General features: G+C 35.8%; 1 long non-coding RNA gene and 1 pseudogene across 1 annotated transcript; both read right to left on the bottom strand.

Annotated features, from left to right (window-relative positions):
- Positions 1 to 23,172: 23,172 nt before the first annotated feature.
- LOC113927836 lies at positions 23,173 to 69,850 on the bottom strand (annotated as a pseudogene).
- A 14,428-nt stretch (positions 69,851 to 84,278) lies between these two features.
- On the bottom strand, positions 84,279 to 135,739 carry LOC113926448. Its single transcript, XR_003521312.1, has 3 exons — positions 135,629 to 135,739; positions 110,091 to 110,152; positions 84,279 to 84,332 (listed from the first exon to the last, which is right to left on the bottom strand). It is a non-coding gene; the product is annotated as an uncharacterized LOC113926448 (long non-coding RNA).
- Between the last annotated feature and the right edge of the window lie 8,440 nt (positions 135,740 to 144,179).

Genomic DNA, 144,179 nt, shown 5'->3' with positions numbered 1-144,179 from the left:
GAGAAAAAAATTGCTGCAAAAGATACAGCTCTATCTGAAGCTTATTCAATAATGAAAATTTTTGAAAATATATGAGAGAGAGGTGGGGAATGGGCATTTAGAGACATTTTTTAAAAAGGACGAGAGAGAGAAAGAATATAATGGCTTCTGAAGTTCTGAAGGAAAAGTAGAGATATAATTATATAAGACAAAAAACATAATTAAATTAAAGTTATATCACAAAAGGTTAACAGAATTGTAAGGTCAGGGTGCCTTGGTTGCTCAGTCATTAAGCATCTGCCTTCGGATCAGATCATGATCACAGGGTCCTGGGATCGAGCCCTGCATCAGGCTCCCTGCTCCTCAGGAGGCCTGCTTCTCCCTCTCCCACTCCCCCTGCTTGTGTTCCTTCTCTTGCTATCTCTTCCTGTCAAATAAACAAATAAAATCTTAAAAAAAAAAGAATTGTAAGGTCTCTGAAAAGAAAGAAGGAAGGAAAGAAAGAAGAAAGAAAAGAAGGGAAAAAAAAGAAAGAGGAAAGAAAGAAAGAAAGAAAGAAAGAAAGAAAGAAAGAAAGAAAGAAAGAAAGAAAGAAAGAAAGAAAAAGAAAGAAAGAAGAAAGAAAGAAAGAAAGAAAGAAGAAAGAAAGAAAGAAAGAAAGAAAGAAAGAAAGAAAGAAAGAAAGAAAGAAAGAAAGAAAGAAAGAAAGAGAAAGAAAGAGAACCAAATCACTGGAGAAATTTTGGAAATGTAAAATTTTGTTAAGTGTTAAGGAGTGATCATTGTTTCTGAAGGAATTGGGGAAAAGAAGCAGAATTTTTTTTTCTGAAACATGTATAAATGAAGTTTAAAAATGAATTTTTAAAAGATATGATGCCTCTTTCACTTTTGTTTAAAGGTTAGTCATGTATTGTTGGATCCTATTAGTTAGGATTTTGTTGAGAATTTTGGAATCCATATTCATCAGGGATATCAGTCTGAAATTCTCCTTTTTGTTGGGTCTTTGCCTGGTTTGGGGATTAAAGTAATGCTGGCCTCATAGAATGAGTCTGGGAGCTTTCCTTCTGTTCCTATTTTTTGAAAAAGCTTCAGGAGAATAGGTATTATTTCTTCTTTGAATGTTTGGTAGAATCCCCCAGGGAATCCATCAGGCCCTGGACTCTTGTTTTTTTCAGAGGTTTTGGATCACTGCTTCAATCTCGTTACTGGTTATTGGCCTATTCAGGTTGTCAATTTCTTCCTTTTTCAGTCTTGGGAGTTTATAGGTTTCTAGGAAGACATCCATTTCAACCTGGTTGCTCAATTTATTGGCATATAATTGTTGGTAATAATTTCTAATAGTTATTTCTATTTCTTTGGTGTTAGTCGTGATCTCTCCACTTTCATTCATAATTTTATTAATTTGGGTCTTTTCTCTTTTCTTTTGGATAAGTCTGGCCAGTGGTTTATCGATCTTGTTAATTCTTTCAAAGAACCAGCTTTTAGTTTCGTTGATCAGATCTACTGGGTTTCTGGTTTCTAATTCATTGATCTCTGCTCCAATCTTAATTATTTCTCTTCTAATGCATGGCTTAGGCATTGTTTGTTGATTTTTCTCTAGTTCTTTAAAGTGTAAAATTAGTTGGTGAATTCGGGATTTTTCTATTTTTTTGAGTGAAGCTTGGATGGCTATGTATTTCCCCCTTAGGACCGACTTTGCAGTATCCCATAGGTTTTGGACCAATGTGTTTTCGTTCTCATTGGTTTCCATGAATGTTTTAAGTTCTTTGATATCCTGGTTGACCCAAATATTCTTGAGCAGAGTGATCAGTTGCTTTCTTATACACTAACAATGCAACTGTAGAAAGAGAAATTAGAGAAATGATTCCATTTACAATAACACCAAAAACCACAAGATACCTCAGAATAAACCTAACCAAAGAGGTAAAAGATCTATACTTTAGGAACTACAGAACACTCATGAAAGAAATTGAAGAAGATACAAAAAGATGAAAACACATTCCATGCTCATGGATCAGAAGAATAAACATTGTTAAAATGTCTGTGCTACCTAGAGCAATCTATACCTTCAAAGCCATCCTGATCAAAATTCCAATGAAATTTTTCAAAGTGCTGGAACAAACAATCCTAAAATTTGTATGGAAGCAGAAAAGACCCCAAATCACCACGAAAATGTTGAAAAAGAAAAACAAAGCTGGGGGCATCACGTTGCCTGATTTCAAGCTATATTACAAAGCAGTGATTACCAAGACAGCATGATACTGGCACAAAAACAGACATATAGACCAGTGGTACAGAATAGAGAGCCCAGATATGGACCCTCTACTCTATGGTCAAATAATCTTCGACAAAGCAAGAAAAAATATGCAATGGAAAAAAGACAGTCTCTTCAATAAATGGTGCTGGGAAAATTGGACAGCTACATGCAGAAGAATGAAACTCGACCATTCTCTAATACCATACACAAAGATAAACTCAAAATGGATGAAAGACCTCAATATGAGACAGGAATCCATCAAAATCCTAGAGGAGAACATAGGCAGTAACTTCTTTGACATTGGCCACAGCACAGGCTTTCAAGATACATCTCCAAAAGCTAGTGAAACAAAAGCAAAAATGAACTTTTGGGGGCTTCATCAAGATAAAAACTGCTGCACAGCAAAGGAAACAGTTTTGTCAACAAACCAAAGAGGCAACCCACAGAATGGGAGAAGATATTTGCAAATGACACTACAGGTAAAGGGCTGGTATCCAACATCTATAAAGAACTTCTCAAACTCAACACCCAAAAAACAAATAATCAAGTCAAAAAATGGGCGGAAGACATGAACAGACACTTCTCCAAAGAAGACATACAAATGACTAACAGACACATGAAAAAATGTTCGTCATCATTAGCCATCAGGGAAATTCAAATCAAAATCACATTGAGATACCACCTTATACCAGTTAGAATGGCAAAAATTGACAAGGCAAGAAACAGCAAATGTTGGAGAGGTTGTGGAGAAAGGGGAACCCTCTTACACTGTTGGTGGGAATGCAAGTTGATACAGCCACTTTGGAAAACAGTGTGGAGGTGCCTCAAAAAGTTAAAAATAGAGCTACCCTATGACCCAGCAATTGCACTACTGAGTATTTACCCCAAAGATACAGATGTAGTGAAAAGAAGGGCCACATGCACCCCAATGTTCATAGCAGCAATGTCCACAATAGCCAAACTGTGGAAAGAGCCGAGATGCCCTTCAACAGATGAATGGATAAAGAAAATGTGGTCCATATATACAATGGAATATTACTCAGCCATCGGAAAGGATGAATACCCAACTTTTGCATCGACATGGATGGGACCGGAGGAGATTATGCTAAGTGAAATAAGTCAAGCAGAGAAAGTCAATTATCATATAGTTTCACTTATTTGTGGAACATAATGAATAGCACGGAGGACATTTGGAGAAGGAAGGGAAAAATCAAGGGGGGGAAATCAGAGGGAGAGATGAACCATGAGCGACTCTGGACTCTGAGAAACAAACGGGGTTTTAGAGGGGGCCTGGGGTGGGGCGATGGGATAGCCTCGAACTAAAGGGGAAAACTAGGATCGTTTTTGCACTAGGAGAAAACATTTCCTGCCCCTTGCTGGGTCCTGGAATTGTGAATCCCAGGGATGGGTTAGCCTGGTGGTGGGTATGAAGGAGGGCATGTACTGCATGGAGCACTGGGTGTTATACGAAAACAATGAATCGTGGGTCACTACATCAAAAACTAGTGATGTACTGTATGGTGACTAACATAACATAATAAAATAAAGTTAAAAAAGTTTATGTTAATAAAAACTGTCAAAAAAAATGAAAGGATAATATTAAGGTGAGTTCAACCATATCTTGAAAGAAATATGCCTACACTGAACCTGTCCTTTAAATCTGACCAACTTGTTGAAACTTAATCATATTTTTTCCATCATAGGATCAAATTATACACTGAACTTCTATTCAGTTATTTTCACTTAACATTGTTTTGTTTATTCTCTCCCATGTCATAAAATAGTCTTCAAAATAACACTTTAGTAATGTATATTTGATTTCATATGTGGATTATGATTTATTGAACCTTTCCCAATTGTTGGGCCTTTGTGCTGTCTCTTATCTTTGGTATTATAAAAAAAAAAAAAACAAAAAAAACAGCTGATGAGCATCCAAATACAACAATCTAAAGCAGCTTTCTTAGAGGAATTTTCTTGAAGTGGAATTACAGAATCAAGAGATTAAATATATTTAAGTCTCTGGAAATATGATGACCAATAGTGCTCCAAAAATACATAACAGCTACAAGCCCATTAGCAGTGTGTGAGAAGGACCATATCATCACATGCATGTCGATGCTCAATATTGACATTTAAAAAAATATTTACTAATTTGGGATTTACTAATTTGGGAGGTGAAAGTGGATATTTCATTGATTTGCTTGCTGGCAATACTGGTCATTTTTTGGTATGCTTGTTTATCATTTACATTGATTTTTGTGCATTTTACCTAATTTTCTATGAAAATTTCATTTCTAAAAATTGTTTCTAATGTGAGCACCAGAGACATCCACACATCATTTTGTGTACATCAGTAGCACAATGTTTTTGAAATACATTGAGAAGGGTTCCGTGGGGAAAAGAGTACATTTGTATTTAAAACATTGCATTTTTGAAAGAATTACTTAATTTGAATAACAAATGAAAAAATTAGAAATAACAACTCGAAAGATTTGTAATACAAACATCGTTTAATACTGAACTGTATATATATGGCATATCAATTATGTGATATATAAATACTGAATAATTATTATGGGTATATTTTTTGATATAGACTATCAGTGTTCTTATAAGATGGATTTGAAATACAAAACACAAGTGAGCAAAATTAAAAATTTAAAAGTACAACTTACTGGGAGGAGTTAGGATGGCAGAGTGGTAGGGGACCCTGGGCTTGCCTTGTCCCTCGAACACAGGTAGATCAACATCAAATCATTTTGAACAACAAGGAAATCGATTTGAGGATTAAGAAAACAATCTGCACAATTGGAGGGAGAGAACATGGTGGATGCAAGATTCAGAGACGTGAATTGAGGGAGAGAAAAGCCACGGTGTGGTGGAGGGGAGGGAACCTTTTTGTGGAGAGAAGTCAGGGAGAGAGGGAGAGAGCAGGAGACAGCAGTGGGTGGGGCTTGTGCAAGGTGCTGTGGTGTGGGAATCCCCTGGGTCCCACTAGAAGAAAACGTTCCCTGTCCTGGAGTACATTTGGAAGAGGGTGTATTGCCTCTCCAAGGACAAAAGACCCACCAGGTGCCAGTGAGCAGCTGTTCAACAGCAGGGGACAGAGGCAGGTGCAGGGGGCAGATACCTGATCACAGCTTTTAACTGTGCTTCACCATAGACTCAGGGCACCTGCACAGGTGTGCAACTGCTTTTATGGACAGAATGATGCCAGATGCAGTGTTGTGAGGCTCTCCTCCAGGGGAGGGGGACCAGTCTGCCCCTTGCTGGGTCTAAGATTTGGAACTGTGAATCCCAGCCTCTGGCCAGAGATAAAATACAGGACGACTGTGGCGCCAGGTGTGCCAACAGCCGGGGCACAGAAAGGTTAAGGACAGGGAACTGGCAAAAGCCTGGGACACAGGAGAGGAGATTGTTCACTGTTCTGTGATGGCCTTCTGAGCACTGTGGCCATGAGTCCCCCTCGTCAGGGACAAGGGGGCAGGGTGATGCCATCATCCACACACCCCGCCCACCAGCACAGAGAGAAACACAGCACCCCCAATGGAGGCTAGAGTCACTTACACCAAACTCCACAACCCTGAGCCCAGCAGGGGCATCTTTACTAGGGCAGGTCTGACTGTGAACCAATGCAGCAGGCTTTTCCTTCAGACCAACACAGGGCCTCTGTGTGTACCAAGTGCACTAATCATAGAGTGCTCCAAAGTGTCAGCTTCAGCTATGAAACTTGAAGGCAACCATAAGAAAGAATTTGGAAAGACAACAAATACATGGATGTTAACAAACATCCTACTAAAGAATGAATGGGTTAACTAGGAAATTAAAGAAGAAATAAAAAAAAAACACATGGAAGCAAATGAAAATGAAAACACGACAGTCTAAAACCTTTAGGACACAGCAAAAGCAATCCTAAGAGGGAAATATATGGCAATACAGGCCTTCCTCAAGAAGAAAAGTCTCAAATACACAGGTTAACCTTACACCTAAAGGAGCTGGAAAAAGAATAGCAAATAAAGACTAAAACCAGCAGCAGAAGAGAAATAATTAAGATTGGAGCAGAGATAAATGATAGAAATTAAAAAAAAACCCAGAACAGATCAATGAAACTAGGAACTGGTTCTTTGAAGGAATTAACAAAATTGATAAACCCCTAGCCAGACTTATCAAAAAGAAAAGAGAAAGTACCCAAATAGATAAAATCACAAATGAAAGAGGAGAGATCACAATCAACACTGCAGAAATACAAATGATTATAAGAGACTATTATGAGCAGTTATAAGCCAATAAATTGCACAATCTGGAAGAAATGCATGAACTCCTAGAAACATAAACTATCAAGACTGAAAAAGGAAGAAATAGAAAATTTGAACAGACCCATAATCAGCAAAGAAATTGAATTCTACCAAATATTTAAAGAAGAATTAAACCTATTCTTCTATTCTTCTGCTGTTCCAAAATATAGAAGTGGAAGGAAAACTTCCAAACTCATTCTATGAGACTGCCATTACCTTGATTCCAAAGCAAGACAAAGACCCCACTAAAAAGGAGAATTACAGACTAATATCCCTGGTGAACATGGATGAATTTTTACAAGATACTAGCTAATTGAATCAAAGAGTACAGTTAGGTCTTTCATCCATTTTGAGTTTATTTTTGTGTGTGGTGTAAGAAAATGGTCCAGTTTCATTCTTCTGCATGTGGCTGTCCAATTTTCCCAGCACCATTTGTTGAAGAGACTGTCTTTTTCCCATTGGATTTTCTTTCCTGTTTTGTTGATTAGTTGACCATAGACTTGTGGGTCCATTTTTGGGTTCTCTATTCTGTTCTGATCTATGTGTTTGTTTTTGTGCCAGTACCATACTGTCTTGATGACTACAGCTTTGTACACAGCGTGAAGTCTGGGATTGTGATGCGTCCAACTTTGGTTTTCTCTTTTCAACAATCCCTATTAAAATACCAACAGCATTTTTCACAGAGCCAGAACGAACAATCCTAAAATTTGTATGGAACCAGAAAAAACCCTGAATAGCCAGAGTAATGTTGAAAACTGGTATAGAGATTCTTCAAAAAGTTAAAAATAGAACTACCCGACTACCTAGCATTGCACTACTAGGTATTTATCCAAAGGATACAAAAATACTGATTCAAAGGGGAACATGCACCCCAGTGTTTATAGAAGCACTATAAACAATAGCCAAATTATGGAAAGAGCCCAATTGTCCATCTACTGTGGTATTTATATACTATGGAATATTACTCAGCCATCAAAAAGACTGAAATCTTGCCATTTGCAATGACTTGGATGGAACAAGAACGCATTATGCTAAGCAAAATGTCAGTCGGAGAAAGACAAATACCGCATGATTTCACTCATGTAGAATTAAGAAACAAAACAGATGAACATAGTGGAAGGGAAAGAAAAATAAAATAAGATAAAAACAGAAGGAGGAAAACCATTAAAGATTCTTAACTATAGGGAACGAACTGAAGAGAGGTGGGTGGGGGGTGGGCTAAATGGGAGATGGGTATTAAGGAGGGCATGTGTTTTGATGAGCACTGAGTATTATGTGTAAGTGATCAATCACTAAATTCTATTCCTGAAACCAATACTACACTATATGTTAACTAACTTGAATTTAAATAAAATCTTATAAAAACAAAAATAAAAATAAAACTTACTTCAATACTCTGTTTTTAAATTCCCAAGTTGTATTAGGAAAAAAAAAATGAAGTGAGAGAAATAAGGTAAATGCATCATAAATTCCTTTTCTAATGTAGGTGGAATCAACAAATATAATTCCATTCTTAACATTGATAACTAAAGACAGTATAAACATTTAGAAAAACTTGAATGTTGATATTAATAGAAGTACTCCAAGACTGTCTTCCAAAAATGCATATAAAACAAACTTAAAAATATTTATATAGCAAATCACATAAGTCGAATGTACAACATAGATTCTTAAACACAAATAACAAGAAACAAGTTAGAAAAATGTGAGTTAAAATAAATATGCATGCTATAACTCCCCGATTACTAGAGCCAATGCTCATAAATTCAACTTAATATTAAATATTATGCTTCCTTAAGGTATAAAGTTGTTGAGTCACTGTGTTCAATCATTAGTACACCTGAAACTAAGGTAACATTGTGTGTCAACTACACTTCAATTAAAAAAAAATTGTTATGCTTCTCAAACACGTTACGTGCATTTCCAGAAAACACTAATCATAGTAGAGCTTATGGGGAAAATAGGGTTGGGACTAGACCTCTGAGACGTTTATATGCAACTTTTTAACCTCTAAAAAACAATAACAATCCTAAACAATATCCTAGAACAGATTAAATGACATTTTAAGATCACATAAAGTAAAATATATAGTGATTTTTGTTCTAATTTGCCATAGTAAATGTAGAAGTGTATCATTAAAAAAAAAAAGAAGAGAAACAACCGGACATTGTGCACCTTCTAGTGAAGTGATGCTATTTAAGTATATTCAACTCTAGATCTATTTAGTAGTTTATAGGAAATACAGGAGACCAAAATCATGTTAACTTCCTGAAGATGCAATCAGTGAAGTCCAGAATTTGGGAACTAGTATAGAACAAGGGATCTGATTTCTTCAACAAAAAATTCACAAGAACAAAAGAAAAAAGAATGGAAGACATGAGATATCAACCAAATAAACTGTATAAAACTTGTACTTCAGGTTTCAAGATGACTTGGTATAGAGGGAAATTGTTGAAGATACAGATAAAACAAAATTGGCCATACTTTGATAACTCTTGAAGCTTGGTGATGAATGTATGGTGTGTCATTAAACTATACTATGCACTTTTGTATGTGTTTGAAATTTGCCATTAAGAAACACAAGACAGAGGATCATAGGGGAAGACGGAAAAATGAAACAAGATGAAACCAGAGAGGGAGACAAACAATAAGAGACTCGATCTCAAAAAAAAAAAAAAAAAAAAAGAGAGAGAGAGACTCTTAATCTCAGGAAACAAACTGAGGGCTGCTGGAGTGGTGGGGGGTGGGAGGGATGGGGTGGCTGGGTGACGGACATTGGGGAGGGTATGTGCTATGGTGAGCGCTGTGAATTGTGTAAGACTGATGAATCACAGACCTGTACCACTGAAACAAATAATACATTATATGTTAATAAAAAAATAAATGTTTATTGGTCAAAAAAGTAAAGAAAGACAAAAGCAAAAGAAGGAAGAATAATGGAAATGGTATGAATGAGAGTATAAGCTATGGAGTTGTGGAGACAAGGGAAACTTTCCCAACTATGGAAGGAATAGCACAAATGAATTTAGTTTCCAAACAGAGCAAATGTATAAACTGAGCCAAGAGAAGGAAACTGGGGTAAATAGACATTATGTACAGCATTCGTATGCAGGTTGCTGCATTTAGCTGTGTTGAAATACTTTGCATTCAGCCGCTGTTACTTGGTTGCCTAGACTCGCTCATTATGAATGAAGTAATTCATGGTGCAGAAACATACACTTTAGAAGGACAGACTGCATGTAAGTAGAAAGCAGGGATGATGACAATTAAATCAGCATATAGTTAAAATGAATTAAATTAGGCAAAGAAGATCATCCATTTTACCTTGACAAAATATATAGCCCTAATTAAGCATAAAAATCATGAACACTTATACACATCTTGTCTCTTATCACACTAATATGTAAGTCTAATTATTTTTCAACCAGTTTGTATTTATTATTCAGATGCATTCCTATGTGTTTTGATATTAATATTCCTTCCCGTAGTTTTTTTTAATCAAACATTTCAATTTTTGAGTGATAATTTTATTTCAATGATCTGTAGGTTGTCTTTATTTTTCTCATGTAAAGCTCATATATGATATAATGCTTGAGACTTTCTATGTAACAAAATTCTTTTTGTTATTTTTATACACCAATTATAATTTGAAATGTGTCTAAATCCCTGGACAATTACACTTCTCTCTCAAAGTTTTACAATATTCCCTTTCTGTCTTCTGTAACTTAATGTTCAAAAACTTCAGTTTTTGTATCTGTGAAGGTATTTCTCCCAATATTTTTAGAATTCAAAAAGTTCAGCAGGACATACTGTACATGTTGCTTTTATTCACATTACCCTATTACAAGAAGAGACATTTTTGATCTCTCAATTTTGTGATTATTAATTTTAACCAATTTCCTTTTCTAGGAATAGTTATTAGTTGGAAGTTGAATTTTCATGATTAGTAATAAATATGTTCCTTTCCTTTTGGGATTATCTCAATTTTGTCCTTTACAATATTTATCCAAATTTTCTAATCTTAAATTTTTTTGAAAGGTCAAATGTGTTATATATTTTCTGCAAGAAACATCTACAAATATTTGGATGCTAGTTTTATCATTTAGTTTCAATTCATAAAACAGATTTGATTAAAATAGCATGGCATTCAGCCCACAGCAGCCTTCCCCAGCATGGTCCTGGGATTTTTTTTTTTCTTAAGATGTTTTATTTATTTATTTGACAGAGAGAGTGAGAGAGCACAGTAGAGGGAGAGGGAGAAGCAGGCTCCCCGCCAAGCAGGGAGCCCGATGTGGAGCTCGAATCCCAGGACCCTGGGATCATGACCTGAGCCGAAGTCAGACGCTTAACCATCTGAGCCGCCCAGGCGCCCCCGGTCCTGGGATGTTTTCAGTGAAGTCTGAACGCTCTCTGTGTAGAGCAAGGGCTTGGAAACAAATGCTGTCCTGGGGGTGCAGACCACAGAGAGAGGAGGTCTGGTACCTGCGGGGAATTCTGAGCAAAAGAAATAGTAAACTAAATGCACAAAGTAGGGTGCCTGGGTGGCTCAGTCGTTAAGCGACTGCCTTCTGCTCAGGTCATGATCCCAGGGTCCTGGGATCGAGTCCCACATCGGGCTCCCTGCTTGGCGGGAAGCCTGCTTCTCCCTCTCCCACAGCTCCTGCTTGTGTTCCTGCTCTCGCTCGCTCTCTCTCTCTCTCTGTCAAATAAATAAATAAATAAAATCTTTAAAAAAAATAAAAAATGCACAAAGTATCAAGTGTAGCCATTCTAGACGCCACGTTGTATCTGAATAATTTTTGGGCCAATAAATGACATCAGAATTGAAAAAAAAATAGCATGGCATTAACACAAAGATAGCATAAATGCAAACAGTATGAAACAAGTTATATTTTATATGCATCCCGCAATAGAAAGTATAACTTATATGGTTTATAATAACGGGTCACAACGCTAATAGTGGAAATGCTTCTTTGATTGTTATATTGAGCACAGATATACAAAGCTGTGGAGTAATTGAATTTCTGCACCAGTATAGTATTGAATTATTTCACGTAAATATAGTTTAAAATCATTTTATCCATGAGTCTGTACAGTAGGTTTAGCTAGTGTGAATTTATTAATTAAATATTTATTAATACAAATTTCTTGATACCTCTAGTAACTCCTTTCTCAATCACTAAATTTTGACTGGGCACCTTAATCCCCAGGATCCTTCTATCTATTATCATTGTTAGTGATTTCCCATGGATAGAAATAATTACAAGATTTCCTTTCTGTTGAAGAGAATATCCAAATGAGTTTATTTTTAACAAAGCATACTTTTAAAAATATAAGCTTTGTACTAAAATGAATTAATCATGGTTCAATGGGAATTTACATTCTCTTTCTCCCAGAACTTCATACTCTATCCTGTCTGTAATACCACTATGAGTTTTTATGTTTTTGAATTGATAGTTCACTTGCAGAAAATTCTTAGGATCCGTTCTTATCTGCACTGGGAACTGAAAGGCAGTGTGGGTCTTTTGAAATTGATGCCAAAAAGGGGTAACCATGTCCGCAGTTCTACCACAGACTTGGATACTAGAGAATTTTTGTGTGTTGTGCTGTCTGTGCCTACATCCAGGTAGATCCTGAATTTAAATTTGGCTCCAGCAATATTGACTATGATTTAAGAGACACTAATGAAGTTCTGAATCTACATTTCTTCTTTTTAAAAATGTTCATAGTCGGGGCTCCTGCATGGCTCAGATGGTTAAGCATCTGCCTTCACCTCAGGTCATGGTCTCCAGGTGCTGGGATCGAGATCTGCATTGAAATCCACTTTGAGCCCTGCATCAGGCTCCCTGCTCAGTGGGGCGTCTACTTCTCCCTCTCCCTGCCCCTCTCCCCCATGCTTGTTCTCTTTCTCAAATGAATAAATAAAATCTTTAAAAAAATGTTCATAGTCATCATATATTACAATGCATAATGGAAACCGACTAGCAAATAAGCTTTTAATGGACACGTATTTGTTATTTCTGTGGTCATGATTATTTATCAGTAAGTTTATTCCTAATATATTGACTTTTAAACCTGCTTAACTCTTTACATTCCCTACTCCCAACTAATCCATGGTATTATAACTTGAGAACCTTAACTATTTCACTGCCCTACCTTAAAACATTTCTCCCTTTTTGCATTCCATCCCATTTTTTTTTCTTTAAATCACTTGTTACTATCTATAAATCTGGGCAGAAAGAACCCCCTTGACATCTGTTTCTAATATGTTTTTCACATTGCTTTTGCTCAATATGCTTGATAAGCTGGTGATAAATAATTTTAAATGATGCTGGAGCACCTATACACTAAATGTCAACAGAGGTAAAATGCAGCAATTGTTAATTAAGGGCAGATTGATTTCAAGCTCTTTCATCACTGGATGTGGAGATGTAAGAACATTACTATAAAATAGTATTTATCACAATTATATTTAACAAGGACAATAGACAAAGTCATAGCAGCATATCCTGTTCCAAACTTTTTAGCATTTAAATCAGGAAAAATCATTTCTTGATCAGGCAACACTACCTAATTGGAAAGTATCCTAATGGGCCTTTGCCTGGATATTTGATACAAAAACGAATTCCAAAGACTGAGAATTAAACAGGGGAATGCAACACGGTAATTTATTTGATTCATGATTCTTTCCTTATTGTTATAGAGCAAATTATTCCTACATTAAGCACTTCATGAAGCTAAGGGATGTGGTACATTGCTTGAAAAGGCCAATCTCCCCCAAGCGGGCAAATGGGTATTTGCTGAGCCAAGAGGGTAACCTGAATTTTCTCACTGCTTTTCCAGCAAAAGGGAGGGGCTTCACTCTGCTGCACCTAGAAATTCAGACACACCTCCTAGTATGTGCCTAGCACACTCTGTGGATGTAGTCTCAAACTTGCTTAGAAAGCTTAAAAGGGCATTTGTAACATCCAGAGAGTTATGCTTTATGATGTAATCAATAGATTTACCATGAGTCACTTGATAAGAAGTGTAGCAGAACTATCAAGAAAACAGGTTTGGGGCTCAGATGACTATGGTTCAGTGTTGGGGCCCATCCCTTACTAGTCGTTTGACCTTGGGCAAAATGCTCAACCTTCCTCAAGCTCTCTTTTTCCTTACTTTTAGGGGCATTGACTCCTACCTCATTCATTGATGGGGAAAGTCGAGTGAAATAATATGAATAAAACTCTCATAGTTCTTGGCACAGTACGAGTGCCTCCAAATGACAGGCTGTATTTTTTTCTAGATGTTTTAAATATATATTTTTTAAAGATTTTATTTTATTTGAGGGAGAGAGAGAGAGAGACAGAAACAGAGAGAAAGTATGAACGGGGGTGGGGAGGGGCAGAGGGAGAAGGAGAAACAGAGCAGAGCAGGGAGCCCTGATCAGGGAGCCCGAGGCAGGGCTCCATCCCAGGACTCTTGAGATCATGACCTGAGCTGAAGGCAGAGGCTTAAGCAAGCCACCCAGGCACACCTAGATGTTTTAAATATTTAAACAACAAACAACGCAATGTATTTATTGTCCTTACAAAACAAATAGTTTCATGGGTTTTCACTTACTTGCAGGAGTTGAGAACTCCTTCACCTCCAAATCACATTACAAACAATGGAAATAAGAAATGTGTATTAGTGCTAACAATGTTTAGTATTTCTTGATTTTTTTAAAAATATAAAATGTCTTGCTCAAGACATGACATGACTCTAATTAAGACTCAGTCTTTTAGGCGTTTATTTTTGTTCTTATTCTAGAACAGGAGTAATAAAGACAGGCAAAATAATATTCCCAATTAAGTTAATTATGCTTAGTCAGTTAATCATAAGGTGCATAAATTTATCTCCGCACTGCATGAACCTAGAAGCTACTTACTGGAAATTACACATTTCTCATTTGAAATTAAGAAAATTGGGGGCGAAATACATTTGAGGTTTGCCTAGACACATTTTGCTCTGATTTGATTTTAACAGAAGACGTCTGGCAAGAATAAGGCCATGGTACTCTGTTCATGCAATAATTTCTAACAGTCAGTAGGACCATTTTGATATATTTCATTATCCTTATAAATTGAAAGGAGATGTTTGGGCCTGCACGGAAATGCTGATGGCAGTGAGCTCCACACATCTGCGTTGACCCGTTGAACTTCATTCACAGTTCAGACTGTAGGGACTACCCTCTAGTGGCGGTCTTGCCATCTTCATTTCCTTTTAAATTGGCACATTTCATTCTAGAGAGACATAGCATGCTTGCTCTGAAACTTGATATTCATCCTGTTTGTATTCGAACACTTTTCCATAGTGTAGGTGGGAGTACCATTGGTGTTACAGAATAGTGTACAATCTTAGAGATAAATGTTTGCAGTGGTTTTTCAAGGGAGAAGAAAACAAAGTGAAATTATATAAATAAAAATCTCATAGTGGTTGACACAGAGGAAGTCCCCCCAAATGACAGTTACTATTACTTGAAGCTATTTTGATTCTTTAAATGGCAAACAATACAACATATATGTTATTCTTGCCAAACAAGTAATCTAATATTTCATTGCCAGTCATGAAGAATTCAAATATAATCAATTTCAAAGATGCAGGAAAGTGGAACATTACAGGGGATTAAACTGACCATTGCCTTTTTCTTAGGTCTATTTGATGAAGAAGTATGGGCCTTTGGGTTTTGCTTTGCTCCTTTTCTTTGTTTCATTGGCTATAACCATATTAAGGGATTCCATTTTTGGAGCCACTGCCTCACTGAAGTGTAGCCCTCCACAAGATGAGACCAATTCAGAAAGGAAAAGCTTATGAACAGATGCAACATTTCCTGACTGAATTTAAAAACCATTTTTTTCTATATCAAAAGTTTTGTTAATAAACCACTGTTTATTGAGTGCCTACAGCATGTTTATCTGCACCTTTGACAATGTATTTAATTCGAATTCGACTATATGCTGTTGGGGTATACATTATGCAAAAGGAAATATTACTTTGGTTTAGGAGACACATTTTGGTCTTTTCCAAAGTTCTTTAGATTCTTCCAGTGTGAACTGGACAGGACATATTTTCTTTTTTTTTTTTTTAAAGATTTTATTTATTTATTTGACAGAGAGAGACACAGCAAGAGAGGGAACACAAGCAAGGGGAGTGGGAGAGGGAGAAGCAGGCTTCCTGTCGAGCAGGGAGCCCGAGATGCGGGGCTCGATCCCAGGACCCTGTGATCATGACCTGAGCCGAAGGCAGACGCTTAATGACTGAGCCACCCAGGTGCCCCAGGACATATTTTCTATAAGACAAATGTATTAGCTCATTAGTGGCCCAAGGTTGATGTATCATTAATTTCCTTCTAGCTACTATGTTGGTCTTTTCCAAAAGGAATAATTTATTACAAATGGGATTCATTCATTCCTAATTAAGGACATTAAATTACTAATATTTTAAACAGAAGTTAATAGATGCTTGAACTGGCATTTTAAAAAGTTCACTATTAGTTGATTTTAAGTTAATGAACTTTGTTAAAGAAGTATATTGTTGCCAATTCAATTTAAATCTTTATTAGGGATTAATACTCAGAGGGACTTGCCTAAGTCCTCAGTCATGTGACCTGGAGCATGTTGTTTAACCTTATGAACCTCATATTCCTCGTAAGCAAATTGGTAAAAATAATACTTTTCCTGAAATGGCAATTTTGAGTATTAAACCAAGTCAAATAATGTAAAATGCTTTGCACAGCCAAAATATATACTCAATCTATAATTTGATGATGGTTAAAAGTATCTGTATTTTGGTTCTTTAAAAAAATTTTCAGGTAATTCTCTTAAGATAAATCTTACAATGTTGTAAAAATAAGAAAGAGAAGCAAAGAAACAAATAAATATTATAGAAGCACAGGGTGGGGGGAGAGTTCTCTTCAAGTGGTTCCATGCTCTTGATTACTGCCTAGAATAAGGGGTAAGAGCAGAGGAGGTGGAAATAGAGCTCTATCTTGAGCTTCATTATGTTTGAAGTGAGTTCCCACTGCACATTCTTTACACACTGAAAACAAAAGCTACCCAACAATGATAAAAATAGATCACAATCCAGATTCTAGTTATTATCATAAAAAAATATTGATATCACTGGCTCAGACATGAAAGCTTCCATTGGTGAATCATCCTACTTTTTGCTTTAGTACGGATTAATCTTGCAATTTTAACACATTATTGCCCCTTTTTTCCCTCCAATACTTCTTAGTACAATTAAACTTTCAAGTTCCAGTGAAGGTGGCTGCAATTTCATTATTTTTATGTCTCATCAAATTATTTACCTTGCCAGGCATTTACCACCTGCTTTTCTTCTGGAATTTCAATTCAAGTTTGTTTTAAAGAACAAATGTGTTGCCCTCACTGCTGAGGAAAGAAGGTTAGCAGGGGAACAGAAGAGAAAAACATGAAAAACTCATTAGAAGAAGAGCATTTGTTTTTGTAATGCCATTTAGGATGTGATAGATTTGATGGGAAAGCACTGATGAAATACACAGGCATGTAAATCCAATTTTAGAAGGAGTAATGGCCATTTCCCCAAGGATTCTGAACTCTCATCTGCTGAATTATGGTACCACATTTGTCTTGCTTCTGCCAGGAAATTCACTTGCAAATGTTTGAAAATACATTGGTTTCAAGGTAGTTGCCTTTATTTGAGGAAAAGGAATGTCTTCTACTTTATTACATTTATATTTGGTCTCTCACTCTGAAGTGGATTGAGGATGGTCTCCCTGGATGTGATGCACAGGCATAAATTAAGCATTAAGTCCAAGTTCTCACGTTTCTTATTCCACTTTCGTTCCTCCCTCTGCCCCCCATTTCTGACTACCACCACCGCCTGCCCAAAGGACACCTCAGGAGACAGTTTAAAATGACTAATCTAGGTGTTGTTATGGTAGAGGTATTTGGAAGGTATTAAAATAGTGTGACTTCACATACTACTTTAATGTTTTATAAATTTAATATTTATATTGCATAATTCTTGTAATAATTTACATTATTATTTATGCTAAATGGAATGGAGCAAACTTGTACAAAACTTCCAGTGATTATATTTTCATGCAAATTCACTAAACTATAACATATCCAGACAACTTCTCCTAACCAAGAGTACTTTGAGGTTGTCAAGGAAGATGCATGGTGTAATGCCAAGAAGAGGATCTCTGGATTCAAGGAGACCTGAGACAAATGTGCATTTCTTCATTTAGCAGCCCTGTTAAACAATCCTATGTTCAGCTGGCAACTCTATAAAATGTTGATAATGATATTATCACATAGGATTAAATAAGACAGGTATAGAAATCATTTTTCCTTGGGGAAAATGACAAAATCCACAGGATCACCTTCCTGGGTTTTCTGTGGTTTCTAGAGCAGCAACAACTAAATCATTGTTGGTGATGTGACCATATGAGCATTAACTCCAGGCCACACTTGCTCCAATGTAAGCCCTATCGAGGTTCTTCACATTATAATCCAGGTTCTAGTTATCACTGGCAAAAGGGATCCAAGTAACAGTAGGACTTAAATACATGTGCAGATCTTTGCCTTTTCAAATATCCCACTAAAGTAATAACACAGGAAAAAAGAAAAAAAAAAAAAAGGAATGAACCAGAAGTCTAGGGGCACAGGACAAGGGACTCTAGCAAATGAGAAACATCAGTGAACATTCAGAGGTTGGAAAACAGATGTCTTAGCAAGAGGCTTTGCAGAGCTAAGAAAGCTGAAATCCAGGGCCAGCAGAAATAAGATAACTGCAGGGTAGAGCCCTTACAGGCTAGGGAGTTAGGTGCTCTAGCAACCTCAGGGTGTAGCAAAGAGTAAGGAAAAACTGGGACATTTGTTTTGTGCATCTCCTTGAGAAATCCAAAGTTTTTCTTCACCTGTGCTTATAGACAACTACCCTCTCTCCCATGATAGCAGCACATGTATTCCCTGCATAATTAGAACTAGAAAGAATAAGGACACAGTGAAGTGGGGACTAACATATCTTATTAGAAACAAAAATTAGATTGAAGCTTATATACTTTAGATCACTTTCATTGTTTTACTTCCTAAGGAGATTGAAATATTCTCCTATGGGATAACTGAATATATCTACAGAGATGACTTTTTGGCAGAAGTGCAGTGAAACTTCTAGGTCCTTGCTCACTCTCCTTTGGTTAAGCCTATCAACTGACAAGGTCTTTCTCCAGTACAGAAATTATAACTGACTTTTTAGTGCCAGAAGAAAAGAGAAAAGAACTCTAAGGAAACAGACACAATTAATGGAAAGGAAAGCATTAAAGCATCAAATATCCTCTGGGAGAAAAAAATGGGAAAGCTTGCATCCATAAAACAACTACTAGGTGCTCTTTTTTGGTTGTTATTGTTTTTTGAAAAGAGAAAAATAGTTCTTAAATATCACACCAATTATGCATGCAAAAGTGGAAACAAATAAAGGTAAGAATATCTTTCAGAAAGAAAAAGTAGAATAGGCAAAAAAAATGCAGAAGAAAAAAAAAAAAACAATAGAAAATTAAAGAATCATCCCAGGAGGGCCCAACATCCAAATAATAGGAATTTTAGAAAGCAAAAACAAGAGAAGTTTTCTGGAAAGGATGTGTCTCATCTAGACCTCCTATATCCATCATCATTGCTGAGTGGACTCCTACCCATGCAGAGTAACAAATGATTTCCTGAGAAGCTTTAACTCCATTTTCAGGCTTCATGGCAGCAAAGGTGCATTGGTGTTTTGGGTTACCTCTCTCTTAACAGGTGTCAAAAGTGAACCCCAACATAAGGAAGGGAGCTTCTGATTCCATCAACTTGGGTCAACAGAGTTTCATACAGTGCAATAAAACCCAGCTTCTATAGAACTCCCTGCCACCACCACCATGTTGTTGACCACCAGGTCAACAAGAGCCCCAGAACCTAGTTTTTCCTTTCTCCCCAAATCCAGGACCACCTTGCTATGATCTGCTTTTAACCCATAAGGATTTATAAATATTATTACCTATAAATGTAAATATGATCACCTCTATGTCATCCCTGAGCTCTTACACCAATCCCAGTAAAGTTCTGCTATCCTCTGTTCTGCTCCTTTCCCCCATCACTTCATAAATTCTGAAACCTTTTCCACTTTGCCCTCTGACTATCATGGTCCATCATTGGCAAAAACTCATGTATACCCTTCCTTAAATACAGTATGCTAAATGCTCTCCCTGTATGCTTCTGTCAGCTTCTTGTTATAACAGAAATCTACATCTCCTTTGATGATCTTGTGTTCCTTGTGGGCCTCTCGAGTGGTGACTTTGTATTCTGCCTGTTGGCATATGTTGAAGAAATATTCTTACTCCTCATGGTTTCTTTCAAACCATTCTTCTTCCCTCCTACCTAAAATTCTCTATCTTTGAATATCATCTCATTAGATTGTATCAATAAGATGGTTAGTGTCATCCAAAAGGCCCTTGTCTTATTCTTCTTTATTTCTATTTTTGTTCACTGTCATTCTCACATTACTCCTGATGTTCTTCCTATTGATTTAAAGATACATCAAGATAACACTTCCAACAGCTTTGCCTCTTACTTTCTATGACTTCTCTCCTTCAAAAATCTTGCCCTCTTTCCTACTCTAAATCTAGTGGTTGAATCCTAAAACACCATTGCCAATAACTTCAATCCCTTCATAATTACATACACCTCTTGCACACTTCCATCACCTATTATTTCATCGGATTTCATCCAGTGCTCCAAAAATGCTTCAACCCAACTAGGATTTCCAATTCATTGATACTCCCTAATTTTCATTTCTTGACATTCTGTCTCTCTTCTTTATTCACCTTAAATTCCATGTTCCATCATTATAATCATTCCTATATTTCCCTTGTTCCCAGTCTCCTCCTTGAATCTTTCTTGATAAATCTCATCCACTACTGTATCAAACTTTCTTCCTACATTTTGCCTGGACCCATGAATTAGCTGAAGATAAATTCACTTTATTGTTCTCTTTTTCATTAGAACCTAAGAGGGGTGCCTGGGTGGCTCAATCGGTTAGGCCTTGGACTCTTGGTTTCCACTTGGGTCATGATCGCAGGGTTGTGGGATGGAGCCCAGCTTCTGGCTCCCCACTCAGCAGGAGTCTGCTTCAGATTCTCTCCCTCTCTCTCTGCCCCTCCCCCACTCATGCATACTCTTTCTCTAAAAAAAATTAATAAAATCTTTAAAAAATTCAGAACCAAAGATTCAGATTATTCTTAAAACTGGTCAGTAATCATACCATGTTACTCCAGTATGGTTCATTCATTCTCACACTCTCCTAGAAAACATTTCACAACTTCCCTGCCTTCTGAACTTCTAACACCTCCACTCTCATCTTCATTTTCAGGTGATCACTTTGCTGCCTACTTTCCTTAGATAATTGAAGTAATCAATAGAGAAGTTCTATATATTACTATCTCTACATCCTTCCACATCTTGTATTCACTGATCCTATATTTTGTTTCTAATCCATTCAACAGATCTATTAAGTACCTCCTAGCAAGCGAGGGCATAGAGATAAGGCATGGTTCTTGCCTTCAGAGAGTTCACAGCCTCATTGGTGGAGCCAGCAGTCTTCCTGAGAAGGTGGATCATCATTCTATCAGAGAACAGATAACTTCATTACCTCTGTCTCTGTTATTTACTCAAGGTTTAGAACTAGCAAACTCCCTTTTCAGCTTTTATCCATCTGATGACAAAAAGAATTAAGTGGAGCAAAATTATTCAAATTAGAAAGTATCAAAATCATCTTACAATCATAAAGAAAAAAAGCGTGGCACTGTTAATTATTGCAAATGATTGAGATTGCTGATTGAGAGATGAGTGCCTGCATTTAAGGGCTGGCAGTCCCATGATGATGGCATAGTGCCATCTGCTGGATGCCAATTCTGGCTCATGATGTGATCTAACCAAGAAAACTTCAAGAGTTGTATAATTGTATTAAGAGTTCTGCTTCCTAAATAATTTCTGATTTCAAAACTATTCAAAGATTTAATCTTGTACAAATGAGTAGAGATTCAATATGATAGAAGACATCCAGTGTCTCAAAATGAATAATTCTGAGAGCTGGAAAGGACTATGGGGACCATCTGGGCCAAACTATTTTGGCCATCTTACAGATGACAAAACTGAGGTCCAGATACCTTATATGACTTTTAAAGGTAATATCATGAGGGTTGGATGGAGCTGGATCTAGGAATCTTTACCAGTTATCTTTCTTCTACATCTGTATTTCATTCCTTATTTTCCAGTTAGCTGGCTGATTATATACTAGGCATTATTATTACATAGTATTATATTATATAAATTACATTTATATTATATAACTTTTTATGGATGAAGATGAGAGGTGTTCTAATCCAATTTCCTTTTTCGTTTTACTAGCGATAATTAGCTAAGAACACACTGACATTCCCTGACTCTGAGTCCAGTCCTCTTCTTTTACTTAAATGTTGTTTTAAAAGATTATCTCAAATGTAAAAATGGCTGGTTAATAAGGAAACTAAACAAACAAAAACTATGAGTTGATAATTAAATTGCTACTTTGAATTTCTGACAGCTTATAACAGCATTACTTTTAGTTTTTAAATAACAAATTATTATATTTCTGAAGAGCTGTGTTTTCTAACAAAAGCTAGAATAAGTTTAGTTTTCCATTAATTCCTAGAAAAATTGCTTGTTGTTGCCAAATTCCTTATACTAACATTAAAAAACAAACAGATGCTTCTGTATTTTTGTTGTTTAAGGACCAAGTTAATGATATGGGTATCCTTGGAAATTTGGAAATATGCAATCAGATACCTACCCCTCTTCCTAGATCTTAATTGTAAATAGCCTGATGGAAATACATCTCTTCCTAGATCTTAATTGTAAATTAACTTATGTAAATACATTCAGATGTTATTTGAAATTATGTATCTTATGAGTCAATAAACATTATGAAAGGAAAATAAAAGGAATAATAACCCATATATCTTAAAGTAATATGTTTATACTAGTCAATAACTTGTAAAACATATATTCTTATTATTTTATACCATACTAATTTCAAATCAGTAATATAAATTTATTTATTCCACAATTGTTTTTGAATTCCTATCACATACTGGGCACCTGCTGATGATTCTAGGTGCTGCCATTACGTAAATAAAAGTGCGCAAGAAACTCTCGGGAAAGGGATATAGCAGTATGCTGACCATAGGAAATCTTCTGATATTTTGGGATTTTGGAAAACTTCCTCCTAATCCAGTGTAAGAATATTTTCCTGGGTTTTCTTCTACGTATTTCTGCTTTATTGAATGATATTCTTCTTGAAATGGGCCAGCTTTAGGCCTCTAGAGCATGTCTGAGGTACAAAAGGAATATAAGGGAAGTTTCCATTCCTCACATTTTTTTTTTCTCCTCAAACATTTGCTTATCTCCAGCTACTGTTTATTTTACCATATTAGTGACTTATAAAGGTTGTTTTCTCTAGTTAAAGCTGGATATAGTAATCATACTAATAGCTTTTCTTCTAAAATATGGCTCTTTTTGTTGTTGTCCAAGGTTTATTGAAGATATTACAGCACAGCAGAAAGATTCAAACGGCTCCATGTAGTGTTTTGAAATTCACCCCAACTGTGGGCTGAATGACCTGCAGGTTGGACAAACTGCCAAAGTCCAAGACCTTCAATATCTTCTTAGTGTCACGATCTACTTCAAAGATCTGATCCAGAACTGAGACCTCAGGAACACAATTGTCTCTCCCTTCTCTCTCCTTCTCCTGCAGTTTGATGGGGGTCCCTCTCAACCGGGCCTCTGTGAATTTGCTTGGTCAGATGTGTCACACAGCCTGCTACTTCATTGTGGAGCTTTTTGTTGGGAATAATGGCAATCCCCGTGCACTCGTCCTTGGGGGTATGGAAATCGCTGTCCCGGTGTGTGTAGTATTTCTCAGTGATGACTTGTGCCACCCTCTTCATGGTTTTGGCGCTAACACAGTGCACATTGGCGGGTCCCTGGTAAAAGAGCAATATGGCTCTTTTTTAATCTCCTCTCCAGAGTCAGTGTGCTGCAGTATGTTACTCATTTTATTCATTAACTAGAGGCTCCATGAATACTTTCTTGAGCCAATTCTGCAAAGCTATCCAAGACCAGATGCGTCCTTAACCGATCTTTTGGTTAAAGTCTCCATTAAAATTTAAATGGTTCTTTAAAGTTAGTCCTTGTGATGTCACCTGTTAACTACTCCTTTGGGCACATAGCGATGATGAAGTAAAAGCTGGTTAAAAAGGGGAGGTGGAATCAAAATCAAAGGGTAAGGTAAACAATCAAACTTAAATACACACAAGACCACTTTTTAAATTTTTTTATTATTTATTTACTTTTTTAAGATTTGATTTATTTATTTGACAGAGAGAGAGACAGCGAGAGAAGGAACACAAGCCGGGGGAGTGGGAGAGGGAGAAGCAGGCTTCCCGCTGAGCAGGGAGGCCAAGGCAGACGCTTAACAAACTGAGCCACCCAGGTGTCCTTGTGATCACTTTTTTTTTAACCACGATATATTGAAATAGTAATTTCCTAGGTAGACTTCTAGGCTTTGTTTTTATTGCTAAGTCAATTTAAAATTCTAATAGAATGCCTCTTGACTGGTAAGAGAGATTAATATGCAAACCTAATACTTAACTCCCCAGTGATAAGAAGATGATTGGAAGTAATGGTGGCTGTAAAAATCAGAGTCAGTTAATGTCACTAAAGAGAATAATCAAAAGTTTTGTGAAATTTTGTTTTTGTAAAGCAGACTGCTTAAAATGTCCTCTTGACAGTATTTATAATATTGAACTGATCAACTAAAAAATAATTCTTTAGATTAAATACAGAGAATTCTTTACTATAAGTGGCAGAGGAGGATAGTAGCTAAAGGCACAGATTTTTGAGCAAAATTCCAAGATTTTGGGTCTGAGCTTTTACAATTTCTGACTGTGTGACTTGAATTGTTCTGTACCACAGTTTCTCCATTAATAAAATCCGGAGTAATAATGTGTACTTCATGGAGTTCTTGTGAAGACTAAGAGCTGATTTATAGGAATCACTTACACCAATGCTCAGCAACTAGTAATCACCGTAGGTCAACAAGTTAAGCTATTAATATAAATTAGATGAATCAAAATACCCAATAGACTTATTTAATTTTATTCATCCTCAAATTTTTGCAGCAATATGGACTTTAGCAGCAGTAAATGTTCCTATAATTAAGATGATTTTAACAACATACACAAAAAACAAAAGCATGAAAGTAAGTCTTAATTATCTTAAAAATCAAAAAGCTTGGAATTTTATTCTTGCCAGTGTATGGCTTTCAGTTAGTAAAATGTACCAAAAAATGCTGATCCTTGTAAAAGGCATGTTATTTAAATGATAAATAAAAATTGTTGGAAAGTGATTTAATTATTATAAAAAATGCAAACATTATTATTAAGACTATACAAGTATTGTCTTAGTAGAAATTTATAGAAATTCCTCACTCAGATAATAAGAAACACTCCATTTAAGAGATTACTTCCAAGGCTATTTAAAAATCATGTCTTCAAGTTGAAGATAGTGAATTGAATCTACCCTTACTTTATTCCCCAATAAATTGAAATGACAATGAAATATTTATAAAGAAATGGATTCATAGCAATCTGAGAATGAGACAAAGGTCATTAACACCTAGATATTTTGAAAAATTTCTGAAAGATAGAAGATTTGATCATAATGACAGTCTAAAGCTGAGACAGCAACATGGAACAAACACAGAGAATGGCTAAATCACTTGAAAGGTCTTTTCACTCAGCTCAGCTATGGAGAGACTCCAAACTCTGGATAAGAAGGTACTCAGGGTTGGAGGGGGAAAGGGTTATATATTAATGATAATTAATCAAAGGGTTAACAACACAAATACTGCCAGTCTCTACCCTCCCTACCTCAAGCATGCAGCCGAGTCATTTTTGCCCACATTAACCTGGACAGAATAATCACAGAAGCAAGTTTCTCAAATTATAACCTGTTAACCCCTCGTATCAGAGTTCTTGAAAATTCAGTATCAGACTTGCTAAAAATTCAGATAACTTATTCCATTCCAGATCTAGTCAATTGAATTTCTGGGGCAGGATATTAGAATATGTATTTTGAGCAAGTTTCTCAAGCGATTTTTCTGCTTCCCACTATATTTTGAGAATCATCACACTAAAGAAAATGAACCACTTGACTTGTGGTGACAAGATATCCTTTAAAATATGTTGGACTATAGTCATTTTCTTATTCTGATGGAGATGGAGCCAAAGGAGGCAGAGTTACCCTCCTATTTGAAAAAAAAAATCCCCAAATATTTGACAAGTTTTTCAGAAAATGGGCATCACGCAGCATAGGATCACTGAGAGAGGAAACGCAGAGGAGGCAAACCCTGTGATTGTCTGTTTACTGCCTACAGAGCAGGAAGGCAAACCAAGGTGGAGCCCAGTGAGAGAGCGAGAATCTCTAGATCTGTCCAGGGTTTTCCTCAGTTCTTTGCTGAGTATGGATTAGCATGTGTGCATGAGGAAATTACCTGAGACCAGAGAAGGAAACACCTAAAAGGCGCAAAAGGGTCAATTCTTGGTCTCATGGAGGGCCAGAACGAGTTTGTTTTCCTACCTGATAGGGAAAACATACTCTGTGGGTTTCTGAGTGGAAGGTTCTTTTTTTTTTTTTTAAAGATTTTATTTATTTATTTGAGAGAGAGAGGATGAGAGATAGAGAGCACAAGAGGGAAGAGGGTTAGAGGGAGAAGCAGACTCCCTGCTGAGCAGGGAGCCCGATGCGGGACTCGATCCCGGGACTCCAGGATCATGACCTGAGCCGAAGGCAGTCGCTTAACCAACTGAGCCACCCAGGCACCCCCTGAGTGGAAGGTTCTTGCCTCAGTGGGAAATATTAGCCCCAGGCTAAAGGCTTCTCTGGTCCCATCTAACAATGTTATAAATAAGACTTGAAGGATCAAATTTCAAGTCACTTGACTGAATTTTAGAACAAAGCTAAAAAATATTTATAGTCATATAAAAATGTCTATCACTCAGGAGTTAAAATTCAATGTATGGCGCCCATGCATGCAAAGACACAGGAAAGATCCCAGGACAATTCGATGGAGGGAAAGGAAATTTTTTTCAGCAAATGATGCTGAAACAATTTTTTATTTTATTTTATTATGTTATGTTAATCACCACACATTACATCATTAGTTTTTGATGTAGTGTTCCATGATTATTGTTTGAGTATAACACCCAATGCGCCATTCAATACGTGCCCTCTTTAATACCCATCACCAGGCTAAACCATCCCCCCCCAGCCCCCTCCCTTCTAGAACCCATTTTATAGCCATGTGTTAAAATGTTAACCTCAACCCATACTTCAAGGTTTCTATAAAAATTAACCCAAAATGGATTGCTGTCCTAAAAATAATGGCTAAAAACTATAAAACTTATAGACAAAACCAGAAGGATATAGGGATTTGGGTTTGGCAAAGATTTCTTAAACATGATGCAAATTATTTTAAAAGGTAATATATTGGACTTCATCAAAATTAAATACTTTTATTTACTAATATTTACTAAATATTAGAAAGAGTGTGAGAGCTTGCACAAGCAGACTGGGGAGGGGGAGCGGGGAGGGAGAGAGAGAGAATCTTAAGCAGGCTCCATGCTCAGTGCAGAGCCCAACGTGGGGCTCAATCTCACAACCCAGAGACCATGACCTGAGGCAGAATCAAGAGTCAGACGCTTAACGGACTGAGCCGCCCAAGCACCCCAATATATGATTCTGTTTATATAAAATTATAGAAACTAATCCATGGTATCAGAAATTCTATCAATGACTGCCTGGCCCAGGGTAGGGGCAGGAGATGCAATTGCAAAGGGGCATGTGAAACTATTGAGGTTGATTGATAATCTTAATTATCTTGATTGTTGTGGTCATTTCCATGAGCTAGTCATATGTCGAAACTCATCAAATTTTCGCTTGCGTATATGTAGTTTTGTATTTCCCCCTAGGTTCCCTCCTGAGGGCCAAGGTACCTTTCCCTGAGCAACTAAGGAATATTGGTTGCTGAAAGGTCACTGCTGTATTTTTCTTAGGCAACTGCTCTCAGGAGCAGAGAAATGCACCACCCAAAGTTTTAACCCCTGGGAGAAGATGGCAGAAGGATAATAACTGGTTGATACAGAAGTAGAATGTCTCAGTCATCTTGCTTTAACTAGAATCAACTAAAGACTCATTTACAACCACACTGAGGGTCGGCTCTTTTATGGATCCAATCCTTCCTTCTCACTTTTTATAGTCTCTCTCTTGACACCACTCCCCAATACTCCATGCAACTCCATACCTCAGGATCTATCACCATGGAGCCCAAGCGAGTATATTTGGCCTCAGGATTGGTGTAGGAAATAGATATTAAATAAAATTTTAGCACTAAGGCTTTTATCAGCTGTCTGGCAATTATTGGTGGAAAATAGATTATGGGTAGCTCTAGCTTGTTGTCAAAATATTCACCAGTGGTAAAATGGGATGTGTATTTGGTGGAAACAAATCACCACCTGCTGCTCAGTATCTCTGGTGCTTGAGAAGTATGATGGAAAGGGTTAATTATAAGGACTATGAATTGGGAGGCAGTTGCTGAGTACATTTGATTCATGGATTTATTGAACAATGATGATTCACTGCTTAGCCAAGGCAAAATATAAAAGCCATAGTCTTTTTGCTGTACATAGGAAAAACCTCCTGCACCAGGAGTGTGTGTGTGCCTCAATTTGGGACAACTCTGAAGGGCCATCCTAGCTCAATAGCTCCTGGTAGGATGGGCTGAAGTCTCATCTTCCACTGCATTGTCAAGTCAGCTCCTGTACCTGCTCAGTGTGGCCATGCTCACTTTCTTCCAGCTGTATCTACAAAGAGCATTCTCCAGTGAGCTATCTGCGTGTGACTTCCTGTACTCTTTTTCCAAGAAGCCCAATTCAAGGCCTGCCCTTGTGCTTTATAGTTAAGCTGTCCCTTTTGCATGTACACAAAGTTCACCTTCTGTGTCCTTCAGTGCAGCCTTCCAATTCAGGAAGGTGGGCTACTGAAGAAAGAGGAAACAGGCTTATATAATGAAGCAAAACTGTCCCAAGTCACCTCTATATAGCAACCAGGGGCTCCATTCATAAACATGATTGATACGCAAAGACCTCTAGACTTTTGAAGGGGAACAACAGCACAAAAAGAAAGACCAAGATGAATCAACAGGATAATTATTCCTTGAGGAAAGGGAGCTAATTGGGCAAGAGAAGAGGAGGCTAAACATTCTAATTGGTATTCTTGATCTAACAGTGATCTGTGTTTTAATCAGTCTTTCCTTGAATACCTCTGAGATTGAGCAACTTCTAATATTCTTAAAGTCCATTTGTGCATTTTCTTCTGTGACTCCCTTGACTCCCTTGTATATATTGTTTGGCAACGTGCTGGCTGCACTACACATATCTAATTACTGCAGAGAAAGAAGATTTTGCTTGTTTTTATTGTTCTTTTTTTTTCTTATTTACGTTTAGAGCTCACTTGATTTCTTTCTTTTTCTGCTTTGTCTTGAACCAATGTTCTTTCTCTAAGGACAATGTTCTTTTTCTAAGGATGTGGTCTTTATGTTATCATAATACAGGAGTAATTTTTGATGAGAAGTTTTGAAGGGAGGAGAGCTTTTTTTATTGGAGTCTCAACTAAAAGCATATTCCCATTGGGCAGAAACAATAATTCAACCTCTCTATGTAATTCTATTAAATGTCTTCCCTTGGCTGTTCTATCTGAGGTCCTTTGTACATAACCAAATCATAATTAATATCAATGCATATGCTACATATGCCATAAAATGTTCTTCACTAGATACATCTGAGTCCATCAGTGGTTTTTAAAAAAGAGAGAAGGAGGGAGAAACAGAAACAGAGGCAGAGTGTGTACAGGGTGTAGGCATAAGATTGTCAGGCAATTTAGAAGTAGTCATTTAGGTACAAAGAATGTGCAAAATAATGATGAGTATTAAATATGTCGGATCCAGTCCCAAACTAAGTATTAAGAGAAAAATTCAGTATCTCTAGAAAGGATGGATGGTCCTCTACAATTCACTTAATCTTTAATCTTCATTGAATATCATTGAGGAGTCCATTCATGCAACGAGATGGTTAAGGGATCAGTCTTTGTGGCACCTTGGCATGTATTTGAATCCCACCTGTGTTTTTTGTTTGTTTGTTTTAGGCAGATCACTTAACTTCTCAGAACCTCAGCTTCTTTGCCTCGGAAAGGGGGATAGCAGTAATACCTGCTTTCTGGGGTAGCTGTTTGGATTAAATTTGTGAGAACAATGCCTAGAACACAGTAACATTCTCTGAGGGTAAGACATTGTTATTATTTTTAAGATCGCTACTAGGTAAATATACTAATGTTCAGATATCAGTTTTTAAAGCCATTTAGAATGTTTAATTTTGGTGTAAATTAAAGGGGGCATTAAAATTAATAACTTAAGTTTCATAGGAATCTTGTTTGGTTTTATTTATTCTGTGGCTTACACGAATTAATGTAAGTCTAACACACCTGCTGAAAATTAGCTTTAAATCTTTAAACTTGTAAATTGCATCATCCCAATTATTTTATATAGATAAGCACATTTAAGTAATATGTTTTCTAATAAGATTTGCTCATGTAGACATTATCTTAAACTGGTGAAGGGATTAATCATCCAGAGTTTTCTATAGAATAGCACAACAGAGAATACTGTGGTCTATGTTTAACAGTTCTTTATTTAAGCAAATTCTAAATATGACTCAAAGCTTCTGTTAGGTTAGATTTAAAACCAGGTCTAGAATTTAAGACCTATTTTTAAAGATTTTACCTAGTGAATTTTATTTGTCCAAATTGTTTATTTTACTTGTTAGAATTGTTTGAAGTGCTACTTTGAATATGCTATATGTTATATATTATATATTTATTGTATTTGGTTTGTAAATCTCCTATGGTGTCATATATAAAAGAATGTAGTTGAAACAAATGATTTTTCTTTTAATTTCATATGGAAATATCTATTTTTGGGGACAGGTCTTTGATTTGGGGGTTCACATCCTTTTTGCAGCATGTAACGTCAATTGAAGCTCTGATTTCCTTTTGTTTGCGGTTTGTAGGAAATTTTTGCTTAGGGTTTCTGGTCTTCTTATACAGTGTTGGTTTCTTTGTTGCTTTTCAGCTTCCTAAAATACGGTTTCTGTTTTTTTATTTCACTTTATTTTCTTTAGTAACTCGTATAATTTCAGCACACTATAAAATGACTACTTGGGACACCCATCTCCACACCCTTTTTATGAGGTTTAGTTGAAGCAAAATTCAGGGGTGGTAAACCAACTGTTCCAGACAGTTGCATTTGCAAAAAGATTGAAAATAATTAGAGAGAGAAAAAAAACAGCCTTTGGAATAAATCTGCCCTTATTCTTCTCTTGTTTCTATCTTCTCTCTACTCTTCAAGAAGTCCTTCCCATCTGGAGTTACCCTTGGAAACAAAACTTCCTGAACTTTTACTCACTGAGTTATTTCCCATATACCCCTTGGCCACACTTTCTTTCCACACTCATTATTCTTTCTTGAATCTTAGATCCAACTCATCATTAGCTGGTTATTAAAGGAGAGAAAATATGTTTGTTGACCATCAGTGGAAGGAAGAGGCAAGGGATGAAAGAAATCTCTGAACACAAGCCATGAACTTCTTGGTTATAGGTATTTACACTGGGGAGAAAGTTTTGAGAAAAAAGGTGATATTATTAATACAGGCTTAATTACATTGATAAAGCCTTGGATAACAGTATAAACTGAGAAATCTTTGCTCTGACAACAGAATGAGCCTAAGGGCTAATAGAATGGAAGAAGTGTTGCAAAAGAGGACAAATTGTTTTTCTGGACAATTTTATATTATGCAATTTTTCTGTGAGGGTATAGTACCTCTATTTGCCATTAGTTCCACCTACTTCATCATTTTTCCTCCTGTCCTCTCACTCACAAGAAATTCTAGTCTTTGACACAGAATGTCACAATATTGCCCACGTGACATATTCTAGTGTTTAGTGCATTGAGAGGTCAGTGCAAAAGGATCAGTATAGTTCTTTATCATATCTAGTTAGCATGTCAGCTAAGGTGGCCTGGCTTTTTGGTAGTTTGGCCAATGAATCCTTTCTCTTTCGTCTTCCTGTGACTTTTTTTTATTATGTGTGGCCAATCAGAGGCTGCTAATAATGTTTCAAGAATTATATGTGGGTTTTAGTGAGAAGCAAAAACCCCACATAAGCACAAATTGCACAAGGTTCAAAGTGCACACCAAAACTGTAATTCCAGACATTATCGAGCTAATTACATATTTGTGATTTCTATTTAAGTTACTTGAATATAAATCTCTCAGGAATCCTATTAGGATGATTGTTAATAAGCAAGCCCCAAATTGGAAGTTGCTATGTTTATGACTTTCTTAAGCAATACTAAAAAAAAAATCAATTTTTTACTTCTAAGACTTTATGCAAGTTGTTAAATATGAAAGCATTCCTTTTAATTGTGTAAAAAGCTTTGGTTTGTATAAGCCAAATATTGTTGTTTTTTTCTTTTAAGCTTCCATAATGTTTAAATATATTCTTGGTTGGAGATTGTGTTATTCTTTGAGTCCAGAAATGTTCATTAGCATCTTTGCAGGGAGTAAAAGTAACTCTGCCATATGCATGTATTTGGTTTCAAGTGGAGAGGGAAAGAACATTTTCAGTAGATTAAATTTATTCTCTATGTCTCAGAAAATCTATGGGAGTAATTATGAGAAGATAGCATAATTATGCAAACCACTAAATGGATTTTCAAAATAGCAGGACACTTATCATTTATTTATTTTAAATATTATGACTCATTAATAAAATGAAAATACACAGAAGGAATGTTTATTAACAATAGCAAGGCAGTAGGGTACAGAGGCAAAAAGTAGTGGTCAAAAATGCAAGTGATGTTTTGGTTCTCAGTCTGCTCAGTCTTATTTTAATTTTTTCTGGACTCTCGGATGTAAAGTATGACATTTATTGGTCCTTCCTAACATTGTTCCCAAATGGTTCTTTCAAGAACTTTCACTGTGAAAGGAAGAAAAGGGGAAAATAGAGTGATAGTGACCTAGTAAAGGAAGTGTTGATTGTTGGCTTAAGGCTAAGTATCTAAAATTAGCCCATTAGAAATTCAGAAAGAGAGTTGTCTAGGGATAGGAAAAAGGTTAATTGGGTTATATTAAGGCCCAAATGAGATTGGGCACTATATATTTTCTAAAAGATTATAAAATACTCTACCTTCCTTTTGTTGGGGAAAAACATTTTTCTTTACCCTTCAAGATTCTTTTGGCTGGTCTAATAATTAAATTGACATGAAAGAGATTAACAAGAGGAAATCAAATTTGATTATGTACAAATGGAGGTTCCATAAGATTCTGAGGCCCCCAGGCCATCAGGCAGTTGAGGTTCATATGCTATCCAGAGCTAAAGAGAAGGGGTCAAGGGTTTGGGACTTCAGAGTGGAGGAAGACAATTCACAGGAAAATGAAAAAGAGTAAATGTTTGGTAAACAAAGTTTGCAGGGCCCCTCAGAAACAATGCAACATAGAAATTTTAACAAACAGCCTTTGCTAGGTTCCTCCCTGTTTACCACACCTAATTCATATTATAATAGTAGTTATCTATATGCTAGTTCTCTTCCCGGAGCAGGTTCTCTATATAAATTCTTTCAGGTAGCTTGGAGCAAGGTCAAGGGTTCTTCCTGAGCCTTCTGTTTTTAAAAAATAATTGGCCTAAAATACTCCAATGCCAAAGAGATATTTTGGAGTGGCAAATTTTGCTCCCCTATACCTTCATTTTATACACTGGAATAATTGAGATAATCTGGGCTATTAAAGAATAATAATATCATCTCATCATCATTATTTAATCATCATGGTTTACTTTATTGTTGACTATATACCATTTATAGCTCTTTGCACTTTGCAAATATTAAAAATTTAATCCTTACAAATAAGCCTATGAGATAGTTGTGACACAGCTCAATATTATTATTAATTTCTTTTTTGTATAATTTATTTTTAATTAATTTTTATATAAGTCCTCCACAATGTATAATAATATATGAATTGAGCTTTATAATTTTTTAAAAATATACCTAGTAGACTTTAGATCACTTTTACTGATTTCAGTTTTTAAGAATTTCACATTTTCATTGTTTTTTTATTATTTTTTAAGATTTGTATTTATTTATTTGGCAGAGAAAGAGCACAAGCAGGGAGAGCAGCAGGCAGAGAGGGAGGGAGAAGCAGACTCTCCGCTGAGCAAGGAGCCCAATGTGGGGCTCAATCCCAGGACCCTGGGATCATGACCTGAGCGGAAGGCAGACGCTTAACAGACTGAGCCACCCAGATGCTCCACATTTTCATTGTTTAGATCATGATTTTTATTAATTTCTGTTTTCTGTGAGATATTTAATTGACAGGTTTTTATTTATGAGAAAATATGGGAAATTTCTGCATTATTGGTTATGTCTAAGAATGTCCTTGCACATGAATAGTAGCTCAATTTAAAATTTAATTTTTATAATAAATATTGCCCACTTGAAATGTGTTCTAGCATTTGTTACAGTGGATGAGTCATCAGATAACCAATCCAGTTTTTAATTTTTCTTTGTCTATGAATTATTTGTTACTACCTGCATGGTTGTAAACATTTTTCTTAATTCCATAAATTTAGAAACAAAATAAACAGATGTTGACATGCATATCTTGTCATTAGTGTTGATTGGGGCTCAGTGAGTTCCTCTACCTTGAAGTTGCAAGCATTTTTTCAGGCTTTAATGTTGATATATTCCTCTACATTATGAAGCCCTGCGTAAAAATTAATGTTTTATTCTTTTATTGTTCTATTTTTAATTCCTAGCAGAGTACCTGACATATTTGTTAAAATCATTCAATTCTTGAATGAATTGTTCTAGCAGCTTGAGAGAATAATATTTAGAGGTTTCAAATGGTAATGTAGGGTCTAAAGAACCATCAAGAGACTGAATAAAAAATATATTTTAGAAGTTTATCTCTCCTGCTAAAGGTTAGAGTTATTTTTGTCAGAAATGGTTGTCAATACATTATAATATTATCAATAGTCAAAACTTCAACAAATAGCAATCAACAGATTTTAACATCATCAGGAAGCCCTTGCAGCACTCATTTAGATGCTGCCAGGATTCTGAAAATCATCTTTCTATTTCAAGTATTCTGGACATCTTGGTTAGAACCTCATTTGGACAAATGGTGTTAAGTCTGCAAAAGTCTAAGCTAGCTTCTTTACCCACACCCATAAGTTTTCATAAATCACAGAGATGCTGGAAAGAGATTATTATTTTGCTGGACTCTGACCAGCAAAGGCAAGAGGTTAGTAGTTTCACAAAGAGAAATTGTAATGCTATCAGATGATAAAATTGACAACTGTGTGCTTTGAGTTGCTGTGGCTCATCTGTCTATTTGAGAGTGATGCTCTACCTAGTTATCTTCTGCTGTTGCTGTTGTTATAATTTACCCAACATTAAGTAAATATATATCTTTTGCTTGTGACTGTTGACATTTTCTATTTTGTTAAACAATCATCTTTGCTCTTGTGCCATCTGCCCAGATTGGAGGAGGAAAGTGAATGGTGGACATAAGTGGGAAAGAAAGGGAGAGAGAAAAATAATGTAAAATGAAAACCATTGGTGGGGTTTTGAGGGGTGGGGGCACGAAAAGTTGAGAACATAAATGAATGAATAAATAGCCAAAGAGAAGATAAAGGTGTTTGTTTTGTATGGTAGACACCTAAGAGCAGATACACTTTGAACAAAGAAAAATCTTCAGCAATTACTAAATAAAATTGGTCCAATAAAACACTGCTCTTATTGTCAAAATAAAAACCATTCCTGCTGACCCACGTACAACATTTTGGGTCTAAGAAATATGTCCTCAGATGAAAGAACTATTAATTTATCTTACTTTCCCCATGACACTCATTATATGGGGGAAGTAATCACACAGTGGATCTGTTCTGGGAGGCTCAGTCAATCATCAGGTGTTTTCTAACCTCTGCCTTACAAGTAAAATGATGGCATTGCAAGAAAAGCAACACATGCCAGAGATGTGGCATGCAGGGATTGAGTCTGGTAACATTGCTTAGTTTCATTTCCTTTTAAACAAGTCTATTTTATGTATGAATGCAGTGTGAAATTACTCTCATGGTTGACATGAGGAAGGGAGGTATTCACACTCAGAACAATATTGCCGTTTTTAAAATTTGAATAAAAGAGAATTACAAAAATCAACTCATCTTCTATAATCAGAGGATTTACAAACTTTTTTTAAAAGATTTTAAAATCTTTAAAGATTTTAAAGCAATTTCCTCTGAGAGAAAACCAGACACACAGAGAGAGAGAGTGCGTGCACAAACAGGCAGAGTGGCAGGCAGAACTTCCAGCTGAGCAGAGAGCCTGACATGGGGCTCAATCCCAGGACCCTGGAATCGACCTGAGCCCAAGGCAGTGCTTAACTGACTGAGCCACCCAGGCACCCCAACAGCCTTTTAAAAATAGTATTTAATCTGGTCTTGAATAATCTTAAAATAATCACATATTTACATGTGTTAGGTCATTGATAAGGGATACTACTTTTATCAAAAATGGGGGAAAATGAAATGCACTTTGATTTTTAGGAAATAGCACATGAGAGTATCGTGGCAATATGTGCTACAAGATAGACCTGGAAACCACTGTTCAATTCTCTGGTCCTATGGTTTGACTTTTTCAGATTCCACATATAAACTTTGCTATAAGGGATAGCAAAGGAGTGACCACAAAAAGGGGATTTGAGGTAAAGGGAGAGATTTCCTTCAGTGACAGAGTTAACATACTGTGTTAGTGAAATCATGGGAATTCTACAGTAAACACGGAAAATTGGTGATGTGGGGATATGGGATAGAACTACAGGAGTAATAACCTTGAGTAGGTGATAGAGGACAAGGAGCTACTGTGCAGCAGAAGACCTGGCTTTATAAAGGAGCATAGACATTTCACTCATTGCAGTAATAGGGAAGACCAATGAAGTGGGCACAATCCTCAGTCCTTACCAGAAATCCTTCTATATCTTATTTACCAAGTTGAACATGTTAAGTCAACTTCTTTTTTTAAATGATCCATCCACCTGTCCTCCATACTACATTTGACACAGTACATAAATCCATTCTTTATTAAAAAATAAAAACTAGAATCCATCAAATGTGAACGCTCCTTAACTTTTAATCTCTGACCAAACTTAGCTGCAATAACACTAATCCTTCTGTCCTGCTAAGAGAGTCTCCAGTGAAAGTTGTTTTCCTCCTGAGATCTGTTTCTGCCTATACTATGGATTCTACCCCTTTTCATCAGCACACACCTTGCTCCATCTATGATTCCACGTCTTACTTGTATCTTTATCTTCCCATCTTTTCTAACGTTAAGTGCTATCTCTACCCTTCATCTTTCTCGGCCGGCCAGGTGCAGTAGGGGAGAATGTCTTCAGAGCTAAAAGCAGACATTCTGATTTTCACCCTTTGTTTCGCCTGCTGTTTACACTCAGTCATTAGTTACATTTTTCCTCAAAATCGTCATTTGCACTTATCAATAAGTATCCAACTCCATTGCTTTATAGTCACAATTTACCCATCGTTGTCATTGGCCAGATATGTTGTAGTTGTTAATGTGGTTTCTTGAACTGGAATATTATCCAAGTTCCCTACCTATGAAGGTTTCAACACCTGCATTGCTACTGGATGACAAGGGATCCAAGCCTAAGTTCTATATTTACCATCTACTTTTTCAGGTCACTATCTTTTTTTTTTAGAGCGAGAGACAGTGAGAGAGACCCCCTTTGTCTCCAACTTAAGCTGGAACTGTCCTTCAGAATTGAGTCAAGGGGCCAGGCCTTTATATCAATGTCAGTCAGTCACTGGATGCAAGATATTCTGGGAGGAGGGGCATGTCCTTGGACTAGACAGCTTTCTTCAGCTGAGGCTATTCCCAAAGCAGTGTGAGAGCAGAGAGTTGTCTATCTTTGGCTCTCCCAGAATTTGGATCAACATGTCTTTCCAAAATATTCCAAAAGGAGGATCTAAATGGCACATTGCAATGTCCAGCACACAAAACTTTCAGCTTTTTCTGTTCTGCTAAGTCAATATACCCCTTTTCCGTACCACTTCTTTACTCTGAGTTTCTAAAATTTTGTCTATTCTCTCCTCTACTTTTTTTTTGTGTGTTTATTCCTTAAAACGTACCACTTAAATGTCATTTCATAAGGGTGTCAGTAGTAAACAGAAGTAACCATATGTATTTAATATATTCTAAAAACCCCAAACCTGAAGTAACATTCTGAGTAGGGCAGCGTGAAAGACACTGTTCCTATTTCTAACACATGTTGTCTCAGCTTTTATTTCTTTGTTTCCGATCTGGTGCTTATATAGAGGACTTTCTAGGATATATCATTGCCTTGGGCACATAAACAGGATAGGAACTGCACTGGGCAGAATCCAAGTATTTATTACATTTTCTAGTTTCTAAGGTTGTCAAAGGAAATTGTTATAGTGACAGAGAAAAGTATGTTCCTCTGAAACACAGGGGATGAGGTGGACCATGACACAATATCCTGGAAAACCCTTCCACCTTAACCATGTGGCCCGCCTGTCATTAGCACACGTGCACATACACAAACACACACACACACACACACACACGCACACACTCTCAATCTCTCTCTCTTTAGGTAGAGGAATGGATTTGAAGCAACAGATGCAGAGAAACACTGTTCTGCTATTTAACTGTACTCTATAGGTATAGGTATGGTCTTTTGTGCTCTGTACCTTCATTTCAGGTGAGAGAGCTCTTAGGCAGTTCCCAATTCAGTTGTATTTGCTTCTCTATATGCTGCTAACAAGCTGGGTAGAGATGGTTTTTCCCCAGGATTCTTTTCCAGTCAAGGTACCATCTAGAAGTGAACGAAAACTCTGTTAACTCCACATAGTTGGAGTTGATTGCAGATTGAAACTACTTGATTTCCTCCCTGGAGGGAAAGAACAAATAATGATGAAACTGTCACTCAAAAATAAAATGTTAAAATATTTCAATTTCCTTTATTCTGCAAGAGATAATTAACTTTAGTCATAAATTGGTTGTTTCACTGGTAAGGATTTTCAAGTGGGTAAACCGAAACCAATGGAGGTTAAATTGTATGCCTCAAGTCACACAATTATTCAGTGACAGAGTGGGAGAAGAGCCCCAGTAGAAGTGGTGTCTTTCTAACAATAATTAAGTGATTACTGTCTGATTATTTGCTCGTTATGTTAGATTGAATGGTCACATTCTAGTTACTCCAACTTTTTCTTACTAATTTTTTCTTGTCTATTACACTGACTTGGCCATTCTAAGTGTCTACAAGTGTTGAAATGAGGAAATTTGTTCTCTCTGTCGCTACTATGACAGCCTATCTAGTCTATCATGATCTTTGAGGACTTCTATGAACAGTTTTTTGCTCACTAGCTCCTGTTCTTTACTTGAATGCCATCTGTCAGTAATGAAACACGACTCCTTTATTTCAACACATTATCCCGCCAGTTCAGGTCCTTCTATTGCATGAGCTCATGTCTCTGTATGTTGTATATGTCTTTTAGAAACATTTATTTTATTCAACAGCATTTATCTCAAATAATAATTATGTTTTGTATTGATTATTTATTATTTGATTAATTGATATTATCTTATTGATATTTTTCTTCATGTCTTCTTTCTTCATAAACCTCCATGAAGGCAGGTTTAGATTTGTTTTTAAAACAGGTATTAGGGGGCGCCTGGTTGGCTCAGTCGATTAAGTGTCTGGCTTCAGCTCAGGTCATGATCTCAGGGTCCTGGGATCCAGCCCCTCATTGGGCTCCCTGCTCAGAGGAGAGTCTGCTTCTCCCTCTCCCTCTGCCTCTGCCCCCACTTGTGCTCCCTCTCTTTCTTTCAAAAAAGTAAAATTCTAAAAAAAATAAAAAATAAAACAATGAAACAGGTATTAGAAGGACCACGATGGCAACATAAGAAGCTCCTGAAGCCCCCCATAAATGCACCGGATATACAGCTACTCATGGAGCAATTTTCTCTAAGAGAAAACCAGACACTAGTTGAGTAACTCCTATGCATCAGGCGAATGAGAAAAAAAAAAAAAACAATTTGAAAAGAGTAGGAAAGACTGAGACAGTCTCACCATAAACCCCATCCCCAGCACAGCGCCACACAAACAGGCGAGAACCCCCAACTCCCAGCTTCTCTCTGAGGAGCAAAGGATTTGGACCTCCTACCTTGTGCCCCAACTTCTAAGGCTCCCACCCAAGGGACTCCCAAAATACCTAGCTCTGAAAGCCAACAGGGCTTGTGTCCATGTGGCCCACAGGACCATAGCAAACAAAGAAGTAGTTTTTAAATGAGGACAGTACACCCCCATTGCTATGCACTTGGGCTCAGCACAGATGGAACAAGCAAAAACATCTATTTCCCAGTTTCTCCCTGGAAGGGCCCTAACCTCATACTTTCTCAGCTGCAGCCTAAGGGTCCAGGTTCTAATTCACTTGCATGAAGGTGTTGACTGCAATCCTCCCCTTTGGGACACTGATGGATCTTGGCATACCCTCAGCTACCGGGAGTCACTAAGATTAAGGATGGTGGCTTGGACAATCCATAAAGTTCGAGAGGCAAGCGGGAGCTTGGGCTGGGCTGATTGACAAGGTTCATCTCTTGCATGAAACCACTCTGTCAAAACCATAATGAGATATCATTTCACATGGGTTAGGATGCTTAGTATCAAAAAACAAAAGATAAATTCTGACGAGTGTGTGGAGGCAAAGGAACACTTGTACACAATTGGGGGGAACGTAGCTGGTATAACCCCTGTGGAAAACGGTATGAAAATTCCTTAAGAAATTAAAAATAGAACTACAAATGATCCAGCAATCTCACTTCTGGGCAGATACCCAAAACAAAAGAAGTCACTATCTTAAAGAGATACCTGCACTCCCACACTCATTGCAGCAATATTCACAATATACAATATTTAATATTCACAATAGCCATGATATGGAAACATCTATGTGTCCATTGACTAATAATGCATGGATAATGAAAATGTGAAATAGAGAGAGGCTGGTTGAAGCATAAGTAGGTCTGAGGATCTAATGTATAACACAGTGACTACATTTGACAGTACTGCATGGTATCATTGAATGCTAAGATGGTAAAAATTAAGTGTTCTCACTAAAAAGAAAAAACATAAATATGTGAGGGGGTGGATGTGTTACTTAAATCAATGGCAGGAATCCTTTCACTATATATACATATATCAAACCGTCACATTGCATAATTTAAATGTATTACAACTTCATTAGTCAATGACACCTCAGTAAAGCTGAAAAAATATAGGTTAAAAAAAGTGGAAAAAGTCTGCATTGCCGGTGCTTAGCACGGTCCATGGTACACAGAAGGTGCTCAATAAACTTTTGTTATGTAAACAAATGATCCAGTTGTCTTTGTTTTTTTCGTACGTGTTATGTTAACGCCACTTATATTTTTAGAATTCAGCCCCAAGATCTTTATATTCCTCATTCTTTAGTCTTCTTCTTCATTCTTTATTATTTATGACTGTAATTCCTGCTTTTTAAAAAACATTATGTCTAACATTCTGTTTCCCCCGTTTCCCCCAATTCTTTGAGAATATTTTTCAACGATCAGGAGAGGATGCACTCTGAGAAACACAATATGGATTAAATTAATGTCACAGCAATGTTTTGCTAACAGCTCAGATTCTGTGCTCTTGGGTTGGAATAGGGAGGAAGGAAGGAACAAAGTGTGTATGGTTGTGGAGCTCTCATCTCCTTATACCGGCATCAAAACAATCACAATCATTATCACAACAGTATTTTAGTATGCCTTCTGTGCCAGGAATTGTATTATTAGCATATCTTATTTAATATAAGTTAACAATAATCATTGAATTTGATATTTTTTACCCACTTTTTACAAATGACATGATTTACCCAAGTCCATGCCACTAAGAACAATATAGGTACTCAGATCCTGGTCTGTGTTGTACCAAAGTCTCAGTGATTCAGTATTTCACTACCCATTTTGAAACAACTTCTTAAAGTAATAATATTTAAGCAAAAATTATAAAAATACATGAGATAATCAGTAAATTCAGTAATAGAAGTAATCAGAAGTACTCATATTCTGCAGTATATATAAACCAAATATTTTCCTTCTCTATGTTTTATTTTCCCTCATTCATATTTCTTTCAACTTTCTGAAGACTGTTGAATATATGGCTCAATATAGAAAAATGAGGGTTAGTATATGAGTTTACTTGCAAATGTCTTCATGTCTTGCCTTTATAAACCACTCTCTCTAAAAGCTTTTTCTCAAGGGAGACTGAGGATTTATAGACTTACTTTTCACCATCTCTACTGAAAATGTCTTCTACAAGACTAAATAAGAGAGTGAAATTTTACTTTGGGAATGACTTTATTGCCACTCAAAAAAAAAATACTTTTTGATAGAAAACTGCATTTGTATGGATCACAGTTACTTAATGTCTTTGACTAGAGTTTAAGAGTCTGTTCAGTAAAGGGATGAAAAATAAAATGAACAAGAGAAATAAAATTATGAGATTATGTTCTTCCTTTGAAATTTTGGACTCTGTATTATATGTAATTGACATTACTCGGTCCTTCTTTTGGTCATTCATCCAACAAGTATTTGTTGTTCACTCTGTGGTAGACACTGTCCAAGATGATGGGTATGTGATGGCACAGAAGACAGAAACACAGTCCGTGCCCTCAAGAAGCTTCTGTTCAATGATGAGACTTAAACAATAAAAACATGTATATATAAACACATATGCTGTGATTATAACCATTCAAAAAATAAAGTGCTTGGTGACAAAGAATTATGACAAAGAAGGACCGCTTGATTTAGAGTCGAAAGGGAATGAAGTTTCAGTGAAGGTGATATTTAAACTGGAGATTAGGAATTAGAAAGCAGTAAGGGCAAGGTCTGGAGAACACAGCCTCTGAGATTTTACAAGTACAAAGGACGTATAGTGGAGAGTGTCACATTCTAGGAAGAGGGGGGAGTGTGACCCGTGCCTGGTGATAAGGAGGAATAGGGACGTATGTTGAGGCAGTAGACAGACATGGTTCTAATAACGTAAAGTTTAGGACTTTAAGATAAAGATTAGATTTTATGCAAGTGCATGGCAAAAACACTGAAGTGTTTGAGACAAGTAAGGATACGACCTGACTTATATTTCATAAAAATCACTCTTATGGGGAAAATAAAGCGAAAGAGAAAGGATAGAAAAACAAATGGGTAAGGAATGGAATTTTCTAGAGGAAAGATGATGAATGGTGGCCCTGAAGGAGGAAGGAAATGGATACATTTGAGTCAGAGGGAGAACAATTTTATTAAAACAACAGAGTAGGTTTAAAACCACAGAATTTTAGTTATGGTAACACCTGATTAAGTGGCACTGAGGTAGAGAGTCGTTTCAGGTGCCTTTTAGAAAACACGAAATAGACTATTACCTATGTTGTTAATGTGTAAGACGGTTCTAGTGCTAATCACCTTGTTAATGGATTATATAGTCTCTCTCTCTCTCTGTCCACACTTTTGGTCTATACCCTGAGGCAGTTGGACACTGGGACTAAAAAGCAGCAATAATTTCAGTCACTCATTTTGGTTGCTGTGCTTTCTACAGGGGTGAAGAATTAAAGACAATGTTATGTTGACAAATAAAACCTTAACGGATTTCAATTACTCATCCTATTTCCGATTTCCATATTTAAAATAAAGAAAGAAACAAAACAGAGAAAGCAAGAGCTCGCAGCTTGCTTTTTAACTGTAGTGGAAGATAATGAAACAGGCTGTACTGGGACCATGAGAAAGGAATTTAAATGCATTTAAGCCTTTCTTCTTCATTTATTATACTTTAGCACTAAAGAAAATTTGTTGCATTTAGTTGAATTTAATTTTTCTTTTATTTTCATTTTGACTTAAGTAGCAATGTTTTTAAATAAAATACAAATGATCAACATATAAGTTTTTCCTTTCAAGAACCGTAGTTGTTCTCATGAATTTTATTTCTACGGAAGATGCCTAGAGGCTATTCTCATGTAACACAGGTTTAGTCTTCAATTTCAGTGATTCCATTGGCATTGATAATGTGTGAAATCCAAGTAGAGTGGGAGTATAAACACATTTGGCTTTTGTGTCAAAGGGTGACATTTTCCCTTTAAAAATATGTTTTGTGCTTTTTACCTGGACCTAACTTAATGGCTGTGTGTTTAATATTGTGAGACTGCTTCTGGCACATTAAAGTAAAACCTCAATAGGATATGATTGTTTTTTCAATCATCTGCTTAAACATGTATTTAAAAATGTGAAATATGAGAAAACTTATTCACAATTCATTGACTTGTGTGAGGAAATATCGTATCAGACCCTAGATAGGGGTTACTAATACAACAACAAAAGTTCATTGGGCCTGAGTGGTTATTTTTGACCTATCATCAGTGTTCAGTCATTATTTTGTATCTATCACAATTGCACAATGACAAAAATTCCTAATTTGTTATATGTAACATCTGGGTCATATTAAATCCAAAACAATGTTCTCTGTAAGCACTTCTTAATGAGTATCTTGCTATAGGTGACTAAACTGGCGGGATATGAAACATGATATAGACCTTTTGGACCCGCACTTAAAATTCAAATATAACATTGTATAGAAATGGAATTGTACCAAATGTGGGTTTTTTGATACAAAAACATGATCATATACACATAATATTTAGTTAGTTTATTAATATGATGAGTACATTTTCAAATGATGGATCAAATCTGCATTCCTGGAATAAATTGAACTTGGTAATTATTCATTAATTTGAATACATTGTTGGATTTTATTTTCTAATATCACACATTCCTTAATAAGTTTGCGCATCTGTTTTTAAATGAAAATTGTAATTATAATTTCTGGTTTTTGCTTTGAAGCAGTAAGTGGCTTGTTGTCCTATTACCTTTCTTTCTGGTCACTCTTAAATATGTTTTGGTGATACATTTTCATCAAATGTATCTAGTTTTTTATCTATTTACCTATCTATCACCTATCATTTGGGAAAGGACTGATTGAGCTTCTTGTGTCTAAGAATTCATGTCTTTTATCCGTTCTCAAAAGTTCTCAACCATTATTTCTTCAGATATTAGAGTATATTAGAGGAAAAAGCCTAGAATTGTCACAAAGTGGAAATTACACCTCTTTTTTCTTTTACTCAATCTTTGATTAAGCACTAGACTTGATTACTCTCTTGTGTTTCTTAAATTTTTTTCATAATTTCTATTTGTCTCTGTGATACATTCTGAGATATTCCTTCAGATTGATCTAATTCTCAAATTCTTTCCTGGGTGCCCTCAAATTTGCTACGAGGCACCTTCATTGAGTACCAAATCTCCATTGTTTTATATCATATTTACCAAAATTCTGTATAATTTTTTTCAAATGTCCTTGGTCAAATTGTGTAATTTTTTATTCCTTTCTTGCTTGTTAATTTTTCCATTTTAATGTTTTAACATGTTAAATATTACTATTTCACATTATGTATCTGATAATGCCAAAATCTGCTGTATTTCAGGGTTAGAATATACTATTTTTTATTTCTTCTGACTTTTTCAAGGTGTATTCTTCTGTATCAGTTTTGTGTTTTTCCCATTATAAGCTCATGTATATTTAAATGTAATCTTTCACAATTTTCTTTGCTTTTCCCCAATGCTTGGGTGTACATTTTTCTTAGGGTTTTTGTTGTTGTTGTCTTTTGGTTTTTAGCCATAAAGCTAGTAAGAATTCCTGCTCTTAGCTTAAATAGAATTTAGCTTGTGTTAGAGGTTTTTTGGGGGGAAAATAATTTTTAACTATCATACAGAGCCAAAGCTGATGATAGTCAGTATTCTTGTAGTCTTCTACCAGAGAGTCGATATTTCCTATTTATCCACAAAGTTTGTCATCATTATTGCTCCTTTCTTTATACAGGGGTTCACAGACAAAAGGTTGTACTTCATGGTACCTTTGACTTTTTCTTCTGACCTCTTTAAATGGACCACTAAAACCAAACTTTAAGCATGTATGACTGTTTAGTTGTCTCAGTAAAGAATCCAGAAGGGTAAACTGCATCTTCTCTAAATCTTTCCTCCCTTCTTTCTTTCCATCCCTCTTCCTTTCCCTCTTCACTCCTTCCTTCCTTCCCTCCTTCCTTTTCCAAATTGCATGGTATTTTTCATACTATTACACTAAACTAGTCTTACATTTTGGAGGATTTTTAAAATATTTTATTCAGCAGTTTGGGCTCTTCTATAGTGGAAGGGTTTCTTTGGATAGAAATTTTACTTTAGTGTTGGATATTGAACTCTATATTTACATACTATCATTTTACTTTTTGATTCTTTAATAAGCTCATTTTTTGGTGAAATGAAGGAAGCATAAAATATAGAAAACATTATTTCCAATGGCATGCTTCTTCACTTATAATTTATACATCATCTTTCAGGAAAATGTTTAATACAGAAAGATAAACAATAGAGCGGAGATAATACCTGCATTATAAATAAGAATCCCGGAATGCCGAGAAATAAGGCCACAAGATTGCAGACCCATAGCAAGTCACCTGTTGGCAGCTACGGCATAAATTCCTTCTCTTTCCACACGGAGTTTGGTGCCCTTTCATTATCCCTCTATGCTCAGTTTTAAGGCCTATTTATCCAGTGGGCATTCTGTATCTGTCATTTTTTTCTATGTCCAACAATTGTAGCAAAACTTCTCTGTTATTCAAAACTACTGACAGAAGCTAGCTTATACTTCTAGGCTTTTGTTATTTTAGAGGTCTAGCACTGAGAATAGAGTCTTATAAAGTCTGGGGGGAAAGTAAGAAGTCTCGTAAATTGCTACTCTCAGCCTTTTCACTTCTCCTCTTGGAAACTGAAGAGTACTGAATTATGCTCTAGTTGACACTGAAATATAAAAAAGTAAATAAAAAATTCACGATGACCTTTGAGAATATGGCAGATAGAATGTGGCAAATATGTAGCGTTAGTTTCTAATCTAAATTGAAGGGTCATAGAGCACTGCAAATGGCTAATGTCATATATAGCTACAAATTATGACTTTTCAAAGAAAGCACACATCAAAGTCAGCTTTGAATGCCTTTAAAAAAAATCCTGGTGTATGAGTGATGATTAATATTAAATGGCAAATCAATGTAGGTCACAGCAAGGGACAGAATTATAGAACCTCAAGCATGGATTACATGTTTTTATAGTATTTGACAGAATTACTTTATGAGACTGTGTTTAAAGCAGCTTTTATGCCTACACAGATTCAAGGAGCTTATATGAAGAGCATATATGAGCCTGGCATTCTAAGTGAACATACATCAAAGACACAGGATTCCTGAAGCTACTTCTTGTCATAGGGCACATAGTAAGCATGCATAAAAAAAGGCTTCACTTGTATCCATACAAAAAGATAAGCCAATTTATAAATGTAACTTAAAGGCAGGTTGTAAGGTTAACAACATATCAGAAGTTACTCAAATTTTGCCTTCCTGACCACATCTCCTTCTCCTTGGAAAATGTAAAGATAACTTCAAATTAATTTCTTGTTTCACTTCGTTTGTTTGTGATACCTTTCTTTACATCTTGGAGATCTTGTGTCTCTATCAGTCTTAGCAAGATTCCCAACATCATTTGTACGCCATGAGGATTCTGGTTGGTTTGGTGGCTGTCCATTTCAAAGCCCAGAAATTGTTCTGTTTTGTTAATCTTTGATACTTAATAAAGAAAGAAATGGGATTGTTATTGTACAACATTCTCCTCACTTTTCCTTCCTCCGCCAGTCTCATCCCCCTTAAAACCAGTCTCCACTGGGACACATTCCTAACTGTCGATTTCACACATTCATCCCTGTGGATTTCATTATGTCATCCACTTCTGGTTAAAAACAAACAGAAATAGGGGCGCGTGGGTGGCACAGTCGGTTAAGTGACTGACTCTTGGTTTCAGCTCAGGTCATGATCTTGGGGTCCTGGGATGGAGCCCCATCTTAGGCCCCTTGCTCAGGACCAGGTTTACTTGAGACTCTCTCCCTTTCTCTTTGCCCTTCCCAGTTGTGCTCTCCTTTTCTTTCTAAAATAAATAAATAAATCTTTGAAAAACAAAACAAAACTGAAATACCTCTATCATCAGCACCATAAGATAAAATGATCACTCATTTCTTTAGGGATCAAAGCCTTGCATGATCTAATTTCAAGATAACTATTTCCATTGACGTCTCTTTTCCTTTTTCATACCCTTCTCTCTACCACAGTGACTGGGCTTCTTACTGTCCCTGAGGTATAGACAGATTACGAAGCTGTGCTATTCCACTGATCTGGTATACCTTTACTTAACCCCCTCTTTGCTTGGAAAGCTCCTAATCATGCATTCATATAGTTTCATTGTGAGAACTCTTTTGATTCTCCAATGTGATATTTGTGTGGCACACTGTCTTTCCCTACAACACTTTTATCAAGACATCATAATTCAGCATACCCTGCTTTTATGTTCTATATGATCTGTTACTTTGTCTCTCTTACTGTCTTATAAATAACCTATGACAGGGCCTATTGCACATTAGTTACATACTCTAGCACTTTCCAGCAAAAATAGAAAGCATAGTACAAGTCTGATGATGGGATTGTCATCATTGATGACTTTATTCCATGAAATGAAGAGGTTAGGGTTGATTTAGCAATTACCATGTATAAATACACATGAAGTTATATCCATATTTGTATGTATGTATCAGCTGTACAATACAGAATAACCAATATCACAGATGTACTTACTGTGTGGTTCTGTTATTAAATAATAGCCATTTTCAACAATTAATTGGAAAGGCTTTTATCTCAGTAGAACTAAAAGAAATTTTACTGTTTTAACTCTCCTCTATATTTGGCTTAGTCAGTTTAGTCGCTTGGCAAATGTAAGTTTTTTTGTTTAAATATTGATATTCTTCAAGTGTTAGAGACAGTTTAGAATTGTGCAGTCCTTCCCCCAACCTTGTTACCAAGTGATAAATTATAATGAGAGTAAGCCCTAAACCAAATTCTGCCAGACCCAAGCTATGAGTTAACACAAGTGGACACAAACACAGTCCTACACTGAAGTACAGGGAAGTCTCTCCCTATGCCCAGACACTCCACCACCTTAAGCAGAAAACATATGAAGGCAGGCACAACGATATTCTCATGGCAGAACTGGCTAGACTTATGATCAAATCTGTTGGCAGGACCTCCATAAAATGGAGGGATGTGGGGACTCTGAACACTGAGGCCAAAGGTAATCTGCTGGATAAAACTTCCATGCTTGTTAGATTCGTTTATTCCGTTCCATGAGTGAATATTGACCATGCTCAATGGTGTTGATCAAAACTAAGCAAATTTTATGCTATTTAAGTCCCCTTACCTTTACTGTAATTTCTGATTGGGTTCTTCAAATATTAACTAACATTTGTAGATAAACATCAAACCACTTATCTAGAATTATCTTTGAAATAAACTATAGCACACACAACATATTCTCTTTTATTATCACTATTTTAACCCTGCATCTTTTCCCTACCATTTCTACATTCCACTTCAGTCCATGAACAAAGGGAGTCTCTTGCTTCAAGGCTGATAGTAGAAGAAGAAAGATTGCTCTTCTGTCTTTTGCTTACAGAATGTTCAAAGTTTAGGTTGTCTTTTGACAACCTGGCATTTTCAGATTACATGAAATCTGATTTATCGAGGACTGAGAGTGCAGGTAGCTTTTACAAATGTCTTTGTCAAGTCTGCAGACCAACTAACTGCTCTAGCTGTCCTGAATATTCCCTTTTCTGTTGCTGCAGTCAGTGGTGAAAGGAAAGTTTTGTCTCCTTGACAGTCGATACCCATGTATAGATAGCATTTTCAGTCTACTTAGAAATCATCTTCTACCATTACAAAGAAGCACTTTACACTTTGTAAAATAGGCTATTACAGAAATTATTAAAATAAACTACTATGCAGACAATATAAGGATATTCTTTGCTGCATTATCAAGTTCCCAGTTTGGAATTAGTGGCTGGAAATTTGGAAAATTGTTCACTCTCTTCCTGGTTGCTATCACTATTATGTGCATTTAATGGCCATTTATATCAATATTATGAAAACAGAATGTGCTTATTTGTAAAACTAAGTATTTGTTTTTCATTCATTTGGTAAATATTTACAAACACGTGATATGTAAAAGAAAAACCTGAAAGTATAATCGTATTTTAAAGAGATAATTTTGACATTAATAAAAACAGCAACAAAAAGTTTTATCTGAGGTTTTCTGGAGAAAATGATGAATTAAATTTAAATACATCTGGTTTTGACTAAGCAAATCCTTCTTTTGAGAAAGAAAAATATGAAATCATAAATGTTAGTCAGTTTTTAAGTAGGGAAACAGATTTCATTAAAAGGAAAATTTGAAACAATTCTCACAAACCTAAAATACTGTTTGTTTTTTTATGACATTATATTGTGAATTACTCATATTAAAACTAAAAAACAACCATAGATTAAATGCTCACATTGCTAAACAGAGTGTGTCTGTTAAATAAAAGGGTTGACATAATCTGTTAACTGTTAAATCTAACTAGGATAGATTAAATCATAGGTTGTTTATATTGGGAATTCAATGCTTAAAAAGTCTCTAAGCATTCTTTTGCTGTCAAATTGCTTCATTTCTGATATACAAGTTTAATATTTAGAGTTGTAGTATTTTTACAGGTGTGTTTGCTTTGTCTGGGAAAAAAAATTATATTGTGCCATAACATGATTTTCATAAAGTTTAAACAAAACCTTGAAAAAATAAAGCTGAAAGTTTATAGCAAACATAACCTTGAATTTTATTCATGCTTTGATGAGGGCCTGCAGGATACCAAGTTTAATTATCTAACATGGAGTTGGCATAGCGTATCTGATGCTTCAAAAGCAAGCTGTTGTTAGACATCTCTATGCTTTTGAAATTTTGAAGTTATCTGCATAGAATTAACTGAGTAAATAAGCGACTGAATTTAAAGAGGAAAAAGGATAGACAGAGAAAGGTGTACAGGAAAATAAAAAATGTCCATTGTTATTTCTCCCTTTTTAGATATTATACAGTCACATTATCTTAACATATTTAAATATATTCAATTAACCAAGTAGTTATTCTCTCTCTTCAAATGAAGTTTGCAGCTAATGCCAACAAACTACCTACGATAATGGTTAAGGATTATATAGTTATATGAAGGTGCTGTGAAGACGTCAATCTTGAAGGGAGTTCTAAGTCAGATAATGATGTAGACTAAATATATTCACTTGGATTTATGTTTTTACTTTGTGAAATAAAATCACTTACATGTCCGTTTTTTATTTATTTAGAAAAAACATAATTGAGGTAAAGTTTCAGATGAGTTTTAAAGGAAGAATTTTATTTTATATGTGCAGTTTAAATAACATGATGATACTTACGACCCTCCAAAAAATTGTGAGGCTAGAAACATTCAGAGGAGAATTTCAAGTTGTCAAAATATACACATGATGTGTATGTTTAAGTTAAAGGCAAAGGGTTGACTTTGATTTTGAAGGCTTTGGAAAACCACCCAAATTACCTAAGCTTAATTTCTTGATGCATGAAGTATATTAGTTACTGATTGCTGTTTAACACACCATCTAAACTTCAGTGGCTTAAACAGTAAGCATGTATTATTGCTTATGAGTCTGTTAGTCAGATGGCTACTTCTGTCTTGGTTGGGCTCGCTTATCCATCTGCAGTTGACTACGAGGGAGTTGATAGGTAGCTGGTCTTGGGTGTCCTAAATTGGGACAGCTCAGACCATGAGACATCTCCATGTGATCTTTCATTCTCCAGTATGATTTTTTTTTTTTTGAAGATTTTATTTATTTGAGAGAGAGAGAGAGAATGATAGACAGAGAGCACGAGAGGGAGGAGGGTGAGAGGGAAAAGCAGACTCCCCGCTGAGCAGGGAGCCCGACGCGGGACTCGATCCCGGGACTCCAGGATCATGACCTGAGCCGAAGGCAGTCGCTTAATCAACTGAGCCACCTAGGCACCCTCATTTGCCAGTATGTTAGCCTCAATTTGTTCTCATGGTGGTGGTGGCAGGGTTCCAGGAGAGTGAGCAAAAGTGCCCAAATCCTTTTAAGACCTAGGTTTGAGAGTGGTACACTGCCACTTCCATGGCATTTGATTAACCAAAGCAAGTTAAATTCAAATGATGGGGAAGTAAATTCTACCTATGGATAGGAGGAACTACAAAGTCACATTTCAAAGAGAATGGATATAAACAGGGATGAAAAATCTGGCCATTTTTCTCAGTCAATCTGCGTGAAGATATTATCAAAGAATAACAAAGTGAGAAAGAGACAAAAAACACATTGATTAATATTTCTCAGACTTTAATGTGAAAAAAAGAACTGTCTTAGATATTCATTAAAATGCAAAGCCTTGGGCCATATCCCCCACTATTATGATTCTAAGTCTGGGATGTAGTCTAGAAATTTTCAATCAAATAGAATACCTCTTTCCCCAGTGATGCCCATGGAGATAGTCTAATGACCATGAGAAACATGAAGTTAAATAATGGAGGGAGAACTTTGATCCCGTAATAATGAAGGTTGAGTTACAGCAGGAGAAAATAATGAAGCAAGTGAAAACTGCTCAAAGATTATTCTTTTCTTTTGGTACTGTACTAGTTTTTAGTATTCAAAGGGTTTCTATATACATTATCTAAGACCCAATAAACCCATGAATCAGGTAGGAATGGGATATATTTTGTTATAGCCATCCAATGACATTTATGAGACTTAAACAACAGCCTTCTATCATAATAACACTTTTCTATTCATGATTTTAGTCTTGTGATTCAGGTGAGCAAATAAAGATGGTAAAACTAAAAAGAGAATCTATTGCATTTATTCAAATTTTGACCCAGTGCATGAGCATTTGAAATGGGGAAGATTGTGCTTATTGAAAATTAATTTAGAGAAACTGATTAATTTGGAGGGAAAGGATTTTTCTAATTCAAAAATGAAGGAAAAAAAGTAAATGGCTAGCAATAACTCAAATTTTGCCTTTAAGAAAAATGGGTATTGATATTGGCAAGCTATAATATTTTAAAAGTATAATTATTATTATTATAGTAAAGTTCATTATCAAGTTTTTGCCCAGTTTTTATGGCATTAAATTGCATTTTAGTTTTAATTTAGCATACAAAATCATTGAATTGAGCATTTCATCATGTGGAGCTAAACTTGAAAACTGCATTATGAGGTATTGAGGTAATTTCACATAATTTGTATGTAAAGAGGTCACTAAAGTTATTCAAGAAGTCACTTAAGAAAGTAAACATAAGCAAAACTACATTGTAAAAACATCAAGTTTAATTTGAAGTTGAAATCTTGGTGAATTACTGAAGAATTCAGAACTTTTAAAATATTTAATGGTCAAAAGATAAGTTCACTTGGTAAACGTCTAAGGGTACACAAATTTAAGCTAATCATTGCTGCCAAGAGCAAATGAAAAATTGCCAATGCTACAGAAAAGCACTGTTTTTTTTCGAAGTTAGCAAGCTAACTAGCTTCAGTGAATCAGGAGAGGAAAAACTAGCAAATTTTAAAGAAGATGTTATATAAAACCCAGAGCATTTGAATGGTTAAGTGAAAAAAAAAATTACAATGAAATTGATCCTCCTATTGCTGAGGAGACAGAAATCAGAGATTTAAAAAATGATTCACACCCCTGATAATGAGCTAAGAGAGAACAACTTAAAACTATGAGGGATTTCTTATTGGCTAAAGGAAATGTCAGAGACAGATGGCTTTTTTTCTTAAGAGAACAGAGATGGTCTAAGGACTTATAGATTATTTTCTAGTAAAATTGTATGCTTATTTAGGTATATTTTTACGCAAGTAACTGTAAGTCTTTTTTTTTTAAAGATTTTATTTATTTATTCAGAAGAGACAGAGAGAGACAGGCAGAGGGAGAAGCAGGCTCCCCGCTGAGCAGGGAGTCTGATGTGGGACTCGATCCCAGGACTCTGGGATCATGACCTGAGCTGAAAGCAGACGCTTAACGACTGAGCCACCCAGGCGCCCATAACTGTAAGTTTTGACAAGTTCTCTGAACCCTCTGCATCTCAGTGTTTTACTCTACAAGGTGGACATATGAACGTCCAGTTCAAAAATCCAGAGATTCCATTTTGATCAGAATTGTGTAAACTACCTTCTTCAGAGAAAACCTAATAGGTAATCTGGTGATAAAATTATTGGTGGGACTTGACACATATTCCTCTGAGATTGGTTCAGTGACCATTTTTTAACACCCTTGTTGAATTTTTCAGTCTCTCTATTGTTTTAAGGGGCAGACCGAATCCTGTCTTGGGATGTGGTATTAGCTTGCTAGGGCTGCCATAACAAAATACCACTGGCAGCATGGCTGCAACAGAAATTTATTTTCTCACAGTTCTGCAGGCTGGAAGTTCAGGATCAAGGTGTCTGAGGGTTTGATTTCTCCTGAGGTCTTTCTCCTGGGTTTGCAGATGGCTGCTTTCTTGCTGTGTCCTCATGTGATACTTCCTCTGTGTGTGCAAATCCTTGGTGTCTCTCTGTGTGTCCTGAGTTCTTTTTATAAGGACACCAGTCCAGTTTGATTAGGGCCCACCCTACTGGCCTCATTTTATCTTAATCACCTCTTTAAAGCACGATCTCCAAAAACTGTTTCATCTGAGGTACTGGGGGTTAGGGCTTCAAAATATAAGTTCTGGGGGGCACCATTCAACCCCATCTTAACCAGTTTGGGCTGCTGTAACCACAGATTAGGTGGCTTAAACAACAAGCATTTATTTGTCACAGTTATGGAGACCAGGAAGCTCATGATTCTGAGCTTCTTGGTTCATAGACAGCAACTGTCTTCTCTTGGTTCAATACACAGGAGGCAGGCTGGTAAGTGTATGCTTAAGTTTATAAGTAACCACCACATTGCTTCCCAAAGTGGTTTACCATTTCCCACTTCCATCCTCCTGTAGCGAGGGTCCCAGTTACTCCACATCTTCATCAAAGTGTGGTATGATAAGCTTTTTTAATTTTAGACATTCCGATGTGTATTTGGTGATATATCATTGTAGTTTTAATATGGACATTTTTTATATATATACATATATATATATATATATTTGGTTAAGTGCCTATTCAAATCTTTTGCCTACATTTAATAGGGAATGCTTTTTCTTCTGTTTTGTTTTCTTGTTATTGAGTTTTGAGAATTTTTCATATATATTGTGTATAAGGCTTTTTCTCCCCAGATATGTGTCTTTGTAAATATTTTTGCCATTCTGGGTGTCTCAACAGTATCTTTCAAAGAGCAGAGGTTTTTTATTTTGATGAAGTCCTAACTTATCAAATTTTTCATTTTTTACCTATTGATTTTAATGCCTTGTCTAAGAAATATTTGCTTAACTCAGGACCGTAAAGATCAAATCTGAACCTATTTGCATGATTATATATGCTTTTCTAATGTAGACTTGATATGGTAAAATATACTGATTGACTTTCAAATACTGAGCAAGCCTTTTTCCCTGGGTTAGAAGCACATAAATGATATTCCCGCAGCAACTTCTTCCTAGAAACATCGCCAAAGGCAAAGGAAGCGAGAGCAAGAACTACTGGGACTTCATCAAGATAAAAAGCTTTTGCACAGCAAAAGAAACAGTCCACAAAACCAAAAGACAACCAACAGAATGGGAGAAGATATTTGCAAATGACATATCAGATAAAGGGCTAATATCCAAAATCTATAAAGAATTTATCAAACTCAACACCCAAAGAACAAATGATCCAATCTAGAAATGGGCAGAAGACATGAACAGACATTTTTCCAAAGAAGACATCCAAATGGCCAACAGACACATGAAAACGTGCTCAACATCGTTCGGCATCAGGGAAATCCAAATCAAAACCTCAATGAGATACCACCTCACACCAGTCAGAATGGCTAAAATTAACAAGTCAGGAAACGACAGATGTTGGCTGGGATGTGGAGAAAGGGGAACCCTCCTACACTGTTGCTGGGAATGCAAGCTGGTGCAACCACTCTGGAAAACACTATGGAGGTTCCTCAAAAAAGTTGAAAATAGAGCTACCCTACAACCCAGCAATTGCACTACTGGGTATTTACCCAAAGATACAAATGTAGGGATCTGAAGGGGTACGTGCACCCCGATGTTTACAGCAGCACTGCCCACAATAACCAAACTGTGGAAAGAGCCAAGATGTCCATCGACAGATGAATGGATAAAGAAGATGTGGTATATATACACAATGGAATATTATGCAGCCATCAGAAGGAATGAAATCTTGCCATTTGCAACGATGTGGATGGAACTGGAGGGTATTATGCTGAGCGAAATAAGTCAATCAGAGAAAGACATGTATCATATGATCTCAATGACATGAGGAATTCTTAATCTCAGGAAACAAACTGAGGGTTGCTGGAGTGGTGGGGGGTGGGAGGGATGGGGTGGCTGGGTGATAGACTTTGGGGAGGGTATGTGCTATGGTGAGCACTGTGAATTGTGTAAGACTGTTGAATCACAGACATGTACCTCTGAAACAAATAATACATTATATGTTTAAAAAAAAAAAGAAGATAGTAGGAAGGGAAAAATGAAGCAGGGGAAATCAGAGGGGGAGACGAACCATGAGGGACTATGGACTCTGAGAAACAAACTGAGAGTTCTAGAGGGGGGTGGGGTGGGGGGATGGGTTAGCCTGGTGATGGGTATTAAAGAGGGCATGTACTGAATGGAGTACTGGGTGTTACACGCAAACAAGGAATAATGGAACACTACATCAAAAACTAATGATGTAATGTATGGTGATTAACAAAATATAATAAAAAAAAGGTTGTTTGAATGGAGGGCAGAATCAACTGCCCCACAGTAAAAATGCAGTTGAACCATCATTTATTTATTAAATTCTAAACTGGCAAAATTGGTCTGAATGTTTAAAAGAGACAATCCAGTTAAATCACACTGCAGATGAGCTGATTTTTCTGGATAGAATCTCAGCACAAAAACTTAATCTCAGCTAGTATAGTGTGCTTACCATCATGAAGTGCTTTCTTACAGATCTTGATTATTTTTTTCTACTCTCAGTTACCGAGTTAGAAAATAGAACTCTGTACCACTGTACCCCTGTACATAAATATATTTTCATTCCATTTATGTTCCCCAGATAATGCAACAATATGTCTCTAATAGATAAATTTTTCATTATCTTTTAGTTATTTAATTTCTCCTTTTGAAAGACCTAATTAATTAATTAATAGTTAATTATAATTGATTTATGCATCTAAAAAATAGAAATAGTTAATTGGAAGTGTTGGCATATTGTAGAAAAAAGGTTTGATATAATTTATTTAGCTATCATAAAATGACTTAAAGTTTTAAACATGCAAATGAACTGTGTGATGATGAAATGTGAATTTGGAAAAAAATTGGGTTTCAGAGAAAACTGATATGTGTTATTTAATAAAATATCATTTTCTTGGGAAAATATTTCCATATGCCTTATTGAGCAGCTGGGCTAGGAAAAATGATAACTGAGCTGCAATTCATAAAATTAGGTGAGTGCACATAACCTAAACCAGTGTTTGATGGCGGGGCGGGGTAGATAATTTGAAGAATTCCCAGAATCAGAGCCTTGCTTCCGGAGAAATGATTACCAAGAAACAGAAAAAAAGGATAGACCCACCACCCTGCTGGTTGTTCAGTTGGAGACAGGCAACAACTCTTTCCAGTGCAGTGCCTGGAAACTGGATGGAGTCCTGACATTACATACAGACTGATGAACAATTATGCAAACTAGCTACATTGGTAAATGGCACCCAGCACCGCCTAGAAGTCTAGATGTTTTGAAAAGTCATGTCTCTCACCTCCTCAAACTTCTCTCCAGCTTTGCACACACAATGTTATTTGAAGATCTTGCCTCATGCTTCCCTGAACAAAACAGGTAAAATCAAACAGCAAATCCCATGTTTCCTCATCTCCCAAATTTCCATATCCTTATCTATCTCTATTATTTATTATTTTTCTTTCTGGTTTTCCTCTTATTTACATAGATAAGTATGTCCCCTTTTCTGGAAAAGACCAATCTTCCCCTTATTGTCTATCATTTTCTTTCACATTAAAAAAGACTTCATATTTTTAGTTATACCCACTTGCCCCTGTGTCTTCAACTTCTCTCTCATTCCCATATGTACTCAATATTCAAGGATTCTTGGCTCATATTTCCCACTTGCTAACTCCCATTACTTCTCAAAACCACAGATAAGCTTCTGAGTTGATTTGCTTAATATGCCATATTAATTTTCTCTTTCCATTCAGTCCTGTTTTTTCCAATGAAATATATTTCAGACATAAAAATATAGAGAAACATATAATACATATGTTATTGTACATATTGATAATTAGTACCTCATGGTTAACTGTTTTTCAACTATATTCCCACACATGCATTACCCTCTTCTGTTATTTCAAATTCATTCCCAGACGTCAAATAACTTAATTTGCATATTTCTGTGCCTCTCTAAAAGATTAGGACTATTTTAAAAACATAACCACAATGCCACTTTCAGATTCAGGTTCCTTAAATAAAACTGTGGCATCAAGGAGGAAACAGAGGTACTCGAACATTTGGAATGGTGCTCTCCGAGGATTAAAATGGCTTACAGAACCTAAGTTCCAAAGCTTTCTGTTATACCATATTGAGCTTCCTTTACCCTAGGCTGAGATTCCTTTGTATCTCATTAAACCCTTAACTTCTCACTGGACAGAGCTCTTTTATAGGAGACTAATAATCCCAACCTGTAAAGTCACTTGGCCAGATCTCAGCCTCTTCCTGGGAATTAAACAGAATGAGAATGGAGAAGAAAAAGTTAATACACTCAGAGATTTGTTAATTAATATTAGATTATATCTCAGGTTCATTATGGGGATGGGTTTTAGGGTGGCTCACCTAAAGGAATTTGAACATATTTTAGCTGCGAGTGAATTTGTTCATAATGAGTTCTCCAACCAGAGAGGCTACATTCAATTTATTCAAATGGGCATGGATTCTAAGTTTTCTGAGTTATTATACAAAATTGAATCTATCATTGGCTCATGTGAAAGGAGATTGCCAACCAGAAATCACTGGTATAAAGTAGAGGCAGAAATTCAAAAACCTCAGGGGATGGGAATACTGAAGCATGACATGCATCTCCTAATTATGTCCACTGAGATGGCCCAAAGGAAATTCCTCTCACCAAAAATTTAAGAAATACTTTGCTATTTGGTAAAGGAAACTTATTCTTTTTCTAATGGAAATACAGGTGGGAGATAATGTATTTCTTATTATTTAAATTTTGTTAGTTAACAAATAGTGCAATATTGGTTTCTGGAGTAGTGTTCAGTGATTCATCACTTACAACACCCAGTGCTCATCACAACACGTGCCCTCCTTAATGCCCAACCCCCATCTAGCCCATCACCCACCCACCTCCCTCCATCAACCCTCAGTTTATTCTCTATTGTTAAGAGTCACTTATGGCTTGTTTCTCCTTTTTTTCTTTTCCTCCTTCCCATATGTTCATCTGATTTCTTTCCTAAATTCCACATATAAATGACAAATACCATATGATCCCATTTATATATGGATAATGCTATTTTTAAAAACCTCTCTGGTCCCAAAGAGAATGGGGCCCTTCTGAGTAGTCTACTAAATATCCTGTGAATTATGAAGTTTTTCTTCTGACTGCTGGGAACAGGAACTAATCTGTTGCCTCGTATCCTTTTGGCTTTTTCCTTCCGCAGCTTTGGGTGGCTTCCATATACACATGTGCTCAACGGGATTCCACTGATCTCAAGAGGGACCTTCTGCAGGATGAGAGAGCTCTCTTTCTGTGGTGCTCTCTCCTTTCTTGCCCTCAGCCCTATGAACTGTGGCCTTGGTCTCCCCCGGACTCTCCGCAAAGGCTCTATCTCCTTCACTCAGAGTATGAGGGGCTCTGACCAGCTTCCATCTCCCCCTACAATTTGGCCTAGAAATTCTCTCAAGGCAAAAACTGGGGCACGTGAAGATCCTGCCTCATTTGTTTCCCATTTCAGAGGGATCCTACATTCTTTCACTGCCTGATGTCAGTGTCTTAAGATCTGTTTTATATATTTTGTCAAGTTTTGTTGTTCTTTCAGGGAGGAGGGTAAATTAGTCCCTGTTACTGCATCTCAGAGGCAGAAGTTTCTATGCTTTATTTAAAAGTGTGTTGATTTCCAAATATATGGAATTTCCCAGATATCTTTTTGTTATTAACTTCTCCTTTAATAGCATTTTAATCTCTGAATACTTCCTGTTATTTCATTTATTTTAAATTCTTAAGCTTTGTTTTATGGCCCAAAATACGGAATATGATCTGTCTTGTTGAATGTTCCATGTGCACTGAAAATAATGTATAGTCTGCTCTTGTTGGCTGGAGTGTTCTATAAATATCAGTGTTTTAAAGTCCTCCAGAAAAACAGAGCCAATAGGAGACAAATATATGTATATGTATATGTATATATGATATATATATATATATCATATAGGTACAGATGATAGATGATACATAGATGATAGATAGATAGATAGATAGGTATCAGCAGGAAGAGTGTACATGGGGTTTACTTTGCAGTCAAATGCTCTACCCCTGAGCTATAGTCCCTGCATGGGGTTTACTCTGGAAACAGAGACTTAGAGGATGTCACAGGTGGTTACCCAGAGGTTACAGTTTGCATCAGGAAACCATGAATCATTGGAGATGATTAAGTGGTGGGGCTATCTCCAACTGTGCAATAGTCGGTCACCTTACACCAATGGTACAGAGAGCCTAAACACCAGATTGCAATCAATTCTTCATCTCTCGTTCTCTTCCTCTACTAACCTCGGTGGTTGGGGGGGGATTATCAATATCCGAAAGTGACCTAGAAGCTATGAAATCTACCTGTGTTATCATCTAGGCACAGGGAAAGTAAATCCTACAGACTGGATCTAAAGATAAACTAAGACAAAAAATTGCCTGTATCATATTCAATCTAATAGAGACAATAAACATGGAAATTCTGTTCATTTTTCCATTATATATTTAATAAATTTGCTATGTTTTTATAATTTGACATATTATTATCCTCTCACTATTGTCAGGTTTTCAAAATCTTTTTTGCTTATTGTTGGGAAGAAATAGAGAATAACTAACAATCTCTGCTACAGTTACCATATTCCCATTAAAATACCAACCAAGACCTAAGAAAATACATACACTAATAAATATAATAACAATATAAAAATGAAGGCTCAACAACAGTGCCCAAATGAAGATTGGCCACCAAATTTTTGAATATAGTCATGGAGATGGATGAAGAAATATGATGAATGAATGGACCATGAGCACTTTTCCCTCTGGCCAGAGCAGTCCTCACAGTTTGAGAAAGGTCAGGAGATAAATGGGGATTTCTCCCACTGTTTCCCCAATGCCCTCAAGAATCAGAGGACTTGGATGTCCATCTGAGGTGTTGCTCTAGGAAGTGGCCAGAATTGGGTTCTCCAATTCTCAATCAGACCTCTAATCAATACTTCATTTTTGGCACACAATAAGTGATTATAACTCCAGTAGGAAGTCAAGGAATTGGCTCACTCTATCTTGAAAATTGGTCCCTGCAGTAAAGTTATTTAGATAAAAATGACACAGAAAGAGGCCCATGAAAGTATTTCCTAAGACCTGTATGTGACGTTGGCACAGGCTCTCCCTAGAATTGCTAGTCAGGCACCAGTCTAAATCAGATCATGCTTTTCTCCCTTCCTGCACCATTTTCTGTTTACTACTTTTATCAAGTACTATTATTTGACATGCCATTATAAAAACTATTTTAGGAAGAAGCAATCTGTTCTTTTTAAGAAAGTTTTATTGTTATGTTAATCACCATACATTACATCATTAGTTTTTGATGTAGTGTTCCATGATTCACTGTTTGTGCATAACACCCAGTGCTCCACGCAGAACGTGCCCACTTTAATACCCATCACCAGGCCAACCCATCACCCCACCCCACCCCCTCCAGAACCCTCAGTTTGTTTTTCAGAGTCCACTGTCTCTTATGGTTCGTCTCCCCCTCTGACTTACTCCCCTTCATTCTTCCCCTCCTGCTATCTTCTTCTTCTTTTTTTCTTAACATATATTGCATTATTTATTTCAGAAGTACAGATCTGTGATTCAACAGCCTTGCACAATTAACAGCGCTCACCATAGCACATACCCTCCCCAATGTCTATCACCCAGCCACCCCATCCCTCCCACCCCCGACCACTCCAGGAACCCTCAGTTTATTTCCTGAGATTAAGAATTCCTCATATCAGTGAGATCATATGATACATGTCTTTCTCTGATTGACTTATTTCACTCAGCATAACACCCTCCAGTTCCATCCACGTCGTTGCAAATGGCAAGATCTCATTCCTTTTGATGGCTGCATAATATTCCATTGTGTATATATACCACTTCTTCTTTAGCCATTCATCTGTCGATGGACATCTTGGCTCTTTCCACAGTTTGGCTATTGTGGACATTGCTGCTATAAACATTGGGGTGTATGTATCCCTTCGGATCCCTACATTTGTATCTTTGGGGTAAATACCCAGAAGTGCAATTGCTGGATCGTATGGTAGCTCTATTTTCAACTGTTTGAGGAACCTCCATACTGTATCCCAGAGGGGTTGCACCAGCTTGCATTCCCACCAACAGTGTAGGAGGGTTCCCCTTTCTCCACATCCCCGCCAACATTGTCATTTCCTGACTTGTTAATTTTAGCCATTCTGACGGGTGTGAGGTGGTATCTCATGGAGGTTTTGATTTGGATTTCCCTGATGCCAAGCGATGTTGAGCACGTTTTCATGTGTCTGTTGGCCATTTGGATGTCTTCTTTGGAAAAATGTCTGTTCATGTCATCTGCCCATTTCTTGATTGGATCATTTGTTCTTTGGGTGTTGAGTTTGGTAAGTTCTTTATAGATTTTCGATACTAGCCCTTTATCTGATATGTCATTTGCAAATATTTTCTCCCATTCTGCCGGTTGTCTTTTGGTTTTGTGGACTGTTTCTTTTGCTGTGCAAAAGCTTTTTATCTTGATGAAATCCCAATAGTTCATTTTGGCCCTTGCTTCCCTTGCCTTTGGTGATGTTTCTAGGAAGGAGTTGCTGCGGCTGAGGTCGAAGAGGTTGCTTCCTGTGTTCTCCCTTAGGATTTTGATGGACTCCTGTCTCACGTTTAGGTCTTTCAACCATTTGGAGTCTATTTTTGTGTGTGGTGTAAGGAAATGGTCCAGTTTCATTCTTCTGCATGTGGCTGTCCAATTTTCCCAACACCATTTGTTGAAGAGACTGTCTTTTTTCCATTGGACATTCTTTCCTGCTTTGTCAAAGATTAGTTGACCATAGAGTTGAGGGTCCATTTCTGGGCTCTCGATTCTGTTCCATTGATCTATGTGTCTGTTTCTATGCCAGTACCATACTGTCTTGATGATGACAGCTTTGTAATAGAGCTAGAGGTCCGGAATTGTGATGCCTCCAGCTTTGCTTTTCTTTTTCAATATTCCTCTGGCTATTCGGGGTCTCTTCTGGTTCCATACAAATTTTAGGATTATTTGTTCCATTTCTTTGAAAAAAGTGGTTGGTATTTTGATGGGGATTGCATTGAATGTATAGATTGCTCTAGGTAGCATTGACATCTTCACAATGTTTGTTCTTCCATTCCATGAGCATGGAACGTTTTTCCATTTCTTTGTGTCTTCTTCAATTTCTTTCATGAGTATTTTATAGTTTTCTGAGTACAAATCCTTTGCCTCTTTGGTTAAATTTATTCCTAGGTATCTTATGGTTTTGAGTGCAATTGTAAATGGGATCGACTCCTTGATTTGTCTCTCTTCTGTCTTGTTGTTGGTGTATAGGAATGCCACTGATTTCTGTGCATTGATTTTATATCCTGCCACTTTACTGAATTCCTGTATGAGTTCTAGCAGTTTTGGGGTGAATTCTTTTGGGTTTTCCACATACAGTATCATATCATCTGCAAAGAGTGAGAGTTTGACTTCCTTTTTGCCGATTTGGATGCCTTTGATCTATTTTGTTGTCTGATTGCTGTGGCTAGGACTTCTAATACTATGTTGAATAGCAGTGGTGATAGTCAACATCCCTGCAGCTTTCCTGACCTTAGGGGAAAAGCTCTCAGCTTTTCCCCATTGAGAATGATATTCGCTGTAGGTTTTTCATAGATGGCTTTTATGATATTGAGGTATGTACCCTCTATCCCTATACTCTGAAGAGTTTGATCAACAAAGGATGCTGTACGTTGTCAAATGCTTTTTCTGCATCTATTGAGAGGATCATATGATTCTTGTTCTTTCTTTTGTTAATGTATGACGTTGATTGATTTGCAGATGTTGAACCAACCTTGCAGCCCAGGGATAAATCCCACTTGGTCGTGGTGAATAATCCTTTTAATGTACTGTTGGATCATATTGACTAGTATTTTGGTGAGAATTTTTGCATCCATGTTCATCAAGGATATTGGTATGTAATTCTTTTTGATGGGGTCTTTGTCTGGTTTTGGGATAAAGGTAATGTTGGCCTCATAAAATGAGTTTGGAAGTTTTCCTTCCGTTTCTATTTTTTGGAACAGTTTCAGGAGAATAGGTATTAATTCTTCTTGAAATGTTTGGTAGAATTCCCCTGGGAAGCCATCTGGCCCTGGGCTTTTGTTTGTTGGGAGATTTTTGATGACTGCTTCAATTTCCTTAGTGGTTATAGGTCTGTTCAGGTTTACTGTTTCTTCCTGGTTCAATTTTGGTAGTTGATACATCTCTAGGAATGCACGCATTTCTTCCAGGTTATCTAATTTGCTGGCATAGAGTTGCTCATAATATGTTCTTATAATTGTTTGTATGTCTTTCGTGTTGGTTGTGATCTCTCCTCTTTCATTCACGATTTTGATGATTTGGGTCATTTCTCTTTTCTTTTTGATAAGTCTGGCCAGGGGTTTATCATTCTTGTTAATTCTTTCAAAGAACCAGCTCCTAGTTTCATTGATCTGTTCTACTGTTCTTTTGGTTTCTATTTCATTGATTTCTGCTCTGATCTTTATTATTTCTCTTCTCCTGCTGGGTTTAGGCTTTCTTTGCTGTTTTTTCTCTAGCTCCTTTAGGTGTCTGGTTAGGTTGTGTATTTGAGACCTTTCTTGTTTCTTGAGAAAGGCTTGTATTGCTATATACTTTCCTCTCAGGACTGCCTTTGCTGTATCCCAAAGATTTTGAACAGTTTTGTTTTCATTTTCATTGGTTTCCATGATTTTTTTTAATTCTTCTTTAATTTCCTGGTTGACCCATTCATTCTTTAGTAGGATGCTCTTTAGCCTCCATGTATTTGAGTTCTTTCTGACTTTCCTCTTGTGATTGAGTTCTAGTTTCAAAGCATTGTGGTCTGAAAATATGCAGGGAATAATCCCCATTTTTTGGTACCGGTTGAGACCTGATTTGTGACCTAGGATGTGATCTATTCTGCAGAATGTTCCATGGGCACTAGAGAAGAATGTGTATTCCGTTGCTTTGGGATGGAATGTTCTGACTATGTCTGTGAAGTCCATTTGGTCCAGTGTGTCATTTAAAATCTTTATGTCCTCGTTGATCTTTTGCTTAGATGATCTGGCCATTTCAGTCAGGGGGGTGTTAAAGTCCCCCACTATGATTGTATTGTTGTCAATGTGTTTCTTTGCTTTTGTTATTAATTGCCTTATATAATTGGCTACTCCCATGTTAGGGGCATAGATATTTACAATTGTTAGATCTTCTTGGTGGATAGACCCTTTAAGTAGGATATAGTGTCCTTCCTCATCTCTTATTACAGTCTTTGTTTTAAAATCTAATTTGTCTGACATAAGGATTGCCACCCCAGCTTTATTTTGATGTCCATTAGCATGGTAAATGGTTTTCCACCCCCTCGCTTTCAATGTAGGGTGTCTTTGGGTCTAAAATGAGTCTCTTGCAGACAGCATATGGATGGGTCTTGTTTTTTAATCCAATCTGATAGCCTGTGTCTTTTGATTGGGGCATTGAGCCCATTTACATTCAGGGTAACTATTGAAAGATATGAATTTAGTGCCATTGTATTGCCTGTAAGGTGACTGTTACTGTATATTGTCTGTGTTCCTTTCTGATCCCTGCTTCTTTTAGGCTCTCTCTTTGCTTAGAGGATCCCTTTCAATATTTCTTGGAGGGCTGGTTTCGTGTTTGCAAATTCCTTGAGTTTTTGTTCGTTCTGGAAGCTTTTTATCTCTCCTTCTATTTTCAATGGCAGCCTAGCTGGATATAGTATTCTTGGCTGCAGATTTTTCTCGTTTAGTGCTCTGAAGATCTCATGCCAGTCCTTTCTGACCTGCCAGGTCTCTGTGGATAGGTCTGTTGTCAATCTAATGTTTCTACCATTGTAGGTTACCTATCTCTTCTCCCGAGCTGCTTTCAGGATTTTCTCTTTGTCTCTGAGAGTCGTAAGTTTTACTATTAGATGTCGGGGTGTTGACCTATTTTTATTGAGTTTGAGAGGGGTTCTCTGTGCATCCTGGATTTTGATGCCTGTTTCCTTCCTCACATTAGGGAAGTTCTCTGCTATTATTTGCTCCAATATACCTTCTGCCCCTCTCTCTCTTTCTTCTTCTTCTGGGATCCCAATTATTCTAATGTTGTTTCATCTTATCGTATCACTTATCTCTCGAATTCTGCCCTCGTGAGCCTGTAGTTGTTTCTCTCTCTTTTTCTCAGCCTTTTTATTTGCCATCATTTGGTCTTCTATATCGCTGATTCTCTCTTCTGTCTCATTTATCCTAGCAGTTAGTGCCCCCATTTTTGATTGCACCTCATTAATAGCCTTTTTGATTTCAACTTGGTTAGATTTTAGTTCTTTTATTTCTCCAGAAAGTGTTTCTCTAATAACTTCCACGCTTTTTTCAAGCCCAGCTAGTATCTTTAAAGTCATGATTCTGAACTCTAGGTCTGACATTGTACTTATGTCCGTATTGAGTAGGTCCCTGGCAGACGGTACTACCTCTTGTTCTTTTTGCTGAGGTGATCTTTTTCGTTTTGTCATTTTGTCCAGCAGAGAATAGATGAATGAGAGAACAAAATGCTAACAGGTTAACAACGTCCCGAGCAAATATACTCTATACAAATCAGAAACGACCTGAAACCAGGGGAAAAGAAAGGGGAAGAAAGAAAAAAGAAAGAGAAAGAAAAAAAAAGAAAAAGATAAAAACAAACAAAACCAGAACAAAACAAAACAAAAAAACAGAATATGATCAAATATGATCAGGCTAGTGCATAGATCAGTGCCACAGATTAGATTTTGGGCATATTTTGGTCTGTTAGAAGAAAGTGCCTCCTAAAATTTTAAAGGAAGAAAGACTTCTATATGTACAAAATAAGGGTTGATACAATGAAGGGATGGAAGATGACTGTAAAGATGAAAATTATAAAACATTTTATAAAAGGAATTGATAAGAAGTTGTTTGAAAAAAGAAAGAAGATTTAAAAAAAAGAAGAAAAAAAGGGAGAGAATGTGATCAGGCAGGAAACTAGAACAAAGCCATACACTAGTGATTTAGGGTATATTTTGATCTTTTAGAAGAAACTGTATCTCAAAATTTTAAAGAGAGAACAACTTATATATATATATATATGCCAAAAATAAGGGTAACTACTATGAAGGGATAAAATATGACTCTAAAAATGTAAAATAAAAAATGTTTTTTTTTTAAAAAGGGATTGATAAGATGTTGGTTGAAAAAGGGAAAAAGAAGAATTCAAAAAAAAACAGTTAAAAAATTAACTTTGAAAAACTAATGAATCATGGTAAAAAAAGCCATGAATTCTATGTGCAGTATTCCCCTAGCGCTGGAGTTCTCCCGTTCTCCTTGATCGGTAAACTTGGTCTTGGCTTGCTGGCTGTTTGTGCTTATCTTCTGGGGGAGGGGCCTGTTGCCATGGTTCCCAAATGTCTTTGCCGGAGGCGGAATTGTCCCGCCCTTGCCGGTCTGGGTTAAGCAATCTGTTCGGGTTTGCACTCAGGAGCTTTTGTTCCCTGCAAGCTCTCGGTACAGCTTTGGAGGACCAGGGTGAAAATGGTGGCCTCCCAATCTCCGCCTGGAGGAGATGAGAACTCGGGGCCCCGCTCCTCAGAAAAGCAGTCACTCCCGTGTCCCCGGTCTCCGGCCGCACTCCGTGCTCACCCGGCCTGTGACCGAGCGTTTCTATCTCTGGCACCTGACCCCGTGTGCAGTCTCCAAACCCAGCAGATCCCTGTGGTGTGCTCCGCGCCGCTCCTCCTGAGGGAGGAAGGGGGGGTGTCCCCGGATCTGCCGCTTGCTTGGTCCCTGCTGGAGGAGCCGTGGCCCGACTGGGCAGCGGGTCACAGTTTATGGCCACCCCGAGCTGAGAGCCCGCACCTCGGCTCCGTCTCTGCAGCCGGCTTCCCCGCTCCGATACCTGGGAGCTCTGCCGCACTCAGGCACCCCCGGTTTTTCTGTGACCCCGAGGGTCCTGAGACCACACTGTCCCGCGAGGGTTCCACCCCCTGCTTAGCCACTGCAGCGAGGTCCCTCTGCGGAGCCGACTTCTAAAAGGTCCGATTTTGTGCTCCGCGGCTCTAGCACTTGCCAGAAGTGGCCGACGGAGGCCCCCTCCCCCGCCGTCTATCCTCCCGAATACCGCCTCGGATTCACTTCTCCGCACGTCCTACCTTCCAGAAAGTGGTCGCTTCTCTGTTCAGAGTTGTTGCTACTCTCTTCTTCGATCTCCTGTTGAGTTCGTAGGTGTTCAGAATGGTTTGATCCCTATCCAGCTAAATTCCTGAGACCATACGAAATCCAGGTCTCCTACTCCTCCGCCATCTTGCTCCGCCAAGCCAGAAGTAATCTGTTCTTATCACCACACCTAGAAGCTAACAACTTTATTGGGCTTGAGATTAAAAGTATTTGAGAATACCAGTGGATGTAGATTTTGAACTATGGTACAACTTATAAATTGTATTATATAGAATTTTTAAAGTATAAAAATTAAGGAAGTGTATTTATACCACTATAGTTGTTTCCTCTCCCTTTATTGTTCTTTATATTAAAATCTCATATACTAACTACAAGTAATACATGACTGTGCATGCTATTAAGAAGCCCTTCAGTTTCCATAACTAAAGGAGGTTAGAACATACTCAGTTTTATATATTTATTTTACTTTGTTGCAAGATCTAAATATTGAAATAAAATAAAATAGTTAGATATATTAATGATAACTTGGGTAATTAAATAGACACAGAATGATCACCACTGGCTTATTAAAATCTATTTGCAAAATCTCTAATGTTATAATAACTTCATAGTGAGAGACAGGGGTTATTACTCTGTGCCCTGTTTTGAGAGTAAGATTTTTTTCTGTGCATACCCACCCCTTCCAAAGAAAGAAAGAAAGAGAAAGAAAGAAAAAGAGAAAAGTAAATGACAGGATAAAAGTGGGTCTTTGCAAAGAATTATCTGGAAACATCAACTAAAAGAAGAGACTGGAGGTGAGTGGAGCAACATCCACACCTGGGCAAACAGGAGGAATAGATTAGCCTCGTAATTGCATTTAGGAGCCAAAGACTACTCCAAAATCGTGAATCTAGATGATTTGTGGAATGATAATGCCATTGGTTGTTTTGAAAGGTGAAGATGAAGGCCGTATAAAAACAATTACCTAGTTTTAATTTGTTCTCTTGTCCACATTTAATGTGCATCATATTCACCTGGGAGATTTGTCAAGAATGTGGATTCCCTGGTTCAACACCCAGAGAGCTTATGCTATTAGGTCTTACCTCAGCCGTGGCAATCTGCATCTTCAATCAGCAACCCAAGACATTTAATGCCAGCATTCCACAACCCCACTTAGAATTAGTGCATGTTTTGACATAGTTTAAGGAAAGTCAAATGATCTGCTCATTTAAGTTAGAAAGAGTTCATTTTGAAGTTGGGTATGGGAAGGTAGCTAAACAAATAATTTCATGTTTGTCTCTTATATATGTGTTTCCACAAGTCAATTTTGATCATCATTTAGTAAATAATTTTAACTCATTCAGACATTGAGCTGTATTAACACATATATGCAAATATTCCCTCATGTTTCTACCCTTTATGTTTATCACCAGTTTTCTTCCATTAGTCCTAAATTTGTGATTATGTAACTTTTCCTCTTTTTACCCAACTCTAGCTAATGATTTCATAATTTTAATGGGTCTTTTTTTTTTAAACTAGCTCTTAGATATATTTATCTTTTCTTCAAATATTTTAGTACTTCAGATATTTCAGGAATCCAGTTAAAGATCATTGCTATATTCTTTTTTTTTAACCTAGTGTATAATGAGAAAACCTAAAGAAGGAAAATTTTGAGTTAAATTTATTCAACATCCCAATTCATCTCTAACATAGGTGGTTTATACCAATGAAGTCTATTAAAATATTAACAAAATATTTCACTGTTAGAGCCAAACAAATAGCTGAAAAAATTTCAAAAAAAAAAACCTATTTCTCTGCTACTAGGCTCAACTCACACAGTGTTACATTTAATTTTTCCTCCATGGCAGTAAAAGCATAATCTCTAAGGTACTAAATTCCATTACCTTTCCTTATCTATTTCAGACTATCATCCAATATCTCATTTTGAAGTTATGGAAATGAATTTATCTTTAACAAACCATATTTTCCATTTTCTTCGCCACTTTGCCAGTTAACAAGAGTTCAAAAATTTTTAATTTGCCATAATTTTATCTCAGTTGTTAGAATTTGGACTTATTAAATTTAGTCTAAGCTGCTTTAGGTATTTGACAAAGAAAACTTTTGACAAAATCTTAAAGTTGAAAAATACAAATGGGAGATGGGAGCCAGAATACAACTGGTTATCAGCTGCGAGAAAAACCACAATCTCACATTAAATAATCAGGAATAGGTGACCAGCTTCCTGCATTCAGAGAACTCCCAAGTCTATTATCATGGGTGAAGAAGAGGAGTAAGCGAAGAGTCAGGGAGGGGGCAGGGTTTCCAGTTTCCTACAATTCTGTGAATTGTAGCTGAGATAAGGCACTTGTATTACATCATTGAGGAATCTTTATTAAGTAGTTCTTGCTTCACTTAATTACTGTGAAGATTTTCCAAAAGACGCAATAACACAGAATTTTATGTGTATGTTAAACCACCTTCATTCAAATACTATTTATTGAATATCTGTAAATACACATATGTACATCTTCTAGATGCTGGGGCTGTATCAGTGAGCAAAACGGGAAAAAAATGCTCTTGTGAAGACTGCATTCTAATGGAACTTAACATTGTTGTGGACACTGATATACGTGGATTCTTCTTGCGTCATATGTGGTACTTCCCACTTTCCATGATTCTTCTTTGTTTCTTTTCATCTTCTGTCATTCCTTCTGTTGGATTATCAGGTTTTCTTTCTTCCTTCATTTTCCCTTTACTGATTTTGAATATTTTTTTCTTGTTCTTTCAGTGATTACCCATATCTGATTGTGACCCTCTCTGGGTTGCATTGCTTCACTTCCTTCTTGCTACAGGGATTTTGTTTTTGTTTCTTGCCTTAATTTGCTGCATGCTCTTTCCTCAGCTTTATAAAGCTTCCTCTTATCTCCAGTTATTTATGTAAAGATGCTGAGTATAGTTAGAATGTATAGTGCAGGTACCAACAGTACCCAAAGAAGTTGAACAGATTAAGCAGTGAAATGATTAGCAAGAAGTTTACAATATTTGTTAAGGAAATCACAAATTCTTTGGAAGATCAGTATAGGAGACATTTGAAAATATTCCTGTTTTTTTTTTAAGATTTTATTTATTTATTTGACAGAGAGAGACAGCGAGAGAGGGAACACAAGCAGGGGGAGTGGGAGAGAGAGAAGCAAGCTTCCCGCGGAGCAGGGAGCCCGATGTGGGGTTCGATCCCAGGACCCTGGGGTCATGACCTGAGCCGAAGGCAGACGCTTAACGACTGAGCCACCCAGGTGCACCCCTGTTGTTGTTGTTTTTTTAATAGCTTTGGCTGCTATGTCAATAATTTATATGAATAATGCAATGTTCGAGAATAACAGACTAAGTTGCAATAATCTCTTTCCCATTGATGTTAAGTATGCCGAGGGCAGGAATTTGATCTGGTTTGATGATCCTTTTGTGTCCTTAGCCTCTAGAATGACGTCTGAACCACAGAAAATGGGAAGATTTTTGAATGAATATTAAGTACTATAAATCATAGATCATATTGGCTTTTACTATGAGTGTGGTAGTGAGGATGCACAGAAGAGGATGGGATTGATAGAAAATTAAGTATAAGAATGGTAAGAGACATTGGGGAGGGTATGTGCTATGGTGAGCGCTGTGAATTGTGTAAGACCAATGAATCACAGACCTGTACCTCTGAAACAAATAATACATTATATGTTAAAAAAAAAAGATAGCAGGAAGGGAAGAATGAAGGGGGGGCATCGGAAGGGGAGACAAACCACGAGAGATGATGGACTCTGAGAAAAAAACCGAGGGTTCTAGAGGGGAGGGGGTGGGGGATGGGTTAGCCTGGTGATGGGTATTAAGGAGGGCACGTTCTGCATGGAGCACTGGGTGTTATATGCAAACAAGGAATCATGGAACACTACATCAAAAACTAATGATGTAATGTATGGTGATTAACATAACATAATAAAAAAAAGAATGGTAAGACTTTACAATTGATTGAGTGTAGATGTTTCTGGAGAGAAAAGAGTTTAAAGGTAATTTCTTAATTCTTGCTTTGGGCAATTTGCTAAATATGCCATTAAGTGACAAAGAAATTGCTAAAGGATGGGAAACAAAAAAATCAGTTTACTACAGTTTGTCATAGTTGTTGACAAGGTGCCTGAAAGACATTCAGTGGAGAGAACCAGCAAGCACAGATACTGAATAAAAATAACCGGAGAGGTAGGATAAATCTAGGAGTGTGTGGTGTAATGGAAACCAAGGGACGGCTGTGGCTTGAGAAAGAAGGAATCATCAACTCTTTCAAGCACCCTTAAGGGAGCAAATGATAAATAAAAAAATTTAAAAGTCTCCTTTAGATTTTCTAATCCATATGTAATTGCTTGGTGAGAGCATTTTAATCCTGAGAACATTTTAGAGAATTGGAACCGTGTTTACGGCAGTTGAGGAGTTAGTTGAAGGTGAGGAAATGGAGATCCTGAGTGTTGTATGCCCCCCCCCAACACACACACACACACACACACACACACACACACACAAGTTTGCATGTGAAAGGAGGAGATGAGGTGCGAGAGGTCTGAAGTGAATTAGTGGTCTGTCAGAAAGCAACCAGAGGGAGGGGTCTAAAAGTGATAGGACATAGTTTGGACAACAGTGAAGAAAGTGAACTGCATTCAAAAACAAAAGATGAGGTGAGTTTTAAATAATAGGAAGGTCACCAAATTCTTTAGAACAGGAAAGAGAAATGGAGGGATATAAGCAGAAGAGGGGCTAATCCTTTCTAATGCCTTCCCTGTTTCCAATGAAGCAGAGTAAGACTTAGGTAATATGTTTAGGGGTTTAATTGCTTATAGTCTGTGTCTTTCGCCCCCTGGGACAAAGATTCATCAGTGTGGAGTTTTATCTCTGTTTTTCTCCATAGCATCTCTAGTGCCAGGAAGTATATCTGGCATATAGTAGAAATAAATAAGTATTTTTCTGAATGAATGTTTGTGAATCTCTTGGACAGTTTGGGTCGGAAATTTAAGAGCAGAGAAGTTTCTGAGTAGATGAGGAATGCAGGTACCCAAGACTACATGGAGCTTTTCAAACTGTGGTTGGAGGCTGGAGAAACAAGGAACCAGATTAGAATTCTGTGATTTTTCTCACACAGTTAAAATCGCCTTATGTGTAAATAATAACACCTTAACAGAAAAACTGATTTCTCTTCAAGGATTTCTGCTCCCACTACAATTTCCACAATTAAAAGATACAGTTGCATTAAAAAATTTGGACTTAATACTCTAATAAAATGATGCCTCACTAGGTTTTTTAATGTAAGTGAGTAAAGTTCAATTCTTCCCCACCTTCTTTAAAAAAAAGTTTTATATAATGAAATTCCATGAGGCTTTTCTGGCAAAACATGAATAATGGATATTCAAAGTAATTTTTATAGTTATTATTCATGAAGCAGTTATGAATTTTCCAGTCCTGTCTATAATTCTCAAGGATTAGAATGTTTGGGCTCATGTGCATTTTAATGATATTCTTTTTTATCATAAACATTCCATTATAGGCAATAAAGGTAGATTCTGTGTTACATAAATATAAAGATAAAAATTAAGTTAGAAATGCAGAGCTTTCTTCTTTTTTCTCCTAGTAGCTCACTCAGTTTTATTATCTATGAAACAAGAGCACTTTCCAGTGAATGATAGCAAATGGTATAACAGTGTGGCATTTTTTTTAACACCCCAAATTTCCATTTAAATATTTATAGTATCCTTCTTTGCAGCTTGAATTAATGTAATGCCTCTGGCACCAAAAGCTGCTCAATCTTAGGAATAGTAAGCATACTCTGACTATTATTCTCCTTTGCAAAATACAATTAATTGGAAAACTATCTCATGAGGTTGTTAGGAGGATGACAAAAAGTTTTTTTTTTTTTTTTTTTTTTTAGCAAACACATATTGGGTCCCATGTAAGAGCTACATTAAAAAAAAAAACTGATTTGATACTCAAAAATTCTCTGGTACTAAAATTATCATCCTTTTTTACAGATGAGAAAGGTAAAGGCATAAAAATAAAGCAATTTGCACAAAGTTCATTGATACTAATTGGACTTAACCCAAATGCGAATCTATCCCCAGAGTCTGTGCTTTACCTTACTGTTGTTTTCCGTGAGCTCTGACTTTGGGTTCTGTAACGTGGATACAATCTTCAAAATCAAGAACAGTATTTTTTTGGCTGCTTAAACTATCTTTTGAGAAGGGAAAATAAGGGAAAGTTATCTTGGATTTTTAGAAAGATAAGGGGGTAATGAAATCATATCAACAGATGAGAAGAACTAACTAATGATACATCATGTCTACTTTTCTTTTCTTTTTTTTTTAAGATTTTATTTATTTATTTGACAGAGAGAGACACAGCGAGAGAGGAAACACAAGCAGGGGGAGTGGGAGAGGGAGAAGCAGCCTTCCTGCGGAGCAGGGAGCCCGATGCGGGGCTCGATCCCAGCACCCCAGGATCATGACCAGAGCCAAAGGCAGACGCTTAACGACTGAGCGACCCAGGTGACCCCATCATGTCTACTTTTCTTATCAGTTTTATTCATAACTAGAACCCTTTTCATATTGGAACATACTCACTTAGCTGGCAACAAGCACCAGTAACATTGTTTGAAATCATCTGAATTATCCTCTATTTAAAAACAAAGCAATTAAAATAGCAAGCAAACAAAAAATTACAAGCTTAACATCTATAACACTTCAGAGTGATAATGTACCCTAAAAAACCTGAAAAGTCAAAATATCGGTAACGAAAAAGAAGAAAATAGCCAGGTCACCACTTTATCTATAATCATTTTAAATGCAAATGTTCCAAACACCCAGTTAAAAGATAAAGATTATCAGATCAGATATAAAAGCAAGATCCAACTGCATGCTGTTTACAATACCCACTTGAAAATAAAGATTTAGATATATTTGAAGTAAAAAGATGGAGAAAGATATACCATGCAAGCATTCACCAAAAGAAAGATGGAGTAGAAAATTTTGGATAAAATAGACCTCAAAATATGCCTATCAGGGACAAGTAAGTTTCTGACCTATATCATAATCATTCTGCCTGAAGAACTTTCCTTCACTGAAAAGAGTATTTATGAATCTCCAGCTATCAACATGCTTAATGCTTAATGGTAAGAGAATGAATACTTTCCTAATAAGATGTGGAAAAAGAGAAAGGTGTTTTCTCTCATCTCTCCTATTCAAAATAGTGTTGGAATCTTAGCTAGTGCAATAAAGCAAAAAATAAATAAATAAAAGGTGTCAGATTGAAAAGAAAGAAATACCAATGTCAACTACACTTCAATAAAAAAAGAAATAAAACTGTCTTTATTTACAGACAACATATTGTGTATGTAGAAAATTCAAAAGAATCCACACACACACACACACACACACACACACGATTTTAGAATTAGTAAGTGAGTTTGGTGGGTTCCCAAGATACAAAGTCGATAGTAAAAAGTCAATTATTTGAATTTCTATATATTAGCAATGAATGACTGAAATCTAAAATTTAAAAATCGGTATTATTTACAGTAACCCAAAAAATAAAGTAGTTAACTACAAATTTAATGGATTATGCACTGGAGAGATATAAAGGGTTATAGAGTAGTATATGTGTCATTAAGATATCATTTTCCCCTGATTTGATCCATACATTCAAAACAATCTTTTTGGTAGATATTGATAGGGTGATTCTAAAGTACATTGGGCAGACAATAGAAATAGAATAACCATAGTAATTCTGAGCTCACGGGCGCCTGGGTGGCTCAGCTGGTTGAGTGTGTGCCTTTGGCTCAGGTCATGGTCCCAGGGTCCTGGGATCGAGTCCTGCATTGGGCTCCCTGCTCTGCGGGGGGCCTGCTTCTCCCTCTGCCCCTCCCCCTGCTCCTTCTCTCTCTCTCTCTCTCTCTCAAATAAATAAATAAAATCTTTAAAAAAATAAACGTAAGAGCGACCCAGAGCTTTGTCCCTCTTTAAAAAAAAATAATAATAATAATTCTGAGCTCACATGAACTGATCTCAGCACTCAAGCAGAACTCACATCATCTGATTTAAAACTTGTTATAAAGCTGCCCTAATTGGGACATTGTGGTATTGGAGAGCTTGGAGCTGATACATATAAGATCAGACTAGAGAGATCAAATATAGACTCACAAGTATAGTCAATTGATTTCTGACAAAGATGCAAAGACAGTGGAGACAGAATAGTTTTCCAAGTGGCACTGTGACAATTTGACATCCATATGCAAAACAAAACAAAACAAAACAAAACTTTGACATATTCCTCAAACCATATACCAAGATTAACCCCAAGTGGATTATAGACCTAAAAGGAAAATGTAAAGCTACAAATATCTAAAAGAAAGTAAAGGAGAAAATCTACATGACCTTGGGTTTGGCATTTAGTTTATACACACAACACCAAATGTATGATTCATGAGAAACAAGCAACCTATTACAAGAATTTGGGGGAAGAATAATGGATAAGACTGCTTCTTAAACCAAGATTAAGAAATCTTTTGGCAGAGGAAGTAACACTGTCAATGTCAAAGCCTGGCAATTTATAGCATGATACTGAAGAAACAGGGAGGCAACAACAAAATTCTGCTTCAACAGCCAGCAGAAACATAAGATTTTGTTTCTCATATTCTGTTCAAAAGGGCATAGCTAAATTCAGTATGACTTTCAATAAAATATGGTTATGATAAGGAAGTAAAAAAGCAAGAAAAGCCTTTGCCCAAAATTATTGCTGGTAATTAATCTTCACCTATAGGGACAATTCACAATATACGTGAGTTTCTCATTCCCTGGTTTTATACAGATTTTTTATTAAGATTTTATTTATTTATTTTAGAGAGAGAGAGAACAGGAATATGAGGAGGAGGAGAGGGGGAGGGGAGGGGAAAGAATCTCAAGCAGACTCCATACTCAGCCCGGAGCCCAATGTGGGGCTCAATCCCATGACCCTGATATCATGACCTGAGCTGAAACCAAGAGTCAGACTCTTAACTGACTGAGCCACCCAGGCACTCCTCACACAGATTTGTGATCTGACAGTAGAAATTACAGTACTTTAGAAAGCTACTCAGAGTTGGTTTCCTATTCAATCTGCTTGATCTAATACCTCCTACAGGAGTTTAACTTAATAGATAGCAGAAACCGTCTGATGAATTTCACCTTATTGATCAGAGAATTCTTTTGCCATTATCACAGTAAATTGAATGCTTCCTCAAAGATAACATCTGTTGGTGTTTTTTTAAACAATATTTTTATCTCTGTCTGATTCCCAATTACAATATACCAAATTCTTAGAATTTTGAGTGTAAACAGGACATGTAATTTGCATAAATATCAATAAGAGTAAAAAATGTTAATTCCTGTGAACTTGAATAAAAAAGAAAGAAGAGGGAAATATTTTATTTGTTCCTAGTTGTTTCCATTGATTTACTTTCATTATTCTTTTTATGTTATTGTCACTGTAGCAGACTGTTTAATTTTGTCGCTTTTGAATTCAAATTAATTAATTCTGAAGCTCTGGCTGGGAATTGGCTTTGATTCAGAAGGTGAAAGTATTTCTGCTTTGATAGTGACTACCATCCAGTACATGCAAAAGAAAATGCTTTGCATAACATGATGTTAAACTCAGAAATAATAAGAAAGTCAATGATTAGGTCTGAAAAACCAGCTGAAAATACATGGGAAAGAGATCAGAAAAGCTTAATTTCTGCCCAAGTGAATCTCAATTTGTGAAGAAAACCATGCCAGACCTTGGAAATGAGGCTTTAAGTAAATTTCATAAATTACGTAGAACAGTCAGTTGTTTGTTTATTTAAACTTTATGCTTGAACAGGATAAATATATCAAAATCTAAAAATTATATAACTCAGTGATGCTTGAATTGGTAAAGTTAAGACTTTAAATCAAACGTGCTGTGTTTTTTTTCTTTAAATTTTTTTATTGTTATGTTAATCACCATACATTACATCATTAGTTTTTGATGTACTGTTCCATGATTCATTGTTTGTACATAACACCCAGTGCTCCACGTAGAACGTGCCCTCTTTAATACCCATCACCAGGCTAACCCATCCCCCCACCCCCCTCCCCTCTAGAACCCTCGGTTTGTTTTTCAGAGTCCATCGTCTCTCATGGTTCGTCTCTCCCTCCGATTTACTCCCCTTCATTCTTCCTAAAAGCCATCTATGAAAAAAAAAAAAGGAAAAATAAAAAGCCATCTATGAAAAACCTACAGAGAATATCATTCTCAATGGGGAAAAGCTGAGAACTTCCCCCTAAGGTCAGGAATGGGGCAGGGATGTCCACTATCACCACTGCTATTCAACATAGTATTAGAAGTCCTAGCCACAGCAATCAGACAACAAAAAGAAATCAAAGTCATCCAAATCGGCAAATGTGCTGTGTTTGAATAACAACACTGTCTATAGATTTGGGATTTGGGCAAGTTTTAAGCTTACTGAGGTATGCTTTATAATCTGTAAAATAGGGGTAATTATTTCTGATTCACAATCCTTGGTGAAGTTTAAAGGAGGTAAAATAGGTGAAATCTTTACAAGTAGGATAATCATGTAAATTACTGCCCAAATCAAATAATGCAATATATGTTAAAAAAAAAAAAAAAGAAAGAAGAAGAAGAAGATAGCAGGAGGGGAAGAATGAAGGGGGTGGAAATCGGAGGGGGAGATGAACCATGAGAGATGATGGACTCTGAAAAACAAATTGAGGGTTCTAGAGGGGAGGAGGGTGGGGGGATGGGTTAGCCTGGTGATGGGTATTAAAGAGGGCACGTTCTGCACGGAGCACTGGGTGTTATGCACAAACAATGAATCATGGAACACTACATCAAAAACTAATGATGTAATGTATGGTGATTAACATAACAATAAAAAATTTAAAGAAAAAAACACTTTTGAAAGTGTAAGGGGGCACTTTGACTATTATGCTAGAAAAGTGGTTGTAAACCAAAACAGTCCTAATTATTAAATTACCTGCCTTGTAATTCCAGCATCTGTGTCCTTTCTGGGTCTGATTCTATGGACTGGATTTTTATCTTGACAATAGATTGTTTTCTTACTCTGTTCTTACTTATTCCTATGTCTCATACATTTTGGTTTAATACTGGATATTGTGTATACGTTAACTAATAGTAAACACTAATGTCCTTAATACTCATGCTCAGAAATGCACCTGTGTCTTCTGCAGGAAGGTCTTCAGTGTGAGGTTTTGAGTCAGTCTGGCCAGTCATTGGTCTAGATTTCTGTTTTATTTTTGTTGTCATTGCCTTCACTGCATCAGGAATTACAAATTCCTTCAACATTGGGCCACCGCTGCCTTGTCCTTGGCTTAAGGCCAGGAGTGACAGATTTTTCCTCGATGTTCCTGCTCCACCTTCAACTTTCAGCAGCCCCTACACGTCTTCCCTGCTGAGGAGATTTCTCTCCATGTGCCTCCCCTCATCACACAATAGACCACTGTTGCTTCTTAATTCAGTTCGAGGGCTGTGGTGGAGATTTTTACTCTAGCTTCAGTCTGGGCTGGGATTGTGCATTTGGGCTTCTGCTCTAAGACTTTCTCAGCCTTCTCTTTTCTTTTTGTATCCGTAAGACTGAGCTTTGCATCTTTGAGAGGTCATAGGTAACAGTAAGTTTCCTGGCACTGCCTCCGGGACAGTGGAACTCTGCCTGCTATCAACACAAGGTTATAGGCTCAAATGGATTTGTCTCTTCCTACTTTTACCTCCCAGTGGCAGACAATTTTTGCTTTTATCCCTTTTTCAGAGTCATTGAATATTTGTTTTGTGTCAGGAATCAGGAGTGTTTTCTCCCCTTTCTTTAGTGACTTACAGCTTATCTTCAAAGGAAAGAAGGGTCTGGGAACCAAGCAAGGTTTCTTGCCTATGTGTCACTGAGTATGGTTCTCGCAGATCTTCTGTCCTGCCTTTTCTTCGAAGTACCCGGTGGGAGGCATGTGGAGAAGAGCTGGGGAGTAGGTTGGAACTGACCACCCTTGGGTCACAGAACTCCTGGGCTACTAAATTATGTTAGCTCACACTTGGTCTTTAAGTATCCATTTGAGTTTAAGCTCTCTTCTTCCCACTGGCTTTTATGAAGGTTCATCTTCCTCCTGAACTCTGACAAAGGTGAAAAATTCATGTGCCCTATTTCTTTTCTGGGGGCCTGGCACCATTTAGAAATCAATATATCTGGCTGCTTAAGGAACTCAGTTATTTAGATTCAAGAGCATTTATGTTTGGAATTTACCCGGTTTCATCTAAGCAACTGCAGAATCTCACTATTTTCTCATGATTTATCAGTTTTGCATTATGTCAGGGGTTGCTCCAAATTAAAGGCAGTTACTGATCTTTTCACAATGAATTTGAATTAAAATGTATAGAACTGTAGCATCTTTATGCTATTTTTGTCACATAGAGTTCAACTACATATATTAAAAACCACACAAGACCATTCTATAATATTGTTATTTTAACATTCTTAAGTATTTTAGTAAATTAAAACAGCAAAGGAGTCTTTTATATTTTCCCAGATTCTTCAATAATTTATGAATATCCAAGTTTTATCTGTTAACATTTTTGTCACCTGAAGACTATCCTTTAGCAGTTTTGTGTAGTATGTGTTTAGTGGTGAAGAATTCTTTTAAGTTTTTTTTTTATCTGAAAATCTGTTCATATGCCTTTGAATCTAGAAAGATGCTTTTACTGACAATAGAATCCTGTGTAGTTTTTCTTTTCTTCAGCACTATAAAGATGGTGTTCCACTATCTTTTCATTTTCATAGTTTCTGATAAAACATCCATGATTCTTTGGATTGCTGTTCTCTTTATATAATACATCATATTTTCCTGTGCATTTTTTCAAGATTTTCTCCTGATCATTATAAGCAATATGCTGTTAGATTTATGCTTAGCTGCTTGAATCTGGAAATATGTATTTTTCCATGAATTCGGGGATAATTCAGCCATTACTTCTTCAAATGGTTTTTCTGCCTCATTCTCTCTGTTATCTCCATCTGAGGCTACAATCATGGGAAGTGAAAAGTTTTCACAGGTCCTGTTCTTTTGTTTGAGAGCTTTTAATAGTTTCTTCCTCATGTTGAATTTCTGTTAATCTGTTATAAATTAATTTATCCTTTCCTCTGTTATCTCCATCTGCTAATATACCCATTAATTATTTTTAATTTCAGCCAATATGTTTTTTGATTCCAAAATTTTCATTTGGTACTTTTTTATGTATTCTATTACTCTGGTGAGGTTTATCTTTTCGATCATCATAGAATACTTTTCCTTATCTTTTAACATAACTAGATTTACTGCTTTTAAAGTCCATGATTAATAAATTCAAGGTCTGTAGCATCTTGTGCTTAACATCTGTTAATTGTCTTTTCCTTCAGAATGAGTAACATAGTCTTTCTTATGTTAAGTAATTGTGGATTGCAATCCTGGATATTGAGGATGCTATGTTTGGAGATTCTGGACTCGACTCCATTGCTACAAATATGTTGATGACTTTTATCAGGCAATTAACTTAATCTGAAACTGAAAACTTTTTGTTTTTGGTACATGGTGGCTCTCATTTCAGACTTCTTACTGTGTACCTCACTCACCATGATTTAGAATTTGGTCATAGAACTAGTCAGACTTTATATATAGGATGTCGGAAAGGGTAAGAGAGAGACCAGCTTTTGTAAGTCATTTTTCAGATTTAGTTACGTATTAAAATGAGAATTCTGTCCACTGCAGATGGATCTCACGCACAAGTAGATAAAACCATACCTGAACGTGGAAGTGCAGAGTGGAGGGCTACCATGCCCATTTGGCTTATTTTGGGGAAGGGCATACAAGTATTTTTATAGGTTCTTATTAAAACATTTTTTGCAAGACTAGCACAATAAAGATTCATACACCTTTTACCTATATTCAATGATTGTTAATAGTTTTTAAAAATTTTATCTGTTTCTCTAAATAATTTATATTATTAATACTATTTGGGGACACCTGGGTGGCTCAGTCGGTTAAGTGCCCAACTCTTGATTTTGGCTCAGGTCATGCTTTCAGGGTGGTGAGATTGAGCCCTGCCTTGGGCTCCACACTCAGCGTGGAGTCTACCTAAGATTCTCTCTCTCCCTCTGCCTCAGGCCCTCCCCCTGCTTGTGCTCTCTCTCTCTCTGTCTCTTGAAATAAATAAATAAATTCTTAAAAAATATATTAATATTATTTTTACGGAAATGATGGAGAATAAGATTCTGATTTTATGACCTTTGACCCTTAAATATTTCAACACATATCCCCTAAGAACAAGGAATTTTCTTGTACAGCTATCATATACATAACTATTTGGGAAAGCTTATATAGATACAATATCATTTATGATATATAATATTCATACAATTATAACATATAATACATAATCTATATTCATATGTCACCATTCACCTGATTATGTCCTTTAAGGGTTTCTCTTCTGTCTTTATTCTGGCTTATTCTAGTGCAACTATTAATAATAATACTTCACTAAAAAATAAAAAAAATTTCTGTACAAATACTACAATGAACTGAATACTAGGACTATGGTCTAATTAAGCAAAAAGGCCTCTTGTTTATTCACTTCATGTGGTTAATTCATGCCTTAAATTATTTTCCCCACACCCACTGCATCTATTTTCCTTCAGCTAACATGTTTTACCTAATTCTCAGACTTTGATCTAATCATACATATGACTATCATAGCTTATACTTTCTTCCTAGATCACCAGGATGAGACTTTCAAATCAGTACTTAATTCTATTTGTTTAGATCCCCAAATCTATGAAGTTTGGATCCATCTTCTCATGAAACTCAAATATCTATTTCTTAGTAAGAATTATTTCATTATTAAAAATGCTCTTGTGTCCTCTAGCAGGAACCTTTATATCAATGTTTAAGTGGATGTGAATCATAAGCAGGAGTATCCAACACAATAAATTTATAATGTAGTATGCATTAAGATGTCCTCCCAGTTCCCAAATTTATAGTCTGAGAACGGATACTTAATTGTAACAAATATAACTTGTGTTAAATTTTTTTTTCCTGCTTAAGTGTAGAGACAGAACCTACATTCTAACAAACCATGGCTACCAGAATGATATGGACTCAATCTATGTATTCTCTGTAATTACTTAGGAAATTTGATTTAAACCAAGTCTTCATTCAGTCAAATCAAATACACTTTCAAGAGGCAAAATCACTTCTGAAACCTCACTAATATGAAGGCCCTCAGATAATTAACGGATAACTTTACTTAAAAGGAATTTTCAAGTATCAAATAAAAAGTAGCTTCTATAAGCGGCCGACGGAGGCCCCCTCCCCCACCACCTACCCTCCCAAATATCGCCTCAGATTCACTTCTCCGCACATCCTACCTTCCAGAAAGTGGTCGCTCTTCTCTTCGGGGAGTTGTTGCTATTCTTTTCTTCGATCTCCTGTTGAGTTCGTAGGTGTTCAGAATGGTTTGATCCCTAGCACAGATCTGTACCTGTGAAACAAATAATGCAATATATGTTAAGAAAAAAAAAAGAAGAAGATAGCAGGAGGGGAAGAATGAAGGGGGAGAAATTGGAGGGGGAGACGAACCACGAGAGACGATGGACTCTGAAAAACAAACTGAGGGTTCTGGGGGTGGGGTGGGGGGATGGGTTAGCCTGGTGATGGGTATTAAAGAGGGCACGTTCTGCATGGAGCACTGGGTGTTATGCGCAAACAATGAATCATGGAACACTACATCAAAAACTAATGATGTAATGTATGGTGATTAACATAACAATAAAAAAGTAGCTTCTATGATTAAAAAAAGAATTTTCAAGAAAATCCTTGAATGTACTTTGTATTATTCATCATAATACCATGTATGCCTCTTATGTTACTGTGGATTACATTACTACTTGTATTACATGGTATGCTTTACTTCAGCATTTCAAACATTAGACGTTGTATAGTACATTACCTATAAATACATCTTAATGCAGATTAAATGATATGCTTGGGGCACAAAGCTATTTGCTGGCAGTGCAAAGATTAAAACTGAGATTTCCTGACTCCCAGTGTGGATGTGCTCCACAACACCAGGTCATTGGATCCCTGTTAACTGATAAACCAAAAAGAGCCAGTTGAGTCTGGGGAAAATTTCTTCTGCCTTCAAATCTTTTGGAAAACTAAGTATCTTTTCAAACTATAGAAACACTGAAAACAAATTGGCCTTGATCATTAAAAACACACAGATCATGAGTCTGTGGATTGTTTCAAATTTAAAGTATCTTTTAATCTCCTATCAGCTTATATATTACAAAAATATCTTTGACTAATATGATGATGTGTTTCTGTTCATTATTTCAATTGTTAGATTTTTTCATGACTTTTTTCAACACTCATTTCTAGTAGAACTTTGCTTTTCCCATCAATCTGCTTTGCATTAACATAGTTGTCGGAAACAGTGTTTTTAAAGATTTATTCTGACCTGGGAGCAAGAGTACAACCCTTGTTTTCCAAAATATGCCAACTGCTTTATACACGTTCTTATATTTAAGGAGAATATCTGTCCTGTGATTTCTTTGTAAGATGAGTGATAGGTAGAATAAGCTATGATTAAGTTTAGTCTAATAATCTAATTCAAATCTATATCTCTACAAACTGGAATAGCAGTGTGATAATGTTAGAGACTCCACATACTGCAGATCGTCTAAATAAAAAATAAAAAGGTTAACCAAGCTTTATTAGCCTCATCCATATATCCTTTAGGTAAGAAAACTTCCTAGCATTAGCTTCATTCATTCATTCATTCACTTAGTTTATCAGAGGCATTTATTTTATAAACACTAACAAATCTATCACTGTGTGTGTTACTGTATGTCAGAATCCATGACAGATACTAGAGATATGAAGAAAAGTCAAACAGAATCCCATCCCTAGAGAAGAGATAGACAAGGAACTGATGATTACAATAGCAGAAGTTTTAAGAATTGTTCAGGGTGCCATGGGAACATGTATAGACATAATGAACCCCAGAGATGGAAGTATGATTGGAAATAAGAGGTGATGCTTGAGCAGTCTTGATAGACAAGTAAGAAATTAGTCTGGTAAAGAAAACCAGAGGGTCTCTCATGGGGAAATCTTGTTTTATAAAAGCATGGAGGGCGCCTGGGTGGCTCAGATGGTTAGGCGTCTGCCTTCGGCTCAGGTCATGATCCCAGAGTCCTGGGATCGAGTTCCGCATCAGGCTCCCTGCTCTGCAGGGAGCCTGCTTCTCCCTCTCCCTCTGCCTCTGCCTCTCTCTCTCTCTCTCTGACTCTCATGAATAAATAAATAAAACATTTAAAAAATTTTTTGAAAAAGCATGGACACAAGAGAGCATGACTTTCTTTGGGAATACAATGAGGAGGTTTTGCCAAGAGATACAATGAATAAGATAAACGGGGTCAACATGAAGGTATTCAAAGAATTTTGACTTTCTTTAAGCAATATAAAGTTAAAATAATCTGTCATAAAATAGGGGCCCTGGGTGGCTCAGTCGTTAAGTGTCTGCCTTCAGCTCAGGTCATGATCCCAGAGTCCTGGGATCGAGCCCTACATCGGGCTCCATGCTCGGCGGGAAGCCTGCTTCTCCCTCTCCCACTCCCCCTGCTTGTGTTCCCTCTCTTGCTGTGTCTCTGTCAGATAAATAAAATCTTAAAAAAAAATCTGTCATAAAATAGACTTATTTATGTTCAACTGATTATCAAAATTAAAGCAGAAAAGAGCCAGCGTTTACTTACTTCTGATGTAGACAACTGGAATGGTTTGGGAGGAAAGATACTGTATTCAAGTTGTGTATATTAATTGTAAGTAAAAAGTAGCCTTCTGTTCTGAGGAATTCTCTAGATGGAACTTAAAGTTTTCTGAGTACTTTTTTTAAGTAGTACTGACCTCATTGTTATCCTTTCTTGCCTTGCCTGTGACTCATTGGTCTTTTAGGTTTTACTGTATCATTCTTGCATAGAATAAAAGTTATTTCAAGGATTTGAATGGAAACATGAACTATTTTAATTTTCAATTGTCAGGGTTAAAACCAAGTGAAAGGTTTTCAAGATGGGAAGTACAGTTTGCTAATAATATCGATGACTGATTCATTATTATAAGTATGTATTAAGCAGTGTGTGTGTGTGTGTGTGTGTGTGTGGGTGTGGGTGTGGGTGTGTGGGTGTGTGGTGTGGGTGCTGGGGACACAGTGGTGAGAAATGATTCTTGTTTTCATGATGCTGACAGTATTATGGGTGTAATACACATTAATCACATACTTTTATAAATATAGTCGATCCTTATTTGCAGATTCCATATTTGTGAATTTTCCTATTTGCTAAATTTATTAGTAGCCCTCAAATCAATACTCATTGCAGTTTTGCATTCACTCGTAGATGTGTGTGTGTAAAGCAGTGAGAAATTTTAGTCTCCTGATGGGTACATTCTGGGTTGAGGTAGAACAAAGCGACACTCTGCATTCTTGTTTCAGCTTTCCAACCGTAAATGAGTGCCCTTTTGTGGTCTACTTATTGCCATGTTTTTTGCACTTTTGTGATTTTTATTGGTCATTTTGTTGTTTTAACAGCCCCCAAGCCTAGTTGTAGTGTTCCTAAGCACAAGGAAGTTGTGATGTGCCTTACAGAGAAAATACATGTGTGAGATCAGCTTCATTCAGTCATGAGTTACAATGATGTTTGTCATGAGTTCAATGTTAATGAATCAGCAATATATATTAAATCGGGTGTTGTTAACCAGAAACACACATAAAACAAGGTTATGTATTGATCAGGTGGATAGTTGCACTAGAGGCTCACATAAAACCCAACCCTGTATTTTCCTTAGGAGCAAAGGCTTTGTTATTTGCTAATTCAGTGCCCAAAGTAACTTTACAAAACATAACTACTGTGGCTAATGAGAATCAACTTTACATAAAAAATTACAATTAAGGAAGGGCTTTTATTTTGTTTTCGTAACCTTTGGAGCTAAAAGCAATTGCTGATTAAATCCTCTAGCTTAGGATATTATACCATATTAATTTTTGCTTTTAGATATTTGTTTCTCTGAAAACAAATATCTTTCCCTACACATTATTATTTTTTTCTTTCTGAAATTCTTGTGTACATATTCTGGATTTTTATTTGCATGATTCATAATAGGTAAGTTTTGACTCAGAGACTATTCATTAGAGAAGATTTTTTTAAGCCATGGATTTATATGCTTAGAAGTTCCTTTCAAGATCACCAAAAGCAAAGCTGTAAGTTTAGAGAGGAACACAGTGAAACCCCCAGGGATGAAGTGACTTTGAAGGTGAGAGTTAGTTTGTGGTGTTCCTAGGACCGGACACCATGCCTCTACGTTGCACAATCAGTGGTCACTTTGGATGTGCAGGGCAACCTCTGAGATGCAGAACATCAGCCACGGCCAAGCCCAAGATCCTCTCTTCTGAGACCAGTGTTCTTCCACAGCAGGTGGTATGCGGGAGCCACTTGACTGGGTTAACACACACAATCTAGCTGTCATCCTCTACATGGATCTGTAACACGCTATTTGATTTACTCTCTGTGGAATCAGTACATAGATACACACATGCTGATGATTGTCAGTATGTAGAAAAAGATAAGGTTCTCAATTTCTGAGCCACAAAATGAACAACTACAAATGAAAGAGTAAGTTTGGGTAGATCCTAATTATCTAAAGCACTTCCATGAATTTTAAATTCCTGCTTTCAGAAATTCCTGACTTTTAAATTTCATGCTTCAGCTGTGCCAGTGATAAGAAAAAGAGGCTATGCTTTTTGTCATGGTATGATGGGTGGTGATTTCCTGGAGTGCAGAAGATGATATTTTTCACAGATGAAACAATTATTTGGGCATTCTGCCCTATTTTTGCTTCAAATAATGTGCAATTAACTGTTAATTAGTTATTATGCGTGATTCATGCCCTCTGAAAGAAGATAAAACAAGGACACTAGAAGAATGTCTGCAACAATTCACAGGTTTGATGTGCAGCAGGGAATTTAAATATCAATCCCGAAATGGAAAGCAAGCATTTAGACTTTGTCAAGTGCAAAAAGTAAGTGATTCATAGGGGAAAGAAAAAGTTATTTTAGGGGAAAAAAATGAAAGCAGAAGAAAGGAGTATGTTACATTCTTCAAGGTTAGAGAACACTGTTGAATATATATTTTAAAAAGTCTAAAAATCAATTTCAGAGAAAAATTCAAGTAAAGTTGATAAGCATTACAGCAGGCTGCCAACTCTAAAAACATTTCAGATTTAATGTGAAGCTGATAGTTTTCCTTTATTCGTTGGATTTTTTCAGATGACATGCCGTCTTTACAATAGTTCTTAAACTGCTAAATTACAGGTGCCTTCAGCTCATTCTCTTGGTATTGTCTCTGAAGCTCAGTCCACATGTGTGGTTGGAGTATTCAGCTGCTTGTGTAGCATTATTAAAGAACTGGAAAATACCTAAAATCCTAACATCCCTCAGTTAGTTTGTATACCATAATTAGTTTATATACCATTTTATCTCTAGAGAATATATTTAAGTTAAAAGAATTTTTCACCTGGCTCATAGAAATATTCCTGTCCCATAGAAGTATATATATAATATCTTCCTTAAATATGTAAATATATATTATAAATATATATAAATATATAATGAAATATTACTCAACCATAAGGAAGATGAGATCTTGCCATTTGCAACAACATGGATGGATCTAGAGGATATTATGCTAAGTGAAATAAATCAGACAGAGAAAGACAAATACTATATGACTTCACTTAAATGCAGAATCCATGAAACAAAACAAATGACCAAACAAGCAAACAAAACCCAGACCCATAAAGAACAGAGAACAAACTGGTGGTTGCCAGAGGGGAGGGGAGGGGAGTGGAGGATGGGCAAATGAGTAAAAGGGAGTGAGAGGTACAGTCTTCCCATTTGGGAATGAATATATCACCAGGATGAAAGGTACAACATTGAGAATATCATCAATGGTATTTTAATAGTGTAAAATGGTAACAGATGGTAGCTACACTTGCAGCCAGCATAACATAATGTTTAGAGTTGTCAAATCACTATTTTGTACCCCTGAAACTAATATAACATTGTATATTAACTGTACCTCAGTAATTAAAAAAAAGAGAAGAAATATATTAACCATAGGCATTCAATAATATCTAAATATGCTCCAATTTATCAACTACTCTTTTAGAGAACATTCAGAGACAAAAGAAACTAAATTATCTAGAACTTATTTTCTCCTTATAAATCACTCTTCACTTTTATTAATTTAATTTGTCTGTCTTTTGTTTCTCCTTTGTTTGTTCTTCCTAGATTATAATTGTGTTTTTTTCCCAAAATCAATGTATTATTGTGTGTTTTCATGTAGCTTGTGTCCTAATATAGCAAGAAATTGAAGAAAAATACAAAACTTCATATTATTGTTCATAAAAATAACCTAAGTCCTCTCTTTGGCATTGAATACAATTAAATGCAATTACTTTTTTCAAGCTGGTATCTCTGGACTAAAAAAAAACATAAAAACAAAAAAACCTTTATATTTTACGCATACCATTTCTAATTCTTATAATGAGCTTTTCTACTGATACTCTATGGTCTCTTTGGCCTCTATATAATTTAAAAGGGCTTTTTAATTTTTTTAGAGAGAGAGAGAGCGAGAGAGTGAACAGGCAGTGGGGGAGGAGGGTCAGAGAGAGAGGGAAAGAGAGAATCTTCAGCAGACTCCACACCCAGTGCAGAGCCAGACTTGGGGCTCGATCTCACAATTCTGAAACCATGACTTGAGCTGAAATCAAGAGTTGGACACTTAATTGACTTAGCCAACCAGGACCCTGAAAAAGGGCTTTTGATGTTCACCTTTACGGTGTAAGTTTTCCATGAGCAAGAACTGTCCTGATTACTGAGTTTATACTTTTCACTTTAATATTCAAAACTTATTAAATGTACACAATTAAAGATCAAATAGGAGAAAATAATAGATCTCTTACAAATGTTTAAAACTGTAGGACAAAACCCAACTACAGTGGTTTAATCTGTGAGGATGTTGATTTTTTTTCTCTTCATGATGATTAAAAGCAGGTGACTATAAGGTTGGACTAACAACTCCACTGTCATTAACGTCCAGATTCTCTTTCTGATGTGCCATGTTCATTGGGTCGCTTTTGTATTAAAAGTAACCATTTGGGGGCGCCTAGGTGGCTCAGTTGATTAAGCCTCCAACTCTTGATTTCAGCTCAGTCATGATCTCAGGGTCATGAGATTGAGCCCAGGCTCAGCAGGGAGTCTGCCTGGGATTCTCTCTCTCCCTCTGCCCCCCACTCTTGCTTTCTCTCTTTCTCTCTCTCTCTAAAATAAATAAATAAATAATCGAAAGTAACCTTTTTGGCCTGTAGCTAAAAATCGTAGGTAATTTAGGATCAGGTATTCTTCCACATTATGTAATGTGAGATTTCAAATTTCTTTTTCTTTACCCCACAAAGAAAGGCAATAAAATAATATTTAGATACAAGAGAAGTTTGAGAACTGGAGAAGGGAAATGCCCTAAGCTTCCCTCCAAACGGATAATCCTTGCCTGCCAGTATAAAAAAACAGCCATCTACAACTTGGTTTATCCAAATCATTTTGATTTTACCTTATTCTCAAACAACAAGAGTGATGTTTTTAAAACAAATAAGAACATGCCTTGGACAGAGTGAGTTCTAAATTCCTCAAAATGCTCTAGCACATGCTGGTCTGGCCCTGCCTCACGTCTGACCACAGGCCAACTGTTTTCTCTCTGCTCCACTTTGTTCCAGCTACTCTAGCTTCCCCCCCCGCCCCCTCACCCAGTAGCTTCCCCCCCGCCCCCACCCAGTAGCTTCCCCCCACCGCCCGCCCCTCTTTGGGCGCGTTGTATACACTCCCACCATAGGATCCCTGGCTGTTTCGTTAGTCTGCAGTGTTCTTCTCCACTGATGTCCTCACGACCTTTTCTACTATTGCAGCCTTCCCAAACCCTACACTTCTAGTCAAATTTTTTGTCACCTAAAGCAACACATAAATTTTCTGAAGGCTGGGATTTTGGTTTCTTTGTTCAGTGTGATAACTCTGGCACCAGAACGGCTCCTAATTTGGGAAATTCCCAGGGTTTGGGAAAATGGAGCTTTGTTTCAGGGTCTCAGGCAGAGTGCAAGGTAAAGGTGGCAGAGCAACGGCGATTTGTTGCTAAGAGACTAAATATTTTGTACTATGTGTGGTTTTCCTTTCTCTTTCTTTCCAGATGGGACTATGTATTAATGTTTCACATTTTCCTCTCGGCTGTTGAATATTGTGTGTGTTTAAGGAATGCTTTGGTTTATCTTCAAATGGGAAAAATATCCAGACTTATCAGCTCTCCCGTCGCTGTCTTGGGGGCTGATTGATCTAGCTAGAAGGGAAAGCTAGCCCTTTGTCTTTCCTATCACCCCACCTAACTTCTGTCCTTGTATACTCAAGAGAGGAGCTAATCTCTGAGCATAGTAAGTTTCCTCAATTTATTTGTAATGAAATCGATGCAGACTTTAGAAGAGGAGTTGCAGGTATTCTTAAAATCATCTTTCAACTTAATGCAAGCTGGTGCAACCCCTCTGGAAAACAGTATGGAGGTTCCTCAAACAGTTGAAATTAGAGCTACCATTCGATCTAGCAATTGCACTACTGGGTATTTACCCCAAAGATACAAATGTAGGGACCCGAAGGGGTACGTGCACCCCAATGTTTATAGCAGCAATGTCCACAATAGCCAAACTGTGGAAAGAGCCAAGATGTCCATCGACAGATGAATGGATAAAGAAGATATGGTATATATACATAATGGAATATTATGCAGCCACCAAAAGGAATGAGATCTTGCCATTTGCAACGACGTGGATGGAACTGGAGGGTGTTATGCTGAGTGAAATAAGTCAATCAGAGAAAGACATGTATCATATGACCTCACTGATATGAGGAATTCTTAATCTCAGGAACAAACTGAGGGTTGCTGGAGTGGTCGGGGGTGGGAGGGATGGGGTGGCTGGGTGATAGACACTGGGGAGGGTATGTGCTACGGTGAGTGCTGTGAATTGTGCAAGACTGTTGAATCACAGATCTGTACCTCTGAAACAAATAACGCAACATATTTTAAGAAAAAAGAAAAAGAAGAAGATAGCAGGAGAGGAAGAATGAAGGGGAGTAAGTCAGAGGGGGAGACGAACCAGGAGAGATGATGGACTCTGAAAAACAAACTGAGGGTTCTAGAGGGGAGGAGGGTAGGGGGATGGGTCGGCCTGGTGATGGGTATTAAAGAGGGCACATTCTGCATGGAGCACTGGGTGTTATGAACAAACAATGAATCATGGAACACTACACCAAAACAAATTATGTAATATATGGTGATTAACATAACAATAAAAATAAAAAAATAAAAATAAATCATCTTTCAACTTAATCTGAACAACAATAGAGATACTGGCAATAATAAATTCCAACATAGTGTTTGCTGATGGTCAGACACTTGTCCACTTAACATACATCAACTTACTGAGTGTTCACCACAACCTAACAAGGTGTGTACTATTTTTACTCTCATTTTATATATGAAGGCTTGTGACACAGAGAGTTAGGGAACTTGCCTAAGGCCACAAAGAAAGTGCCAGAGCCAGGAATTATCCCTGAGCAGTCTGGCTCCAGGTTGGATCCTCTTAACCACTCTCAGACTATTATGCCTTTATTATTTCTGGCTTGTAGCTCTTTTATGTGTGTGTGGGTAGGTGTGAAATTATAAATTTTGTTTGGTTTTGGTAATAACTTCATGTTCTTATTTTATTATAGCTTTTGGTTCATCAGGATTATATCTTAATTTTAGCAAATAACAGCATCTGTTTTTATGCTTATTTAAAAATTTATCAGTAAAATGCATTTCCTACTATTACATTCCTAGAAAAAAAGTCACATATGGTCTTTTTGTGTTAAACTTTTAACAAACACTAGATTCTGTCTGCTAATATGTTATTTAAAGTTTTGCATGTATCTTCTGTTGGTATGTGCTTTTTCTTTTTATATAACACTTTTTTTTAAAGGTCTGTATTAATATCATGGTCAAGTTTTCTTCTTTTCTCTGTGCTGTGGAATCTAGAGAAGTTAAATTCCACGAGAAATATTTTTCCTTGAAGTTTTGGAAGTTTTGCCTATGAAAATAATCTTATATTGACTGCTTATCCAACCATCTGCCCTAAAATCTGGGAATATGTCTACCTCATAATCCCTGGGAAAATGCAGCATTTTCTCAAACTTCTATTCCTATCTATATGCAAATCTCTCAGTTCAATCCAGTTTCTGCCCCTCTTTGTTTACTTAATTCAGTCTTGGGAAAACACTAGCTTTCTTGGCATTTGTTGTCAGTTCTGTGAGGGCAAGTTGATAAACTCTCTCAAAGCGACTGATAGCATATTTTATCCAAAGTGTGTTCTGTAAGTGCATTAGGGGAAGAAAGAGGAATTGGAAGAGGCAGAATAAAATGTCAACCACTTGAGCTCTTAGATAATTCTATGAGAAGTTACAACTTGTACAATATTTTCGGAGTCATTTTTATTCACCAATCACCAAATCAGTCGCTTCTTAATTCACAAAAGTACCATGTTGTGTTTTGCTTTATAACAGGGAGTATATATATATTATATATATATATTTAATAGTCAAATCCTCATTTTTATACAATCATGTGTGTAGTGTATGACTCTCTAGCACAGCATTAACAAAATATGACAATCCTAATAGCTGAGGATTGGAATTTAGGTCATGTTTTCTATTCTAAAAATATAACATATTTGTTAATGATGTTTTAAAAAATTATTCAAAAGAACAAGTTTAAAAATTCAATAATCCTATGCTACGAACTCAATGACAAAGCTGGTACCATTCATTTATGAGACTTTATGTAGATGTGTGGTTTTTTCCTTGGGTAAATACCTAATATAGAATTGTTGGGTCAGGGTAGATGTACCCTTAATTTTATTAGAGACCATCAAAGAATATATCAAAGTATTTGTACAATTTTTCACTCACATCAGCAGTATTGCCCCTCACCCCTTCCCTGCCTTGGTATTATCAGTCTATTTAATTTAAGCTGTTCTAGTGAGGGGCAGAAATACTTTATTTTTCTTTTATTTGCACTTCCCTGATGATTAAAGATGCTGAACAACTTTTCACATGTCTATTGGACATTTATTTATTCTGCCTAATAAACTGTCAAAGTTTTTGCCCATTTTTATTCAGTTTTGTCTTTCATACTTGTAAGAATTCTTTATATATGCTTACTATGAGCCCTTAGTCAGATTTAAGTATAGTGATTATATTCTCCCTGTTTGTGGATTAACTTTTTATTTTTATTAACTATGATTTTTAGTGAGCAAAAATTTTGACTTTGATGAAATTCAGTTTGTGAATGTTTCTTTTTTGATGTGTCAATTTTGCTAGGCAATATTTGCTAGTTTTTCAAATTCAGACACTATCACTGTGAAAGTATTTTGCAGATATAAGTAAGGGAGATTATTCTGAAAAATGTAGGTGGGCCTGACTGACTCAATTAGGAGGTCTTAGAAGTAGGGCTAGTGTAGGAAAAGAGAGAAAGACAGAACATAAGAGAAAGGGGAGAAAGTTATTCACCTATGTTTTCTTTTGGAAATTTTATTGTTTTAGCTTATACATTTGCACTTATGATCTATCTTGCAATAATTTTTTGTGTATGTTGTGAGATAATGGGCTAGGCTTATTTTTTTCTTCAGTTAGATCACTTTTTTCCAGTAACATTTTTTGAAAAGGGTTTCCATTCTTGTTGAACTTTTCAACTTTATCAAAATTAATTTATCAGGGGTGCCTAGGTAACTCTGTCAGTTAAACATTTGACTCTTGATTTTGGCTCAGGTCATGATCTCAGGGTCATGAGATTGAGCCCCACATTGGGCTCTGCACTCAGAGTGGAGTCTACTTAGAATTCTGTCTGTCTGCCCCTTTCCCCCAACCCCCTGCTCACTCACTCTCTCTCTCTCTCTCTCCCTTTTTCTCAAAAAAAAAAAAAAATTATCAAATACATGTGGGCCTACATCTGGAGACACTATTCTGTTTTATTTCTCTATTATTTCAAACCTTACTACAATTTCTATCACTATAACTACTGTAGCCTTATAGTAAATCTTGAAACCATTCTCTTTAAGATTTCCAAGTTTGTTTTTTCTTTTTCAAGGTCTTAACCATTCTGGGCACTTTACATTTGTATAAAAACTTAAGAATCAGCATGTCAAATTCTACAAATGCTCAATAACATCTGAATTATTCCTATACAAATTTAAAGAAACAATAAAAGAAGATGTAATGCTATTATTAATGATTTTATACATTTATCCTAAAATCCCCATATCATTATTAATCTCTAATTCTTATAATAAGTTGTGTCAATTCAATGACCTCATGTATATGGCTCCCATGGTTTTTCTTATAAAAACCTCAAGTAGATGAATAAGGAGGGAATTGGTTTTTGTTTTTGTTTTGATTTTTAATATTGGCAATCACCTTAGGACCAGCTTTCTTTATGTCCATTTGATCTTTTGAAACTAATTTTCCAACTACAGCTCATAACTTAAATCAAATTCACGGTATGAATTTTGCCTCTTTAGTCATTTCTTTGATATTACAGTTATGTTTGCCAGTTGGATGTCTTCAGGGATCAGCCCAAAAGGATTACATTAGTGAGAATGTCCAGTATAACATCTACAGTTTTTGCTTAAACTGATTTTATTCTGCTAGTGAGACAAAAGGCTATGTCTTTGTGGAATAAATGCATGAATTCCACCCCAATTCATTTTTAATGTTTAATATTTTAGTACTTTTCATGTAGAGTTATTTTGCCCAAAAAGAAATTACTTAAATTTTTATGGGGCAGTTTTATGTTTAATAGAATGTAGAAACTCTTTCATTGACATTATATCCATTTACTTTCCTCCTGAGGTCATAATTAAACCACCTTTATCAGCCTGTCTTACAATTATGTGTAGTTATATGACTATGTCTGGCCAAGGAGTTGCAGGTGGACTAATAAATGCCATCTCCATGCCTGACCATATAGTCTTTGGATCCCATGACTTACATCAGCAGCCCCCCGGTTCTGAGGCCTTCAGACTCGGACTGAACTTTACCCCTAGCTTTCCTGCTTCTCCAGCTTGCAGGCAACAATTTGATGCATATCTCAGCCTCCATAATTATGTGAGCCAATTCGTATAATAAATCTCTTCTTGTATATCTCTATATATCCTATTCGTTCTGTTACTCTGGGAAGCCCTGACTAATACAGATTTCATCTCCAAACTGACACCATTGCTCTGCTTCTAAAAGACTAGTCCACTACATCTGTATCTTTGGGGTAAATACCTAGTAGTGCAATTGCTGGGTCGTAGGGTAGCTCTATTTTTAACATCTTAAGGAACTTCCATACTGTTTTCCGGATTGGCTGTACCAACTTGCATTCCTACCAACAGTGTAAGAGGGTTCCCCTTTCTTCACATTCTTGCCAACATTTGTTGTTTCCTGTTTTGTTAATTTTTGCCATTCTAACTGGTGTAAGGTGGTATCTCATTGTGGTTTTGATTTGTATTTCCCTGATGGCTAGTGAAGGGAAGGAAAATTGGGGGGGGCACATCAGAGAGGGAGATGAGCCATGAGAGACTATGGACTCTAGGGAAACAAACTGAGGGTTTCAGAGGGGAGGGGGTCAGGGGATGGGTTAGCCTGGTGATGGGTATTAAGGAGGGCACGTGTTGTGATGAGCACCGGGTGTTATATGCAACTAATGAATCATTGAACACTATATCAGAAACTAATGATGTACTATACAGTGGCTAACTAAACAAAAAAAGAAAAAGACTAGTCTAGTATGCATGCAAGCAAACAGGTTCAGTCTGATAATCCCATTGTAAATGGAATCCCATTGCCAACTGTTCATTGTTGCAACTTCCTTTACCATAAAGTGGATCCCTTAAATTGAGGTAATATTCTGTGGGATTTCATACTTGTAAATCGGATACTCTGTGAGCCCTTGGATAGTGAGTAGTTCTGCCCCCAAAACATGCAAGCTATATTCCATATATTAAACATGTATCAATTTCAGTAAGGAAAAATTGTTGCTCTGTGTATCAAAAATATTTCTACCATCAAGAAAATAAGTGCTTAAAGTAACAGTGAGTTAGGTCATATATTATAAATGTTTCCTTCTTTTCCCCATGAACACTTCTTTAATTAAAATCAGCTGACAGAACATTAACATGAACACCAAAATGCATGCTCAGATTAATGAAAATTATAAAACATCTCACTGGTTAGTTAATCAATGCATAAGATTAAAACAATATCAACATGAAATTTTAAGCTTCTTAAGACATAGGAAATAGAAAAGATGTGCTATTTTTTATTTTATTAAAAATTTTGAAAGACCATATCATAGAAAGAAACATATGCTATGCCATCATTGACTACAAAATATATGTCTACTGGAGGGTTTCTTAAGAAAAATGCCACCCTGTCTAAATATCAATGGGTTTTTATACCAGATTATCTTGTAAGCAACTCTCCAACTTTCAAAGGTATAATGTATAACTTCATAAATTATCACATAAAAGGTTTTATATTCATTTGTTGAAAACATTTTTAAAAAAAATTATTTCACAGGTATATGTATTTTTCTTGAAATCTATTATAGGGAATTATTGTTTTATGAAACATAGTTTGGAAAATATTAGTCCAATGTAAAGCCTATTAATTGGTAATAAAATGAGACTATTTACTCCTTTTTTGTACATACTTTTCACATTTAAGAAAGTTATTTAATTTAGTTTCCTTAAAAGGACATGGATATAATAACAACAAAGCTATTTACCCAGCTTTTAAAATGGTAAATTAATATCCGGAAAAGTAAATGAGATAAAATGTAAATACCCCCAATAATTTTCTTTATTTTATTGATACTGTTGTATTTTTATTCTTAAAAACTGTCAAGTGTTTTTAAAAATTCATTTAGTTATGCAGGAAAAACATATTAAATTATTGTGCATAGATACAAAATCACTTAGAGGTTCTGAACTTATTTTTTGTGATTTTAGAAATGTTAAAGAAAAAGTAATGGCATTTCTGATCATCTTCATTAAGTTATAATTTATGTAAATTAAAATATAGTTTGACAAATGTGACCCCCTGTAAACAAATCAATCAAGATATACTGATACCCTTTTGCATCCATTACCTATTTGCTTCATGTCATACCTCCTTCCTCAGGAAACCACTGTTCTGATTTTTATCAGAACACTGTGTATTTTAATATCTGACTTCTTTCACTCAAAAAAGTGTCTATGAGATTCATCCATATTGTTATATATATATATGTACATATATATATACACACATACACATATCAGCAATACATACATTCTTGCTGAGTAGTGTCCCATTTTAAGAATACAACAAAATTATTTATCTATTTATTTGTTGATGGACATTTGGGTTCCAATTTTAGTTATTATTTCCACTTTTTTGTTACCATCAGTAAAGCTGTTATAAACATTCTTTGCTCAAGACTTTGTGGACATTAATTTCATTTTATAAGAAACTGAAAAACCTGTTGTCCAAGGTCGATGTACTATATTACACTCTCCCTGTCAACACGTGTCTCAATTGTTCTATTTCCTTGTAAATACTTGGTTTTATCAGTCTTCTTGATTTTAACCCTTCTCAGCAGTGTAGCTGGTATCTAACTGTGCCTGTAATTCACCTAAGTGTGTTATTATCTTAGGAAATTTTGGTCCTAGAATGTTACAAAAAACGTGGGTTTTTTTTCATGAAAAAATAAAATTTTAGGATAAGAAAACATAGGACAAATTGGAATTAGATACTGTGAAGTATATATGTGGGGGAAAATATCAACCAGCAGCTAGAAATATTTAAATAATGATGAGATATTTATTCATTCAAAATAAGATATTTATAACGAAATGAGAAAGTTTTATTTATAATCATATGTATGTGTGTGTGTGTGTATATATATATATATATATGCTGACTACATAATTTATTATCCTATTACGTCACTCTGGAGAGTGAAAGGGGTTGTTAAAGAATAAATAAAATAATACAAATTAAACATATTTGTTGACTAAAAATTTGGTTTTATTATTGGTGGATCCATAAAATAATTTTGTGCAAACAAAATTTTAAAATATGTTTTTGAAAAATAAATAACATCCATATACATTAAAGTTTATAGAAAATGATTTCATTGATTATCTGAAAATAATGATGTACATGTTTTAATATTTAAATTTATACTTATGATTTAGGATATTTTGACTTGTGGAAAGAATAATTTAATAGATTCTTATATTTAATAAAATCAATTTATATTCTATATCAGGATCAATGCATATAAGAAGTCTTTTAGTTTTGTAGCACCTAAATTTGGCAAAACAATCAAAATAACCACAGATACAAATCATTATTTGATAAATGGTCTGTAAAAAATATTTGCTAAAGAAAGTGTCTCTGAAAGAAAGCCAAAAGACAGTTTTTGTGGAATTAATCAAGTTGTAAAATTAGTACATTGCATGTGACAAAGTTATAATCGAGAATATCTTCTAACAGAAATTGTTCTTCACTTTGCAAGTCTATTAGCATCTATAGTGATAAGATTTTTTATGAAGCATATTACAGTCCAGTGAGATAAACTGATTGGTGTCAACAATTCCAAATTTAATTACCATAAAATTTGACTTTGAATAAATGTACACTTTTGAACGACTAAGAAATAATAAGAGCGTGGTAAACAAACAAACAAAAATCTTTAGAAATAACCAAGGATACAGCTTTAAGCCAGATATGAAAAACAAACATCAAAATATGTTTACATATCCCAAACATAATTTGTTTATGTTATATTTCATGGTCAAATTATCAATATAAAATGATTATAAAATGTTTTGAAGTAAATAATATATGCTACTTTCATGTTTTAGAAACGATTTTATTTTTTAAAATAGTTTTTGAACAGTATTTTAAAACAGCCATATAAAAATCATGCAGCAATAATAAAGATGTTGGCAACTCTCCAACTTGTCCTTGTTTGGATAGTTGACGTTACGGTTATTTGATGATGTAAATTGTGAGATAAATCTATAATTCAACACAACTCCAATCCGAATTCCCATAGGAATTTTTGTGGAACTCAAACTGTTTTTTAAATTTATATAGAAAGCTAAAGAAAATGTTTTGCCATATGCTATTGTAGATCCATGTGCATAAAGCTATGTGACATTGGTTCATGGATAGGAAAATAGATAGATCAAGAATCTAGAAATAGAAATATGAATACCTAGAAGTATGACACCTGACAAAGCTGGCATTATATACCAGCGAGAAAGAATGGATCGGACAATAAATATCTCTGAAACATGAGAAAATAAAAGTTTTTGTTACTTTACACCATCCAGAAAAATCAATTTCATGTGACTCAGAGACTTTAATGTGTAAAGCGAACCTTAAAAATTTTGAAGCAAATTTAAGGGGGGATAGCACTATGATTTCAGGGTAGGCAGAAAATTCTTAAGCTATATATTTTTATGCACAAGCCATAAAGGAAAAGATTCATACATTTTTTTTCTAACAGAAAATATTCATAAAAGTTTGTTCATCAAAAGATGACATAAAAAATTAAAAAGAGCAAAAGAGTGGGAGAAAGTACTTGCAGTGTAGTTTCTGAATACTAAAAAAAAAAGAAATCATCCTACTCTTCAATTAGAAAAAGACTCAATGTTATGAATAGATAATTTCTCGAAAATGGGAAATGCACTGCAGATGAAGAGCACATGACAAAAGGCTGCCAGATCTAAAAAATGCCTCAGAAGGGAGCAAGGGACACCTGCCCTGTGCTCTAGTGGAAGTGTAAGCTGGTAGAGCAATTCTGGAGAGAAGCCCGACAATATTTAATGGAATTAATGGTGGATATACCATATGAAGCAGCTATCGTATTCTAAGACCTATAACTCAGAAAAACTATCACACATCGCTACATTTATCTGAGCATTACTGAACACTGTGGGATAAGTAAACAAGCTAAAGGGCTACCTGTATTAGTGTGTGGGGGTTGCTGTAACGAAGTCACACAAACTGGGTTGCTTAAACAACAGATAGGTATTGTTTCACAGTTCTGGAGGCCAGAAGCATGAGATCAAGCTGTCTGCAGGGCTGGTTCCTCCTGAGGACTCTGAGGGAGAATTTGTTCCATGCCTTCCTCCAGCATCTGCTGTTGGCTGGTAGTCTGAAGCATACCTTGGCTTGTAGAAGCATCATCTCATTTCTTCTTTTATCTTCACATGGTATTCAACGCATGTGTATATCTGTCACTGCATCCAAATGTCCCCTTCTTTTTTTTAAAGATTTTATTTATTCATTTGAGAGAGAAGAGAGAGCACGCTTGCATGTAGGAGCAGGGGAGAGGGGCCGAGGGAGAAGGAGAAGCAGACTCCCCGCTGAGCAAGGAGCCCGATGCGGAACTTGATCCCAGGACTCTGGGCTCATGACCTGAGCCGAAGGCAAATGCTTAACCAGACTGAGCCACCCAGGCATCCCAAATGTCCCCTTTTTATGAGGGTATCCACCCTAATGATCTCACCTTAACTTGGTTAAATAGGTAACAACCCTATTTCTAAATGTAGTCACATTCTGCGGTCTTGGGAATTAGGACTTCAGCATTTCTGTTTTGGGGGTGGACATAATTTAACCCATAATATTACCACTAAGGATATCAGTGACTAAAACATAGAGGATGCTTCAAAGGAGTACATAAGGAGTGAAAGGAATGTGTGCCCAGAGTAGGAGGAAAGGGCATAATAAAATAAAATGAACCAGTTGAACTGGATTAAAAATGAAATATAACAAAATATAAAAATGAAGCAAATAAAACAAGATCTAGGACTTAGAGAATTGATTACAACTGTGTATCGTATGCTGAGTAGTAGTATTTATTTAAGTGTGTGCTCCTGAATTCTGAAGGTAAGACCAAATACATTTAAATATCAGGAGATTTCTTGCAAGCAGTTTTGTTTCTATCTTTTCTGGAAAAACTCAAAACCCAACATACTAGGTCTTCCTTCTTCTGGGGCTACAAAAATGCTGTGCTGTGTGAGAAGGGGCTTGTGTTCTTGCTGGAGCCTTAAAGGGGGCTTCACTGAGCTCAGCTATCAGCTTGCCCCAAGCAAGAATTCAAGCTTTTGACTCTTTTTCAAGGTGTTCAGCAGGACAGGTAAGACAATACAGATCATGGAAAATTTTGATCTTGACCAGAATATATCATGTTGAAAGTGTATTCTTAAACCTGAGTTCAGGTGCAGTAAATTTTTTAAATTCACTAATCCAAGCCCTTAACCTACAATCTTAACCACGTTATTACTGCCTTCAATTCAGAGCTCTCTCTTTTGGTCTCAAATGTTATTTATTTCGTTTGTGGACATTTTTTACTGCTGTGTGTTGTACACATAAGGAGTGGCTACAGTAACTAGAGTTATTGGCAATAATACCTTTGTTTTAGAATGTTTTGCTCATTTGTTATAATGCATCTTATTTCTGATTGATAAAACCCAACCCTCCCTCACCTGCATGTCTTTCTAAATTTCATAATGTCATTCTCGAATAAAAACAATTTATACTTAAGTTCACTAAGCACTGTCAGATTCTCTATCTAGAATGGCTGCAGTGGTTGCAACTTCTGGAAACAATACACAAAAGTGTCTCTTTGTTTGCATCTCTTCTTATGATGTCTTATTCGTATTTGTTATTACTTTTTAAAATATGCAAAATTTTGTACATCCCCAGTAATTATTGTAAGATAATGCAACACACACACACACACACACAAACACACACACACACTCACATGTACTCTCTCTCTCTCTGTCTCTCTCTCACACGCACACAATATCTCACATTTGGAATCCCTCACATGTTTTCTTCCAAGTAGTACTTTTCATTTTGTAGTGCTGGTGAATCTGATTTAGTGAGAACATTCATAAGAGACCCAGGGATTGCTACATAAATGGTATTTTATTAGCAGGTCAGCTCTCTTTAGATTTTTGTGAAAGCCAGGAAAGAAGCCTTTACGCTTATTACTTCGGGAGTGATTTAACCAAAATTGCCTATCTTCTTCTAGAGATGAGTGATGAATCACAGAGGTGATATAATTCTAAATCATCAAAGCAAAACCACATACTTTTATATTTAGAAACAAATGAATCAGTACAAAAAGGAGGAATAATATGTTATTAGAATAAAAAAGACAACAGAATCAAAGCTCTTGTTCAGTGAGGACAAAATTCAAACTATATCCTTTGCAAATAATTTACAGATCACATTTAATTTAGATATAAGATTACACAAGAAACACATAAAATTAACCTGGTAGAGTTATTAAATGAATGCATGAATACATGAAAGAATGTCTTTCATCACAGCAAAGAATGGCCTAGGTATTCTCTTCTGGTTGCTCCTGACTTTAAGTTTGTTTTGTTTTTTTTTCCCTTTAACTGGGAGCTCCTCTAAGAAATGGCTATTATTTCGGGCTGCACTGGATAGACCTGATTTGCTTAGAGAATTTGTTTGAAGTAGTTCAACCATGCGATTTGGTTCATAGGTAGAATGTGAAGAGGTGTGATGCAAGCAAGGCTTTGATGTGGGCCCGTGTGTTTGGATGTGCCCTTCGTGTTTTTGCTATGGCCATGAGAAGGGCAATCGTGGGAGGTGCCTAGCCCTTCAGCCCAGGTCTCAGTTTAAAATGTGCATCAGACCTGTGATGGCCAATCTGCCAAGCCCCACGTGGATCAGCCCCCACCTCCTCCCAGCTAACTCACACATGGGATCACAGGGCTGCACCAGCGACTCCACAGACACAGAAGAAAAGTGTTGTTGCTGTTTACTCCTGGCATTTGGGGTTGTAGATCTGAAACAACAGCTGTCAGCTCTAGGCTGGTTAGAAGTTTTGGATATTTTTGGTTGCTAGATGTATAGTGAGCTCCCTCTTCGTGTAGTTCCTGATTGTTCTTCATCTCAGGAAAACATTCCTTTATTATTTCATTGATTATTATTTCTAAGTTGTTAGTTGTGCTTTCTTAAGGAAACTCAAGCATGCTTGTGTTGAATTTTTATTCTCTGTCTTGTGATTTGTGCCTCTTCACTGGCCACATTTTCATCTGATTCCGAATGGATTCTTTATATATTTCTTCAACATTATTGAATCAATGTTCTGTAAGCCAGTTTGAAAAGAGTTTTAAACCCTCATTGTACATTTTCTTCTTAAATTATACACTTGGGCTTTTCTCTTATTAATATTTTATTCCAACATTTTATTCCTCACTTTTATTTTTCCTTAGTTTGGACTGAGAACATAAGTTATTTTTACTATTTTTTTTTTATCTTCTGCAATACATTCCCATTAATGCACCCTAGTGGGCTCATGATTTCCACTGAACTCCTTTTTAGATCATAAGCTGAACATGAGTGTAGTCAGCTCCCCTTAGTCAAATGCAGATGTTCAATTTTTTGTGTGTATCTGCTACCCTAAGAAGGAAACTCCTCATTTCTATTCTGCTCTTCTTTCTGGCCCATGATGTCCTTTTATGTTCCCAAATATAGAGCATGCGATGGTGGTGGTGGTGGGGAACCTAGCATTCTGAACAGCAGTTTTCAGTACTAGCCTATTAATAAAGCATTTAATACATTTTCCCCTAAAATTCGCAGTTGTCTGTCTGTTAGTTACAGATGCTCTAGCTTCCTGAAACACAGTAGTTATTTAACAAATGTTTTTAAATAAGTGAATAAATACATATGTCAGTGAGTTTCCATTTGACTTATGAAAGGAAAAGCCATTTTGTTTCTTAAAGTTTCTTTGACTCTTTAGTGGTCATTTCTTTTGGGAAAACTGTGGCAAATATTTCCCCTGCACCCATTCCTGCATATTCTTTGAGAACAGGCTATCAATATCTCCACATCTTACTTAGTCTACTTCCCTGGTTTTTATTACATATAAGCTAGAAAAAAATGTGTGTTTAATAAAGTGGAGCATATTATGCATGAAGCTCTTTTAAGAGAACTCTAGTTAAGATGAAGTCTTGGAACCTCAAATTAGAATTTTTCTTAATTGTGTTAGATATTCCTATTTTTAAAAAGAAGTAAAATTTAAAAAAAAAAAGCTAACCTGAACTGAAAGTCTTGGCCAACAGACAAATGTAGGTGACATCAGATTCTCCTTCTATATTTGTTCTTGTCTTTTCTACCCTGGTCCATGGCCCAAAAAAGTGACTTGAAACAAAAAAAAGGAAAGATAGGGGACAGATGAGTCTAAGGGAGGAGAATGTGAGTGGACATTTAAAAGTGACCCAACTGTGAAGATATTTTTGTTTCCTCAAATTAAACATTTAATTTTTAATGAGGAAACTTAGAGAAAAGTTTAATTAACTTGCTCAAAGCCACAAAATGGAATAGATTATCAATTCATACATATGGAAAAAATACCTTCACTTTTAACTTAATATTGAAATGACTGCAAATCCTTTCAGGGTGAACAAAATTTGCAGACAGTTGGAAAAACATATTGAGACTGCAAAAAGAAGTTATGGCTAGAGGTCTAGGTCTAAGAGTCAATAAGAAATGAACCTTGAACTCCTCCCATGAGATCAGCCAGAAGGAGATGGAGACAATTGTGTCAAGTGGTACAGCAACAGACACTGAAAAAGACCAAATAGGAAGGACCTAGAAATTCACACATCAGAGTGAAAGTCATGAACAAGAGCCACACTGTGAACATGTAGGGGAAAGAGAGGCCATGGGACATGGGAGCCAGAGGCTATGGAGTTGTGAGAAAGCCCATCTAATCCTGGAAACAAAGTTCTACTATTATAGGGATCTTTTAAGAGAGAGATAAATGAAACTTTCCATCCACACTACTCATCCATGCTGGACCTTAGTGTTAATAGTTGTCAAATGCCATAGAAAATGTAGAAACGAGGAAGATTAAGAAGATACCACTGGATTCTAATAATTGTAAAATACTTGAGTTTATTACATGAGCACATTCTGCAGTGGAGTCTAATGAAAGATATAAAGGAGTAGAGGGGTGAGTGATAACAATTACCACTCTAATAATCTCTGTGGCAATGTAGTACCATTTATTTACACATTAGACAAGATAACTAACATCTCTAATGCAACGCTATATTCCTACAGCATAGTCATTCAAGGAAAGTTAGTTTTCTGAACGTTGAATAAGAGTGGAAGCAAAGAGTATAAGATCGGGCGCCTGGGGGGCTCAGCCAGTTGAGTGTCTGACTCTGACTCTTGGTTTCAGCTCAGGTCGTGATCTCAGGGTTGTGGGATTGAGCCCCACATTGGGCTCAATGCTCAGTGAGAAATCCGCTTGTCCTCCCTCCCCCTCTGCCCCTCTCCTGCCTCTCTCTCTCTCTCTCTCTCTCTCTCTCTCTCTCGTCTCTGTGAAAGAAAGAGGTGGAGTCAGAATCAACCATGAGGAAGGGACAGGATCACTGCATTTAATTCTTAAAAATCAATATTTTTTTAAAAAAGCAACATTTAAAAAAATAAAAAGATATTTTCTAGTGAGAAAGGCATGCTGTATTAGATTTTGTCTACCCATCAGAAAATGGAGAACTTCTAAATTAAGTTTTTAAAATATAATAACAATAATAATTGAAATAAAATCATTTTTATTGCCTTTGAAATGTACATGTTAGAATAAAAAATGATTTTGTTATATAAGCTGTTACTTCTCAAGAACCAATAAATTCCGTAAGTTCTTGTGGAAAATCAAAAGACAAAATAATAATGTAACTATAAATCTTATGTCAAGAACAGTATGTGATAATTTTATTTAATGTACCGGCTAACAACTTACTGTTTTGAACACAGGGGGCTTAACTATTTATTGTGTTTTTTAATACATTACTTAATACAAGAGTTTCCTTTCCACGGAGTTTGCTCCTTGGAGCATTTAATAATGGGAAGTAGTTAATCATTTCAAAGCAATGTCAGGTAGTAACTTGAACTGTAAATTATATGAATTTATAAGACTTATAAGTCACATTTCTTTCAAAACCCTCACATTAACATTTTTAAATTAAGAACAAGGATGGACTAGAAAATAATACATTGAAGGATTAAGTTATGGAACATTTAGGAGGAATTATAAGTGCAGTTACCAACAAAGGGAAAGAAAAAGTCCCTCAGACATCAGCAAGGAGCCTCCCATGGCTCTCACAGATGGAATTACACAGCAATGGAGCTTTTTTATCCCTCTATTTTCCACTGTGCATGCTTTTTCCCTTTGGGAAAATTGTTCCATTTTTCCTTCTTGACTCAAGTCTCTCACCTTTCCCATAATATCCTAGTCATTAGACACTGAATGTCTGAAAACAGTCCACATAGAGTTGTTTCCTCCAGGCCTCAGTGGTATGCCCAGAATGTTTTATATTATGGGTAGCTGGCAGAGTGCAGGGCAGAAATGACTTCTGGCAACAAGATATAGAGTGTCCTGACTGAAATTCAGTATCCAGAATTGCCTGACATTAGCTTAATCTGTTCATCATGCCTTGGTTCTGACTATCCCTCTACCCAATGGATACTCTTTTAGTGAATCTTCATCCTCTCACTGAATCTCTTTTAACAACAATTGATAGACTAAATCATCAGAAAATAAACAAATAAAAAGGCAGGAAATAGAACGATGAAGAAAGGAGTGATAGCCATATGTATTCTAGAAAATGTTTTCCTTAAATGCAAAATACCTGCTGAAGTGGGGTAGCAAATAACAACCTTGATAACAATACACATGGAAATTAATGTTTTTCATGAATTCCATTGGTTCACACAGAGATTCACACATTAAAGATAGAAGTGCATTTATTATATTCCAGTACAACCCCAATAGATAGACCTACTGGATGCTAGAAAGTAACACATCTATCTGAAGTTCAAAGAGCACAGAGTAAAACAATACAGACACTCAGGCTCCTGAAACATTCTATCTTTAGCTAGAACTCTCTTTGTCTAAGGAATGGTAAACTAAAACAAAACAAAACAACAACTGTATGCCAAATAACTGTAAAATGAGGAAACAGAGTTATCATCCCAAAGAAAGAGAGGAAGAGCATACCACAAGCATTTTAGTTGATAGTGTCAAAAGTACAACTTCTACAATATTAAACAAAAAGAAGGAAGATATTGGTTCGTGTATCTAAACAATCCAAATGAATTGTTTTTCATTCAACAGATATTTGTGTATACTTTTTTCTTTTCTATTTCAGGCCTGTCCAGAGAATAAAAGAGATTTCCTTACTTGGTGGACATTGCAATTTAGGAAGGAAAATAAATAAGTTTTTATAGAGATACTCCTAGACATATATGCATATAATTACAAGCTGTAATTTGCACTTAGGGCTACAGGACTGTGCTTATCAGAGATTTCTCCTAACTATGTACTTGCATCTTTTTCTAGTGGAGCACCGGGATCAAATAGGAAAAATAGATTCTTTTGTAGTGCATTTTGGAAAAAACTCAGGAAGGAACTTTGACACACATGACTCAGTCTATATGCAAACAAAATTGATTAAAAACTTAAAAAAATGAAACATAAAGCAGAAAAATAAAAACTTAAAGCACTAGCAAAATGTAGATGCACAGTAGACAGGTTAGTGGCTGGAAGGACTATCTAAGCAGAGCAGCAATGGGGAAAAATCATAGAGGAAAACAGAGTAATGTTTTTAATCCTTCCAAATTAAAAATAGAAGACCAGAAATAAATGTAAGTGTAAACTTGGGAAATATAGAAAAAAATAATAAAGGTGTACATTAAGAAGAAAAACATTAACAACCCAAAATAAAATGGGTAAAAATTAAAAAAAAAAAACCAAACCCACACATTAGCAGGAAAATACAAAGAGCCAATGAGCGTATGGAAAAATGTGGAAAAATAATCAGGAGCATAAATTAAAAATAGTTTCCTATTGTAATCAAGACAATCTGGTATTGGCATAAAAACAGACACTGAAGAATGAAAGAGAATAAAGTACAGAAGTACACACACAATATATATGGCCAAGTAATTTTAACACACATGCCAAATTACCTCAATGGGAAAAGGGCAGTCTTTTCAACAAATGGTGCTGGAACAATTGAACAATTGTGCATCTATAGGCAAAAAAGAACACACAATCCTTAATCTTACACCATATACAACAATTAAAGTGGGTCAAAGACTCAAATATAACAGCTAAAACCACAAAACTTCTAGAAAGAATCAGAGGAAAATTTTTGTAATATTGGATTAGGCCCAAACTTTTTAGACAGGACATGAAAAGCATGGACCATAAAAGAACTGTTGACTTTGCCCTCATTTTAATATTCTATTATTATTTCCTCCCTTATTTTGTGTCTATTTCTTCTGTTTTCTCCGGCAAGAATCCTTACCAAATATATCTTGATAGTTTGTATATGCCTTTCCTTACCTTTTACTTTCTCTGCCTTATTTTCCTTTTACTTGTCTTGTGTGATATATTTGCCTGGGTGATTTTCTCATATCCTCTTTATGGATATTTCTGAGAACATTAATTATGTGTCTTAATGTCAGTTTCTATTTTAATAATTTTCCTGTAAATTCTTCCACGTATTTTTTTTTTTTATTTTATGCTGTTACTCTCTTGAAATATTTGTTGATTCTTCATTTGTTTACCTTTTGTGGAAGAACTTATTCCCCAACATTCTGCAGGCCCAGATTAGCAGAATGCCTAAGGGACTTCAGTAGCTTCCTTCTATGGTATAAAAATAAGCAGATTGTTACCACAGTTTTGAATTATCATTTGTCAGGAGCTTGGCTGAGCTGGAAGACAGCTGAGCTCTGGATGTTGAAGCAGATGATTAGAGCAATGATGTGTCAAAAATGGAGAGTCAGTGTTTGTGGTTTTAGGGATCATCACCAAATTATCTTGTCCACCAAGTTAAATTCCTGTTTGCTTATTAAGTTTTATAATGTGTTCATTAACTTGTTTTAAATATTTTTAGCATTTCTATTGACTTGATGCATTTGGATGAGCATGAACACATATCTGAAAGGTGTGTTCCTGCATTTCATTGTTCACTGTAGTTATCTCTGCAGAGTGGGAAGAAAGAGGTAATGCCTCTCAATTAATAGTTCAGACAGTTCCACATTATTTGAGTGCCTTTTAATTTTGATGTAATAATTTTGCAAATAGAAAAAAATATGAAAAAATCATCAGCAAGGTCAAGTGCTATTGGAAGGTTAAATAAAATTAAGTGCTGATTTATTTTTTATTTAACAACAGAAAGTAGGTCATTGGTAACCTTGACAACAATGATTTTAGTGACTGAGTTTAGTAAAGTCAAATGAAAACTTTTAAATTGTTAGGCAGTTAAGTCTAATTTAGTCATTCAAACTATTTTAATATTGATTACAACAATTCACAATGAAGACAGATTCCTAAATAAGCCAAATTTTAAGGCAGCGAATATATGGACACAGTGATCACACAGATCTTATGCTTCTCTAGATATACACATTAATATATAAAGAAAATTTCTGATAAATTGTATTTTAAATATCTGCCTTTAATATTTAATTATTAGATTTAATAATAATGGATATTAGATGTGAAACATTTTTATGACTTTAATTTTAAGTGCATACATTCTTTTTGACATGAATTTTGAATATTTAATGGAACTTAATATTTGAAAATTAAACTTACATTATCATGCTGCTGATTCTGAATCATGAGTCAATGAGCTTATATATTAACTGTATGAAATATGTATTTTCAGCTTAAAACACATCACATAATTAATTATTTGGAATGATCTTTGTGTAAGGATGAGACTACACTATATTTTCTTTAGTATTGTTTAATTAAGCTTATATTTGAGCAGCACTTAGCAAGTCAGGCAACTATTTGTTGGTGTATAAGACTAATCTTATCAGCTCTTCTCATCCAGTTATTTTTTTTCTCCTATGGGCAACTATTGTTTATAAGATTCCTGTTGAGGAAAGAAAAATAGTTTGATTTAATGAACCAGTGGAAGAGGAAGATTTGTTTATTAATGGGAAGGATTCAGAGATTTGAAGTCAATACAAGGTTAGCATTTGTCTTAAAAGATATAAAGAGAATAATGGAAAAGAAGTAAGCCAAATGAATATCTCAACATTCTCCATCAAGGTAGATAATTTTTGGCAGAATATGACTATCGAGAGAAAGTGCAGATGTAAAGAAGAGTAAGCTTCACTAACCTATAGTAACATTTCACCTACTGTCCAACTGTCCTTGATGAAGATTAGACCGATTTCATCAGCATCTCCTCAGGACCCTGGGTGAGGGGGTGTGAGGATTGACAATGGCTTCAACAAAAATAACTAAACTTTATTATTCTCATTAGGTTTTCTGTGAAGGAAGTTTTTCACTACCAAATTGTTTTAAATAATAAAAATAATAAAATTGAGACCACTTTTCCTATTGCCATTTTTTTTCTTTTCCTTTTACACAATTACACTACTTTGTAGCATTTTTAATATTTCTGATACATAAAAAGTAGTATTTTGTTGTTTAGAAGTTCCACTGATTTATAATTCTACTTTTTCATGCCTTGTATTTATATGTCATTTACTATCATCCATCCATCCACCTATCGATTCTTGTACTGGTAGCCCATCATTTGATAATTATAACTTTCACCTTTCATCTCTGGCAAAGCAAGTACCAAATAGTCAGGGTTCAACCAGAGAGGCAGAACCAGAAAGGAGATATGTATTAAGAGATTTAGTAGGAAGAATTGGCTAATGTGATTGTGGAAGCTGGGTAGGCAAGTCTGAAACATGGTAACATGCCACCAGGGGGGGCAGACTGGGACTTGGGTGCAGAAGGAAGCTGCTGTCCACACGTGGAGTTTCATCTTCATCAAAGAAAAATCAGTACTGCTCTTAAAGCCTTTTAACTAAGTTAATCAGGACCACCCTGCTTATTTGAAATAATTTTCCTTACTTAAAGTCAATTGATTATGGACCTTAATTTACAGAATACCTTCACAGCAATACCTAGATTAGTTTGATTAAGCAAACTGACACATCAAAACACCATCACACCTCTCCCTACTTGTCCAGTACTATTTATTAACTCCTCCCTTACTCAAAATAGATTGCACAGTGGCTGAACTGTAACAGTAGAAGATGTTATAAAATTAAGTAAACTGTTTATTATTGTTAAAAATTGCTATGGCTTTTGTAACTAGGAAATAAAAAATAGTTATTATAATATGCAAGATACTGTAAACAAATAGAAATTTAATAGCAATTATTATAGTAAAAACAAGCTAAAATTATTTTGTTGCTAATTTAAATGTCAAAGTATTTGGAGGTGTTTGTGTCAAATTGTAGGACTAAGGGGCACCTGGGTGGCTCAGTTGGTTAAGCAACTGCCTTCAGCTCAGGTCATGATCCTGGAGTCCCGGGATCGAGTCCCACATTGGCTCCCTGCTCAGTGGGGAGTCTGCTTCCCCCTCTGACCCTCTCCCCTCTCATACTCTCTCTCACTGCCTCTCTCTCAAATAAATAAATAAAATCTTTTAAAAAAATTGTAGGACTAAGAATTTCTTTTCTTTCTTTTTTTTTTTTTTTAAGATTTATTCATTTGAGAGAGAGATAGAGAAGGGGGAGGGGCAGAGGAAGAGAGAATCCAAGCAGACTCTGCACTCAGTGCAGAGGGCTTGATCTGATTACCCTGAGACCAGAAACTGAGCTGAAGCCAAGAGTCCCATGCTTAATGGACTGCGCCACCCAGGTGCCCGAGACTAAGAATTTCAATAGAACTGCCTAATCATCAATGTTCTTCTGGAAAGCTTCTGATGTAGAAACTCTCCAGTAGAAAACTGTGAAAAGATAAAATACTTCATGCCTAAAGTATGCCAGTTAACTAAATATTAGAAATTTCTATTAAGCCCTGATTTTTTTTAAAGTTTAGGAAGAAATAGTAGATTCTTATCATTCTTTGAAAGAAAAGAAACACTGTTGCATATCCATGTGTGAATTAGTGCAAGCACAAAGATTATTTAAAACTATGTATATGTGTATGTATATATGTATACGTGCAAAGATTGTTTAAAATATGCATATATAGGGACGCCCCAGTGGCTCAGTTGGTTGAGTGTCTGCCTCAGGCACAGGTTATGATCCTATTGTTCTGGAATCGAGTTTGGCCTCAGGCTCTTTGCTCAGCAGGGAGCCTGCTTCTCCCTCTACCTGCCGCTCCCCCTGCTGGTGCTCACTAGCTCTCTCATTCTCTCTCTGGTAAATAAATAAATAAAATCTTTAAAAATATATATATACATGTATATGTGTGTGTGTGTGTGTGTGTGTATATATTTACATACACATATACACAAAAACACATACACTTCATTGGCATTTGTCTTAAATCTTAATAATGAGATTTCAAATCATAAAATTAATGTTAATGTGGACATGTTATGTTTAAGTAATAGAATTAAAACTGACATCTTAATGTCAAAGCTACAATTGTTAGGATGCTTTATTTGCTAACTAAATTATATCCTAAATTAATGATTGTATCTACACCAAGAATAATCAGTTGCTGTCTACTGGCAATAATGACTCTTAGATATGTTGTGTTTTGCTATATCGTTAGGCCCAGCCTATTGTTTTAGATAGCAGTAAATTATGAATACCAGCACTTTAATATTCATTCATATGTCTAACTATAGTTTTCATGTTTGTCGTCATTATATTTCCTCTATCAGCATTTGAGTTTCTGAGTACTTCTCTAAAGACAAAGGATAATGTTCATTAATAATAATAATGATAGGGGTGCCTGGGTGGATCTGTTGGTTAGTCATCTGCCTTCGGCTCAAGTCATGATCCCGGGGTCCTGGGATCAAGCCCAGCATCAGGCTCCTTGTTCAGTAGGGAGTCTGCTTCTCCCTCTCCCTCTGCCCCTCCCCCCATGTTTGTGCTCTCTCTCTATCTCTCTCTCAAATAAATAAATGAAATCTTTAATAATAATAATAATTTATTGATAAAGCAACCACTAAATATGTCCTTATTATATGCCAAGCAATGTTCTAAGTGATTTCCTCTGTTAATTAACTCTTAAAAAAACCTCTACGAGGCAAGATGAGTATACTGAGACCTAGCAAGTTTAAATAACTTGATGAAGGACACTTATCTTGTAAGTGGAGAAGCCCAAAGTCCATACTGGCCATTTGCCTCCAGAGCTGATTTAATTAAACACCACGCTGAACTGCTCTCAAAGGCTAAACAGTAGTTTACAGTAGCAGGTGGAGATCCACTTGTGGGTTAAAAAATCATTTCTAATCTTTTTAAAAAATACGGTAAATTAGAATAAAATGGAAAAAATCAGAACAAACTTCATGTAGAAAGGCTGTTATGTTCTTTCAGCTCTGTGTGTGTGTGTGTGTGTGTGTGTGTGTGTGTGTGTGTCAGTGGATTATGATACAAATATATTTCTTCTTTCCTTACCTCTTCTTCCCCCAGAGCAACCAGAATAATCCTTTTAGAAGGTAATTCATCACAGGCATTAGGACGGTTATAATTAAACAAACAAACAAAAACAAGACACCAAAATGAGAAAACAAGAGCAGCAATGATGTGGAGAAACTGAAGCCCTTGTGTGCTATTATTGGTTGGAATGTAAAATAGTGCAGACATTAAGGAAAATGGTATAACAGTTCCTCAAAAAAAAATTAAAAGTAGAATTGCCATATGATCCAGATTCCATTTCTGGGTATGTATCCAAAATAATTGAAAGCTGGGTCTCAAAGAAATACTCTCAGAGCACAGCCATATTTAAAGAATCAGTATTCACATTAGCCAAAAGGTAAAAGCACTCTGAATGTCTATGGGTGGATGAATGAGTACACAAAATGTGAAATAGGCAAAACATGAAAGAAGCCAGGCACGAAGAGACAAACACTATGTGATTCCACTCATATGAGGTATCTAGAGGAGTCTTACTCAAAGAAACAAAGTAGAATGGGGATTGCCAGAGGCCAGAGGGCATGGGTGAATAAAAGTTACTATTTAATGGATACAGTTTTGCAAAGTACAAAAGTTCTGAAGACTAGTTGCACAACAATGTCAATATGCTTGCCACTACTTCTACACTTAAAAATGATTAAGATGGTAATTTTTATGTTATGTGTATTCCAACCATAATTAAAAAATATTTAAAAATAGAGCTTGATAATTAGAAATGGCAGTCCTCAAATAAATCCTATTTAAAAAAAAAAAAAAAAACAATTCGGGACAGTTGATCCTCTGCTCAGAGCCCTCCAGTGATTTTCCATCTCAGTTACGGTGAGTCTTTACAATGGCCCTAAAGCGTCTAACCTCATGCTGTATCTCCCCTTCACCAGATCATTCTTTTTTTTTTTTTTTAAGATTTTAGTTATTTATTCATGAGAGACAGAGGAGCAGAGAGAGAGAGAAGCAGAGGGAGAAGCAGGCTCCCAAGGAGCAGGGAGCCTGATGCGGGACTCGATCCCAGGACCCTGGGATCATGACCTGAGCCGAAGGCAGACGCTTAACCATCTGAGCCACCCAGGCGCCCCAGATCATTCTGATCCAATTATGCTCATTTCTGTGCTGTTTCTTGAACATTTCAGGCACTTTTCTACTCGAGGATCTGAACACTTGTTCCCTGTCCCCTCTCTCAAAACCCCCAAATGTATTCAAGGGCTCAGCAAACTGGGGGGAAAGACAACAATATTAAGTTAAGAATCATAAATTATAGAATTTAAAAGAAAGTCAATATATTAGCTTTCTGTATATTGTATATACTTACACTATCTTGGTTGTACTAGCTGCAAAGGAGATTGGGATTTGTATTTTTTATTCTAGGAAACTATGTGCCAAACAAAGAGTTGGAAGAATAAATTAACAGATATTAGATGATAACTAACATTCAATGCCAATGACATATTATATTAAAGGTGATGATTTGCCTTTTGTTCTAGAGTGTCATTCCTACAAAAATTCTTTTTTTTTTTTTTTAAAGATTTTATTTATTTATTTGACAGAGAGAGACACAGCGAGAGAGGGAACACAAGCAGGGGGAGTGGGAGACGGGAGAAGCAGGCTTCCCGCCCAAGCAGGGAGCCTGATGCGGGGCTCGATCCCAGGACCCTGGGATCATGACCTGAGCTGAAGGCAGACGCTTAACGACTGAGCCACCCAGGCGCCCCTCCTACAAAAATTCTTTCTCATCTCCTCAGTTATCATCCATTACATCCAAAGTGATATATCCCAGTATGAAGATTCATAAGTCAGTGATTGATTGTTTGCTATCTAATATACCTTGTTATTAGAGTATTCATACTCTAGTATCTACTATTCAGGGAAAGATTTCCATGTTTTATTCCATAAGTTTGTACATTACCCATAAACATAGATGTATATCTATAAACTTTCCAAAATGGCTGTAAAGCTGAATAGGATATACATTTAGCTTTAGAAAGTTTATTTCCTTATACAATCATTGCAAAATATCCTTTAATATTTGCTTTTGTATCTCTATGCTGTTATTGCAAAATTTTTGCCTCCCATATTCATTTCCCACCTCAAAGCTATAAACAAAATGAGTAATATTTGAATGATTTCTAGGTCTGAAGATTTTTTTTTTTAATGCAGTATGACCATCCAGATTATTAGCAGACCAGCAACAGAGATTTCTTTTTTCATCTTAAGAAGCTTAGAAAGCATTATATTTTTGGTTGTGTACTTGTCTTAGAAATGATAGTTACATTTTGTTCATTCAATTAATAGACCATATTTAAAACTCTAAAGATACGAAACAATGGATTTGCTTCAAATCTAGCCCCAAAGAAATAAGGCTTTTCAAACTATATTTACTAAAACTGTCATTTTTCTCACAGAGGAAGAAAATAGACCTACTTTGAATGTATGAAAGATGGGGAGGGCAACTAATAAAAGAAGAAATAAGTGAAGATTTATTTCAATCTTTAGAGACACATTTAATTTTGTGGTCTTAGATCTTTTTTCTGTTCTACTGCCTACAGAACATGAATTTGAAGATTTACTTATTGTAATGAGCTTGTTATGTTTCTAGCCAATGTATGGTAATTAACTCCTGGTTTTAATGTCACATGGTATAGTTTTATAGTGGAGAAGGAACATTTGCTTTTAAATCCATAAATCATCTATATTAAGTAGAATGCTATCCTTAAAAAATGACATTAAACATTGTATTATATTCAATATATCATTCAAGTTAATATAACTTCTATGAAATTAGAATTTTGTCAGATCTTAAGCTATAAATGTTGTTATAGTCTAAAATCTTCAAAATGCATATTTAGCTCCACCTGAAAACATTCCTAAGGAGTTTAAAAAAGAATATCTCTTCAGAAACACATGAAGGCAAACACATCACCCCCTTCCTTATTCAATAAAAATGAAATATATTAGAATAGCCATTAAGCAAACAAAAGTAAAAAAAATTACAAAATTATATTAAATATTACTTATAAAAATTAAGTATTATGATCCCCAATCTTGCCCACTTATACTTAGCTTCATATAGATGTACTTCCCATGACATTTAATCCAGGGAACAACCCACGTATGCAAACAAAAACAAAGATACACAGATCACCCTTTGCTGCCCTGCCCCACCATTCCTCGATCATTAAAAAACAAAGGGATCATCCAATCATTAGATCATTAGATTATCAGTATTATAGTAGTGAGTAAATATTAGATACTACTTTATGATATAGAATATGGTAATTCTACACACACACACAGTATATCTTGCATATGCATACACAAAGACTTAGCAGTATTACAAAAACAAAAGCAAAACCCCATGTGTACATCATTAAGAAAATAATCAACAACCTAAATCATAGTCACACTCATACAGAGCAATACTATAAACCTCAGATACAATGAACTACTGTTAAGTAGATAAATCTCATGAATGTTTTGTCAAGTAAAAAAAGGTATTGTAAAAACACAAAGTCATCAATATAAAGCTTAAAAGTAAACAAATAAATAATACATACAGTTTCAGTTTTCTATTGCTGTGTAACAAACCACCATAAAATGTATTGGCTAAAAACAACTATTTAGCCTACATAATTCATCGCATTTTACATAAGTAGTTACAGTTCTACTTTTACAATTTAGTTCCCTACAACCAATAATTGCAGACCTGGAATAAACATGGAATTTTAACTATAACTGTAAACTACTTTTTTTTTTTAAGATTTTACTTATTTATTTGATAGAGAGAGAGAGAGCACAAGCAGGGGAAGCTGCAGAAGGAGAAAAAGAAGCAGGTTCCCCACTGAGAAGGGAGCCTGCCAAGTGGCGGGAGGGGCTCCATCCCAGCACCCTGGGATCATGACCTGAGCAGGAGGCAGATGCTTAACAGATTGAGCCACTCAGGTGCCCCTATAACTGTAAACTTCTATTTCATTTTTTTAAAGTCTGAAACAATATTAGAACTAACTGTTACTATATTATTTTTATATTTTATATGTACTCAAACTAATTCAAAATAAAAATCTTGCTAATATTGGTTAATTAAGGATCTACTAATAAAACATACAATTCACGGAGATATTTACATTTCAATAAGGGTAACTTGGAGACCAAAAATAGACACAGCTAATATAATGTAATCATCATAATAGAATGACAGGATATGAAGTAGGTTTCTTCTTTTCTATTTTTTTCTTTTTAAATTTTATAGTCACCATGTTGCACATTAGATCTTTAGAACATATTCATCTTATAACTGTAAGTGTGGCCATTTGACCAATGTCTCCCACTTCCTCTACCTCTACTCCTGGCCAGCAAGCAACATTCTATGATCTGTTTCTATGAGTTGGGCTTTTTAGTTTCCATTTATAGTGAGATCATATGGTATTTTGTCTTTCTCTGTCTGACTTATTTCACTTAGCATAATGCCCTCAAGGGCCATCTGTGTTGTGGCAAATGGCAGGATTTCCTTTTTTAATGGCTGAATAATATTCATATATAATATATATTATATATGTATAATAAGATATATAATAAGAATATATATATCTCATGTTTTCTTTATTCATTCATCTGTCCATGAACACACAGTTGTTTCCATGTCTTAGCTGTGTGAACAATGCTGCAGTGAACATGAAATTGCAGATATCTCTTTGATATAGTAATGTAATTTCCTTCAGATAGGTAAGTGGAAGTTGGATGGATAGCTGGTTTATATGGTAGTTCTACTTTTAACTTTTTGAGGAAGCTCCACACTATTTTCCATAATTACAGTACGTTCCCACCAACAGTGTTCATGTGTCCCCTTTTATCTAAACTTCACCAACACATCATATCACTTCTCTTTTGTGAGATGTGTGTGAGATGATATCTCATTGTGGTTTTGATTTGCATTTCCCTGATAATTAGTGATGCTGAGCATCTTTTCATGTACCTGTTGGTCATTTGTATGACCTCTTTGGAAATATGTCTATTCAGTCCTATTCCCATTTTAAATCAGATTACTTGTTTTTCTGCTGTTGAGTTGAATGAGTTCTTTATATATTTTGGATATTAACCCTGTATCAGATATATGATTTGCAAATATTTTTCTCCCATTCTGTAGGTTACTTTTGCATTTTGTTGAGTGTTTCTTTTGCTATGCAGAATTGTTTAGTTTGATGTAGTCTCATTTATTTTTGCTTTTGTTGCCTGTGCTTTGGTTTCATATCCAAAAATTGTTGCCAAGACCAATGTCAAGGTCTTTTTCCTCTATGTTTTCTACTAGGACTTCCTTGGTTTCAGGCCTTACGTTATAAGTCTTTAATCCATTTCCTGTTAATTTTTAAGAGTGGTATAAGATAGGGGTCCAATTGCATTCTTTTGCATGTGATTATTCACTTTTCCCAATACTTTTTACCAAAGAGACTATCCCTTTCTCATTGAGTATTCTTGGCTTTCTTATCAAATATTAGTTGATCATATATGTGGGGATTTATTTCTAAACTCTTGGTTCTGTTCCATTGGTCTTTGCACCTGCTTTTATGCCCGTACCATAAGTGTGCTGATTATTATATCTTAGTAATAAAGTTTGTGATGAGGAAGGGTGATGCCTCCAGCTTTGTTGTTACTCTCAAGATTGCTTTGGCTATTCAGAGTCTTTTATGGTTCTACATAAATTCTAAGACTGTTTTGTATTTCTGAGAAAAATGCCATTGGAATTTTGATAAGGAATGCATTGAATCTATAGAGGTATAGCCTTTTTAACAATATTAATTCTTCTGATAAGTGAACACAGATCTTTTCTTTTTTGTGTCTTCCATGTTTTTCATTGAAGTCTTATAGTTTCCAGTATATAAAAATTCCTAAGAATTTTTTTTTATGCTGTTGTAAATGAAATTATTTTCTTTCTTTTTTTCAATCAGGTCTTTCATTGTTAGTATATAGTTATGCACCTAATTTTTGTATGTTGGTTTTGTATCCTGCAACTTTACTAAATTTATTTATAAATTTAAAAAGCAAATCAAATGAAAACATAATAGTACAATGACAGAGTATAAAGTTGATTTTTAGTTTTTATACTTGAAAACCAAATGAAGGGGCACCTGGGTGGTTCAGTTGGTTAAGCATCTGCCATCGGCTCAGGTCATGATCCTGGGGTCCTGAGATCGAGCCCCACATCAGGCTTCCTGCTCAGCAGGGAGTCTGCTTCTCCCTCTCCCTCTGCCCCTCCCTCCCACTGGTGCCCTCCCTCACTATCTCTCTCTCAAATAAGAAAATAAAATCTTCAAAAAAAACCCAAATGAAATTAAAGTAACCTTTTGTTTAAACTGGCATTCCTTTGATTACTAATTAGGTTGAATATTTATATTGGATTATGTTAGTCACCTATTCATAAGTTTTTTATGCCATTCTTTCTCTTATTGCATTTTCTGGGACCATTATGCTTTTGTTTCTATCCTCTCAACCTTTTCTCTATTTTTGTTGCGGATTCCACTTCTACATATGTACATTCAACAATATTTGTTACTCAGTTTTAAGCAGTCATTCTCAAAAGAAATTGAAAAATAAGAAAATATTTCATGTTTCCCCATGATTTCAGCATTGCATTCTGCAGCACTTGTGTTTATCTGATATTATTTTTCTTTTTAAAAAATCTATTTTAACATTTTTGTGAAGTTCACTGGCGACAAATCCTCAGCTATTTTTGTGTCTGAGAAAGTTGATTTTGCCTTCATTCCTGAATGATAATCTTGCTAATAAGAAAACTTAGGGTGACACTTTTGTTTTGAACTTCACAAATTTTATTCCATTTTTCTCTTACCAGAAGTTTCTGATGGAATTATTAGTATCATTTTTCATTTTAATTTTTTTCCTATGGAAGTTTCTTTTTGCGTCACTTTTAAGATTTTCACTTTTTCACAGGTTTTCAGCAATTACATTACACTGTGCCTTGTTTAGGTTTTCTGTTTTTGTGTCCCTCTTGCTGCTTGCTAACCTCCATCAATAGATTCACTGTTTATAATCAATTTGGAGGAATTCCAGCCATTATCTCTTCAAACACTTTCTATTCTTTTCTTTCTCCTTCATGTCTAGAACTCCAAACATATGTGTGTTAATACTATTCGATGTTGAATCACAGGAGAGCAAGACTATGTTTCTTTTCCCCTTATCATCTTTCTGACACTGAGCTTTATTTCTATTTCCATATCTTTAAGTTCACTAAATTTTCTTTGACTCTTTCTACTCTATTTTTCTGACCCATTGAATTTCTCATTACATTTCATTTTTATCTTCTGTTTATTTATCATTTTATCTTCTATTTCCTTCTTCACCAAGTATATTTTCTTCTAAGTACTTGAACATATTTATAATAGCTGCTTTAACATTTTTATTCACAAATCCCATTCTCTCTATCATTTCTGGGTTATTCTAAATTTGTTTCCTGAATATTGTTACATTTCTTGCTTCTTTGTCATTCTGGTGAATTTTGAATGGATGCTACACATTGCAATTTCTAAATCTGCAGTATTTTAATGAGGATCTTATTGTTTTCCTTCAAAGAATGTTAGTTTTTGTTCCACTAGTCAGTTAAATTATTTTTGTTTTTTCCTTTTTGAGATTGCTTAAAAAATATTTATTAGTGTGGATCTAGAATAGCCTTTCTTCTAGAGATAGTTCTAGCAGCTACTGAGATGTAGCACTTATGTGTCTCTACTGCATGCCAAAAGTGAATATTGAAGACTCCCTTTTTAGTTGCTAGGTATTCAAAATAATTCCTAGCCCTGCTTAAGATTTGGAAACCATTCAGCTTTCATTTCCTGGAGTTGCCTGACCTCCTGGAGTTTCACCCAGTTCATGCACATTTTCATAGCCATCAAACATGCAAGGGGCCTTTTTGTAAATTTTATTCTGCATCACTCTTCCTCTCTGGACTTCTCTCCTGCAACTTACAGCAACCTTGCACTTCCTGAATGTCAATGTGTCTCTCCTGAACTCCTCAGTGAGTCCACCATATTCCAGTCGTCATCCCCTTCCCTGCTCTGTAGTCCTTAATGGGATTTCAAACAAAAAATGGACAATTTTAAGGTTCATCCTTATTTGTTTCTCCTCTCTTAGATATCATAGTCCTTTGCTACCTGCTGTCCAGTGTTTGAAAATAATTGTTTTCTACATTTTGTCAATTTTTCTAGGTGTCCGGTATTAAGGTAAATCTATCTCTCTTGGTTCATTAAGGTGAATAAAAGATTCTGAGATTGTGTTTCTTTTTAGAAAACAAGTCTAAACAAGTTTCCCATGTAGTTAGAAACTAGAAATCACATTTTAAATTGAAGGTTAGAAAATAAATTGTTATAATTAAGTAAGATTTAGACCTGAACTAAATCAAATCATCATATATAAAAGCAAGTGATATGGAGCAAAAATTATACTTAGAAGAAAATGTACACCTATGAATGTACATATTAAAATAGAAAAATGAATAACATTATTTTCTAAAAAATATAAATGCCCTGTTAGGCCCTTTACACTTCTTACAGAAATTTCACATTATAGATATTTAGTCCATTTTATTAAAAAGCCAAAGACTCAGAGAGATTTAATCATTTGCCACTCATAATGCATGGGAATATTGTAACCGGTGCCGAATTGAGTTACCCGTACTTCTTTCCACCAAACTACCATTCTTTTTTTCCTCTGAGAATGATTTGATCTTGACCCTAAAATTCAGCCAGAGGATGGGTTTCTACCCCAGTATTCAAACATCCATTCTAACAGTTTATGAATGTAAGTGTACATATGTTGGATCTGATTGTAGTTCCCTCCTCTGCTCCCCCTGTGATAGGAAATGGATGACATTGAAGATCTTTGGTTTGCTTAACACTGCAAAGACTATATAATGTCTGAAAGTTCTTCAGATAAAGTAAGTCAGAACTTTGTCTCTGATCAGTCTGAGCTGTCATTGCCTGAGAGTTCAAATTTCTTGGTCTCCTGTTGACTAGAATATAAACCTGGGTTAATTTACCACTTCCTTATCTAAAGTGCACTGTGGCTACTTCCCTAGTTTTCTTGCTCCCTTCAAAGCACTGTGGATTTTATGATGCATTTTGTTTTCAGAGAAATAATATTTTCATAGTTTGAAATCATTACTTGGTAAGGAAAAACCTGATGCATGTTCCAGTGAATGATAAATGCATTTGGCTCAGAAAACCCAGTTTTCTCTTTTCTTATTTTTCCTACTCTACAAAACTTTAACTGTAATTAGGAAATGTGTTTCTTCCCGACCATTCTAGTTTTCTCTTGTTGTAGTTGAATCCATGAATAAGAAATAGAGGCAAAACAAAAACAACACTATTTTAAACATTTTATTTAAATATTTTAAATAAAAAGGGTAAAATTTGAATATGCTTATCAAAAATTTATAGGCTGCAAAACAGGTCTATTGTCCTCCTGGATGTATTTTAATTGGTGTTAGCATTTAGACAATATCAGGTAAAAATGGCTAATCTATATTATTACATACTGTTTAGGTAGCAAAAAACCATGACTTTCTTTGTGGAAAACACACACGGTTCAGAACTACGGGTGTTTACAATGAAATGACCAAACCAAAATTAATGAAGGCTGGCAGTTTCTTTGTATAATTACTGAATATAAAACTTAGAAACCTAAATCATCGTATTTCAAAAATTCCAATTCCCAAATATTTGGAATGTTTCAGACCAGATATTTAGTTTAATATTTTTTCTTTCTTTGATCATTTATCAAAACTTCTACAGGTGATAAGAAACTCTGTTTTACCATGGAAATGACATCAAGAGATGTTGGATGACTTTTGAGTTTAATATATTTTGTAATAGTTGTTTTGCAATGAATTATTTTCCCTTTGTGCCTTTCAGCAAAAATACGAAACATGAAAATATCTTTGTTTACTTATATGATTTCTATTTTAGTTATTTAGAAGTTTTTGTGATTATTACCTAAGTTTTTTTTTTTTTTTTTAATTGTGTAGAGGTGCCTGGGTGGCTCAGTTGGTTAAGCCTCTGCCTTCAGCTCAGGTCATGATCTCAGGGTCCTGGGATCTCTGCTCAATAGGGAGCCTGCTTCCCCCTCTCCCTCTGCCCCTCCTCCAGTTTGTGCTCTCTTTTGCTTGCTCACTCTCTGTCTCTCAAATAAATAAATAAAACCTTAAAAAAATAAAAATAAATTTTAAAATTGTGTAATTTAAACAGGCAAAAATGCATATGTAACAGAGTTTAAAAGTTTTGAAAAAGTAACAAGTTGATTATAAGTCTCTTCTACCTATGAACACCAATCTCTTAGTATCCCTCCCTAGAGTCAAACACTAATGCACTCTTTAGGTGATCATCCTAGAAATATGTGAAATATATTCTTTTGATGGCACACTTCTCTGTGTGTTACTTTTTCACTTAATAAAATAAACTGAAGATCATTTTATATTCAAAGAGTGACTGTTTACTTCCTTAGATATGATGTAATCTGAAATAAGTATATATCATATTTCATTTAACTAGTCCCTATTGATTGCTTACTTTAAATCATTTTCTATTACCAAAAATGCTACCAATGATATACCTGTTACTCAATACAAACATCTTGGGGTGCCTGGGTGGCTCAGTCGTTAAGCATCTGCCTTTGCCCCAGGTCATGAGCCCAGGGTCCTGGGACCGAGCCCCACATCGGGCTCTCCGCTCTGCGGGAAGCCTGCTTCTCCCTCTCCCACTGCCCCTTGCTTGTGTTCCTGTTCTCACTATCTCACTGTCAAATAAATAAATAAAATCTTTATTTTTTTATTTTTTTAAATATTTTATTTATTTATTTGACAGAGAGAGACACAATGAGAGAGAGAACACAAGCAGGGGGAGTGGGAGAGGGAGAAGCAGGCTTCCTGCTGAGCAGGGCGCCCGACGCGGGGCTCCATCCCAGGACCCTGGGATCATGACCTGAGCCGAAGGCAGATGCTTAACAACTGAGCCACCCAGGTGCCCAATAAATAAAATCTTTAAAAAAAATACAAACATCTTTACATAAGTGTGGATTATGTAAATATGTCTCAAGTATTACTGACTGTATTCCAGGAAAGTGAGCTGGTAATAGTAAGATTAATCAGAAAGAACCAAAAAAAAAGACCAGACAATATAACTGCTGATTTGGGGTATATACGTGTGTGCATTTGTATGTGTGTGTATGGGTGTACATATAGTATACTATAGTGTGTATATATATATATATAAATATATGCATATAATCAGAAAATGTATATATGCATATAATATGATCAGTACATTCTATTCATCTATAATAAGTATATAAATACATATAATTAGTATATATATTCCTGGAGAATATATATTTTACCCTAGAAAATGTATGTATGCATATAATAAATCAGTACATTATATACATATATAATATCAACGTATATGTATGTAAGATCATAAAATTATAAATTAATATATCTGTACATGTGTAGCCATAATAAATACATATATGTTCATATATATGTAACCGTATATATGGAGAGAGACCTAAAATTTTCAGTGTAAATTTTGTCATTGATAAAATATTATATAAAACTAAAACATAAGTGATTAAATAACAAAGCAGGGATTTTTATGGAACTTGCCCAAACACTTGTTTGGCAGGCTGGGACTACACAAAAATAGGCAACATATTAGCACTGGCTTCTACATTTCATCCCAATTTTTATCCTATATATTAGGATTATGGAAAGCTTTCTGAAAGTCAGTTTGTTCATATTTAATATAGACAATTTTTTGGCTCTTCCAAGAATTGTTAGGAGAATCAAATGAAGAGAGATTGATGAAAACATTTTTAGAACACTGTTTTCAAATTGTGATCTCAGATCATTCATATGAGAATCATCTTAAACTACTTACTAAAAAAATCGTCAATTAGGATAGAAAAGAAGCAGTTTTCCTTAGATGAATTTACCCCCGTCCTGCTTTTGTAAAAAGTATTGCTTTGTCACAAACCATTTTCTTTTTGTCTTAAATATGTGAAGTGCAAAATTCAGCCTGCTTATTCTGGGTAACACTTATAGTTACCTCATTGTCCTGAGTGTATTTGAAAGACATTCACTATTGCGGAAGTTTCTAATGTATGTTCATTATCAGCATTTTATTCATTCTTACATGTTCTCACAAGAGTAACAAGACCCATCCTTCAACTAAAGTTCTCTCCAGGTCTTAATGCTTCATTGGGAAATAGGCATTTGACCTTACAGTTTTGTTTTGTTTTTAAGTATTTATTTCTTGCAACTCCTACCATCTGTCATTTATTTAAATAATTGCTCCATTCCAGAGTGCAGATATAGTGGTTTCAGAATTGTTAGCCAATATTCCAGTGAGATGAACTTTACAATATAGAATCCATTGTTTGCATATAGTATATTTTGCACTCAGTCTGCAGATTCCATTCATTTCTTGAAGTTACTTAGGTCAGCACATTTTGTCCCACCCCTTTCCCCCAGCCCACAGATATTTGTTACTCCTGAGACAGCCTTACCAATTAAAATACTTTTTTTGTATTTCAACTTTTTATTTAAATTTTAGTTAGTTAACATATAGTATAAAATTGGTTTCAGAAGTAGAATTTAGTGATTCATCACTTACATATAATATCCAGTGCTCATCACAAGTGCCCTCCTGAATCCCCATCACCCATCTAGCCATGCCCACCTCCACTCCAGCAACCCTCAGTTTGTTTTCTACAGTTAAGAGTTTCTTATGTTTTGCCTCCCTCTCTTTTTCCCTCCTTCCTCTATGTTCATCTGTTTTGTTTCTTAAATTCCACATATGAGTGAAATCATATGGTATTTGTCTTTCTCTGACTGACTTATTTTGCTTAGCATAATACACTCTAGCTCCATCCACGTCCTTGCAAATGGCAAAATTCCATTCTTTTTGATGGCTGAGTATTATTCGATTGTATACCACATTTTCTTTATCCATTCATCAGCTGATGAACATGTGAGTTCTTTCCATAATTTAGCTAATGTTGATAATGCTGCTGTAAACATCGGGGTGCCTGTGTCCCTTTGAATCAGTATTTTTGCATCCTCTGGGTAAATATCTATAGTTCTAGGACTACTACATATTATCTTCTTCAGCATGTGATGCAGCATCCACACAAAGACAGCAGACTGCATTAAGCCCGGGCACATTGTGATTGTTTATATAGAAGAGAGATGGAAAGTTCGCATTTATCATCACAAGTAAAATACCTCTACTGCCCCTGAAAAGCTTCCATCTGTTCCTCATTTGATGTGACTTAATATCAAAGACTAAATTTGGGGTGAAGACCCTCATCTAGTAACTAAAACCCTCTGATTATTAGCCAGCAGCAGACCTGACATCTCTTCTGACCAGCATGCCAGTGGTAGGTAAAGATAGGAGTCCTGGAAACAGATCGGCTGGGTCTGAATCCTGCTATCTCAGGTATAAGCTATGCATTCCTGGACATTGCAATTTGTTTCTTTGGGCTTAGATTTTCTAAACTGTAAATGGGTGTGAGAAGTATATGAATCTCATAGACCAATTGTGACAATCAAATGAATTAATACATAAAGTGCCCAAAAGATTGCCTGGCACATAGTTAATGCAAAAAGAAAATCAGTATTATGATGATTAAATTGATAATGAAATGTGTTAGAATCCAATAGATATGAAAGTCCAGGTTTAATGTAGTCAGAAATACAGAAACTATTTGCACGTTGAAACAAAGATAGAATAAATTATGAAGGAATATGAAAATATTTACATAGATATTTTTGTCAAAGAAGAGTTGAAAATTAGAATGAAGGATTTAAATAAGTCAAAATGCAACAAAATACAATTAGAAAAATAGGAAGTACTGGTCTTAAAAGTGAGTTTATTTGATTGCTTGCCAAGACATCCTGTGAATTTCAATATAATATAGCTTTTCATCTAGCAAATACTGCAAAATATAACATAGAATTACATATAAACAAAAATGTATGTGTAATTGTATAAAATGCATATATGACCTACTTATCCACATGAAGATATGTTTTAATACTTTCAGATAAATAATAGTTATGAGTTATTATTTTATAACATTAAATATAAGAACTATTTTTAGTACAAATTACAATATGCACCCCACACTTATTACTGGGTTTTACATTTTTTCAAAATCAGAGAAGTCATTATTTATATATTAATAGAAAGATTTTAACATAACTATTTTCTTCCTGAGTGTAAGTTCTCACTTTGAAACTTGCAAAAATAAGGATTTGATATTCTATGATTGAATTCTTATTATTTATGAGACCATTATCTATTGCTTGCTCTGTCCTTCAGTGAAGATAAAATTATCAATCTTTTCTCTGGGGTTGTCTGCATTTCATCTGCATCTATCTGTGCTTTGAATGGTTCATTACACAGAACTGCACTGGCTTCCTAAGTGTGCCAGTAGGTACAAAAGAGAAAGGTTATATTGTGCTCTTTTGATCTTTTGGAAGCATCTCTTTTCTTTTTCCCTTTTTTTAATTTTTTGGCAGAAGATACAAATTTGTAAAATTGTAAGGAAAACACACCAAATAATAACACTTTGTTTTTGAGATGAAAAGGGAGGCAGTTTTGAAAATGCTTGAATAAATTCTGGAATGTATTTGCCTTGAATTTGCCTGTGATCAGCTATAGAAAGTGCTTTAGATTAGATTTAGAAATTTTTAGAAACAAGAAAACATAACAAAAACCCATCAAAGAGGAAATCTTTTTGTGATCAACTAGTTCAAATTTATATCTAAAAGAGAAATCCCATTTTATTTTTTTCTCAAAATAGCTAAAATGAGTTTTTAGCAACTTGAAATCTGCCATTAATTAATTCTTTTTGAAAGCCAATTGCTTTTTAATTGCTATCCCATCTTGAAAAAAATCTAACAAAAATAACGTTCTTATTTCTTTTGATATTATGAAACCTCTAGAGGTATCTTTAATAAAACATCAAGGGCAGTGTTTATCAAAAGACTAACAGGTAAACATGTTTTTGAAATGTAAATAATAAATGAAAATGCATAAAATTAATTATTAATTTGTATTTGAACTTGAAAATGTCTCATAATTGCTATAGGTTTATGTTACTACATAATTAGTACTTTGTAAATAATTAATTGCATGATTCATATATCTGTAGTATACCAAAAAAGTACAATGTCTTCCATAATTTCTTCATAATTTTAAAGTAGTTTCTGTAAATACTAATATTATGATTGCATATGCACAATTTCTTAAAATATGTATTAAAATGAATTTCAGAAATAACTGTAAAGTAAAAAATATTTTCTAAATGCAATAATTATTTAGAGTAAACTTTAACTCCATTTTTGTTTATTCATGAGGTCATTAGACTTAAGAGGTGTATATAGTAAAATTTTGAGGTTACAATAATGTTTTTTGAGTTCTGAGGAAAAGAATCTCCAGCCTCCTCAACCAGGGCTGCTCTTTTCATGTGCAGGGCCCTGGGAAAACATTTTGTGGGGAAGGCCTTCTCTATATAAATAATTTAACTAAAAAATGTATTATAAAGGTCATGACCCCATGTAAGATGCAAGGTATTTATCCATGAAGACTAAGAAAATGAGAAAAGAGGTACTTACCTGATTGTTTATTTTTCAGTGCATGCACATGAAGATTATTCAGTCTGTAGTTATAACCTATTCCTGTTTATGTCCAAGAATCAGTGTTTCCTCCTTTATTTCAAAAACACCGTTCTTGGCTAGTTTGCTGTCTTCTACCACGAGTAAAAGGTAATAATGCTGTTATAACTGGCAATGTCCTGGCTCTTTGGAATCTGTTGATATTAAAACAGCATAGATTTTGTTGTCTCTGCAGTTCCCTAATACCATCTATTTCAAGCTGGATACATTATTACTCAAGACAGCATCATGAACAGGAAGCCCATGAATGCTGGCTTCCAATGACTATCTCTCAAAGGCTGATACCTTGCTTTGATGTTGATGGTTAAAAATGCAAGTCTCAACTTGTATGGAGAGAAATGTGAATGAGAATTCATTTTCTGGTTATGGAAATTTTCCATTCGGAATTTTATAGCGTAAACATAGAACAAAACGTCTTCCGATTCTATCTTGTCTTGAACTTTCTGGTTTTTTGGGTTTGTTTTTGTTTTTGTTTTTCTGCATTGCTAAAATGTAATCTCTTTACATGTTGCCCTTACTTCTGCCTTCCACATGCCACCACCAGCTGAGAGGATGGTCAAGGGACCCATGGGCAGAGCAAGAAGAACAATCCCATTCCTGCAAGAAATATCCATTCCTCCTTAGGTATTGCTTAAGGCTGACCTGGGAGAACACAACCTCACCATGACAGACAGACAGGCAAAAAAGGACTAATTAGAAAGGCTGCTAGTATTGTGGAGCAAAACCAACAAAGCAACTGGCATTCTTTTTAAATAAAATGAGTTCCACAGTGTCTTCTGATATAAAATCAACCTATGAAAAATCAAAAAATGTTTTGTCAACAATAACCAACCATAAACTAAAAAGTCATCTGCCATTCCAACAATAAAAAGTGTAAATTTTTTTTAAGATTTTATTTATTTGAGAGAGAGAGAAAGAGCAGAGGGGAGGGGCAGAGGGAGAAGTAGACTCCCCTCTGAGCAGGGAACCCAGTGTGGGGCTCAATCCCAGGACCCTGAGATCATGATCTGAGCTGAAAGCAGATGCTTAACCAACTGAGCCACCCAGGTGCCCCTAAAAAGTGTAAATTCTATGATAATTAATTTAAGCAGGAAAATGTTAATACTATCTAATAAAATTTTAAAACTTCTAATAAAGAATTTAGGAAATAATCTGATGAAATGGAATTCTATTTCTTTGAGTAACCTCTACACACAACATGGGGCTCAAACTCACGACCCGGATATCAAGAGTCACAGGCTCTACCAAGGCAGCAGGCTAGGTGTCCCGAAAATTCCATTTTTTGAATTACAAGGTTTACTGCTCTAAATGTACCAATTATTCTCAAACTAATCTTGAATCAACAATTCCATAATCTATAAATGAAATCCCAGTTGGTTTTTTGAGGGACTTCATAAACCTATAATAAAATGCAAAGTGGAAAAATAAAATGCAAAGTCCACAAATAACTAAGTAAATTTTAACAAATAGAGATAGGAGTAACTTTCCTTAGTAAATATTGCAACATTCCAGAAAGTCAGAGTAATGTATGTGGAAAGGAAGTATCGCACTACACCCACACAAAAAGAAAACAAGACCAAGATGCTGGTGTAAGCATGCACAAACACGCAATCCTACAATATACAAGATTGTATCACAAATTAATTGGAAAGTTCAGATCATATAATTGGGAAGCTCGTTCACTTTATGTAAAAAAGTCAAATGACCTCATTGGAAAGATGGACTCTGCATAGATGAAAAGATTAAATGTGAAAAAAATTAAAACATAGAGCGTAAGAAAAACTTAAGAGATTGTCTGTATCTCTAGGCAGGGCACAGGACATAGAAGTCATCAAAACATGGTAAAAGACTGATAAATTTGATGCACAACATTAGAGAGTTTCAGTGAATGAAAAATGCCATGGACAACTTTAATGGAGAGATGACAGACTGGAAGAAAAGGATGGCAATACCTAGAACCAATGAAGAGTTATTATCTAGACAATGAATGAACTACAGTAAATCATCAAGAAACATTGATCAATATCAATAGAAAAGAGGGCAATTAAGGAATAGAAAACATCAAAGTCTCTAAACCTATAAAGACATGCTCAAACACATGGGGAATCAGAGATATAAATTAAAGCAACACAAAGTTATCATTTTACTTCTATTTTCAGATGATGAAGCTGTGATAACTTCACCAATTAAGTAGTATTCAGAGTTCACATTAAGCTTCCACGTTATTCTTTTATGGTGTCATTTTCCTTACTCCTTTGTCATAGTAAGCATAATTACATTCATTATGACTAGGATTTTAACACCTTTCGTAAATCAGTACTTAACATTTGTCCCTTCCTCCCTCATAACTTAAAGATACAACTTTCTCATGAAACTGGTGAAAGTAACTAACTGCAAGTCTTCCAGTGGATAACTAAGCTGGATATGCCCTTGGAGACTACCCCAGTTGTCTTGATCACCCTTCTTTTCCCTTGTGCTTCATGCACGTTGACACCTTTAGACTTTCCCCTAATTAACTAATTCACCAGACTAGCTTGATTACAATAGAATCAAGAATTCTGCTCAATTCTTGGGAAATCAATAAATTCATTTTTTATCCATAATTATTATTAAATATAATAAGTCTGTTTGATATGTTTAATCTGCTTTCAGGAACCTATGGGTGACAATATTACTGATTTGGGAAATCCTCCAATTGACAACAATTATTGTAATTCCTCCAATTGTAATTCAGGCATGCCTAGGCAGAAGGAACAATCAGGTGGTTTTTTAATAATTTTATTTTCTCAAAGGAAATGAATGGTTATGTTATAAATCTCTTAATATGAGGCAGCTTTAATAATGGGAAACTATTAATGTCAACTATGGTAAATGTTGATGTTTTTGTTTAAACTGGACTTTAAAAAATGATAGTGAGATATATTCTTTACCATGGCTAAGAAAGGAGTAATTATTGAAAAGCAATGAATTTGAATTAAATTCCCCTGAAGAAAACAATAAACAGTTAAACAGTTAAAAATTATGAGGCTTATTTCCCAGGTGAACCAAAGCAATTAGATAGCTCTTTCTTTCAACTGCCTATAGCATATAACAAATCATCCAAATGATGACTTGTTTGGAAAAGCATGCACTGTTTTTCTTCCACACTTTGAGAAACTCACTTTTCCAATTTTTGGGATCAAATTTTCAGTTACATTAGAAGTATTCCTAAGAGTAGAGATAGAGTTCCTGCACGCAAACACTACTTCTTTTTAGTTTTTTGTTTTTGTTTTTGTTTTTGTTTTTGAGAAAGAGAGAGAGAGTGAGAGCATGAGCAGGGGAGGGGGAGGAGGAGGGCATTAAGCAGACTCCCTGTTGAGCACAGAGCCCCACGCAGGGCTCAATTCCAGGACCCTGGGATCCCGACCTGGGCCAAAGTCAGACGCTTAACTGACTGAGCCACCCAGGCCTCAAGATGTCTGTACTGAGTAACAGGTATAATGTCTAATGGATAGACATTGTTCAACTAGGAGTGATAATGAAAAGAATTTATGAACGAGGCTGCCACCTAAAAGGACAGCAAACACTAAGGAATGCTGAGGATCGTGAGCAATTTCCTTTTATAACACAATGGTCAAAATTTCCTTTATAGTCTTTGAAGAAATGTATTAGTAAGTAAACTCTTTGTTCCTGTTTTATTTTCCCTGTGAAAGAATTCCCTCTGCAGGTGTTTTAAGAACAGATGAACAGCAGGGTGCCTGGGTGGCTCAGTTGGTTAAGCGACTACCTTCAGCTCAGGTCATGATCCTGGAGTCCTGGGATCGAGTCCCACCTAGGGCTCCCTGCTCAGCAGGGGGTCTGCTTCTCCCTCTGACCCTCTTCCCTCTCTCTCTCTCTCTCAAATAAATAAATAAAATCTTAAAAAAAACAGATGAACAGCAGAGAAATAAACATGAATTCCTTTAACCAACGTTCATCAAATATTGTTCTTTGTTCCTTTTTTTTGCCTTTTTTTGGTCTTCCACTCTTTTTTCTTTTTGCCTTTCCTGGTTTTAATGAGTTTTTAATATGATTCCATCTTCTTTTCTGTCTTAGCATATCAATTGTACTTTTCTGTAAATTTTCTTTAGTAGTTGCCCAAGTTTGCAGCATCCATTCACAACTTACACCAGTTTGTTTCAAAAAACACTATACCGCTTCACAGATAGACTAGTACCTATGACAAGAACATTCCCAGTTCCACTTGCACATTCTTGCTAACAGTGCTATCATTCATCTCATTTATCCAGAAGCTATCATTACCAAATACATTGTTGCTATTATTATTTTAAATGAATGTTAGATCAATGAAGATTAAGAAAAGTAAGAGAATTTATTTTACCTTAATGTATTCCTCCTTGAGTGCTCTTCTTTTCTCTAAGTAGGTCTGAGTTTCTGACCCATATTTCTTTCTCTCTGAACATCTGTCTGTTTCACAGACATCTTCCTCTCTGACGTCTCTTACGAGACAAGTCTTCTGGTGATGCATTCCCTCAATTTTTGTTGGTCTGAGAATTTTTTTTTATTTCTCCTTCTTTTTTGAAGGATAGGATCCAGGATACAGAATTATAGTTGGTGAGGTTTTTTCTTTCAATGCATTAAATATTTCACTCCAATCTCTTTTTACTTGCTTGGTTTCTAAAGATAAGTCTTATGTAATTCTTATTTTTGTTCCTCTGTAGGAAATAGAAAGTTATAAAAATAATTGACCTATCTTCGTACTTTGTGGACTTTGCTCTCTTCACCCAGCTCTGGGGGCACTAAGTGGTTCTGTGGAGTTCTGGAGGATGGAGAGAGCACAGTCTGACTTCCTGCTAAGCACCAGGAATTGACTCACCCATCCCCCTGCAGCCTTGCCACCCTTTTCCACAGGATAGGATCTAAGAGACTCAAAAAGGAGGACTTTTCTCTGCACTCTGTCCCCACCCTGAGTAGCAAAACACATCACACTTGGTAGCCAGGTTTCTAAGTGGAAAAATGGGTAATTGAATTCTCTGTGGATCTTTTTGGTTTGTGGGGGAGTTTGGGTTGTGTTTCTTGGTTAAGCCAAACATGTCTGCTTTTCATTTTTTATTTTTTTAGGATCAGTGATATATATATGCATATATATAATTATACATCTATATATATTCATAATATACATAATACATATATATATTCACCACTTAAATGTAAATGTTTAAAATTAGGCAATTTATGTGTTTCCACAACTGACGTTGATGTAGATCTCATTCCCTCTCCCTCTTCCACCCTCCTCTTTTTCTTCTTTTCATACTCTTGTATTGGTTCTAATAAATGGTTGCTTTTCAAAAAAAATTGATCTAGATAAGAGGGAAAAAAACATAATTAATCCAAAAGATGCAGGAAAGGAGGGTATAAAATGTGATAAAAAATAGAAAACATTAAAATGTATAATACAAATAAATGTATATATAAACAATTATTATAAATATAAATTAAATAAATCCTTAAGTTAAAAAATAGAAACCACCATTTTGTTCAGAAATAAAAATTCAGTTGTGTTCTATTTGCAGCCAGTCCAACTAAGCGATAGGTGCCTGATAGTATGCCCGTGTCACATGTAGCTGCAAGTCCAACCACGGAGAAAGTTCTAGTAGGCAAACAGTAACCCCTGAAATACTGGTATAGCCCTCGTAATATATATTTTACTAAAACAAAATCAAGAGGAATTAAGAAATCTGAATTATACTATGATTATTAGGGGAATTGAGTCATTATCCAAAAGTTTTCACAGAGAAAACACAAAGCCCAGAGAGCTTTAGACTCAGTTTTACCAATCATTCAAGGAACAGAAAAAATAAAGTGACACAAAAATCTTCTAAAGGAGAGAAAAAAAGTGAAGATGGCTAACTCATATTACAGTCTAGCATAGCCTTCACTCCAAAATAAGATTGAGTACAATATACGAAAAGAAAATTGTAACATAGACTAAGAAAAATTAAATGAAATATTAGCACAAGCCCAATAATATACAAAATAAAATATATAATAAAAAGTTGTGATTTATCCCTAGAATGTGTCTTAAGTTTAAATATTAAATATGCTTAATTCATGATGTTAATAAATTAAAGAGGAAAAATCAATATAATTACCCCCCATATGCAGGAAAAAAACAGTTCAATAGCATTTACCAGTTATTATAAAAATAAAAATTTGAGGGAATTCTCTTAACCCGATAAAAGGCATTTCTAAAACAAAAATTAAATATAACAAAAATACTTTACCCTTACTATTACCCATGAACTACTGTGATGTAAGTATATATGCGGGGGAAAGAATGCATAGGAAGTTAAAAGACAGCAAAAAGGAAAAGTGAAAAAAAAAATAAAAGCCTGCAGTTAAAAACACACACACACAAAATAAATAACCGCTATGTTAATGCTGTCAAATTATACATTAACTAAAAAATATTTTTAAAAATATCTTTTTAAGGGAGAATATATCTCGATGGCCACCACTGAACTGAGCTGTACATACTATTTCATTGCTTTTGTTTGTGTTTAACACTTAACGGGGCATCAGGAAGTAACACATTCCTCCCTTGCAAGAAGTGGTATAGTCATGGTTAATTCAAAAGCTCTGTGGCTGTAAAGTCGTCTACAGTTGGACTATATCTTTATCTCTGGTTCAGGAATGCCTGATTGGTCGGGCGTTTGATTTTTGGTCATGATAAGGGCAGTCGAATTTGTAATGTGCTGATTGAAGTCCCAATTACCCTGGTGACTTCCAGGGCTAGTTCTTTCCCTAAGGCCTAACTGCTTAGACCGGCCTGTTTCGATGAGATGACCGAGAGGATTTATAGGGATCACCCACAGGCAGCTTATCTGAGCTCTCTGAAGCAGATTTCTTCTGGGCCTCTCAAAAGCCAGAGTCGGCACAAAAAAGCCATTGGGCCCATGGGGAGCACGAGCTGTGGGATTCTTTGCCTGCGCTCTCCTCCTCTCGCTTCCCCCATGTTCTTTGCCTTTATTTATTTTTTAAGATGTTATTTGTTTATTTATTTGAGAGAGAGAGAGAAAGTGAGCAAGGGAGTTAGAGAAGGAGCAGGGGGAGGGGCAGAGAGAGAGGGAGAAAGACTCCCCGCTGAGCCAGGAGCCCAATGTGGGGCTTGATCCCTGGACTCCAGGATCATGACCTGAGCCAAAGGCAGACATTTAACCAACTGAGCTACCCAGGTGCCCCTGTTCTTTGCCTTTAAATAAAACCTTTCTGTGACTATATTCTGAGGAGTCTAGTAAATCATTTCAAATATACACACTAGGGAAAACAATGTAAGTACTTACACACTAGCTGTTGGGATCATATTCCCTTTGTCGTGAGCGTATACATACTGGTTGTGTATGTCCCAAATTCTAACAGTTAAGTAGACGGAATTCTTCTACTGTAGAGTGGAGGAATATTTCACTGAAGGGATATTCTTTTTCAGTATTGATTAAAATAAGAGGTTCATCCAAAGAATGAATTGTCAGTTTAAAATGAGTATACCATTAAAAAGAAAACAAGGGCACCTGGGTGGCTCAGTCCATTAAGCTTCTGACTTTTTATCTCAGCTCTGGTCTTGATCTCAGGGTTGTGAGTTTGAGCCAGAAGTTGGGCTCTACACTGGGCGTGGAGCCTACTTAAAAAAGAAAGAAAGAAGAAGAAAGAAGGAAAGAAAGAAAGAGAGAGAGAGAGAGAGAAAGAAAGAAAGGAAGGAAGGAAGGAAGAAAGAAAAATAAAGAGGAAGGAAGGAAGGAGAGAAAGACAAAAAAGAAAAAGAAAGAAAGAAAGAGAGAGGGAAAGAAAGAGGGAAAGCAAGAGGGAGGGAGGGAGGAAGGAAGGCAGAAAGAAAACAACAGTGATAGCATTTATGATTCAAATTATATTCTATCTGCTTGAAATCAAAAGACATTAGTAAAATAAAAGTGACACTATATTGATGCCAAATAGTAAATTGGTTTTAGGAATATAATAACACACATCATACGGCATTAATGTCAATTTTAATATTATTGCCTTAGGACTTTTTTATGCAATTCACAAATATATATTTGGGTTTTAGAGTCATTTATGTGCTTTAAATTTAAGAACTTATACATAACTTTACATAAGTACATACTTAAATATAATTCTGATAATAACTTTTGTTTTCATTGGTGCCAGAAAAATCTTTTTTTCATTAAAATACTTATTACATTGCTCACATTTGAGAAACTGCTTTAGAATATTTACCTATTCATCATCAGGACTTTTTTTCCCATATTATATTTTATGAACAGCCTAAGATCATATCCCTGACACCAAATGTAAATTTTGAATATTTAGGGTTATCCAAACCAAGAAATTCTGAAATTCTAAGATTTTTTAAGAAATCATAGTGGAACTTTCTAGTAAATAAGGTAATAACCATATGATTCAGGAACAGAAGACGACAAATTATCTTTCCTGCTGAGGTACATTGTGAAAAACATCCTGCAATCTACATAAAATTAGGACAAATATGTATTTTTAAAAAAATGGAATTGAAAGAGTCTATTCCTTTCTCCTATGCGGTCTCTTAACTTTGCAGAGTAAATGAATGTTTTCAAGAAACTACAAATTGCTTCTTAGCCTTTACAATTTATTCTAGAATTCTAATGTGGCAGAAGCAATGAAAAAGAAATGATCTTGGATTATAAAGAACAAGCTTCCATCAATTTCTGGAACATACTTATTTAGTGTACCTGACAAAATCATCATCTTTTTAAACCAGATGACTTTTTTTTTTTTTTTTTACTGTGGTAGAAAAAGTGGTACAGTGTTATAAGGGCTTTTGTTAGTATTTCAAAGCAGGGCTGTTTTCTCTAAATCATAAGAAAAACAGAACCAAAGCAAAAATTTAAGAATTTGCAGATTGCCTTCCACTATAAGGCAAGCGAGCATTGCATCTAAGAATGAAAAATACAGGTGTCTGGAGAAACTTCTGGTTTGAGGAAGATACATACAGTAGATGTACTTCTCCCTATACCTCCAGCTAAGTACAACTACCACCTGGATATTATACATAATTTAAACATAAAATGTCTGCACATGGTGGAGAGAAGAAGGCAGAACAGCTAGGAAGCTTGAGACCCAAGGAATGACCTTGGCAGTGAGATCCATGCATCTCCTTACTGCCTCAGATATCCCAGACTGGGGGTGAAGAAGTCGGCAACCCAGTGACACCAAAGGACGAAAAAAGAGTCCGCACAAAATTGTGCTCTCTCCAATGAAAGGATTAGGAAAAAACAGCCTAGAAAGAAAAGGTTTTGATGGTAATGGTGCTAGTCCAGTCAAATACTAGCAAAAACTGTGGTCTTGTCCTTTCCCCACCAGCAAATGCCTAGAGGGGAGCCTGGGTTTACACCCAGGACGGGCTGTGAGGAGACCCTCGACCTCCTGCTGGAGGGGCTCTGATCCCCACTGGGTGCTAATGAGGCCCATTCTATGATATCACATTCCCTGGGCTGGGATTATGATCTCCTGCTGCATCACTCCCAAGAAGCTGGAGGCAGCCCCTTGTCTACTAAAGCTTACCTTCACTTGAGAGGGACATACAAAAGGGAAGTGACTTATTTGTCATTTTGTGAGATTCCAAACCTCTATATACTGAATTTTAACTATAACACTATCCACCTACCATAACACCCCTTTAAATTCTGATTTGACAGTGCTTGTTGGAAACAGGTTGGCTGTTTTTATCTTTCCTGCAGAGGGGGCACAAGAAAGAAAGAGAAAAGAACCCCACAAATGTCATGTGAGTAGTACTATGATGAATTATAACTTTGCCTTGCCTTGTTATTAATAATACTAAGGCTCTTTGTCACATGTAGTTTCCTTTTTCATAGCTTTTTCGGGTATTGGAGAAACTGCTCCCAGCAAGGTTCTTTTCCTTTCTTTCTCCTCTTCAATCTTTTGATTAAGGGCTGGCAGCTAGGAACCCCGGGGTGAGGTTATTGATTCAGAGACTCTAATAGAGCTGCAAACTAGTAAATTGGATTGTTGGAACCTTATAGGGCTTGCCCAGCTTAATACCTGCAGACTTGTGGCCCAGGCCAGACAGAGGCTCTGGTGATGCAAGGAGACAGTCCAGTTGATACTGGGAGCTTCTGGCAGGCTGGCCCCTTTCATGCTCCCTCATACTTTGTTTCTCCGTGTGTTTTATTTGTTTGCAGTTCCTGCTAAGTTTAGGTAATTGCTGGAACTATTCCCCAGCTGACTCAAGCAGTCCCTACCCCTATACTGGGCGTATTATGTGCCTAGCAAATGTTTTTCCACTCTGATTTCTAAGGTAGTTCTGGGATGGGAGCCAAGTCAGGGCAGACACATGACGCTAGCCAGGATTTATTTCTTGCCTTGAAACTCCCCAAATAGATCACTGTGATCAGAGCATTTCTTCACCATGCCCTTCTTAAAGATCTGCCGATTGCCTTTCTGTTTGCCTGCAAATATTTCAGTCCATGAGACACTGAGTGGTATATTTGTACTACAAGTAGCCTTTGCATTTTTCCAAACCTTTGCAATTCTTGGCATCCTCCCCATCTTTCCGGAGCTCTTCCTTCCTTTTCTAATTTTCTCCTCTTCCTCCCTCGACTGGTACAAAGCATTTCTTCTATCAGTGCAATAATATTAACATGTCTTATAAGAGTCCATCATCCTTGTCCAAGTAATTATTCTCATTCTTTCTTAGAAGACATAATTTCAGGTGATCATATTTCACACTTGATCCTGCATTCAGTTACTTGGGTCCACATTCTCTTCAAGAAACACCATGGCTATAGCTCAATTCAGTAGTGAAATAACACACTCTCCGAAGACATTTTAGAATAATATCTTTCTCCTAGTTGCAGCCTTATGCAGAATAGATACTTTGAGGACTCAGCAGGACTGCACAAAGACCCCGGTACACATAACACTACAGGGTTGGGAAGATTTCCTACAGCTGTATAATCTCAGTGTTCTTGCAGGAGTGGGCTGGCACTCTGCTGCAATCTCTACCTTCACATCCAGCCTTCTGCCCTGACTCTGAGAGGTCCAAATGCCTCAGGAGGTCAGAATCAGAATAATGAATCACGAAGGCCTGGTAACCTCAGGCAAACACATACTCATTTAGTTAAATGCCAGAGAAGTAATTAAGTTGAGTGAGACACCTTCTCATCCTAGACGCTAGCGAGGCTCTAAGCTTGCAGATCTAATTCAAAAGCATTTTAATGAATGTCAATTCCTGCGATGCCAGATCATGCTGATTTGGCAAGAAGAACCCAAAGAGTGAACTGTTAGTCACAACTTCCAGCTCAACATTACCCTTATTTTGTCTTCTGGAAGGAAGTTTCTCCACCTGGGAGTCACCACAGATCACAAGAATCCAGCAAATGAATAATCAGATGGGAATGGAAAGGGTCCTACCATCATCATTTCTTCACTCATATGTGATGTATTCTAGATGCTGGAGACAACTTCATAGTTACTTTAAAAAAAAAAAAATGACCCTTGTGAGTTGGTGTCCTGAGACTCAAGGGGAACTACAAAATTTTCCAGTGTAAACTATTGTCACAATTAGGAAATCAAGTCAAAACATAAAGAAATGTATTTATTTAAATTTAGTTGGCAATCAATACATCAAATTACGCAGTGTGCACATATAAATAATGGCTGCATCTCCTCATCTTTATTCACTTTTTCTACAGTATCGGCACGTTTGTTGACTCTTTTGAAGCATATACAGACAGGCATCGAGTACTTAATAGAGCTTTTTAAAAAAAACTTGAATGAAAATTTCTGCTTTTCTTGTAACAGCCCTTCCTCACCTGCTTCCCCATCTTATTAAATAAAATACATAATACGCAAATATATTTTTATGGAAAATTGGCAGCCCCACATCAATCCCCATCCTACATTCTGCCTTATGCTCCTGAGTTAGTGCTCTATTAATTTATCATGCACTGCTCTGTGCCTCCATTTTAAAAAGAGTTTTCAGATTTTCATAAAGAAAGGTATCCAAATATATAATGATATATCATTCAAATTAGGCAAAAAATACACCCTCTGTCATTATTTACTTTTTGGGAATGTTCTTAACATGGGCAAAAAAAAAAAAAAACCCAGAAATATGTATGGTATGATATGAATGTACTACATTCTAGCTGAATACAGTAATATATGATATTAATTTAGCATTAATTGTGGCTAAACATGTAAAACTCAGAAATGGTATACTTGATGTCTGAAGAAGACTATTTTCTAGTATTTTTCAAAAGTTTAGTTAGTGTAAGAAAAATGATTAAATGATTAAATGTATTAAATGATAAAATTATACTTCACAATTTTTTTTCTGACCTTAAATGTAAAAAAATAAGTCCATGATGTCAAAATTGAAGTTTTCACATATAAAATACTTTTTTATGTTAATAGAAGACATAGCATAAAATAGTAACTACTTTATCTCCCAATATGGAATATCATAGATCATAGTAGTTTTGGATGATTTTATAAGAAATATATTTGCGGGCGCCTGGGTGGCTCAGTTGGTTAAGCGACTGCCTTCGGCTCAGGTCATGATCCTGGAGTCCCGGGATCGAGTCCCGCATCGGGCTCCCTGCTTGGCAGGGAGTCTGCTTCTCCCTCTGACCCTCTTCCCTCTCGTGCTCTCTATCTCTCATTCTCTCTCTCAAATAAATAAATAAAATCTTTAAAAAAAAAAAGAAATATATTTGCATGTTTGTGTGTTATACTAAAGTGGTAGTCTCAATACTACCAAGAACATGTCATGTGTTATCAAAAAACGTAAAGGCACTGAAGAGAATGATTATTTCTTGCATGTATGTCACCAAGTGAAAAGCTTTCCACCTGAATCACACACACATTTCACTTTATTA

This window comes from Zalophus californianus, chromosome 7 (genome assembly GCF_009762305.2).
Source record: "Zalophus californianus isolate mZalCal1 chromosome 7, mZalCal1.pri.v2, whole genome shotgun sequence".
In the NCBI taxonomy this organism is placed as follows: domain Eukaryota; kingdom Metazoa; phylum Chordata; class Mammalia; order Carnivora; family Otariidae; genus Zalophus; species Zalophus californianus.
The sequence above is the reverse complement of the archived record's forward strand: the minus strand, read 5'-3'. Positions and strand labels throughout refer to the sequence as shown.